Source organism: Gorilla gorilla, chromosome 10 (genome assembly GCF_029281585.2).
Source record: "Gorilla gorilla gorilla isolate KB3781 chromosome 10, NHGRI_mGorGor1-v2.1_pri, whole genome shotgun sequence".
Lineage (NCBI taxonomy): Eukaryota > Metazoa > Chordata > Mammalia > Primates > Hominidae > Gorilla > Gorilla gorilla.
The window spans coordinates 125,531,430-125,645,284 of NC_073234.2; the positions used below are offsets into that span (position 1 = coordinate 125,531,430).

Genomic DNA, 113,855 nt, shown 5'->3' on the forward strand with positions numbered 1-113,855 from the left:
TTTTAATCCTGCCAGAGCCTCACTACAATTGTTCCTATGCATAACCTAATTTGGAGATACTTATGTCAAAAACCTAAATTTGAAGCACAGGCCAAATGCTTGCTCATCCCAATCCCCCTACCACCCAGCCCTGCCCCAAAAACAAACAAAAATCATCACCCACGTTTGGCGCATGAATGCATGCATGCATGCATGAATGAATGAATGAATGAATGAAACATCACACGCATTTAACATAGGTTAATCATGCAGACAGTATTTTGTAAACTGCGAAGTGCAGGACTTTCGGGAAGCTTATTGTAGCGCGTCTAGGTCGGAGTAACAGTCCCAAATGCCCTCGGCTGTCTGCAGTGGCTCAGCACGTGGGCCGGCTTTGCGAGAAAGCCCGGCGCCCGTCCGCCCCGCCCCGCCCCGTCCGCCCCGCCCCGCCCCGCCCCGTCCGCGCCGCCCCGCCCCGTCCGCCCCGCCCCGCCCCGCCCCGTCCGCTCCGCCCCGGCCCCGCCCCCCAGCTCGTGCACGCGCGCGCGCAGGAGAGCGGCCGCTCCCCCGGAAGTGACGTAACTCCACGACCTAGCAACCGTTGCCAAGGAGCTCGACCCTGGGAGCGGTCTAGAGCCTGGGCGCCTCCTGGGGGGGTGGGGAAACGGTTTCGTGAGGAGAATTTGAGGTAACCTCGCCAACTCGCGGTCGGAAGCTCCTCTGAACCCCAAAATAGGAGAGAGCTCCCGTCCTCTCTCGGTCCTGATGCAGCACCTCGCAAGTGGAAGGGGTCGTCGCGGTTAAGCCCCCGGATAGGGGAATCGGGCCCCCGCTGGGATTCGAGCGGATCCAGGCCGCTCCCTGGCGGGATGAACTGTCGAAGGGCCCAGGGCAGCCCCCGCTAGAGGCCCGGTCTGGTGTGGGGTCCCCTGTCCCCTGTCCCGAGCCCGGGGAGGGGGACAGTATTTCTGGTACTCCCAGGAGGCTGCGGGTCGATGCTCGTGCCAGCCTGGAACCCAGGCAGCACGGTTTCTGTCCCAAATTGTGCCAGAGAACACGCACGTCCTGGTTTTCATTGTTCCCCGCCCCCTGCGACTCGTTTGTGGGTGAGTGCTTGGGAATTAGCGCGGCTACTTCGCGCTAGAAGAGGGACAGTAATTGCTTTTGCTAATTTTAGAGCGCAGAGCCCGCTGGGCACAGACAGCCTGCCTGTTCAGTACATCTTTGTCCTTATCGAGTGACCATTTTTGCAGGCTGGTGGGCGACTTGGGGGGAACCCAACTAGTTTATTTTGCCTTCCTGGAAACGTTGTACTAGTTTATCCAGATTTTTTTTTAAGGGAAAAAAGAATAGACCTATAGATAATTTCTAAATCATTTAAAATGAAATACATATTTCTGCACGCAAAGGTTATGACGTGGACTTTTACTTAAAATACTTTAAACAATGGAAAACTTGCACTTCCAATATGGATTTAAAAAAAAAACTTACGTAAAGGTTTTCCTTTAATAGCTTAAAGGAAACCTCAGATTTATTATAAGCCATGGTGGTTATCCTTCCTATCCTCTTTTGACTTATTTCTTAGCAATAATAATTATTTGTGCATAATTTTTCATCATTGTGGAGAAATTATCTTTTTTATTTTATTTTTTCTGTTGAGACGGAGTCTCTCTCTGTCCCCCAGGCTGGAGTGCAGTGGCGCGATCTCGGCTCACTGCAACCTCCGCCTCCCGGGTTCAAGCAATTCTCCTGCCTCAGCCTCCCAAGTAGCTGGGACTACCGGCGCCCGCCACCACACCTGGCTAATTTTTGTATTTTTGGTAGAGACCGGGTTTCACCATGTTGGCCAGGCTGGCTTCGAACTCCTGACCTCAAGTGATCTGCCTGCCTCGGCCTCCCAAAGTACTGGGATTACAGGAGAGAACGACAGCTCCCGGCAGCAATTCATTGCTTAATTCATTTTTAATCCTTAAAGCATTTACCTAGGTAAAGCTGTTTCAGCAGTTCAGAAATCAGATATTCAATTTTTTAAAAAGTTATGATCTTTCTCACTGCCAGCCTGATTTCCTTTAGATTTAGGCTTATGTTGTACTTGTGCCTGTGAACAAGTTCATTCAATCTAGTGGAAGGAATCACTGTTTTAGACACAATGGATGTTCAAAAATGGAATTGGACACAGATACGGAATTTACAGTTTAGCAGGGAAGAGAAGATGCGTACCTAAAGAACTAGCACAAGATCGGCCAGGCGCGGTGGCTCACGCCTGTAATTCCAGCACTTTGGGAGGCCAAGGCGGGCGGATCACGAGGTCAGGAGATCCAGACCATCCTGGCTAACACGGTGAAACCCCGTCTCTACTAAAAATACAAAAAATTAGCCAGGCGTGCTGGCAGGCGCCTGTAGTCCCAGCTACTTGGGAGGCTGAGGGAGGAGAATGGCGTGAACCTGGGAGGCGGAGCTTGCAGTGAGCCAAGATCGCGCCACTGCACTCCAGCCTGGGCGACAGAGCCAGACTCCGTCTCAAAAAAAAAAAAAAAAAAAAAAAAAAAAAAGCACAAGATCCAAAGTAGTGCTAGGAGAGAAGCACAGATAAAGTGTGGTCAGCTATGAAGGACAGGTGTTGGCACTGCTGCAGAACCTGGAGGATAGCTTGAGAAAGGTTTCCTGGGGGAACTGGCATTTGGTGGGCATGGCTTGAAAGATGGTTGGGGGGGGGTTGTGCCTCTTGAGATGAAGGAGGGGTGCACAGTCGTTTTAGGCAGAGAAAGCAACATTAACTAAAGGCAGAGTGATAGAAAAACTAAGGAGCAGTGACTGTTTCAATAGGCTGAAGTTTGAAGGGGTAGAAAGATGACAATTTGGAAATAAAGTTGGAAAGGGATAAGTTGTGCCAGATCATAAAGAGTCTGGAAATCCAAGAAGTTTGAGCTGTATTTTGTGCGCAATAAGGAGCGTACAGATGATTTGGAATGGGGAGAGGTGGAGACCAGGGAACAGGAGGCTGTGGCCTCATTGAAGGCCGAAGGAAATGAAGGCCTGAATTACTGTAGGGCGGCAGAGTGGATGCCTACCGGCCACACCAATAACAGAAATGGAAGAAGGGTACTTGAAGTGTGCAGCCTCTACTCAGCTGCAGTTGGTTGTGGGCATGCACAAATGTGGGCCCACTGTTGCCAGATCTGATTTTCAAGAGAAACTGGAAATATAGATTTTAAAGTAAAAAATCTCTCAATGTTTTTTGGGAGATTTGGGAGAAACATCTGTTAGGCTTGCAGTCAGGCTCCTAAAATTTAGGAGCATGTTTAATTCCTGGGTAGAAATTATGCACCGGCATGGGAGAGATGTTAATGTAGGGAGGATTTATTATTCATTTGTCCACATTAACTCAGATGATTACTGTTACACCAGATGCATATACAAAGCATTTGATGTTAAAATTAACAGTATATACTGCAGTTTTCATAGTAAAGCCATTATACTTGGATTTCTTTCAACAAAATAACCCTTTTCACAGCATTTTGTATGCCATGTAAAATTATACTTTTCATGCCTACGTTGTATGAACTTAATTCTGGTTTTTACCCAGGACTTTTGTTGCCAATATTAAGGATTTTTTTTCTATTTTTACTCTTTAGTTAAAATTATAAGACCTAATTATGAGTGATCAAATTAAATTCATTATGGACAGTCTCAATAAGGAGCCCTTTAGGAAGAACTATAATTTAATCACGTTTGATTCCTTGGAGCCAATGCAACTATTACAAGTTCTCAGTGATGTTCTGGCTGAGATTGACCCAAAGGTAAGAGTTTTCTCTTTCTTTTTGATGGGTAGCAGAAAGCCAGTTTCTCCCTCTAAATAGCTGTGAGTCTTGGGCACATTATTTAACCTCTCTGAGCTTTATTTTCCATGTCTGTAAAGTAATAGTAAATAATGCATAACATTTCTCTGCTAGCTCAAAAATAAATTATCTATTGGTACCTTATTTTGAAATTATTTCTCCACTTCCAGACATAAATAGGTTTGGTTAGGGAATGAAAATTCTTTTACAAAAGGTTTTATTGTATTGCAAGTTAGTTCATGTCTCTCATACACTGGTCCATTCCACTGGATACTTTTTTTGAAGCTTAACATTCTTAATATGAATCTTGATCTGACTTGGGTGTACCCTCACTTGGAATCTGGGGGCCTCCATCCTTAATCTGTTTTATGAAGAGACCATTGTGCTGTTAAGCTCTAGCAGAACAATTTTGTCAGTGAGTTTAAATATTGTCCTTTGTTACATATACAACAATAACATGTTTTTTTCAATTTCTTTGTTAGCAACTTGTGGATATCAGAGAGGAGATGCCAGAGCAGACAGCCAAACGAATGTTGAGCCTTCTTGGTATTCTTAAGTACAAACCTTCAGGAAATGCCACAGATATGTAAGAATCTGATCACGTATTGAGTTTTTAAAATTATGCTTTAATATCCAAATCTTCATATACTGCAATCAATCTTTTTAGGTAATACCTGGTTTCCCTCATTTGATGGCCTGAGAACATCATTGAGTTTCAAAATAACCTTAAACCTTCTATAAACAAACTCAGAAGTCTTAAGAGGGTCAGTTCTTTGCCTTAATCAAACTGTCTGGTAAATCCACTATACCATTTTATCCTTTATCTGCCATCCTAGATAAAAACAGCTTAAACACAACTTCCTTGGATATGCCAATGATATATTGAGGGCCTACTTTTTCTAATTTTCTAACTAATGTACAGACTGACTTTAGAATAGCCTTGGGGCCAGGCATGGTAGCTCACACCTGTAATCCTAGCACTTTGAGATGCCAAGGTGAGAGGATCGCTTGAGCTCAGGAGTTTGAGACCAGCCAAGGCAACATGGCGAAACGCTGCCTCTACAAAAAATACAACAACAAAAAATCAGCTGGGCATGGTGGTTGGTGCCTCTAGTCCCAGCTACTTGGGAGGCTAAGGTGGGAGGTTCACCTGAGCCAGGAGGTTAAGGCTTTGGTGAGCTGCGTTGTGCTCAATCCTGGGCAATAAAGTGAGACCCTGTCTCAAAAAAAAAAAAAAAAAAAAAAAAGATTCCTTGGGTTTATCTTTTTTAAAAAGTTATAGAAAGCAATTTGGACATTGTAAATCAGATTTTGAGAAAATGCTGTCTCTCTTCAAAGTTTACCGTTAAGTGTGTGTGTGTTTGTGTATGTGTGTTTCTCTCTCAGGAGTACTTTTCGTCAGGGTTTGGTGATTGGAAGTAAACCTGTAATTTACCCAGTGCTCCACTGGCTTCTTCAGAGGACTAATGAACTGAAGAAAAGAGCATATTTAGCTCGTTTTTTAATAAAACTTGAGGTACCAAGTGAGTTTCTTCAGGATGAAACTGTGGCTGACACCAATAAACAGGTAAACAATACATAAATGGTACATTGAAACTGTAATGGATTTCAAGGTGTATATATTCAAATACATGTTACTCTTTTTTTATTTGCTGTCTTTGTAGTTCCAAGTGGCACAAGAAGATAAAACTGTATCAGCTAATGTTCAACTATGGCCACATCTCAAGATAATGGCTTTTGCACACAAATACTGTTTTAGTGATAGGAGTATGTGAATAGAAAAAAAAAAAACCTGATACTAAGATTTTAGAATAATTTATTACTTAGCAATTGTGGGTAAATAGAATCCTGGGTTAAGTCTGCACAGCACTTTGTTCATCAGTAAGGTGACTACATAGTTTTTTATCCAAATTTGAGAGAAACAGACTATCATAACATTTAAACACCAAGACAAATGGTTTAAATTGACACTATCCCAGGCAAATTGGGACATGTGAGGTCCTGGAAAGAAGCAGGCAAAGAACCTAGGCTTGCAGTCTCAAAGCACTTCCCAATCAGACAAAGGGTAGAGATAGATTCCGGAGTTTGAAATCTCAGTGCACCTTTCTTGCCAGGGTTTTGGAGTAACATTGGGCTCTGGCATAAGGTCTTAAAGCTCTTGAGTACTGAGGATTCTGGCTGGTCTGGCTTCTGATCCTGAGATCCCTAAGCACATTGCTGGTCAAAGACTGTGGAGAGAAAGAAACTAGACTCAAATTTAAAAGGACTTTGATTTTTTTTTTTTTTTTAAAGTGCTTCTGTTTAGTGTTTCACACTTTTATTCCATAGCACTTACATAGACTGATTTGTGCCAAATTGTTGTGAATAGTTTGTCAATCTGTCTTTCCCAATAGATTCTGAGGCCCATAGAGACAGGTGCCATGTCTTATCCATCTTTATTTTCTTCCAGATTTTGTATAGTCACTTCTAATGTTAGCTCAATATTTGGATTGAATCGCAATAACCAACTGAATATTTTTATTTTTATCCATATATTTTGCTATTTGGGGTAGACATGGCAGTAACTCAAAATAGAGTCAATATTGATCTCTTAAGACAGTATTTATGCAAATAATTATGTCAGATGTCACAGTAGATGCCATGGGAGAAGCACAGCAGAATGAGACCACCTGTCCTTACCTTTGAATATTTTACACAATGTGGGAAATAGAGAAGTGTAAATGTGTACTTTCTCCTTCCTAGGCTCCCACCATCAATAAATCTGATAAAAATTAATTTATCTAGAGGAAGTTGATTAAGTCTGTTTTTTTTTTTTTCCGAGGCAGAGTCTTGCTCTGTTGCCCAGGCTGGATGGAGTGCAGTGGTGCAATCTCAGCTCACTGCAACCTCTGCCTCCTGGGTTCAAGTGATTCTCCTGCCTCAGCCTCCTTAGTAGCTGGGATTACAGGTGCCCACCACCACACCCAGCTAATTTTTGTATTTTTAGCAGAGATGGGGTTTCATGATGTTGGCCAGGCTGGTCCCGAACTCCTGACCTCATGATCCACCCACCTCGGGTTCCAAAGTGCTGGGATTACAGGCGTGAGCCACGGTGCCCGACCTGATTAAGTCTTTGCTAAATATGCTCAGCTAGTTAATGAAATAATTAATGGTAATAAAGACATACTAGTTCTTGAGGCATATCTGACAGGTATCTCTCTCTCTCTATATATATGTATATACATATACATATATATATAAAATGAGAAAGAGATATACACACACACAGTGATTTACAATATATAATGATTTACACATTTAGCCAGTCATTTCAGGAATCCTAATAAAAATACATATTATCTTTTGGAATGAAGGGTCTTATAATTAATAATTTGTAGATTTAAGATATGATCAATCAAGAAAAATATTATTCTGTCATTCCCCATCAAAATAACTTTTTGGCCAGGCACAGTGTCTCATGCCTTTAATCCTAGCACTTTGGGAGGCCAAGGTGGGCAGATTGCTTGAGCTCAGGAGTTCGAGACCAGCCTGGGCAACATGGTGAAACCCATCTCTACAAAAAATAAAAAAATTAGCCCAGCATGGTGACGTAAGCTTGTAGTCCCAATTACTTGGGAAGCTGAGGTGGGAGGATCACCTAAGCCCAGGGAGGTCGAGGCTGCAATGAGCTGTGATCGCACCACTGCACTCCAGCCAGGGTGACAGAATGAAACCCTGTCTCAAAAACAACAACAAAAAACTATTGTAAAAAATTTTTAGGTAACAGGATTTTTTTCATTCATTCAATTACTTTTTTTTGTTTGAGACAGAGTCTCGCTTTGTCACCCAGGCTGGAGTGCAGTGGTGTGATCTCGGCTCACTGCAACCTCCACTTCCCAGGTTCAAGCAATTCTCCTGCCTCAAGCTCCTGAGTAGCTGGGATTACAGGTGTGCACCACTGTGCCCAGCTAATTTTTTGTATTTTTAGTAGAGACAGGGTTTCACCATGTTGGTCAGGCTGGTCTCGAACTCCTGACCTCAAGTGATCTATCTGCCTCAGCATCCCAAAGTACTAGGATTACAGGTGTGAGCCACCGCACCTGGCCCATTCAACTACTTTATGTTAAACACCTCCATGGGTTATGCACTGTGCTAGGCCCCAGGGATACAAGGGTGTACACAATGAATATGATTCTTTTCCTCTTGGCTCTCACTATATGATGGAGGGAGACAGACAGAAAATTATAATAGTCAGTTATAATTGTACATGATATCTACTCTGATAGGATAGATAAAGGGCCAGAGAAGGCTTCTCTGAGAACAGTAGAATCTATGTGAAGACTTGAAGGATGAAAAGGAGTTGCTTAAGTTGTGGGTGAGGGAGTCATAGATGTATAAGCTGGACGCGAGAGCATGGAATGTTCAGGAACTCAGACATCAACATAGCTAGAGTGTAGAGTGTGAAGCAGGAAAGTAACCAGAAATGAAGATAGAGAAGTATTTAGTGTTAAGATGGTAGAGATGTACTTTTTTTTTACCCTATATAAATGTATAAGGATGTGTTTTTGTGTTTTTAATGCTGTTCTTACAATGACTTAAGTAATCGCTGTAAGTTAATAGATAACCTAATTAAGAAAACTCTATGGCTAGGCGCGGTGGCTCACGCCTGTAATCCCAGCACTTTGGGAGGCCAAAGCAGATGGATCATGAGGTCAGGAGTTCGAGACCAGCCTGAACATGGTGAAACCCCCGTCTCTACTAAAAATACAAAAATTAGCCGGGCGTGGTGGCGTGCGCATGTAATCCCAGGTACTCAGGAGGCTGACGCAGGAGAATCGCTTGAATCTGGGAGGCGGAAGTTGTAGTGAGCCGAGATCGTGCCACTGCACTCCAGGCTGGGCGACAGAGCAAGAGTCTGTCTCAAAAAAAAAAAAAAAAAAAAGAAAGAAAACTCTACTGTATCTAGTTATTAGTTTATAATTTCTTAACTTATTCTTCTAGTATGAAGAGTTAATGGAAGCCTTTAAAACTTTGCATAAAGAATATGAGCAGCTCAAGATATCTGGATTTTCTACAGCAGAAATAAGAAAGGTAAAGGAAAGAAAACATAGTAACAATTTTTTTGGGATTTGAATAATATTGGATTTAGCATTTTATTAATTCAGTATGAGTCTTAAGACTATATGGAGACTAGTGATAGCAAATGGCACATTTTACTTTGTGGGGGGACCTTTGATAGTTCCTCACTGATGAAATTGGTGAGACTGGGGTAAATTCACAATGAGTAGTTACTTACAGTACGGAAGAAGAGTGATATTTGTCCATCTACTGTTCCTCCATTATGTCCTGTAAGTAAACCAGAATAATGACAAGAACCTAGAGTCTATATTTTAATTTCATTCATTATTACTAAAGCTTTCTCTCTCTTTTTTTTTTTTTTTTTTTTGAGACAGGGTCTCACTCTGTCATCCAGACTGGAGTACAGTGGTGTGATCACAGCTCACTACAGTCTCGACATCCCAGGTTCAAATGATCCACATGCCTGAGCCTCCTGAGTAGCTGGGACTACAGGCATGCACCACCATGCCCAGCTAATTTTTGTATTTTTTTGTAGACGGGATTTTGCCATGTTGCCCGGGTTGGTCTTGACCTCTTGGGCTCAAGCTATCCTCCCACCTTGGCCTCTCAAAGTACTGGGATTATAGGCATGAGCCACTGCTGCACCTAGCCTTTATTTCTTGTTTAATCATATTTTCTAAATTTTCTACAAAGCATATGTTCAAGAATACTTTAGTAGGCCAGGCATGGTAGCTCATGCCTGTAATCCAAACACTTTGGGTGGCCGAGGCTGGAGGATCATTTGAGCCCAAGAGTTTGAGACCAGCCTGGGCATGATGGCAAGATTCTGTCCCCAGAAAAAAAAAAAACAAATTAGCCAGGCATGGTGGTGCACGCCTGTAGTCCCAGCTACTCAGGAAGCTGAGGCAGGAGGATCACTTGAGCCTGGGAGTTCAAGGCTGCAGTGAGCTGTGATCATACCACTGCACTCTAGCTGGGTGACAGAGTGAGAACTTGTCTCAAAAAAAAAAGAAAGAAAAAATAATTCACTCATAATCTCATTCTCCAGAGACAACTATGGTTGACATTTTGATAAATATATTTAAATCTTTTTCTTGGTATTCTGTAGATAAATGTTGTAATCCGCCTCTTTCAATTAATGTCATATCATGACTTTTTCTCATGTCATTAAACATTCTTCTGCATGATTTTTAATGACTTTCATTGTATTATGTGGTGATTTATTTAACAATCCTCATACGTTTTGGTCATTTCCAAATTGTAGATGTAACTTGCATTAATGAGAATCTTTACAGAGGATGTCTTTTCATGAATGTTCTATTTGGACAAATCATCAGATATAAAATTACTGGGCTAGAAGGGATGAACATTTATTTTAAGATTTTTTTTTTGAGACGGAGTCTCACTCTGTCGCCCAGGGTGGAGTGCAATGGTGCAATCTTGGCTCACTGCAACCTCCACCTCCTGGGTTCAAGCGATTCTCCTGCCTCAGCCTCCCAAGTAGCTGGGATTACAGGCACTTGCCACCACGCCTGGCTAGTTTTATATTTTTAGTAGAGACAAAATTTCAACATGTTGGCCAGGCTATATTTTAAGACTTTTGATATTGTTCTTCAGTACAGTGCTATCGGTAATGAGTAAGAGTGCCCATTTTTCCAAATTCTATCAATACTGACTACCATGTATATTTTACCTTTACTATTACTGTGATAGTTAAGCTATTAGTTTTTTAGATTTAGGAAGGAGTTTTTTTATTTGTTTGTTTTTATAACAAAATACTATGAAGCTGGTTAACAGGAAGGAAGTTTATTTTTGAAGTCTATTTTCAGAGACGGAATTGGTTCATTGGAAAAACCAGGCACAAACTTATGTCATGAAAATACCATAGCCTTAAAAATAATTTTGATGGAAAATTGGCAAAATATATGGCTTGGTATTTAACAGAACAGATGGGATGTCAGCAGCTGTTGTTCATGTATTTAGACCTGCACACTTTCCATTATAGAAAATTTTTCAAAAATCATGTGCCCATATTTGGAATCAGAACACAAATGTGCTGGTTGGCAGCTTTACCTTGCTGCATTATAACCGGTTTTTGTTGCATTTCTGGATGAACACCAAGCTGCCAAAAAAATTACCCTGCATAAGAAGCCCTGGGGGAAAAATAGAAATGACCTTCATCCAAAAGAGGATCTTGGTTGTTAATGCTGTGGTTATAAATGATGAAAATGTTAGATGCATAATCAAAATAAAACCTTATCTGTTTCCTACAGACTGAGAATACTTTTTCTTATAAGGTCTTCTTTGCCACTTTTTAGGATATCAGTGCAATGGAAGAAGAAAAGGATCAGCTCATTAAGAGAGTTGAACATTTGAAGAAAAGGGTAAGGCAGAATTAGTACTGTAAGACTTTGGCCCCAAGTCCCAAGGACTTGCAAAGATTTAGGAATGCAAATAAAGATTCAGCCAAGCATGAGTGTACATCTGAGGATGGACTCAAATAACATTGACGAAAAGGGAATCTCTCTAGGCAGTAGCCCAGCACTTTCAAGGACCTGGAGCCTAGAGCTTTACTGTCATCTCTAGGGAGTACTGTTTACCAAAAGGAAATGATAAGTGGATGTCTGAGTCACATGACATTTAATTTTTTTCTTCAAACCTGACAGTAACATGTACTACTTATTCCCTTACTGTAGGTTGAGACAGCTCAGAATCATCAATGGATGCTTAAAATAGCAAGGCAACTTCGAGTTGAAAAAGAGAGAGAAGAATATCTTGCACAACAGAAACAGGAACAAAAGAATCAGGTATCCACATAAAAGTTTATATTCTCAGTATGAAGGAAATAGTTCCTTCTCATAATCCAAATGTAAAGAAAAGAGTTTTAAAATTGTAGATGTTCACGTTCCTTTTGCTAACATAATGGAATACTCTTTTAATTAAGATAAATATTTCAGGCCGGGTGCAATGGCTAACACCTGTAATCCCCGCACTTTGGGAGGCTGAGGCGGGCAAATCAGGAGGTCAAGAGTTCAAGACCAGCCTGGCCAGCACAGTGAAACCCTGTCTGTACTAAAAATATAAAAATTAGCTGGGCATGGTGGCACATGCCTGTAGTCCCAGCTACTCCAGAGGCTGAGGCAGGAGAATCCCTTGAACCCAGGAAGTGGAGGTTGAGGTGAGCTGAGATCACGCCACCACACTCCAGCTTAGGCAACAGAGTGAGACTTTGTCTGAAAAAAAAAAAAAAAAAAGATAAATATTTTGTGGCAACAACAATACCACTTTTTGGGTTTTATACTCTGAATTGTATCTATACACTGTCTTTTGGCCTATGCTTACCTCGCGTTGTTCCAAAATTACAGAAGAGTCATTGTAATGTTAACAGTAAGATTAACTGCTAATAAAACTTCTAGAATCTCTACAAGATGCCTTTAGATTCCAGGGCTATGAGACCATTCTTTTTATTCCAGTGATCACAGTACCCTCTGCAGTTTACTACAATGGCAAATAAGTCATGAAAAGGCTCAAAATCACCTACACTCCATGTTTTTAAACTTTGCCTTAAAGAAAAATAATTTGCTCAGAAATTATTACTTTTACTTATTAAAAATCTATTTTAAAATCTGAGTAGACTTATACATTAAAATATATTTCACATAAGCTTCATTTACTACTAAATCAGCAGTTTAAATGTTTGATTCTGCTGGCATTTGACTTGGCATCGAAGTAGTTTCACTGCAGCAGTAAGCTGCATCGCCTAAGCCCTGAATGGTTACTTGGCGTTGGTTTGTGATTCTGAAACATCACTATATCAATGTTAACATTACTTGGCCTTAAGAAAACCATGTATAACAAGAAAAATCTGGTGTGTGTGTTTCTTTGATAAGTATTTTTCCTTAAACCGCAAATTCAGTAAATAACTAAAGAAAAATTTCTGAAAACTTCCTTAAAAAATGTATGTGAAAAGGTATTGAGAGAACCAGTTACATTTTGGGTTTAATATGGGAATTTTCCGAGTTCTTATTATTTGTTCCTTTTATATCATAAGAATTATATGGAACTTGTATTTTTCATTGCTTGCCTAAGTGAGAGGTAAGCTTCAGTAGACTAAGCAAGTAATCTATTTAATTGTATTTTAAAGCTATTTCATGCAGTGCAAAGATTGCAAAGAGTACAAAACCAGCTGAAAAGCATGCGCCAAGCTGCAGCAGATGCAAAGCCTGAAAGTAAGTGGAAATTATTATATGGTATAGGTGATTAGAAAATATTAATTTAAATCAAGATCTTCCTAAAAAATCAATTTGTGAGAATTAGTTATCATCAAGTGATGTCTCAGCATTTTGGAACATCATTTCCTAGCTGGAGAAGGAGAGCCCTGATAAAGACATCCCTGGGTTTTCACCAGATGTTTTTAAAAATTCCTAACCAGATGGCCGGGTGCAGTGGCTCATGCCTATAATCCCAGCACTTTGGGAGCCCGAGGTGGTGAGAGGTCAGGAGTTCGAGACCAGCCTAGCCAACATGGCGAAACCCCATCTCTACTAAACATACAAAAATTAGCAGAGCGTGGTGGTGGGCGCCTGTAATCCCAGCTACTCAGGGGGCTGAGGCAGGAGAATCGCTTGAATCTGGGAGGTGGAGGTTGCAGTGAGCCGAGACCGCGCCACTGCAGCCCAGCCTGGGCGACAGAGTGAGACTCCATCTTAACAGCAACAACAAACGATTCCTAACCAGTTTTTCGCGTCAGAGAGTGAAGATAATGAAAACAATTGTGGAGGGAGGCTGTCTGGTTTGTGCTTGTATAAAGGACTTAGCATGGCTGGGCGTGGTAGCTCACACTTATAATCCCAGCACTTTAGGAGGCTGAGGTGGGTGGATCACTTGAGGTCAGGAGTTCGAGACCAACCTGGCCAACATGGTGAAACCCTGTTTCTACTAAAAGTACAAAAAAATTAGCTGGGCATGATGGCATGTGCCTATAATCTCAGCTACTCAGGATGCTGTGGCAGGAGAATTGCTTGAACCTAGAAGGCAGAGGTTGCAGTGAGCCGAGATCGCGCCATTGTACTGCAGCCTGGGCGACAGACTGAGACTCTGTCTCAAGAAAAATAAATAAATAAATAAATAAATAAAGGACTTAGCATGGACGTTGTGAAAATGATGGTTGGAAAAATTATGAATCATTGTTTTAAAGCCAGGGCTATAAAGAAAAAGAATAGAATGCTGGATCCTTAAAACCGAGTGTTTTTCATATTTTGGTTTGTAGAATAACAGTGCTAATGACGTAGGTATCTCTGGCTCTGTTCTTACATTAGCTTAACACAGAGGATAAACTGTCCTAACAGCCCAGATTACACCACCAGATCCATCCTAGGCATTTTACAAAGCATTTTTGCTTGTCAGAAGAAAGACCACGCAAACTGAAAGAGCAGCGGAAAGCTCTCATTTGTACTGGAGAACTATCCCAATGTAAATAGCTGATAGAGGGTTAATTCATCTTTCTGTAGTAATCTATGAAATTCTACAAGAGCAGGGAGCAGGAGGTTAAGGAGTTCCTACTTCGTTGACATCTTTCTGGGAAGTGGAAAGTGATCTGTTCACAGCCTAGGAAAAGGGTAGATTAAACATATTTAATTGATCCAGGTATTTAGTTTAATAAGCTCTAACTTTTCAGTAACAAAAAAGGCTTACAAAAGCTAATGCTTACTTAAATAACAAAAAGTACTTTTAGTATGACAGTGTAATTTGTCTTTTTGCAGAGTAACAGCTATATTATAAAACATTCACTGAGGTTAATCGTTTTTTTTTTTTTTTTTAGATGGAGTTCCACTCTTGTTGCCCAGGCTGGAGTGCAGTGGTGCAATCTTAGCTCACCGCAGCCTCCGCCTCCCGGGTTCAAGCGATTCTCCTGCCTCAGCCTCTGGAGTAGCTGGGATTACAGGTGTGTGCCACCACGCCCAGCTAATTTTTGTGTTTTTAGTAGAGACGGGGTTTCTCCATGTTGGTCAGGCTGGTCTTGAACTCCCGACCTCAGGTGATCCGCCCGCCTCAGCCTCCCAAAGTGTTAGGATTATAGGCGTAAGCCACTGGGCCCGGCTGAGGCTAATCATTGTTATACTCCACACATTTGTGAGATTTATTACATAAAAGAAGACACTCATTTGATTATAGTAGGATCAGTGAGATGTTTTCAAAGGGTTTTTAATATAAAAGTTTGCTGACATCTTAGTGACCTTGTATTTAATTTACCCAGGATTTTGAAAGATAATGCTTTTAAAACTTTTCATAGAAACATATGACTATTTTTCAAGGTCTAAGTTAAATTTTTTAAGAGAGTAATTTAAAATTTGATGGAAACTTGGTTTTTATGTTTTAAACAGCTTTATTGAGGTAAAATCGACATATAATAAACCACACAAACCCTGGTGCAGTGGTTCACACTTGTAATCCCAACATTTTAGGAGGCAAAGGCGAGCAGATCACTTGATCCCAGGAGTTCAAGACCAGCCTGGACAACATGGCAAAACCCTGTCTCTACAAAAAAATACAAAAATTAGCCAGGTGTGGTGGTGCACGCTTGTAGTCCAGCTACTTTGGGAGGCTGAGGTGGGAGGATCACTTGAGCTCAGGAGGTGGAAGTTGCAGTGAACTGAGATTGTGCCACTGCACTCCAGCCTGGGCAACAGAGGGAGACTCTGTCTCAAAAAAAAAAAAAAAAAAAGAAAAAGAAAAAAGAAAAGAAAAAGCTGCATGTATTTGGTGTGGTTCAGCGACTCACACCTATAATCATACTCCTTTGGGAGGCCAAGGTGAGAGGATCACTTGAGCCCAGGAGTTTGAGACTAGCCTGGGCAACATAGCAATAACCTATCTCTACAAAAAATAAAAAATTATTTGGGAGGCCAAGGCGGGTGGATCACAAGGTCAGGAGAGCGAGACCATCCTGGCTAACATGGTGAAACCCTGGCTCTACTAAAAAAATATAAAAAATTAGCCAGGCATGGTGGCGGGTGCCTGTAGTCCCAGCTACTCGGGAGGCTGAGGCAGGAGAATGGCGTGAACCCGGGAGGCAGAGCTTGCAGTGAGCTGAGATTGCGCCACTGCACTCCAGCCTGGGCGACAGAGTGAGACTCCATCTCAAAATAAACACATACATACATACATACATACATACATACAATAAAATAAAATAAAAAATAAAAAATTAGCTGGGCATGGTGGTACATGCTGATAGTCCTAGCTATCCAGGAGCCTGAGGCAGGAAGATCACTTGAGCCCAAGAGTTTGAGGTTAAAGTGAGCTATGATTGTGCCACTGCACTCCAGCCTAGGTGACAGAGTAAGACTTTGTCTCAATAAATAAATAAATAGCACATATTTAAAATGTATTAAAAAATTTTTTTTTTAATTTTACTTTAAGTTTTGGGTTACATGTGCTGAATATGCAGGTTTGCTACATAAGTATACATGTGCCATGGTGGTTTGCTGCACCTATCAACCTGTCATCTAGGTTTTAAGCTCCGCACGCGTTAAGTATTTGTCTGAATGCTCTTCCCCTTTCCTCCCATGCCCTAAAGTGTATCCTTGATTACTTTTGACATACACATACACTGGTGAAACCATCAGCTTTTAATCAAGATCACAAACCTATCCATCACCCCAAACATTTCCATTGACTCTTTTTAATGTCTCACTCTTGCCCACTTCTGCCTTTCTGTCCCTCCCCAGGCAACCATGGATTTGCTTTCTGTCACTATAAATCAGTTTATATTTGCTAGAATTAGAAACTTTTTTTAAATAGAGAAAATATTATTTGAGAATTTTAAATCTTTAAAAACATTTTAGTCTTTGATTCCATGCATCTCTAATTACATGGGGTACACTTAAGAACCTGAGGATGGAAAAGCTGGTCATCTAACAGACAAAAGAAGTCAGGATGTAGATTTAATCGAAAACCACATAGGAATGACTGACTAATTACAGTGTGATTTATTTATTTTTATTATTTATTTACTTATTTATTTATTTTTTTGAGATGGAGTTTCACTCCTGTTGCCCAGGCTGGAGTGCGATGGCGTGATCTTGGCTCACTGCAACCTCCTCCTCCCAGGTTCAAGCCATTCTCCTGCCTCAGCCTCCCAAGTAGCTGGGATTACAGGCATATGCCACCACGCCCGGCTAATTTTATATATTTTTTTAGTAGAGACGGGGTTTCTCCATGTTGGTCAAGCTGGTCTCAAACTCCTGACCTCAGGTGATCCGCCCGCCTCAGCCTCCCAAAGTGCTGGGATTACAGGCGTGAGCCACCACGCCTGGCCTATTTTTTATTTTCTGAGACGGAGTTTTGCTCTTGTTGCCCAGGCTAGAGTGCAATGGCATGATCTTGGCTCACCACAACCTCTGCCTCCCGGGTTCAAGCGATTCTCCTGCCTCAAGCATCTCTACAGCCTCCGGAGTAGCTGGGATTACAGGCATGAGTCACCATGCCCGGCTAATTTTTTGTGTATTTAGTAGAGATGGGGTTTCTCCATGTTGGTCAGGCTGGTCTCAAACTCCCAACCTCAGGTGATTCGCCTGCCTTGGCCTCTCAAAGTGCTGGGATTACAGGTGTGAGGCACCACGCCCAGCCTACAGTGTGATTTATTAAACACTTTCTCTTCTCTTCCTTTCTCTAATCCTGAAAAAAGAAGGAATAGTGAAGTAGTGAATGGAAAACTTAGAATTTGCAGTTAATAAAATTTTACATGTTAATATATGGTTAGCACAATGGAACTAAAAATAGTTTTAAGGCTTTGGGCCAGATGTATTATGCAATCTATTACACAGATTACTTAAACCAGAAACCCCATGTGTTAAAAATTCGAGCCAGGCCAGACGCAGTGGCTCACGCATGTAATCCCAGCACTTTGGGAGGCCCAGGCAGGCGGATCACTTGAGGTCAGGAGTTGCAGACCAGCCTGGCCTTAACATGATGAAACCCTGTCTCTACTAAAAATACAAAAAATTAGCCGAGCTGGTAGTGTGCGACTAATTCCAGCTACTCAGGAGGCTGAGGCAGGAGAATCGCTTGAACCCAGGAGGCAGACAGAGGATGCAGTGAACCCAGAATGCACCACTGCACTCCAGTCTGAGTGACAGAGCAAGATTTCATCTAAAACAAAAAACAAAAAACATTCAAGTCAGAATTTGTAAATGTGTAAATGGAAAGATCTGAAATAAACTTTGTAAATCTCTCTAGGCTGGGAATTTAAAACAAGATGGTTATTCACTGAAAATCTGTGTGTATAGTTGTCCATCTGCAAAAATAAGAAAACTAAAATCTTAAAAATATAAATTGCCACTTAACTGTAAACTAATAATACTTTACAAAATAAAAAATACCAAAACATGGAAAACTTAAAACATTTATGTGTAGGTAGATACTTTGTTTCTTTTTTCTTTTGTTTTTTTGAGACAGAGTCTCCCTCTGTCCCCCAGGCTGGAGTGCAGTGATGGTGACACGATCTTGGCTCAGTGCATCCTTTTCCTCCCAGGTTCAAGCGATCCTTGTTCCTCAGCCTCCCAAGTAGCTGGGACTACAGGCATGTGCCACCATGCCCGGCTAATTTTTGTATTGTTAGTAGAGACAGGGTTTTGCCATGTTGCCCAGGCTGCTCTTGAACTCTAGACCTAGGTGATCCACCCACCTCGGCCTCCCAAAGTGCTGGAATTACAGGCGTGAGCCACTGCACCTGGCCTGTTACTCTTTTTTAGATTTTAACTTGTGGTGCTTTTAGTAATGTCTTCATTGGCTTGAAGCTGACAAATGATAATGAATTATCATTTATGAACTGTTACAATAGAAATATAAATTGTTCTGGGTACAGTGTAATCCCAGAACTTTGAGAGGCTGGGATCACACCTGTAATCCCAGCACTTTGAGAGGCTGAGGCGGGTGACTGCTCAAGCCCAGGAGTTAGAGACCAGCCTGGGCAACATGGCAAAACCTCGTCTCTACAAAAAAAAATACAAAAATTACCTAGGCGTGGTGACATATACCTGTGATGCCAGCTACTTCCAGCTACTCAGGAGGCTAAGGTGGGAGGATCACTTGAGCTGTGAAGGTTTAGGTTGCAGTGAGCTGAGATAGTGCCACTGCACTCTAGCCTGGGTGACAGAGCAAGACCCTATCTCAAAAAAATTAAAAATACATATATATATATAGCATTAAAAGTATTCCAAAAGAAAAAAAATACATGACCATCTGTGTAAAAGAGCACCTGGGTTAGATTTTATTTGTGTTATCATTTGGTTCATGGGTCTCTTAAATGCTTAGAAGGTAAAATATGACCCAACAATGTATCTGGCTCAGCACATGTTATTTTTGCGTATTGTGGGATATAAAAGAATTAGGTTATAATTTGAAAGGGTCATAATAGCACTTTTTCTATAATTATTTAAATATTCTTCCATGTAAATTATGTTTCTTCATTTTCATTGTAATTAACAATAAAATATTTCAATGGCCAATCTTTTATTGTACTATGCTATATATTATACAGATTGTTTTCAACAAATATGCCCTATCCAGGTCTTATATTTAAAATAGTATACAGAATATCACTGTACCTACTCTTTTGGGCTGAATATTTATTTATTTTATTTTTAAAGGTTTAATGAAGAGGCTAGAGGAGGAGATAAAATTTACTTTATATATGGTAACTGAAAAATTTCCTAAAGAATTAGAAAATAAGAAAAAGGAATTACATTTTTTACAAAAAGTAGTTTCAGAGCCAGCTATGGGCCATTCTGATCTTCTTGAACTTGAATCTAAAGTAAGTGAGAATCATCTTTTTATAGCTCTCAATTTTATCTGATCCCCAGTCCTATAAAATTATGTGAACTGCTTTCTGTAGTATCCCACTATTGACTCTTAAATTAACCTGTGCTAAGAGTTGACAACTCTTATGAGGAATTGTCCTTTATGAGGAATTATAGAATGTTATGCTATTACTTAATCCACATGATGTTATGAAAACATAATCAATTGATTAGCAAATTAAGTAACTTAAATATGTAAATTAATGCATATGAATTGACCAGTGGGTTTATGTCTTCATAATGTAAGCATTTAGGTGGGAAATTTGGAAATATTTTAATTGTCATTAATTTTTATTTCCAAGCAAAATATTATAGCAATTTTATATTTAAAGCTAATATTTTTATTAACCTTGTATACCTGCCTTGGAATTACTAAATGTTGTAATGCTTATTGAAAGCTGGTATCAGGTTATACCTTTTTTTTTTTTTTGAGACAGTACTTGCTCTGTTGCCCAGGCTAGAGTACAGTGGCACAATCTTCTCAGCTCACTGCAACCTCTGCCTCCTGGGTTCAAGTGATTATCCAGCCTCAGCCTCCCAACTAGCTGGGATTACAGGCACGAACCACCATGCCCGGCTAATTTTTTGTTTTTTTGTTTTTTGGTTTTTTTTGAGACAGAGTCTCGTTCTGTTGCCCAGGCTGGAGTGCAGTGGCGTGATCTCGGCTCACTGCAACCTCCGCTTCCCGAGTTCAAGCGATTCTCCTGCCTCAGCCTCCTGAGTAGCTGGGATTACAGGCACGCACCACCACGCCTGGCTAATTTTTGTATTTGTAGTAGAGACAGGGTTTCGCCATGTTGGTCATGCTGGTCTCAAACTCCTGACCTTGTGATCCACCCATCTCAGCCTCCCAAAGTGCTGGGATTACAGGCGTGAGCCACCGCACCAGGACTTGTTTTGTTTTTTGAGACGGAGTCTTGCTCTGTTGCCTAGTCTGGAGTGCAGTGGTGAGATCTCAGCTCCCTGCAACCTCTGCCTCCCGGGTTCAAGCCATTCTCCTGCCTCAGCCTCCCAAGTAGCTGGGACTACAGATATGTGCCACCATGCCTGGCCAATTTTTTTATTTTTAGTAGAGACGGGGGTTTTGCCATTTGTCCAGGCTGGTCTTGAACTCCTGACCTCAGGTGATCTGCCTGCCTCAGCCTCCCAAAGTGCTGGGATTACAGGTGTGAGCCACTGTGCTTGGCCTGATTATACCATTTTTGTTTCCTAGAATTAAAATGCTAGGTCAGGTGCAGTGCCTTTTTTTTTTTTTTTTTTTTTGACGGAACCTTCTCTGTTGCCTAGGCTGGAGTGCAGTGGCACAATCTCAGCTCACTGCAACCTCCACCTTCTGGGTTCAAGCTATTCTTCTACCTCAGCCTCTCGACTAGCTGGGATTACAGGCGCACGCCACTATGCCTAATTTTTTTTTTTTTTTTTTTTTTTTTACACGGAGTCTCACACTGTCACCTAGGCTGGAGTTCAGTGACATGATCACAGCTCACTGCAGCCTCCATCTCCCAGGCTCAAGTGATCCTCCCACCTGAGCTTCCCAAGTAGCTGGGACTACAAGGTGCATGCCACCAGTTCTGGCCAATTTTTGAATTTTTTGTACAGACAGGGTCTGGCCATGTTGCCCAGCATGGTCTTGACCTCCCAGATTCAAGAGATCTGCCTGCCTCCGTCCACCTCAGTCTCCCAAAGTGCAGGGATTACAGGTGTGAACCATTGCACTCAGCCTAATTGAAATGTTTTGACTTGCTAATTCTTTAGTGTGCTTACTATGTGGTTAATAGCCACTACAATTAAATACATAATTCTGACTTTTTTTTTTTTTTTTTTTTGAGATGGAGTGTAGCTCTGTTGCCCAGGCTGGAGTACAGTGGTGCGATCCCGGCTCATTGCAACCTCTGCCTCCTGGATTCAAGTGAATTCTGCCTCAGCCTCCCCAGTAGCTGGAATTACAGGCACCTGCCACCATGCCCAGCTAATTTTTGTATTTTTAGTAGAGATGGGGTTTCACTGTGTTGGCCAGGCTAGTCTCTAACTCCTGACCTTGTGATCCACCCACCTCAGCCTCCCAAAGTGCTGGGATTACAGGTGTGAGCCACCGTGCCCAGGCCTGACTGTTTTATTCTTTTAATTTACTTAGAAAAATTAAATGTCCAAGTCAGATCTGGCTAAAATTTTGTTTTGTTTTGTTTTGTTTTTGAGATGGAGTCTCACTCTGTCACCCAGGCTGGAGTCCAGTGGTGCGATCTCGGCTCACTGCAACCTCCACCTCCTGGGTTCAAGTGATTCTCCTGTCTCAGCCCCTGGAGTAGCCAGGACTACAGGTGCATGCCACCAAGCCCAGCTAATTTTTTGTATTTTTCGTAGAGACGGGGTTTCACTATGTTGGCCAGGCTGGTCTCGACCTCCTGACCTCAGATGATGCACCCGCCTCAGCCTCCCAAAGTGCCTCAATTACAGGTGTGAGCCACCGTGCCCGGCCTAATCTGGCTAAAATTTAATGTCACAGAATTAGGGTTAGGGTTAGAGAGAACTCTAATCTTTCAAAGGATGGATGCACTGAAAACCATGGTTTTTGTTTTGATATGTTGAGGAACTATATGCTTCTGTCAGATTTATTCAGTTTTATTACATTTTGGAAAGATTTAGATTAATGATTAAGATAAATGATAGCTATCGAAGAATCACAGATTATTAGCACAGGAAGGGTGTTATCCCTGTCAACTGTCAGCTGGGTTCATGAATCGTTGTAATAAATCCCTGGTGCATATTTGTTCACATTTGCTTTATCACTTTCAGTGACTTGAAGTCACAACGTAGGTGAGGGGATAACTTCAGATTTTTAGAAAGCATCTTTGTGGTAATGTATAAATATTTCATGTAAAATACTTTAGGATAATTTAGACATAGATGATTAAATCTATATAAGTAATCAAACTGTGTAATTATATGTCATGAAATGTAAATTGTTTCTAAAGGTAATCATAACAAGCTCCCCATAACATTAATGGAACTGTTTTGCCCATCAGAGACTTAATGTTAAGAACTGTAAATTCCGGATGGGTGCCATGGCTCACGTCTGTAATCCCAGCACTTCGGGAGGCCAAGGTGGGAGGATCACTTGAGCCCAGGAATTCAAAATCAGTCTGGGCAATATAGCAAGACCCCATCTCTTAAAAAAAAATTAGTCTAGGTGAAACTGAGACCTTGTCTCTAAAAAAAAAGAACCATAAATTCAAAGCTGGTTTGGCCAGACGTCACTTAGTTTGTGTACTTATAGGGAAAGTTTTAACTTTTTTTTTTTTGCTTTCATGCTATTTTAGATAAATGAAATAAACACAGAAATTAACCAGTTGATTGAAAAGAAAATGATGAGAAATGAGCCCATTGAAGGCAAACTCTCACTGTATAGGCAACAGGTAAGAACATTCTTTTGGCTCACATATTTAGATCCGTAAGCATATTCATGAACCACTGGCTGTGTTATCTATAGTCTTAAAGTGAGAAGGAAGTAGAGAATAAATGTTGTTCTGTCACTGCTAATCTCCATAGTATATCAAAGAATTAGTGGAAAAGCCACAAAAGATGCTTATTCAAGTTTGAAATTACGATACCCCTAATAATGCTTAGTTTCCTTAGCATGTACAAACTGGTAATAGAGCTATTTGTGTTTGTATCTGTGATTGTGGAATTTATTTTTAAAATGAAAACTTACCTTAGGTGGTATAAATAAAAATATTTATAATTTTTAATGAGTTAATAACAGTATGCTTTTTCAAGTTTAAAGTTAGTTTGCAAGTGTAGAATAAATTAAATTTTAGTGCTAAAGCATTTATTATTTTATCCACAACTAAATTGTCACTTAGTTTTTGAGGGTACTTATCTTGTTTTATATTTCTATAAAAGATTCAAATGAAGGCCATGGCTTATCTGAAAAGAACCAAGGCAGGAGGATTTTAGTGTGAAGAGCATTCTACAACCTGAGAAAATACTAAGCTACATAACAAAGCATTATTTAAGGACATTAGAATTTTTTAAAACCTTTATAACAGAAAATTTCAATCAATTACAAAGATAGAGGCAAATTGTTCAATAAACCCTCATGTGTCCCTGAGCTACAGGGCTCATGGCCATTCTTGTTTCCTCTATACTGCCAACCCCAACTATATTATTTTGAAGCATATCTTAGACTTCATCATAACATTTCATCTATAAATGTTTCAGAATATATATCTAAAAGATAAAGGCTTTTTAACTTAACCACAACATACCACATCTGAAAATTTTAATAATTCCTTAATATCAGAAAATATTCAGTCAGCCAGGAAATCAATGACATTTCCTTGTCTCTCTTTTTTTCAATTAAGATCCATATAGGATTCATATATTGCATTTGGCTGATAAGTTATTTATTTATTTATTTATTTTTTGCTGTCACCTATCTGTCCCAGAAAGTTTGTCTCTTTTAATCCATATGTTCTCTTCTCATCGATTTATCTATTTAGTGCTTTTTGGCAATATATGTGTTGACAAAACTGGTTCATTTTTCCCATGATATTTCCAACAGTTTGTATTTTACTGATTGCAACCCTATGGTGTTGTTTTACCATGTTCATTTGTTTCCTGTATTTCCTATAAATTAGAACTAGGAGCTTGAACAGATTCTGGTTTGATTTTTTTTTGGCAAGAAAACTTTCTAGGTGGTATTACTTTTATTTGGAAGTGATAATGCTTGGTTGTCTCTTATTGTGACATGAGCAGCCACTTACTATTATTGCTCATTGCTTATCCATTAATTTTATTATAAATTATAAAATATTCATATTTTGATTTCTTCTTCATTTATTAGCTGGACTACTTTTTTGTTTTTTTCTTTTGAGATGGAGTCTCACTGTCACCCAGGCTAGAGTGCAGTGGTGCGATCTCAGCTCACTGCAACCTCCGCCTCCCAGGTTCAAGCAATTCCCTGCCTCATCCTCCTGAGCAGCTGGGATTACAGGTGCCCACCACCGTGCCTGGCTAATTTTTGTATATTTAGTAGAGACAGGGTTTCACCATCTTGGCCAGGCTGGTCTTGAACTCCTGACCTCATGATCCACCCGCCTTGGCCTCCAAAAGTGCTGGGATTACAGGTGTGAGCCACTGTGCCTGGCCCTGGACTACTTTTATAAAGAGAAAACCTCTCATCAACTATTTGGTTATCCTGAGTTATAGGTCATATAGGATAGGCAGGGTACATGCTTGGTTTTTATCATTATTTACCAGTTTTCATAATGAATTTGTTTCCTCTAACTCATTTGCATCCTCCAACAGTGAAGTGATCAATTAGGGCTGTTTTTTGTTGTTTTTTGTTTATTTAATCTCATTATGAATCCTAGACATTATCATATAAGTTTTAAACAGTATCCTTAATGATGCTCAGATTGTTCCAGTTTTGGCTAATGGGAGGCTTTTCAAGTTAACTTTCGACTTCTTTTCAGATTCTAGTGGTCTTCGATAATTTCCTTGCTTTCTGCATTATTTAAGTCATTTCTAGGCTCATCGTTTACATTTCCTACTCTAGACCTGGAATTAGGCTTTCTTCTATGAACCTGATTTGTTTTAGCAGGAAATGGTATTTAGAAACTGAAACAGGGAAAGTTCCCTTGTCCCCATCGCAGGGCGTGCGACAGGGGGAGTGGCTCGCTTCTTCAGTGCCCCACTGCTCAAACCTCTAGAGGAGCGTATAGACAGGCAGGTTGTGGGGCTCTGTCCCCACAGCAGTGTCTAAGGGTGACTGTTTACAGCGGAAGCCCCAGTGGGCATGTGTTACAGTGTGCTCTTTTAGTTTAGTCATCCATAGGCGGCTTGTGTTAGTCAGCTCAATTAGACCCCTACCTTATCACAAGGACAGAGGGCTTTCTGTATCCTGGGGTTCTTGTCTTGGTGTACCGGAAGAACGGATCACATGTGCTCTTGGAGAATGGGTGTAAGGTTTTATGGAAGTAGCTTTCAGCAGATAGGGGAGCCCGAAGGGAGATGGTTTTCCCTTGGAGTCAGGCCGCCGAGTGGCCTGACTCTTCTTTGACCACCCTGACTCTTCTCCCACTGCCCCATCCTAACTCTGCGTCGTTCTGCCAGTCAATGGCCTAGGTCAGTCAGTGGCCTGCCAGTGCCTGTCGGTGTCTCTAGGTGTCAAGCCACTTGTGTCTTCTTCAGCCGATCTGCTCCTCTTGATGTCCAGCCACTTGTGTGTCTGCCTGCTAGGGTCCCGGGGGTTTTTATAGGCACAGGATGGGGACATGGCAGACCAGGGTGGTCTCGGGAAATGCAACATTTGGGCATGAAGGCAGGAGTGCCTGTCCTCACCTAGGTCCATGGGGACAGACCTGGGGGTGGAGCCCTCACCAGGGACCATGCCCTCCTCTACCCAGCACTTCCCTGCCCCACTTCTGTATCAAAACCACAGTCTGGGTGTTAGGAGTTCGCGTTGATTTTTTGTTTGTTTGTTTTCTTTTCTTTTCTTTTCTTTTTTGAGACAGAGTCTCGCTTTGCCACCCAGCCGGGAGTGCAATGGCATGATCTTGGCTCACTACAACCTCCGCCTCCTGGGTTCAAGCGATTCTCCTGCCTCAGCTTCCCAAGTAGCTGGGATTACAGGCCCATTCCACCACGTCTGGCTCATTTTGTATTTTTAGTAGAGACAGGGTTTCACCATGTTGGTCAGGCTGGTCTTGAACTCCTGACCTCAAGTGATACACCTGCCTCAGCCTCCCAAAGTGCTGGAATTACAGGTGTGAGCCACTGCACCCGGCCATGTTTTTAGGTAGCCATTGTTTTTAGGTCTTTTCAGTGGACCAGGCTAGGAGGTATTTCTTTCTCTTTCTTTTTCATAAAGTACACCATCAGTGCATACTAATCCTTCCAGTTCAGATTCAGGACTACTTGGTTTTACTTAATCTCGTCAATCTCACATCTTTTTCCTTATCCCACGTTGAAAATCTTGGTTCTTAGTAACATCAACATAATTTAATTCATAATTTGCTTTTGTCCAGTGGAACCAACATAAATTTATCATTTGTATAATATTAATCCACATTTTACACAGAACAGTCTCAGAATAAAAGTACCAGTAATACCATCAGGAATATGATTACTACTGAAAATTGGTTTTTAGTTCATTTTGTTTTTGGGGTATATATTCAAATAAGTTTCCAGCATCTATCCCTGTGCTTCCACCCTATTCTTTCCTTCCCACATAGGTATTTTTTAAATTTCACACTTTATTATTCCATTAGAAATATTATATAGACGTATATACTCATATCTCACTTCTTAGGGAAAGAAGAACATATTAAACACACTCTTCTTCTCCTTGCATTTTTTCTTCTTAACAATATATGCTGGTGATCATTCCATGGTAGAAAAAATTTTGTTCCTTTTTAAAAATACCTTGATTGAGATATAATTCACATACCACATAATTCACCCATTTAAAGTGTACACTTCAGTGGTATTTTAGTGTATTTATAGTTTGTGCAACCATCACCACAATCAATTTTAGAACAATTTTATCACCCCTAAAAGAAACCCCAAACCCATTAGCACCCACTTTCCATTTCTCCCCTAAACCCCCAATTTCAACTGATTTGAGACAAAATCAGTCTCTATAGATTTGCCTGTCATGCACATTTCATATAAATGGAATATTTTAATATGTTATTCCTTGTCATTGGCTTCTTTCACTTAGCATAACATTTTTAAAGTCCATCCATGTTGTAGTATATGTATCAGTACATCATTCCTTTTTAATTGCTGACTAATACTCCATTGTATAGCTACATCATGTTTTGTTTATCCATTCATTGGTTGATGGACATTTAGGTTGTTTTCACTTTTTGGCTATTATGAGTAATGCTACTATGAACATTCTTATACTAGTTTTTGTGTGGATATATGGGATTTTAAAATTATTTTCTACATTGACAAATACAAATTGTTTATATTTATGGTATACAACATGATGTTTTGAAATATGTATACATCATGGAACGGCTAAATCAAACTAATAAACATATGCATTACCTCACATACTTATTGTTTTGTGGTGAGAACACTTAACATCTATCCTCTTAACAATTTTCAAGTGTTAAGATACATTAACTATAATTATGATATTATGCAAAGATCTCTTGAATTTATTCCCCCAACTGAAATTTTATATCCTTTGACCAGTATCTTTCCAATCTGTATACCTCCCTAATCCCCTGATAACCACCATTCTACTCTTCTACTTCCATGAGTTCAGCTTTTTAAGATTCCACATGTGAGTGAGATCATGCACTATTTGTCTTTCTGTGCCTGGCTTATTTCATTTAACATAGTGTCCTTCAGGCTCATCCATGTTGTTGTAAATGACAGGATTTCCTTCTTTTTTAAGGCTGAATAGTATTCCATTATGCATATACCACATTTTCTTTACCTATTCATTCACTGATGGATACATGGGTTGATTCCATATGTTGACCATTGAAATTAATGCTGCAATGACCATGTAAATGCAGATATCTCTTCAATGTACTGATTTTTATTTCCCTTGGATATATACACACTAGTGGGATTGCTGGATTATATGCCAGCTCTATTTTTAATTTTTGAGGACCCTCCATACTGTTTTCTATAATGGCTATACTAATTTACATTCCCATCCACAGTGTACCAGAGTTCCCTTTTCTTCACATTGTCACCACCACTTGTTATCTTGTGTCATTTTGATAGTAGCCATTCTAACAGTTGTGAGGTGATAGCTCATTTTTAAATTTACATTTCCTTGATGATTAGGGATGCTGAGCATTTTTTCACATACCCATTGGCCATTTGTATGTCTTTAATAAATGTCTCTTTAGGTTCTTTGCCCATTGTTTAATCAGGTTATCTGTTTTTTTGATATTGAGTTGAGTTCCTTATATATTTTGGATGTTAACCCCATTTTTGAATTGGGTTGTTTGGTTTTTTGTTGTTGGGTTTTAGGAGTTCTCTGTATATTCTGGATTTTTTTTTTCTTAGAGATAGGGTCTCACTTTATTGCCCAGGCTGGAGTGTGTCATCATAGCTCACTGCAGCCTTGAACTCCTGGGCCCAAGTGATTCTCCCTCCTCAGCCTCCTAAGTAGCTGAGACTACAGGTACCTGCCACTGCACCTGGCTAATTTTTTGTAGAGATGGGATCTTCCTACAGTGCCCAGTCTGGTCTGCAATCCCTTCAAGAGATCCTCCCGCCTGGACTTCCCAAAGTACTGGGATTACAAGCATCAGCCACCATGCCTGGCTTATTCGGGATGTTAATCCCTCATCAGATATATGATTTGCAAATATTTTCTCCCATTCTGTGTGTTGCCTTTTTACTCTGTTGACAGTGTCTTTTGATGTACAAAAGTTTTAAATTCTCATGAAGTCCAATTTGTCTAATTTTTTCTTTTGTTGCCTGTGCTTTTGGTGTCATATCCAATAAATCATCGCTAAATCCAGTGTTGTGAAACATTTGCCCTATGTTTCCTTCTAACAGTCTTATGCTGTTCCCTAACAGTAATACTGGCCTCAGAAAATGAGTTAGGAAGTTATGCTACTCTTCAACTTATTGTAAAAGTTTGAGAAGGATTTGGTGTTTGTTATTTTTTACTGTTTTATTTTTGAGACGAAGTTTCACTCTTGTTGCCCAGGCTGGAGTGCAATGGCGTGATCTCGGCTCACCGCAACCTCTGCCTCCCAGGTTTAAGTGATTCTCCTGCCTCAGCCTCCCGAGTAGCTGGGATTACAGGCATGCACCACCATGCCAGCTAATTTTTTATTTTTGGTAGACACAGGGTTTCTCCATGTCTCTACTAAAGGTCAGGGTGGTCTTGAACTCCTGACCTCAGCCGATCCACCTGCCTCAGCTGCCAAAGTGCTGGGATTACAGGCATGAGCCACCGCGCCCAGGCTGGTATTCGTTAATTTAAGTGTTGGGTGGAATTCACCAGTGTGGCCATCAGGACCAGGGCTTTTCTTTGTTGGGATATTTTCTTTTTTTTTAGACAAAGTCTCGCTCTGTCTCCTCGACTGGAGTGCAGTGGCATGATCTCAGCTCACGGCAACCTCCGCCTCCTGGGATCAAGCAATTCTCTGCCTCAGCCTTCCAAGTAGCTGAGATTACAGGTGCCTGCCACCACCCTTAGCTAATTTTTCTGTATTTTTAGTAGAGACGGGGTTTCACCATCTTGGCCAGTCTGGTCTTGAACTCCTGACCTCATGATACACCTGCCTTGGCCTCCCAAAGTGCTAGGATTACAGAGCTTGCAATGAGCCGAGATCACGCCATTGCACTCCAGCCCAGGCAACAGTCTGAGACACTATCTCAAAAAAAAAAAAAGTATTTTTGGCCGGGTGCGGTGACTCACGCCTGTAGTCCCAGCACTTTGGGAGGCTGAGGCAGGCAGATCACATGAGGCTAGGAGTTCAAGACCAGCCTGGCCAACATGGTGAAACCCTGTCTCTGTTAAAAACACAAAAATTAGCCGGGCATGATGGTGCATGTCTGTAATCCCAGCTACTCGGGAGGCTGAGATGGAAAAATTGAACCCGGGAGGTAGAGGTTGCAGTGAGTCAAGATCATGCCTCTGCATTACAGCCTGGGTGACAGAGCAAGACTCTGTCTCACAAAAAAAAAAAAGAAAAGAAAAAGAAAGAAAGAAAAAAATGTATTTTTAATTTCCACAAATTTGTGAATTTATCAGTTTCATTTCTGTTGATGATTTCTGACTTCATCCTGTTGTAGTCAAATAAGATACTCTGTATGATATCTATTTTTAAAATCTATTGAAACTTTTTTTTGGCCACAGTCTCACTCTGTCACCCAGGCTGGAGTGCAGTGGTGAGATCTCAGCCTCTATATGTCTCAGTTTTCTATATGTCTGCTAAATCTAGTTGATTTATTTTGTTGTTTAAGTCCTGTATTTTCTAACTTATATTCTGTTTGTTCTATCTATTATTGAGACTGAATGTTGAAGTCTCAAGCTATTATTATACAATTGTCTTTTTCTGTGTTCAATTCTGTCAGTTTTCACTTCATATATTTTGATGGTCTGTCATTAGGTGTGAAAATGTTTATAATTGCTTATAATCTTGCTGTATTGAACCTTTTATTAATAATGTCCTTCTTTGTCTCTTGTACTCTTTGAAAATTTAAAGTTATTTCGTCTGTTATTAATATAGTCACCCTGTTGTCTTTTGTTTACTATTTGAATGGAATATCTTTTTCTATCCTTTCACTTTCAGTTTAGTTATGTCTTTGGATCTAAAATGAGTCTCCTGTAGACAGCATTACTTGGATCATGTGGTTTCTTGGGGGGTTTTTTTTGAGACGGAGTTTCACTCCTGTTGCCCAGGCTGGAGTACAATGGCGCCGATCTCAGCTCACTGCAACCTCCACTTCCCTAGTTCAAGCGATTCTCCTGCCTCAGCCTCCCGAGTAGCTGGGATTACAGGTACTTGCCACCATGCCCAGCTAATTTTTTGTATTTTCAGTAGAGATGGGGTTTCACCATGTTGACCAGGCTGGTCTTGAACTCCTGACCTCAGGTGATCTGCCCACTTCGGCCTCCCAAAGTTCTGGTTGTGATTACAGGTGTGATTACAGGTGTGAGCCACCGCGCCCGGCCTGGATCACATGTTTTTTGTCCATTCTGCCAATCACTGTCTTTTAATTAGATAATCAATCTATTTATATTTAATTACTGATAAACAGCAACTTCTGTCATTTTGCTATTTGCTTTCTATATGCATTATAGCTTTTTTGTTCCTCATTTCCTGCTTTACTGTCTTTTGTGTTTAGTTGATTTTTTTATGTGAAATGTTTAAATTCCTTTCTCATTTCCGTTGTGTATATTCTGTAGCTATTTTCTTTGTGGTTACCATGGGGATTACATCCTAAAGTTATATCACTGTAATTTGAATTTATACAAGTTTAACTCCAATAACATATAAAAACTCTGCTCCATTACAGCTCCATCCCCACCCCTTTCAGTTGTTCATGTCACAAAATGACATCTTTACACATTGTGTGCCCCAAAACATAAACTAACAATCCTTTTAAATGCATTAATCTCTTAAATTATATCTTTTACACATTGTATGCCCAAAACATAAACTAATAATTATTTTAAATGTGTTAATCTCTTAAATTATATACAAAACAAAATGTGGAGATATAAACCAAAATTACAGTAATACTAGCCATTCAGCTATTAATAATAATTGTGTTGTTTTAAATGTATAGTCTCTTAAATTATGTAGAGAACAAAAAGTGGATTTACAGACCGTTGTTACACTAATACTATCTTTCATAATTGCTCATGTATTTGCCTTTATTGGGATCTTTCTTTCTTATACAGCTTTGAGTTACTTCCTAGTATCTTTTCATTTCACCTTTCAGGACTTATTTGAGCATTTCTTCCAAGGCAAGTCTAGTTGTAACAAACTCCCTTAGCTTTTGCTTATCTGGGAATGTAGCTTTTGTTTATCTGGGAATGTCTTAATTTATTCCTTACTTTTTTTTTTTTTTTGGAGATGGAGTCTCACTTCATTGCCCAGGATGGAATGCAGTGGTATGATCTCCACTCACTGCAGTCTCCACCTCCTGGGTTCAAGCAGTTCTCCTGCCTCAGCCTCCCGAGTAGCTGGGACTACAGGTGTGCACCACCACGCCCAGCTAATTTTTGTATTTTTAGTAGAGATGGGGTTTTGCCCCTGGGTTGGCCAGGCTGGTCTAGAACTCCTGACTTCAAGTGATCTGCCTGCCCCAGCCTCCCAAAGTACCGAGATTATAGGTGTGAGCCACCACACCCAGCCTCTCCCTTACTTTTGAAGGACAGTTTTGCCAGATATATGATTCTTGGTTGACAGTTCTTTCTCTTAGCATCTTGATATATTATCCCACTGCTTTCTGGCCTCCAAAGTTTCTGATTAGAAATTTGCTGATGATCTTATTGAGGATCTCTTGTATGTGACTAGTCAGTCTCTCGATGCCTTCAGAATGTTCTCTTTGCCTTTGGCTTTTGACAGTTTGATTTTTTTTCTTTTTTCAGAGCAGGAGTAGAAGTTTATTTTAAAAGGCCTTAGAGGCCAGACACGGTGGCTCATGCCTGTAATCCCAACACTTTGGGAGGCCGAGGCAGGCAGATCATGTGGTCAGGAGTTTGAGACCAGCCTGGCCAATATGGTGAAACCCCGTCTCTACCAAAAAATACAAAAATTAGCTGGGGGTGGTGGCGTGTGCCTGTAGTTCCAGCTACTTGGGAGGCTGAGGCAGGAGAATTGCTTGAACCTGGGAGGCGGAGGTTGCCGTGAGCCAAGATCATGCCATTGCACTTCAGCCTGGGCAACAGAATGAGACCCTGTCTCAAAAAAATAAATAACTAAATAAATAATAATCATAATAATAAAAGGCCTTAGAAAAGAAAGGAAGTGCACTTGGAAGAAACCCAAGCAGGCACGTGAAGTTTAAAGAGAGAAGATCAAGTGCCAACAGTTTGATTTTAATGTGTCTCAGTGTATGTCTCTTTCAGTTCATCTTTCTTGGAGTTTCTTCTTCTTCTTAGATGTTTATATTTGTATTTAATCAAATTGATGAAGTTTTCATACATTATTTCTTCATATATTCTATCTGTCCCTTTCTCTTTGTCTTTTCCTTCTGGGACTCCCACAGTGCATATACTGGCCTACTTAATGGTATCCCACATGTCCCTTAGGCTGTGTTCACTTTTCTTCAATATTTTTCTCTTTCTATTTCTCAGACTTGATAATTTCTATTGTCCTGTCTTCAAGTTCATGGATTCTTTTGTCTGCCTTCCCAAATCTGCCTTTGAATCCCTCTAGTGAATTTTTAATTTCAATATTGCACTTTTTAGCTCCAGGATTTCTTTTTGCTTTCTTTTTAGGTTTTCCCTGTATTGGCATTTCCATTTTGTTAATACACTGTTTTCTTGATGTTCTCCACATCTTCGTGAGTTCTTTGAGCATCTTTAAGACAGTAGTTTTAAAGTCTTTATCTAGTTGATCTGCCATCAGGTCTCTTTCAGAGAATTTCTATTCATTCATTTTATTCTTTTGTTTTTATTTTTATTTTTATTTTTATTTTATTTTATTTTTGAGACAGAATATCACTCCATTGTCCAGGTGGAGTGCAGTGGCATGATCTCAACTCACTGCAACCTCCACCTCCTGGGTTCATGCAATTCTCCTGCCTCAGCCTCCTGAGTAGCTGGGATTACAGGCTAATACAAAAATTAGCCATCACACCTGGCTAATTTTTGTATTTTTAGTAGAGACAGGTTTCACCATGTTGGCCAGACTGGTCTTGGAACTCCTGACCTCAAGTGATCCACCTGCTTTGGCCTCCCAAAGTGGTAGGATTACAGGCATGAGCCACCATGCCTGGCCTGTTTTCAAATTTTTTTTAACAATTTTATTCTAAGAAATAGAAACAGGGTCTCATTATGCTGCTCAAACTGGTTTCAAACTCCTGGCCTTAAGGGATCCTTCTGCCTTAGCTTCCCAAAGTGTTGGGATTATAGGTGTGAGCCACTGTGCCTGGCCTCATATTTTTCCTTTAGATGTGTCATATTTTATTGTTTCTTTGTATGCTTTGTGATTTTTTTTTTCTTTTTGAGATGGAGTCTCGCTCTTTCGCCCAGGCCGAACTGCAGTGGCACTATCTCGGCTCACTGCAAGCTCCCCCTCCCAGGTTCACACCATTCTCCTGCCTCAGCCTCCCGAGCATCTGGGACTCAGGCGCCCGCCACCACACCCGGCTAATTTTTTGTATTTTAATTAGAGACAGGGTCTCACCTGTTAGCCAGGATGGTCTCGATCTCCTGACCTCGTGATCCACCCGCCTCGGCCTCCCAAAGTGCTGGGATTACAGGCGTGAGCCACTGCGCCCGGCCAATTTTTTGTATTTTTAGTAGAGATGGGGTTTCACCATGTTAGCCAGGATGATCTCGATCTCCTGACCTCGTGATCCGCCCGCCTCAGCCTCCCAAAGTGCTGGGATTACAGATGTGAGCCACTGCACCTGGCTGTGATTTTTTTGATTGAAAAGTGGACATTGGAATCTCATAATGTAGTAACTCTGGAAATTAGGTTCTTTCTTTTCCCAGGGGTTTACTGTTTTTTGTTACTGTTTTTGTTTTTTTGATTGGTGTAGACTGCGCCAAAGAATAGGCTAAAGTGTAAAGTTAAGATAGGCTGGGCACAGTGGCTTATGCCTATAATCTCAGCACTTTGGGAGACCAAGATGTGTGGTTGAGCTCAGGAGTTTGAGACTAACCTGGGCAACATGGCAAGGTCTCTACTAAAAATACAGAAATATAGCTGGGCGTGGTGGTGTGTACCTGTGGTCTCAGCTACTTAGGAGGCTGAGGTGGGCAGATTGCTTGAGCCTGGTAGGTGGAGGTTGCAGTGAGCCAAGATTGGGCCACTGCACTCCAGCCTGAGTGACAGAGCCAGATCCTGTCTCAAAAAAATCTCAGGTCTTTTCTGAGCCAGTGCATTTCCCTGGACATGTGTCATCACTTTCTAAATTTTCCCATATATGCAGTTGCTTTTTAATGTCTTAGTCTTAAATGTCTGGCTTCCAAAAGGGGAGAATGAGAAAAACTAAAGGGACAGAAGAAAGGATCCAGACCTATAATTCCTCTAGAAGTCACTTCAGTAAGAGGGGGAGGGACTTGCAATAATGGTGGAAGATGCAACAATGGCCTCCCTCTCTTTGTCTGCACCTCTGTGATCAGAAGCAGCACTCAGGGCATAGATCCCCAGTATTGGAGGACTAGGTCTTTTCTGTTCACACTTGCTCCAGCAAGCTGTGTGCATGCTGCACCAGGAACATGTGTTTGGGGCTGGAGGTGGGGGATGGGACCTGCTATTGTGCTAAGGGCTGAAATTGATTGAAATTAGCCTCACTTTACTGTCCAAGCTTTCCACTGGATGTTGCAAGCACTCAGTATTCCAACAATTACACTGGTAGAATCTGTGTGATGTAATTATTTTGGAACAGCAGAGAAACTGTTCACTAGGTGAGGAGACAGATTTTGGGTGCTTCCTACTCCACCACCTTCTCAGAATCTCGCCTCCTCAAACGGTTTCGAAACTTTTTTTTGTAAAATTTATGCCTACCTATTGTATTAGTCAGGGTTATCCTAATCAACCATATATCCTATTGGTTAGTCAGAACTAATAGGATATAGGTATATATAAAAGGGAATTTATTACGGAGAATTGGCTCACACAATTACAAGGCAAAATCTCATGATAGACCATCTGCAAGCTGGAGAAAGAGAAAATCCAGTAGCGGCTCAGTCCAAGGCCAAAAGCCTCAAAACCAGGGAAGACGACAGTGCAGCCTTCAGCCTGCAGCCGAAAGGCCTAGAGCCCCAGGAAGCTGTTGGTGTAAGTCCCAAAAGCTGAAAAACCTGGAGTCTGATGTCCAAGGACAGGAGGAGAGGAAGCATCCAACATGGGAGGAAGAAAGAGAGCCAGTAGACTCAGCGAGCAAAGCTATCCCACCTTCCTCCCCCTGCCTTGTTCTAGCAGCACTGGAAGCTGATTGGATGGTACCCACCACATTGAGAGTGGGTCTTTGTCTTCCAGTCCACTGACTCAAATGTCAGTCTCCTCTGGCAATACCCTCACAGACACACCCAGAAAAAATGCTTTACCAGCCACCTAGGCATCCCTCAATCCAGTCAAGTTGACACCTAATAGTAACCATCACACATATTTACTTTCATTTTTGCTTTTATAAATGAGGGCTTTTCTTTCCTTATGTCTTCCGACTGATTTTGTCTATGAAAACTATTGATTTGGTTTCTGTAGTTTTTCTATTCTTTTGATCTTTTGGAAGCATAATTATATAAACATGCAAATTCCAATTTTTCCTTTCAAATTTTTATGCTTCTAATTGCTTTCTCATGTCTATTAGCTAATACTTTCAATACAGTAATTAAACTATAGTAAAGGTAGTGGGCATTTTTTTCTTGTTCCTGAGTTTAGTGGGAAATACCCTCATATTTCTCTATTAAATAAGATCCTGGTTTGGGGATGAAGTTTATATTTATTTTATCATGTTATTTATTTTATTATTGAAGTATACTATCAATTCTTATAGAGTTTGGTGTTCTATCATTCCTTCTTCACCACTTTTTTTTTTTTTTGAGATGGAGTCTCACTCTGTCACCCAGGCTGGAGGGCAGTGGTACAATCTCGGCTCACTGCAGCCTCTGCCTCCCAGGTTCAAGGAATTCTCCTGCCTCAGCCTCTCGAGTATCTGGGACCACAGGTACACGCCACCATGCCTGGCTTGGTGTATTTTTTTGTATTTTTAGTAGAAACAGGGTTTTACCATGTTGACCAGGCTGCTCTTGAACTCCTGACCTCAGGTAATCCACCCACCTTGGCCTCCCAAAGTGCTGGTATTACAGGTGTGAGCCACCACGCCTGACCCACTTTTTTTTTTTCTTTGAGACAGGGTCTCTGTCACCCAGGCTGGAGTGTAGTGGCATGATCATAGCTCACTGCAGCCTCAACCTCTTAAGCTGAAGTGAGCCTCCTATCTCAGCCTGCCAAGTAGCTGGGACCACAGGTGTGCATCACAACACTCAGCTATTTTTTTTTTTATTATTTATTTTTTTGTAGAGTCAGGATCTCACTGTGTTGCCTAGGCTAGTCTTGAACTCCTGGGCTCAAGTGATCCTCCCACCTTGGCCTCCCAAAGTGCTGGGATTACAGACGTGAGCCACTGCACCCAGCCTCCTTCATTTTTTAAGCTAGAATAGTTCTATGGAGTAAAAACATTGCTTCATGATCACCTGTCTTTTCATTTTCTTAAAAAAAGGACAATAGAATTTTTTTAAGGATTTGTGCTAGAGATTTCGCTCTCCTGTCAAATTTGCTTGAAAAATTATTTGTATCATTACTCTTAAGACAGTTTGGCTAATGTTTTTCTTAAACTAGTACAGCTATGGTTCATTTAAGGAAATCTCCCAAGAGTTACTAGCTAATATAAAATGCTGCTAAGAGTAGCCATTTGCATTTTGTAAACATTTGCCTAATTCTGGTGAGTCAGATGTTTGATTTTGAACCTGCATTTTATTTATTAGAATGGCCCAAATATGATAGATGTTTTAACATTTCATTTTAAAAGTATGGATATTGAATTTAGTAAGATGACCTGTGTTGTAGTTTTGAGAAAAAAGCATTTTTTTCTTCCAATAAAGGGAAACCCACCATGTAAAAATACGGTAGACTTGGTGTTACCTTCTATTGACTTGAACTAGGATGTATTTTCATTAGCATTTGAGTGTTATTTGAGAAGACTTTAATATTTTTCTTTTTTTTTTTTTTTTTTTCCGAGACAGAGTCTTTCTCTGTCACCCAGGCTGGAGCGCAGTGGCGTGATCTTGGCTCACTGCAACCTCCACCTCCTGGGTTCAAGCGATTCTCCTGCCTTAGCCTCCTGAGTAGCTGGGATTACAGGCACACACCACCACACCCAGCTAATTTTTGTATTTCTAGTAGAGATGGGTTTTCACCATGTTGGTCAGGCTCTTCTCGAACTCCTGACCTCATGATCTTCCTGCCTCGGCCTCCCAAAGTACTGAGATTACAGGTTTGAGCCACCATGCCTGGCCTAATATTTTTCTTATTAGCACGTTTTTGTTTCTCTGCTGATATGTCTTACATTTTCAGAGCTTTGTCTTCCAAAGTGTTTGTAGGTTGGTATTTAATATACATTGTATGTTCATATTCAATATAATTGGTGATGATGAGTAGTAGGGCAAGGAGTATTGGTTAAGAGAGGCCAAGCTGATATTGAAAATATAACTTGGTAAAATCTAAAAAATAGATAATTTCACAAGATAATAGAAAGTTGATTGTATATCTTATTATACCTTCATATTTAATGCTCAATCAGGCATCTATCATTTCCCGTAAAAAAGAAGCCAAAGCTGAGGAACTTCAGGAGGCCAAGGAGAAGTTAGCCAGCCTAGAGAGAGAAGCATCAGTAAAGAGAAATCAGACCTGTGAATTTGATGGTACTGAAGTTTTAAAGGGAGATGAGGTAAGCTGAGCCATCTCATGGGACAAGGGTATGAGTATTGTTTTTATGTGAAACTATTAGTGTGTTTGACTTTCTTAGTGTGAATGTTAATATTGGGATGTTAATCTTATTTTATAAAACATATTTAAAACTGAATAGTCTTTTTGCAATAATACTGAGATTATTTTTTTCTTTTTCTTTTTTTTCTTTTTGAGATGGAGTTTCACTCTTGTCACCTAGGCTGGGGTGCAATGGCGGGATCTCTGCTCACTGCAACCTCCGCCTACCAGGTTCAAGTGATTCTTCTGTCTCAGCCTCCCACATAGCTGGGATTACAGGTGCCTGCCACCATGCCCAGCTAATTTTTGTATTTTTAGTAGAGACAGAGTTTTACCATGTTGGCCAGGCTGCTCTTGAACTCCCGACCTTGGGTGATCTGCCTGCCTTGGCCTCCCAAAGTGCTGGGATTACAGGCGTGAGCTACCACGCCCGGCCATACTGAGAATTTCTTGATGTAAAATGGCAGATATGTTAATGATTTTACGAGATATTATGTTCCAAATTTTCTTTTTTTTTTCTTTTTTTTTTTTTTTTTTGAGACGGAGTCTTGCTCCATCACCCAGGCAGAGTGCAGTGGCGCGATCTTGGCTCCCTGCAAGCTCCGCCTTCTGGGTTCAAGTGATTCTTCTACCTCAACCTCCTGAGTAGCTGGGATTACAGGTGGACGTCACCAGGCCTGGCTAATTTTTGTATTTTTAGTAGAGATGGGGTTTCACCAGGTTGGTCAGGCTGGTCTCAAACTCCTCACCTCATGATCTGCCCGCCTCGGCCTCCCAGAGTGCTGGGATTACAGGTGTGAGCCACTGCACCCGGCCCCAAATTTTCACTTCTTAATTAAGTGAATTTATATTGGATTTAATTATTTATAAATATTAAATTATAAAAGTGAAAAACGTTAGTAGCAAACAGATAATACAAAAATCTATATTTGTTGGTAAATGCATTTCCATAAAGGGCTAAGAAAATATCATTAAGTTATTTTGTCAGTAATGTATACTTGTCTGGTGGGACTGACATGATTAAAATGACCTCATCATAGAAGCTTACAACTTTAAAAAAAATAATTGTGTCTCACATTGCTATATACTTTAAATTTTGAACAATGCTTTAACAGCTTTTGTTTCATTTATCCTTCTGTCAGACTCATAAGATTAGTGGGACAAATAATATTTTTTATAGATGGCTAAACTCAAGCACCAAAAATATAATTTTCCATCCTCTTTTCATAAAATTAGCCCAGGAATGAATGAATAAATGAAGTCAGATATCTTAGTTTAGTGCTTTTTTAGCAAAATAAAGCAATAGGTCATATTTTAATTCGTAAACATTGCTTGGACTTTACCAATTTTTACAGGCTTTTAAATTTTGTATTAGCTACTAGATCTCAGCAAAAGCTATCGTGGAAAGCTACTCTTGTCCAAACCTCATTTTTGGCTTTGAAAAGTTATTGAATCCATACTGTTACAAATTGGCAGTGAACCTTCACTGTGCCAAACAAATGAATTGCTCCCATAGTACCACTTTTCTCTGTGGTACTTCAGGTTGTACCCTCCCAATGTGCCTTTTAGCTTGCTGGGGAAGTAGTAGATTCAGGAAGTCAACATGTGATTGAAAAATTCCCTTGGCTTTTAACATCCACTTCCAAATTGGTTTAAGACATGGGAGTGTTTTAAATGATATCTGGAAGTCAACAGTGTATGCTTCATGACATCTTTGCTGTCTGGAGAAAAAAATAAAAGATCAATTATGCAGCAGTTTCGCTTTACAAGAGACTATGCCACCTCCTAGCATTTTTATCTTTTCTTAAGAAAATGCTGCCTAATCACAGGAAATACTAATTGTTATGGCCGTATTTGGCATAAATAGTACTTACAATTCAGTGTTAGATGTTCCCTCTATGCAAATGTGAGGGAAAAAACCTAGTGCCAGGTTATTAGCCTTTATTTTTGAGAAATCATGGTGAATAGGAGACGGATCCAATGACAGGGAAAAAAAAAAGCAGTCTTTTTTTTTAAGGGGAAAAAGATGTCATCATTTGGAAATGATAACTTAATTTTTGAACAATGTCTGGTCGGAAAAGAACAAATCAAGTAAGGTATTTGGCAGTTACCTAAAAGAACAGAAGGTATCGGGAAACATTAAGCATAATTTTATAAAGAACAAATCTTGGTATACCAATTTTATTTTCTACTATGATAAAGTGATAGGCCATATGGACAAAAGAGAAGAAGTTTCTTATATTTAAAATTATATAATACAGCTGGAGGTATAATTCACTGAGGTGCCTGATTTAGTATCACATGGTTCACTGAGGTTTCTGGTTTGATATCACATAGTAATCTCCAAAAAATCATGTCCTTTGCCACCCATCTGTTAAACAGTTGGTGAGAAGGTATTGATAATTACTGGCATGGTGTTGGGAAAGAACACTATGCCAGGAATCACATGCAAAATGAGGAAAGGGGGACTAACATTTATTGAGCACTTTTTATACAAAGCTCTGTTCCAGGTACTTTGCAAACAGATGCTTTTTTACTTCTTGTAAAAGGTGTTGTTACCAGTTCCCTTTCACAGTTGAGTGATGCTCGAGGAGATTGCAGTTTCACACAGCTAGTAAGTGGCCAAGCTAAGATCCAGGACCTCTCTAAGATCTGTTGACCTTGAAGAAATTACTTGACCTCCCTGAGGCTTCTCTGTCTGTAAAATGGGGCTGATTGCTCTTTATTATCTCTAGGAAAGGCACATGAAATAATAGGTGCTAAAGCTCCTGAGAAACTCAAAGGCTCAGTCAACATATAACACCTGGCATCTGAAAGTAATCATTTGCATGGGTGGTATGTTAACTATGTGTGTCAGAGGCAGCATGGTGGAGTGGTTAAGAGTGGCTCTAGAACTTGGTTGTTTGAGTGCAAATCCTGGTTTTGCCGTTTACCAGCTGGATGACCTTGGACGAGTTCCTTACCCTCTTTATACTCAGCTGTAAAATGTGAATGTTTGTAGTACGTAACTCCTAGAATTATTTTGAGGATTAATTGAACATGCTTAGAACAGCACTAGGCACATAGTAAATGCTGTGTGTTAGTTCTTAGTATTTGTATATTTTTGTCAATCACTTGGATGAAGAATTTGAAAGCTAGAAATATAGTTTACAGCTTAAAAGTTGAAACTAGTATTTCCCAGACTGGGAGCAATTTAGTGGAAATAAATATGAAATAGTTTCTGTTTAGGAATAAATAATTTACACAAATTTAAAATGGAATAAGAGCATTAATGAGAATAATTTTAGCTGCCATTCTCCGAGCAGTTACTGCATGCTCAGTCTTGAGCACTAAAAAATATAGCTTTAGTAATGGTTATACAACAGCAACGTGAATGTACTTAAAGCCACAGAACTGTATACTTAAAAATGGTTAAAGTGGTAAATTTTATGTTATCTCACAATATACCCTAATTCATCCTCTCAGAAAGCCTCTGAAGTAAATATTACCTCCATTTTGTAACTTAAGAAACAGAGAAATTGAAATAATTTGCCCAAAGTTACACAGTTAGCATGTAAGAGACTATTGCCATCCTAATGGCAATATTTTATTGCCATCAAATATGATTCCTAAAATTTACCCATTCCTATAGTGCCTTGGAGATGGCACTATTAGAATGGGTAAATTTTAGGAATCATATTTGACTCTAAAGAGGACTACACTGTGAACAATCATTAATTGGAAGTGTATATTTGCCAGAAATTATATGACAGCCATTTGTTTGGATGTAAAACTTTATTCCTTGATTGTCAATATGTAGTTATTTGATTGATCTTATCTTGGAAAAATTTAGGAACATAATGTTAATATGCATAAATGTAACAAGTTCTAGACATATACAGTGATTTATATTCTTTAGTCATTTTCTTTTTAGAGGTCCATTAGCAGTTTTTAGTTTGGTGGTGAAGTATACATTTTGATGCTTCCTACTGCCATTAAAGTTAATATTCCAGATGTTACATACTGTCTAAGAGTTTTAGCTCTTCTGATTGCAGATGCTACAGACATTTTTTCTTTACTAGGCCTTTGTATTGGTATTTCATTGGTTTTCCTTATTAGTAAAAGATGAAGTTTCTGGAAGTACTTCCCCCCCATTGTACTTTATCATTTTAACATTTTATTTTCATAAAGTAAGGCAGTACACAGGAATAAGCACAGGCATGTATTTTTCTCTTATTCTGCCAGAGTTCTGACATAAGTAGGAATTGCTTGAACAGTTGAAATGATCTTCTCAGTGATAAAAGATACATTTTCCTACCCATCCAGTCAATCTTGATTTCTTTCCCTTCATACCAGTATTTGAAAGATGATAGAAACTACACTCTATTAAATGACTACATTTAGTTTAGAGATTACACCCTGCTAACATAACTGAAAATAAATAGTAATGAATATTTTACTGTTTTTATATCTCAAAGGTTTTTATATTGAATTTTAAGTATATCTTAATATAAATCTGGTTGAATTGATAGTCTCAAAATATTTTGATTGCTGTCATCTCTGAGGAAATGTACACACAAAAAATGCCATGGAGATTTGCCCTTTATCCTGATTTGTTTATTATTATCAATACTTTAGATAAATAATAATTTTTTTAGTTAGGCAATTACAATGTGCCATATATCATACTAGGCTTCTTATATACATTATTCTCATTTTTGTCATTGTACAACTCTGTAAGTACAATTTTTTTTCATTTAGGTTTCTTTTTTTTTTTTTCCAGAGACAGGATCTCACTCTGTCACCCAGGCTGGAGTGCAGTGGTGTGATCATGGCTCACTGCAGCCTGAAACTCCTAGGCTCAAGTCATCCTCCTACCTCAGCCTCCTGAGAAGCTCGGACTACAGGCACGAGCCACCATGCCCAGCTAATTTTCTTTTTTTGTTTTGTTTTGTAGAGATGTGGTCTCACTATGTTTCCCAGGCTGGTCTTAAACTCCTGGCCTCAAGCAGTCCTCCCACTTCGGCCTCCTGAAGTGTTAGGATTACAGGCGTGAGCCTGCGCCTGGCTGTAATTACTATTCCCAGTTTTTACAGATAAAGGATCTGAGACATGCAGAGGGTTTAAGCTGACTTGCCTGACACCCCATTGCTAGTAAGTAGTAGAACCAGGAGTTGGATTTAGCAGTCTGGCTGTAGAGTCATCAATAGTTTGCACATGACAGAAAGCTGGAAGAAATAGTCAACCTGAAACACATGATGGAATTATAATTCAGAATCATCTTGGTAGATAGGGGCACTGTGCTTAAACAAAATGCCATTAATGGGATTATAATAAATATAATGTGGTAGAATTCAAGTTTTGTTTGCCAATTCAACACATCATCTGTTACTAACGCAGCTTTAAAAAAATGCATAAACGATTATACTACATTAATTTTTTTAAAAAGTATCCTGTTTATGGTCTGATTATGCCTGGAGTATTATTTTATATTTTTGACTTCATGTTTTAAGAGACAATCATGCCAGAGTCCCACATGAGGGTGACTAAAATGGACAAAAAGTCTGGAAACTTTCATATCAATAATTGATTATGTATTAACTGAAACAAAAGACTAGAGAAAGACACAGTGGGAATTGATTATGTATTAACTGAGGAATAAAAGACTGAAGAAAGACATAATAAATAGTTAAAGGATTATGGAAAAGATGGTGTTCAGAAAAAAATTAACATGCAGGCCTGAGACTGCTGTCCCTAGAAAGGTCTGCTTGCAAAGTTGGCCCTTGGCTGGCATCTGGGGGAACTTGGTTCTTGGATGGATTCCTGCCATTCACTGATAAGAATGGCTCACCTTGCGTAAAGTATATGAAGAGTGTGCTTTATGTCGAGCTCCTGCTTGCTTGCCTCTTTCTTTCTCTTTCTTTCTTTTCCTTCCTTCCTTCCTTCCTCTCTCTCTCTCTTTCTTTCTTCTTTCTGGAATTTTGGTACAGGCTAGGCAGAATGTGCCTAGATGATCAGCTCCTAGTAAAAACCTTGAGAACTAAGTCTCTAATGAGCCTCCCTGATCATTTCATGCATGTTGTTATAACTCATCACTGGAGGAATTAATTATGCCCTCTGTGACTGCAGTGGGAGACAACTTTTAGAAGTTTGCACCTGGTTTCCTCCAAATTTCACCCCATGTGCCTTTTCCCTCTGCGATTTTGCTTGGTATTCAGTGTAATAAATCATAGCTAAGAGTATGACTGTATACTTTGAGTTCTCCCAGTGAATCACTGAATCTAGAGATGGTCTTGGGGACCCCTGACACAGATGGATTAGTGTTATTTTTTTGTTTATGAGAAAGCCAAATTAGGACCAATGAATGGTGATTAGAATGAAATATTTGATTGACTTCAGAGAAAAATGTCTACCACTTGAGCTTTCTTCAGTAATGGAGCAGCCTGACAGTCTCACTCTGTCACTCAGGCTGGAGTGCACTGACATGATCTCAGCCCACTGCAACCTCCGCCTCCCGGGTTCAAGCGATTCTCATGCCTCAGCCTCCCAAGTGGCTGGGATTGCAGGTACCCACCACCATGCCCAACTAATTTTTGTATTTTTAGTACAGACGGAGTTTCACCATGTTAGCCAGGCTGGGCTTGAATTCCTGACCTCAAGTGATCCGCCCGCCTCGGCTTCCCAAAGTGCTGGGATCACAGGCTTGAGCCACCTCACCCAGCCCAGATAAGGGACATTTTTGAAGTAATGTGTGCACTAAGTAGAAGAACATTGGATCTGTATTTTGGGTTGGGTTTTTTAATCTTTATTTATTTTATTTATTTATTTTTTGAGATGTAGTCTTGCTCTGTTGCCCAGGCTGGAGTGCAGTGGTGCGATCTTGGCTCACTGCAAGCTCTGCCTCCCGGGTTCACGCCATTCTCCCGCCTCAGCCTCCCGAGTAGCTGGGACTACAGGTGCCCGCCACCATGCCCGGCTAATTTTTTTGTATTTTTAGTAGAGACGGGGTTTCACCATGTTAGCCAGGATGGTCTCAATCTCCTGACCTCATGATCCGCCCGCCTCAGCCTCCCAAAGTGCTGGGATTACAGGCGTGAGCCACCGTGCCTGGCCAGGTTTTTTAATCTTAAAAAATCTGATTATGCCAGGCATTGTGGTTCGTGCTTGTATTATTTTTTAAATACCTGGTGAGAAACTTAAATTTGCCATTTAATCTGGTAGCCTTCAGCTACCTCTTTTGGCATGATTTTTGCTGTTTCATAGGCAGCAATCTCAGCTTGAAGACTTTCTCTCATTTACTGGAAGGACGAAGAATAGAACATGTGCCTCTTGTAAGTAGTGCCAGTAGATAGTGATTTTACCATCTTAGTCACCTTGATCTCTCTGATTCTCTGCTTTCAAAATTTGAAAGCGCAAACAAAAAATCAGTCCCATTGATATGCAGTACTAGTACCCTTCCCAGAGTGGTCATTCAGATGAATGCATGCCTTTGGGATCTGAATTTTTTTTATAGCAATAAATGAACCTCCAGTTAAGGTTCCACTGGAACTCATGCAATGAAAGGTCATCCTTGGTTTATGGTGTATGGGTGTATTATAGTCCATTGTGTTTTCTCCCCTGACCATCACAAGAAGCTCAGCTGTTTTGTAGTTATAGCTACTTTTAAAATATGCTTGGTCAAATAATATTTATAAGCAGCTTTAGAAAGGGCCAGCCAATTCATTCTACAGCTACTGACAAATCTTAGAGCTAAATTGGAAAGATTATGAAATCTTCTTTAAATACTTCAAAGAGAAGTACAATGAAGATAAGGGAATCCTGGCAAGATGTGCTGCAGCTGTCAGGTCCTGAAAAATTAGGAATCAAATTTTGACACTTGTAATTGAATCATCCACCCTTCTAAGTGAGCCCAGGCAAACCTGTGATATTTTTAGAACCTTTCAAATCACATTGTACTCTTTAGAGTTCATAGCAGGACCTGAGGCCCCTAAAATTTCCCGAGAGAAAGAACAAAACAGAATCAAATAAATTTGGCTCAGTTCACTGTAATAGAAGTGTAGTGTATTATGCATACAGTCTAGGTAATGCCACAATTTTAACCCCAAATTTTAAAAGTTTTCATGGATTTTTTTTTTTTTTCTGGAGAATTAACTGCTTGGACAGCAGTGGAAGCACCCGTTAGAGATAGTAACAGCTGTGTGGTGGTGATTTGATTTATAATAGAAGCACAGAGACCTTGGATGGTGTGATTAACTGTGTTCCACAGATGGATGTTCCTGTGTCACAAATTTCATTTAATACAGATTTCTACCCGCATATATCATATTGATTATTACAGACTCTCTTAAAAGACTGAGCAGTTAACTAGCCACTACCATATGTAGATAATTACATTGCTTATGCTTGACTTGGTGAGATTTTCTAATTTACAGTTGAAAATGTGCCACTAACAGGTTAGAAAAGGTTAGAATAGTATTTGTATGTGTATTTATGTGGGACTAGTTATGATGCGTGATTTTAAAAGACTGTCATTTTAGCAAATAACAAAGGCTGCTTTGAACATTTTCTCTTGCCTTAAAACAAAGAGCAACTCTGAGACCAGACTTCAGGGAATCCAAATAATTTATTGGAGCGTGACATGATGGCCTTTTCAGGTTTTCTTCAAGTCTGAAGTTCTGTCTAGAGCACAAGACACTGACAAATGAGCAGAAAGACTGTGGGCTTTGTGTATATTCATGCCACTCCTAAAGAGTTGGTTCTATCTCATCTCATGCCTAACTCCCTTGGGCCAGTTCCTGTAGTTGTCTATGCTTATACATCGTTTGATGAAATAACTGACAAAGATGTGATTTAATTAAGAAATGGAAAATAGCATGGATGTTGGACTAGCAGGATTTGAAGACAAAAGTGTTCATTCTAGTTATTTTTTCTAACTTACTGAACTTTGGTAAGTAGTATTAATTTCTCTGTAGGTTTCCTAGTGCTTTTTTATTTTAAAAAATGGTTCTGCCCAGACGCGGTGGCTCACGCCTGTAATCCCAGCACTTTGGGAGGCCGAGGCAGGAGGATCACCTGAGGTCAGGCGTTCTAGACCAGCCTGGCCAACGTGATGAAACCCTGTCTCCACTAAAAATAGAAAAATTAGGCCGGGCACGGTGGCTCACGCCTGTAATCCCAGCACTTTGGGAGGCTGAGGCGGGTAGATCATGAGGTCAGGAGATCGAGACCATCCTGGCTAACACAGTGAAACCCCCTCTCTACTAAAAATACAAAAAAATTAGCCAGGCATGGTGGCGGATGCCTATAGTCCCAGCTACTCAGGAGGCTGAGGCAGGAGAATGGCGTGAACCCGGGAGGCGGGGCTTGCAGTGAGCCAAGATCACACCACTGCACTCCAGCCTGGGCAACAGAGCAAGACACCGTCTCAAAAAAAAAAAAAAAAAAAAATTAGCCGGGTGTGGTGGTGTGCCTGTAATCCCAGCTACTTAGGAGGCTGAGGCCAGAGAATTGCTTGAACCTGGGAGGCGGAGGTTGCAGTGACCCGAGATTGCACCATTGCATTCCAGCCTGGGAGACAAGAGCAAGACTCCGTCTCAGAAAAAAAAAAAAAAAAAAAAAAATGGCTTTGTGTTTCTTAAACAATGTAAAGTGCTTATTATATGATAGTCTTGTCAAGTCTTCACAGCTAATTACTTTGAAAATCATTTTCATGCCAGATATTGAGGGAGAAAATTTGCAGCAGGAGCAGTAATTCTTGTTTCACATAAATATCTAGAATGATGCCTGGAATCCAATAATTCTTTTGAGTTCCTGATAAGCGAAAAGCATTTATAAATGGTTACATTCTTAGAGAAATAAACTGCCTATCCATTACAAAAGCTAGCCCAGATTCTGATCATTACTCTTAAAGGTTGTAAAACATACTAAATACACAAAAGGAAAAAGAACATCTGTCAATTTCCATTTTGATCACAAGGGAGCCGAGTCTTTAAAATTTGTCCTGAAGCCAGAAGCTAGCACTATAAAGCATTAGTCCATTACAAATTACAAAACCCAAATGCACGCAGAGATAAAGATTAGAGTTTCACACAACTGAGTACTCTCTCAGCACCTGCTAGCATAAACCGTAAAGTATTAATCTTATTTGATCTCAGCATCTAAAATGATAGCTGCTCTTTCATAGAAGACTAATTTAGATTACAAATGTATATGGGTACAAACGATTAGTAATAGCTGCTATAATGGGCTTTCCTGCCCAGTAGCAAGCTTTGTAGTTCACTTTACTGACAAATTCATTTGGTTTACCTGTTATGATACACTATGGGAAGCTTTTTCCTTAATGTTCTACGGATTTGTTGCTTACCTCCTATGCCTTTAAAAATTATTTTTTTCCTTTATAGCTAAAGGTGACTGGCTGAGAGTTCTTTATAATATCTTGCCCAGCTACTGCAAAGGCTGAGTGGATTAATATTTTGGCACACTCACAATATTTGTGGCACGTGCATGTACCAGAGCATACCCCATTTAGGAAGGTCTGCTCTGGAGCAGTGCTACTCAAAGTGTGGTCTGAAGACTAGTTTCAGTCCAGAGACTGTTAGTTTCTTCTAATCTGCAGCCATATAAATTGAGAGGAAACATTTAGAAACCCTTATAGTCATTTGATCTCGGTATTTTCGTTATTTTACAAAAGTATCTGATGCACATATGTTTAGAAATTTTTTAAAAAACTCGTCCTTTAACAGATAGTTTGAAAAGTCCTGCTACTTGTAAAAGTGGAGTTGGTGAGCCATAGAATATGTACAGTGTCTGCTTCAGTAGACAAGCCAAGTTGTTTTCCAGACCATTGCTCTAAATTATATCTCTCCCTCTCTACTTCCTCCACATCATCACCAACACTTGGTATTGAAAGATTTTTTATTTTTGCCAATTGGGTAGGTGTGAAAATGGTATCTCATTGTTTTATTTATTTATTTATTTATTTTTAGATAGAGTCTGTCTCTGTTGCCCAGTATCTTCTCCAGCATTGAGAAATTTGGCTCCCTTTTTCTATATTGCATTTATTTATTTGCTCAATCAATAAACTTGCTTGTTTGCTCAATTTAAATAATCTGTCAACTACTCCAGCCTCCTTCTTTACACACCAATCCTGTGTCCCCATCCCACCAACCACATTTTCACCCTCTGTGTCTATGTTTCCACAACTCCTCACTCACCCCTCTGTGTCCTCAGCTGCCAGGCCTGCTAGCCTATGTCTCTGTGTGTTTCCTCAGCCCCTAATCCCATCATTGCATATCCTTGGCCATTCAGCCTGTTGACCTGTACCTCCATTAACTCCCCCTACTACCCTGTGTCCCCAGTCACCAGCCTCCTGGTCCACACTTCTGATACAACTTCCCAAGCCCCCTCATTTCCCAGTATCCTCGACCTCCGGACCCTGTACCGCGCCATGCCTCTATGCAACCTTACTGGCACCTCCATGCAGCTCTCTATTTACTGCCTACCTCTCCAGCTACCATTTTGACCCCTGTAAACCAGGAATGGAAGGGAAAAGGAGGGCAATTTTTACTCTTATTCTCATCTGAGTGTACAGCAGAGTTTACCAGAGGCTTCACAAATGATCAGGCCATTGCTCTGGCAGCTAATGGAATGAGTACTTGTGTTTTATAAGTCTGAAGATTTAGCTTCAATGTGTTCATCAGTTTTGTTTTTTGTATGACATTGAAGATCCAAAAATAACCTAAAATCCAAATGATAATTAAAAGAAACCACCAATGGAAGAAAAAACATTGATAATGTGTTTTCTTTTTTCTAATTAATTCTGGAATAGTAGAGCCCTTAGAATGCTTTGATGGCCACCTATTGCTTAATCGTATGTAACTGTGATTGATCTGAGCCAGACTACTCTTCCATTAGGTATTATATATAATGAATATCAAATAATAACCAATCAGCATATAACACACTCAGTAATTTGTAGGTTTGTTCTTTCATCAAAAACATTTATAGCTTTCAGCTTTTAAAAATAGTTCTGGAGTACAGCAAGATAGAGAAGGGGAAAATTGGCTTCTATATTACAGAGGATAGCAGATGAACAGGGTTGATTTCATTTTGGGCACTTTGCCCAGGACACTTTTAATAGCATGTATAGTTACTCTAGGGATTCTGAATCTGTGGTTATGTCAGGCTTACACATTTATTCTTTAAAAGGAAAATTTGCAAGTTATTAGACTTCAGGTACATTAGTATGACTTAAATTTTTAATTTTTAAAGAAGTTTCTGTAACGCAGTCATTGAAAATTTGTGGTGTGAGGGCTGGATTCCTTAATATTAAAACTAATCTAATCATGGATAGAAAAATATTTTAAACTTTCTTCTTCTAAAACACAGTGTGTTCCTCAGTTCTTTCAAAGTTTGTTTTTTTGTTTCGTTTTCTTTTGTTTGAGACAGAATCTCGCTCTGTCGCTCAGGCTGGAGTGCAGTGGCACAATCTCGGCTCACTGCAACCTCTGCTTCCCAGGTTCAAGCGATTCTCATGCCTCAGCCTCCCTAGTAGCTGGGATTACAGGCACACACCACCAGGCCCGGCTAATTTTTTGTATTTTTAGTAGGGATGGAGTTTGACCATACTGGCCAGGCTGGTCTCAAACTCCTGAGCTCACGCAGTCCCCCCACCTCAGCCTCCCAAAGTGCTAGGATTACAGGTATGAGCCACCGCACCTGACCAGCTCTTTCAAAGTTTAAGTCAAATTTTAAAAGATGTCTAAACTAGGAATTGGAAGTTTATTTTAACATGAAGAATTTTTAATCTTAGTATTTTAAAGGAATTTTTGTATACTCAGGAATCAAGTATTTTAGAAAAAAATTAAATTTTAGAGATGGTGTACTTTCTATTTCACTACTTTATAATTTAGAATTATTAACCTTAGAATTTGCTTTCAAAATTGGAAGGAAAAGCCGGGTGCAGTGGCTCATGCCTGTAATCCTAGCACTTTGGGAGGCCAAGGTGGGCGGATCACCTGAGGTCAGGAGTTCAAGACCAGCCTAGCCAACATGGTGAAACCCCATCTCTACTAAAAATACAAAAATTAGCCAGGCATGGTGGCGTGTGCCTGTAATCCCAGCTACCCGGTAGGCCGAGGCAGGAAAATTGCTAGAACCGTGGAGGCAGAGGCTGCAGTGAGCCAAGATCGCGCCACTGTACTCCAGCCTAGGTGACAGAGCGAGACTCTGTCTCAAAGAAAAAAAGAATTGGAAAGAAAAATATCAATGTGGGCTGGGCACAGTTGCTCATGCCTGTAATTCCAGCACTTTGGGAGGCCAAGGTGGGCAGATCACCTGACGTCAGGAGTTCAAGACCAGCCTGGCCAACATGGTGAAACCCTGTCTCTACTAAAAATACAAAAATTAGCCTGGCATGGTAGCAGGCACCTGTAATCCCAGCTACTTGGGAGGCTGAGGCAGGAGATTCGCTTGAACCTGTGAGGTGGAGGTTGCAGTGAGGGGAGATTGTGCGGCTGCACTCCAGCCTTAGAGACAAGAGCAAGACTCCATCTCAAAAAAAAAAAAAAAAAAAAAGAAAGAAAGAAAAATACCAATATGGTAATAGAGCTTGTGTTGAGATAGTGGCTTTGAGTGAACTTTTCCTTTTTTCTGTTTTCCAAAATTTCAACAATATGTTCATTACTTTTATTATTTATAAAATTATTTATTAACTATCCCCCAAAATTAGTTTTAAGAAGCACTGGACATTAAAAAGGCTAAGATTCTTTTTTTTTTTTGAGACGGAGTCTCACTCTGTCGCCCAGGATGGAGTGCAGTGGCGCAATCTCGGCTCACTGCAACCTCCGCCTCCCGGGTTCAAGCAATTCTCCTGCCTCAGCCTCCTGAGTAGCTGGGACTACAGGCACATGCCACTACGCCCGGCTAATTTTTTGTATTTTTAGTAGAGATGGGGTTTCACCATGTTAGCCAGGATGGTCTCAATCTCCTGACCTTGTGATCTGCCTGCCTGGGCCTCCCAAAGTGCTGGGATTACAGGTGTGAGCCACTGTGCTCGGGCTAAAAAGGCTGAGATTCTTAAAGAATTATCTCACATTAGGTAATATGGAAGCTTCCCTTTGTTTTGGAGTGATATGTTTAAATATGGTAGGCCAAGTTCTTACTATAGACATTTTCTTTATAATGTATTTAATAAAAAGATTATTAAAGCAGAGAAAATAATTTTATTTTTTGAGACAAGGTCTTGCTTTGTCACCCAGGCTGGAGTACAGTGGCATGATCATAGCTTACTGCAGCCTTGACCGCCTGTGTTTGAGCGCTCCTCCCACCTCAGCCTCTCAAGTAGCTGGGACCACAGGCACGTGCCACCACACCCTACTAATTTTTTAATTTTTTTTGTAGAGATGGAGTCTCGCCATGTTGCCCCGGCTGGTCTTGAATTCCTGGACTCAAGCAATCCCCTGCCTCGGCCTCCCAAAGTGCTGGGATTATAGGCATGAGCCAACTTGCCCAGCCAAAATTATTTTATATAGTAGAAAAATCTGGAAATTATTAGTACTCTTAATACATAAGAGGAAGTGATTTTTTAAGTATTATGTTCTGTTTCAGAAATATCAGACATTTCTGGCATTTTCTTCTGGCATTTGCTTCTTACATTGAGCAATACTGTACAGTCATACATTGCTTAATGACAAGGATACATTTTGAGAAATGCACTTTTTTAGGCAGTTTTGTTGTTGTGTGAACATCATAGACCTTACACAAACCTTGATGATATAGCCTACTACACAACTAGGCTGTATGCCATAGCCTATTGCTCCTAGGCTACAAACTTGTACAGCATGTTACTATACTAAATACTGTAGGCAACTGTAACAGAGTGGTAGGTATTTGTGTATCTAAACATATCTAAACTTAGAAAAGGTACAGTAAAAGTATGGTATTGTAGGCCAGGTACGGTGGGTGGCTCACGCCTGTAATCCCAGCACTTTGGGAGGCCGAGGTGGGTGGATCACTTGAGGCCAGGAGTTCAAGACCAGCCTGGCCAACATAGTGAAACCCCATCTCTACTAAAAATACAAAAATTAGCCAGGCATGGTGGCAGGTGCCCGTAATCCCAGCTACTCAGGAAGCTGAGGCAGGAGAATCGCTTGAACCTGGGAGGCGGAGGTTGCAGTGAGCCAAGATGATGTCATTGCACTCCAGCCTGGGCAACAGAGTGAGACTCCATCTCAAAAAAAAATATATGATATTGTAATCTTATGAGACTGCCATCCTATATGCAGTCCATCATTGACTGAAGTGTTGTTATACAGCACATGACTATACTTTCATCGAGTCAGTGCTTCAGGACCTTTACACATGCTGTTCTCTCCTCCTAGGATGTTGCTCCTTGCCTCTTCTTCCTTCTTCTAACACATTCCTACTTCTTCAGTCTTGGCTTAAATATACCTTCTTCCAAGAAGCTTGCCATATCCCACCTCCCCTACTTCCCAACCCTTGCCTTCCTATCTTCATCCCTACCCAGGTTAAACTGTTACTTATTTGCAGGGTCTATTCAGTTCTGTGTAATGTTTGCCATCATCTTAAACTTCAGTTCAATATTTGTTTTCCCCACTGTTCCTTAAGCTTGATGAGGGCAGGACCTGCAAGTATCTTGCTCTAAGCAACTCTACGTTGTATCCTGGCCAACATGGTGAAACCCCATCTCTACTAAAAATACAAAAATCAGCCTGGCATGGTCACGCTCACCTGTAATCCCAGCTACTCAGGAGGATGAGGCAGGAGAACCACGCCTGGCTAATTTTTGTATTTTTAGTAGAGATGGGGTTTCACCATGTTGGCCAGGCTGGTTTGGAACTCCTAACCTCAAGTGATCCAACTGTCTTGGCTTCCCAAAGTGTTAGGATTACAGGCGTGAGCCACCACATCCAGCCTTGAATTCCTTTAAATATTATGCTACTTTGTTTGCTCTTCCAAACTCTAGTTGGTATTACTTAATAATGGGGTCTTTCCATTAGAGTTGTAACTTTTTTCCATTATTAGTTATAACTTTGATATGATGGGTAGGTAAATAGATAAATTAGATAGCTATGAGTCTTCACTAACTTGCGATATTCTTAGCTTTTTAACATTTGGGATGGGTACCATCCCAGTGTCTCAGATGCTTGATAGCAATATATAGTCACAGTACATTTCTTAAGTGATAAATAGTAGCTACAAGTGTTGATGGTTCCGGTTGGCTATATTAGTCCCAGTAGTCCAATGGACTGCTACCAAAATAGTACAGTACATGAGATATACCATGGTAAAACCACAACCAGAATTGTGGTCATTAATCTCCTACTTTTTCTTCTTTTCTAGACCTTTTTATTTTTATAAGGTTGTCTTTCTGTTTTCCTAATCCTTATTTGTAAAGTCTAAAATGAATAGCTTTTATATAAGGATTTAGAATATTTAAGGCCAGGCACGGTGACTCATGCCTGTAATCCCAGCACTTTGGGAGGCCAAGGCGGGTGAATCACTTGAGCTGAGGAGTTCAAAACCAGCCTGGGCAACATAGGGAAACCCCATCTTTACAAAAAATGCAAAAATTAGCCAGGCATGGTGCTCTGCACCTGTGGTCCTCCTACTCTGGAGGCTGAGGCAGGAGAATTGCTTGATCCCAGGAGGTTAAGGCTGCAATGAACTGTTATCACACCACTGCACTCCAGCCTGGGCAACAGAGCAAACCCTATCTCGAAATTTTATATATATATATATATATATATATATATATATATATATATATATATATACACACACACACATACACACACACACATATTTTATATGTATACATATATTAAACATATACACACAATATATACATATATAATATTTGTACATATAATGGGTCAAAAAATTAAAAACACAAAATATTTAAACATTCTGGGTGACAGAGTGAGATTTGGTCTCAACCTAATAAATAAATAAAGGAATTCATTTGGTAAGTACTATTTATTATCTGTTATGTATTAGGCACTGTGCCAGACACAGAGGATACAACGTAGAGTTGCTTAGAGCAAGATACTTGCAGGTCCTGCCCTCATCAAGCTTAAGGAATAGTGGGGAAAACAAATACTGAACTGAAGTTTAAAATGATGGCAAACATTACACATAACTGAATAGGCCCTGCAAATAAGTAACAGGAGTTTAACCTGGTTAGGGATGAAGACAGGAAGATGGGGGTTGGGAAGTTTTCTAATAAAACTAAATTATTAAGTTGTTATATAATATATAATTATTATATAAAGTTTTCTAATAAAACGAAATTATTATATACGTGTGACATGTTGGGAAGTAGAGAAGAAAAAATGTAAATATATTGAGTTTATACAGATGTATGATATTTAGCTACTACTTTTCTACTCATTAGATTACATATTGTGTTTTTTTTTACAGTTCAAACGATATGTCAATAAACTTCGAAGCAAGAGTACAGTTTTCAAAAAGAAGCATCAGATAATAGCTGAACTTAAAGCTGAATTTGGTCTTTTGCAGAGGACTGAAGAACTTCTTAAGCAACGTCATGAAAATATTCAACAACAACTGGTAATACAGTATTATCTTGGGCTACTATAAATACAAATGCCAGGAGGTTTATGGGTTACAGCTTTATACTGAAGTCATTGTTTTTACTGGAAAAATCATAAAAGTATTACTTTTCTCTGATTAATTACAGACATGTCATATAAGATGATTCATTTATTTTTAATGTAGCAGTAAGCACTGGCTTTTGTGTGTGTGCTGACTTCGGGGTTATTAATAGAAAAACTTGAATTCCAAGTAGGTTTTTTCTTTTGGTTAGTTAGTTAATATGAGTAAAATTATCATACCAAGAGAGTGACTGTAAAATATTTTTTTATCATGGCCTGCTGGGCAGAAAATTCTAAGCAGCCACTTCCAAGAAGCTTTGGAAAGAAATATCCAGGGAAGTGCTGTGTGGAAGTCTGCCTCCAGGCTTATTCCTTATGTGTTTGTGCCTTGGTTGTCTGAAAAAAGTTAAACCCAAAGTAGTCCCACAGCAAAGTTGTTCTCATTGTGGATGCCAGTTCCTCAGGGTTTTCTTCATTTGGCTTTTTTTTTTCTTTCACAAATGAGGAAACTTTCATCTGGGTGCTGGTTTACCAGCTAGCAATAATCTGGTAGAAGTAAGTGGAATTTCAACCAGTTGTGTTTCCTTTTAACTGGCAATATGAACTGTCTCATGCTGATGAATATTATTTGCTTTTAGGGAACTTAAGACTGAAAATTTACTGTGAATCAACATGGATTCTAACAGCACTACCTTTAAAACTGATAGTAGTAACTGCATTATTGTTTACTTCAAAATATCTTTTAATTTCTATTGTGATTTCTTTGACCTTTTGGTCATGGCTTAAAATCAAATATTTGGGGGATTTTTCTAGTTACCTTTCTATTATGAATTTCCAGGTTATTTCCATTGTGACCAGAGAGCACACTCTGATTTCAGTCCTGTGAAATTTGTAGTCTTGCATTATGGCCCAGCGTATGGTCTGTTTTGGTAATTGTTTCATGTGCAGTGAAGAGAATGTATATTCTGCAGTTGTTGGGAATAGTATTCTAAGTATGTCAATTCAGTCAGTATGTTAGCCATGATATTCACATCTTCCATATCCCTGTTCATTTTTTGTCTGCCTGTTCCATCAGTTACTGAGAGAAGTGTGTTAAAAATCTCTAACTATAATTATTGCTTTGTTGCTTTTTTTAGTTCCATCAGTTTTTGCTTCATATTTTTTTCTTAAGTTGGGTCCCTAGAAGCAGAGCTCGAGAAGGGAATTCTTTGTGCTAGTGATTTATTGAGGGAGTACCTTCAGAAGGAGGGGAGTGAGGGAAACAGATGAGGCAGCAGAAAAAAGCCAAGCAAGAAAAGGACATGGTCTCAACTGGAGTTGGCTTCATTCTGATCCCATGATCAACTTTGGAACAAATTGCACTGGAGTTGATTCCACCTTGATGCAAGGGGGCTGGCCTTTCATACCCCATGGCAGTCAGTCATTTGGCTGTGGTCAAGTGTAACCTCTTAGGTGAGACACCTCCCATTTTGCTGAGGGCACTCTCTGGAGAAAGGGGTAACTATGAGCTATTTAGCAGTCAATATTCATAACAGTTTGCAAATGAGGTCTGAGTGGGGCACCAGCAACATCTACTACAGTTCACCCCTTGCACTAGTAGGATCTACTTGTTTGTCACATTAAATTTACTCCACCCAGCTGTAGCTTCTATAGGATTCTAGTTGGTCGCAATTTCTAGGAAAACTTATAGGAGAAAGATTAGTGGGACAAATGGAAACTCTCATTGCTACATTTGGTTCCAAGGACATAACTGATATTCAACATCTCCTTCCTTTACTATCCATTCTAGAGTTCCCTCACCTCAGCTAGCACCTCCTCTGGTTTAGATGACTTACTTGGTGGGATGACCCAGTTCCTCATCCTTGAGAAGTGTGAGACTCTAGTAATCATGCCCTTACCAGGCCATGGCTGCTATGCTTCCCCATTTACAGTTAAAACTGGGCATGGGAGTACCAAGATATGCCCTGATGGATCATCTGAGTCCTAAATATATTTCTTTCTGTCCCTGTTATATAGCAGCATCTATATAGCCTTATGATACCCTGCTTTCTTTGCCTGCTGATCTGTTGACATGAGAAGCTCAAGTGACCAGATGGTAGTCAGAACATTAAGTGTCAAGGGCCTCTTAATGTGCCTTCTGATGGAAGCATGCCATCAGAATATCTCTGGCAACCAGAATATCTATACCCACAGAGCCTACAGTTGTCTGGAAGGGAAGCATAATTCCCTAAAGTGGATCATTGGGGATCATGGTTCGTGGTGACACCTATACTTTCATCTCATGGTTCTGAGACCTATGCTTTCTATTGGGAACATAGCACCATATCATGGGCATCAGTTTAAGGTGTATACCCCATCCTAAAGGTAGAACTCATTTTCATAGGCCATCCAGTTCCAACTGGGGCCTTACGTTTAAGACACTGTTCCACTATTCTGTCAGGCCATCAGCTTTCCAGATAGTGTAGTATGTGGTAAAATTACTGAATTATATGGTCATACGAATGCTATCATACTTCCTTTGCTGTAAAGTGTGTCCCTTGGTTTGAGGTGATATTATGTGAGATTCCACATCAGTAGACTGAATGCTCCTAGCCCTTGGATAGTAGTGCTGGCTGAAGTACAATGGGCAAGAAAGGCAAACCTATACCCAGAATATGGATCAGTCCCATTAAGGATGAAATGTCACCTTTTTCAGGGCAGAAAGGGTCCGATGTTATTAAATTGCCACAAAATAGGGGGTTGGTTTCCTCAAGGGATGATTCCTTACCCAGAGCTCAGGAATGGTCTCTGTTGCTGGCAGGTCAGACGTTTGATATTGGCAGTAGCTAGATGAGCATTGATGAGAGACAGCCCATGCTATTTGGCTCATACATAACTTCCATCTCTACCAACAAAGCCGTTGTGTTTGTGAGTCCATTGTTTAAGCACTGTGTGGGCCAATGTCAGAGGCTGGCTGACATCTGCTGGCCGAATCATCCTTTCCACTTGGTTGTTCAGTGCGTCTTCTGCAGTGGACATTTTCCGGTTTCCATGTAATGAAAAGATCATTATACTTAGTGTCTATTCCCATAGGTTCAAATACATGCCTCTTTCCTAGACCTCCTTGTCCTTGCTGTCTTGCATCTTCCAGGGCCTTGACCAACAAGCTGAGCCATTTGCCACTGCCCAGAGGATACAGGATAATCTGGGGATTCAAGGTTCTCAAGTGGGTCTATCCAGATACCCCCATCCCAGACTCAGCACCCTTTTTCTTCTCTGTCAGGGCCCTGACTTTGGCATAGAATATTTGCCTAGACTAAGAATTCAACTTTCTCTGGAGTTTTGCCAGTCTTAAAATTAAGTCCTGTGCCTGGTTTTCAGCTCCCTCTGCACTTTAGCCAGGGGAAATGAGAGTTTCTTTAAAGCCCTTAAGGAGGTTCTCTAACTTGATCACTTTGCTTTAAATTACAAATTAGGCCAGGCATGGTGGCTCACGCCTGTAATCCCAGCACTTTGGGAGGCCGAGGCGGGTGGATCACGAGGTCAGGAGATCGAGACCATCTTGGCTAACACGGTGAAACCCTGTCTTTACTAAAAATGCAAAAAATTAGCCGGGCGTGGTGGCAGGCACCTGTAGTCCCAGCCACTCGGGAGGCTGAGGCAGGAGAATGGTGTGAACCCCGGAGGCAGAGCTTGCAGTGAGCCGAGATCATGCCACTGGACTCCAGCCTGGGTGACAGAGCGAGACTCCATCTCAAAAAAATAAATAAATAAATTACAAATTAATGGATTTGAGCCTGTTATTTTATCTCTTCAACCATCAGTGGAGTTTAGTGATAGCCACCCCAGTTCCATAGTCCTTATAGTTACTATTTCTCCTCAAATGCCAGAAACATTACACCGTCTAGTGCATCTTTGTATCAGTTCAGATCCTCCAAGAAGCAGACACTGAGATGGGATTACATGTACAAGAGATTTATTGAAGGACATACTTATGAAGGATAAAGGGAAGGGAGCAGGAGGAGGCAGGGAAAGCCTTCAGTCTCTGATACAGGTCTGACACCTGTGAAAGGAAAGGGCAAAGGAAGATTGGGTAGAAATAGCCTCAAACTTCAACACAACTCTGAGAAAGTTTTGGTCAGGTTGATGGAGAGTTCCTGAGCCAGTCACCTATTAGAGGAGTCCCTTGTCAGGCAGGGATGGGCCAACACTAGTACTACTGCCGTACTCAGTCATTGGCTAAGAGCAGCTCCAGGGAAGCATAGCGTTGGTGCAAACATGATGATGGACCCAGAGGGGCAGCAGCTATGGATGTCAGTCAGCTCTGTTCCTCTCAGCCAACTCTCTTGAAAGCAATCTGAGCCATAAATTTTGTTGGCCACCACAATCCCCATCCACCTGTATTCTTCCCCAATTCACCACAAGTGAAAGTCTTATTTATTGCACTGCTGCAACATGCCTGGGACTGTCAGTACTCTACCTGCCACAGTAAGAGTCCTTAGTTCCATTTAGCCAGTGAGTGATTGCACTCTAGTGCTTATGCCAGAGATTATGATATACACCCTTGACTGATTACAGTCTTCACTAAATTTTTTTTTCTTTTTTTTGAGACAGAGTCTCTCTCTGTTGCCCAAGCTGGAGTGCAGTGGCACGATCTCAGCTCACAGCAACCTCTGCCACCCCAGGTTCAAGTGATTCTCCCGCCTCAGCCTCCCAAGTAGCTGGGACTACAGGAGTGCGCCACTATGCCCAACTATTTTTTCATATTTTTTTTTAGTAGAGACGGGTTTTCACCGTGTTAGCCAGGATGGTCTCAATCTCCCGACCTCGTGATCTGCCCACCTCGGCCTCCCAAAGTGCTGGGATTACAGGTGTGAGCCACTGCACCCAGCCAGTCTTCACTAAATTTTTACTATTGCCATGTCCTGGGCAATGCAAGAACCTAAAACACTTTAACTTTGTTTACCTCCTTCCCATATTTAGTGCTATTGTTGATAATATTTTTTTAATTCTAAATATAATTTTCTTGAGAAGGGGTCTTGTTCTGTTGCCCAGGCTGGAATGTAATGGTACAGTCAGAGCTCACTGCAGCCTCAACCTCCTGGGCTCAAGTGATTCTCCCAAGTACCTGGGCCTACAGGCGTGCACTACCACACCCAGCTAATTTTTATGTGTATTTTTTTTTCAGACATGGGGTCTCACTATGTTGTCCAGACTGGCCTCAAACTCAGGGGCTCAGGCAATCCTCCTACCTCAGCCTCCCAAAATGCTAGGATTACAGGTGTGAGCCACTGTGCCAGGGCCTAGATAGAATTTAAATCGTACATGATATTATGTTCAATATTATTCTAGATTATCTACCTGTTTACTCTTTTCATGGTTCTTCTTTTCTTCCTTCATCATTATTCTTCTATTGGTATCTGTCTAATGAGCTCACCTTAAGTATTTTATTTAGTTCAGGTCTGCTGAAATCTTCTCAGTTTTTGTTTTTCTTAAGACACCTGTATTTTACCTTCATTTTGAAGCACATTTTTACTGAATGTAGAATTTTTGGTTGGCAGCTATTTTCTTTCGGCACTTTAAAGATTTAATTCCATTGTCTTCTGACTTCCATTATTTATTTCATAACATCAACTGTACATCTTGTTTGTTTGTTTGTTTGTTTGTTTTAAGGTAGACTGTTATTCTCTGGTTTTTAAGATCTGTCTGTGTTTGGTTGTTCAGTGGTTTTACTATGACTTTTCTAGGTGTGATTTTCTTTTTTATTCACCTGGCTTAAGGTCTGTAAAGCTTCTTGAATATGTGGCTTGATGTCTTTGTTCATTTTTGAAAAGTTCTCAGCCAATGTTTATTTATTTATTTATTTATGTCTTTCTTTCCTTTCTTTCTTTCTTTTTTTATTTGTTTGTTTTTGTTTTGTTTTTTTGAGACAGGGTCTCACTCTGTTGCCCAGGCTGGAGTGCAGTGGTGTGATCTCGGCTCATTGCAGCCTCTACTTCCTGGGCTCAGGCGATTCTCCCACCTCAGCCTCCTAAGCAGCTGGGACCACAGGCCCGAGCCACCATGCTCAGCCATTTTGTGTGTGTGTGTATTTTTGGTAGTTTTTTTAGAGACAGGGTTTTGCCATGATGCCCAGGCTGGTCTTGAACTCCTGGGTCCAAACGATCCACCTGCCTCGCCTCCCAAGGCTGGGCTTACAGGCATGAGCCACCATGCCCAGCCCAGTATTTCTTCAATTATTACTACAATCTCATTCTGTCCTCTTTTACTTTAACTCCAACTACATGCATGTTGGACATTTTCATCATTTTCCATGTATTTCTTATGGGCTTTGTGTTTTTATTTTTCTTTTTTTCATTTTCTATTATTTTTTTCCTCTCTGTGATTCAATCTGTATTTTTTTCTACTGTGCTATTTTTCCAGTTGATTAATCTTCTTCTTTTTTGTGTGTCTAGTCTATTATTTAATTCATTTGTTGAATTCTTAATATCAGTTATTGTATTTCTCAGTTTTAGAATTTCATATGATTCAATTTTATAGATTGCAGTTATTTGTAACATTCTTCAACTTTTTGTTTATTTTCTTGAATATATTAATCTCAGCTATTTTAAAGTTCATGTCTGAAATTTATTTGAGCACCTATTCCTGTTGTTTGTTTTTGTTTTTGTTTTTGTTTTTTGAGACAGAGTCTCACTCTGTCACCCAGGCTAGAGTGCAGTGGTGTGATCTTGGCTCACTGCAACCTCCACCTCCTGGGTTCAAGTGATTCTCCCACCTCAGCCTCCTGAGTAGCTGGGACTACAGGCACCCACCACCACACCCGTCTAATTTTTTGTATTTTTAGTAAAGACAGAATTTCACCATGTTGGCCAGGCTGGTCTTGAACTCCTGACTTCAAGTGATCCCAAAGTGATGGGATTACATGCATAAGCCACTGTTCCTGGCCATGTATTTTTTTCTCTTGATTTTCATTCATTTGGGCCTATTACTTTGCTTACTTGGTAATTTTTTATTGAATGTTGGGTGTAAAGTGTCATTAAATTTTAGAAGCTCTGACTATATTTGTTTTTCTATAAGGAGGATTTAATTTTTTTGTAGAAAGTTACCTTGATCAAGTTGAGGGTAGCTTTTTTGTTTTGTTTTGTTTTTTGTTTTTCTTAAGCTGGTATTTCTCCAGTTTTCTCTTAATCCAAAGATATAGTTCTTGTACCTGTGGTAGAGACTTTAGGAAGTGGTCCTTACTCCAAGGATGTAGGTCTTACTGCTAGGTTATAGACCTTCTAAGGAGTAGACCTTCTAGGTTTTCAGCTGATAATGTTAGGCATTTACCAAAGCCTGTGCACCCTGGAAAGTCCTGAATTCCTACCTTTATCTCCGTAGTACTGTGAGACTGCTACAATCTTTGCTCAGCTCTTTAATAACCCATCTGCTCGGCCGGGTGCGGTGGCTCACGCCTGTAATCCCAACACTTTGGGAGGCCGAGGCGGGTGGATCACGAGGTCAGGAGATCAAGACCATCCTGGCTAACACGGTGAAACCCCGTCTCTACTAAAAATACAAAAAAGTCTCTGGGCATGGTGGTGGGTGCCAGGAATCCCAGCTGCTCGGGAGGCTGAGGCAGGAGAATGGCATGAACCTGGGAGGCGGAGGTTGCAGTGAGCCGAGATCGCGCCACTGCACTCCAGCCTGGGCGACAGAGCAAGACTCTGTCTCAAAAAAAAAAAATTAAAAAAAAATAACCCATCTGCTGATTTCCACTTGGTGTTTTTTTTTTTTTCAAATAACGAACATTTATTTCTTGCAGTTTCAGAGGCTAGGAAGTCCCAGATCCAGATGCTGGAGTGATCTGGTTCCTGGATGGACCAACTTCCAGGTTTACAGATGGCCACCTTCTTGCTGTGTCTTTTCATGGTAGTGAGAAAGTGTGCATCTTTCTTGTGTTTCTTCTAATAAGGACACTAATCCTATCATGAGGGCTCCAGCCTCATGACCTAATTAGCTCCAAGAAGCCACATTAGGGATTTAGAGTTTCAACATAGGAGTTTTGGCAGGTGATTAAAACATTCAGTCCACAGCAATGTGACAAAAGTTGTTTCAAGCCAACAGTACCAAGTTTAAATCCAAATTCAGGAGTCAGTTCAGCTGAAATCTTCCTCAGCTGTCAGCAACACTAATAAAAAGGGGAGGAGAGGCCGGGCGTGGTGGCTCACTGCCTGTAATCCCAGCACTTTGGGAGGCCAAGGTGGGCGGATCACGAGGTCAGGAGATCGAGATCATCCTGGCTAACACAGTGAAACCCTGTTTCTACTAAAAAATACAAAAAAAAATTAGCCGGGCATGGTGGCAGGTGCCTGTAGTCCCAGCTACTCCAGAGGCTGAGGCAGGAGAATGGCGTGAACCTGGGAGGCAGAGCTTGCAGTGAGCCGAGATCACGCCACTGCACTCCAGCCTGGGCAACAGAGCAAGATTCCGTGTCAGGGAGAAAAAAATTTAAAAAGAGAGGGAGGAGAGGAGACAGTTTAAATCACTTTTCTTTCCCTGGAATCTGTCTTGGAGTCTGGAGTATTGGACCTTTCACTGAAGCATATGACTAAAGCAGGTTTACAGACAAGTTTTAGGGGATTTATAAACTCCCTGAAATTTACCCAACAGTTGTATCTATATATTTGTATTTTTTCTTTTTTCTTTTTTTTTTTTTTATTGATCATTCTTGGGTGTTTCTCACAGAGGGGGATTTGGCAGGGTCATAGGACAATAGTGGAGGGAAGGTCAGCAGATAAACAAGTGAACAAAGGTCTCTGGTTTTCCTAGGCAGAGGACCCTGCGGCCTTCCGCAGTGTTTGTGTCCCTGGGTACTTGAGATTAGGGAGTGGTGATGACTTTTAACGAGCATGCTGCCTTCAAGCATCTGTTTAACAAAGCACATCTTGCACCGCCCTTAATCCATTCAACCCTGAGTGGACACAGCACATGTTTCAGAGAGCACAGGGTTGGGGGTAAGGTCACAGATCAACAGGATCCCAAGGCGGAAGAATTTTTCTTAGTACAGCACAAAATGAAAAGTTTCCCATGTCTACTTCTTTCTACACAGACACGGCAACCATCCGATTTCTCAATCTTTTCCCCACCTTTCCCCCCTTTCTATTCCACAAAACCGCCATTGTCATCATGGCCCGTTCTCAATGAGCTGCTGGGTACACCTCCCAGATGGGGTGGCGGCCGGGCAGAGGGGCTCCTCACTTCCCAGTAGGGGCGGCCGGGCAGAGGCGCCCCTCACCTCCCGGACGGGGCGGCTGGCCGGGCGGGGGGCTGACCCCCCTACCTCCCTCCCGGACGGGGCGGCTGGCCGGACAGAGGGGCTCCTCACTTCCCAGTAGGGGCGGCCGGGCAGAGGCGCCCCTCACCTCCCGGACGGGGTGGCTAGCCGGGCGGGGGGCTGACCCCCCCCCACCTCCCTCCCGGACGGGGTGGCTGGCCGGGCAGGGGGCTGACCCCCCCACCTCCCTCCCGGACGGGGCGGCTGGCCGGGCAGAGGGGCTCCTCACTTCCCAGTAGGGGCGGCCGGGCAGAGGCGCCCCTCACCTCTCGGACGAGGCGGCTGGCCGGGTGGGGGGCTGACCCCCCCACCTCCCTCCCAGACAGGGCGGCTGGCCGGGCAGCGGGGCTCCTCACTTCCCAGTAGGGGCGGCTGGGCAGAGGCGCCTCTCACCTCCCGGACGGGGGGCTGGCCGGGTGGGGGGCTGACCCCCCGACCTCCCTCCCGGATGGGGCGGCTGGCCGGGCAGGGGGCTGACCCCCCCACCTCCCTCCTGGACAGGGCGGCTGGCCTGGCGGGGGCTGACCCCCACCTCCCTCCCTGACAGGGTGGCTGCCGGGTGGAGACGCTCCTCACTTCCCAGACGGGGTGGTTGCCGGGTGAAGGGGCTCCTCACTTCTCAGATGGGGCGGTTGCCAGGCGGAGGGTCTCCTCACTTCTCAGACGGGGAGGCCGGGCAGAGACGCTCCTCACCTCCCAGATGGGGTCGCGGCCGGGCAGAGGTGCTCCTCACATCCCAGACGGGGCGGCGGGGCAGAGGCGCTCCCCACATCTCAGACGATGGGCGGCCGGGCAGAGACGTTCCTCACTTCCTAGATGGGATGGCGGCCAGGAAGAGGTGCTCCTCACTTCCTAGATGGGATGGCGGCCGGGCAGAGACGCTCCTCACTTTCCAGACTGGGCAGCCAGGCAGAGGGGCTCCTCACGTCCCAGACGATAGGCGGCCAGGCAGAGACGCTCCTCACTTCCCTGACGGGGTGGCGGCTGGGCAGAGGCTGCAATCTCGGCTCTTTGGGAGGCCAAGGCAGGCAGCTGGGAGGTGGAGGTTGTAGCGAGCGGAGATCACGCCACTGCACTCCAGCCTGGGTACCATTGAGCACTGAGTGAACCAGACTCCGTCTGCAATCCCGGCACCTCGGGAGGCCGAGGCTGGCGGATCACTTGCGGTCAGGAGCTGGAGACCAGCCCGGCCAACACAGCAAAACCCCGTCTCCACCAAAAAAACACGAAAACCAGTCAGGCGTGGCGGCGCGCGCCTGCAATGGCAGGCACTCAGCAGGCTGAGGCAGGAGAATCAGGCAGGGAGATTGCAGTGAGCCGAGATGGCAGCAGTACAGTCCGGCTTTGGCTCGGCATCAGAGGGAGACCGTGTAAAGAGGGGAGAGGGGAGAGGGGAGAGGGGAGAGGGGAGAGGGAGCTCCACTTGGTTTTTGAGAGCCTTACTCTGCTTGTGCATATCCTAAGATTTGGTAATGCCTGAAGAGGACACTGCATACAGAATTTGGGGCTAATTCTCTGTAGTTCCCTCTACCCCATTAGGTCCCAGTCCCATTGACAGGCCAGAATCTTAACTCCTCTTCCATTCTGTCTTTCCTTGTCTTTCTTTCCTTTTGGTTCTTTCATTCTTTTTTGAACTCTCTTCAATACAGTTTTCACGCTTACCATTCCACTAAAATGTCTTTTGTCAGGCTGGGCACAGTGGCTCACGCCTGTAATCCCAGCACTTTGAGAAGCCAAGGTTGGTGGATCATGAGGTCAGGAGATCAAGACCATCCTGGCTAACATAGTGAAACCCTGTCTCTACTAAAAATACAAAAAAAAAAAAAAAAAAAAATAGGCATAGTGGCACGCGCCTGTAATCCCAGCTACTTGGGAGGCTGAGGCAGGAGAATCGCTTGAACCCGGGAGTCGGAGGTTGCAGTGAGCCAAGATCACACCACTGCACTCCACCCTGGGTGACAGAGCGAGACTCCGTCTCAAAAAAAAAAAAAAAAGTCTTTCGTCAGGTCACCAGTACCTTCACATTGCCAAATCCAATGATTAATTATTAGTCCTTTTCTTACTTGACCTAGTAGCAGCATTTAGCATAGTTGATCATTCCATCTTCCTGTAAAACTTCTTCTGTCTTCTAAGACACTACACTTTCCTGGTTTTTCTTCCTAACTAACACTCCTATTCCTATTCTATTGCTGATTTCTTATCATTTCTTTAAATGTTGGGGTTCCCTAGGCTTAGCCCTTGGATCTGCTTTCTATCTTCACTTCCTTGGTGATCTTATCCTGTCTCATGGTTGTAAAGGCCCCCTCTTATATTGTGACAACTCACCAATTTATATCTCCAGCCTAGATTTCTCCTCTAATTCTAGTCCTTTTTAAAATTTTATTTATTTATTTATTTATTTTTTGAGACAGAGTCTCACTCTGTTGCCCAGACTGGAGTGCAGTGGTGCAGTCTCAGCTCACTGCAACCTCCACCTCCCGGGTTCAAGTGATTCTCCTGCCTCAGCCTCCCAAGTAGCTGGGATTACAGGTGCCCACCAACACATCTGGCTAATTTTTGTATTTTTAGTAGAGACAAGGTTTTGCCATGTTGGCCAGTCTGGTCTCAAACTCCTGACCTTAGGGGATCCACCTGCCTCAGCCTCCCGAAGTAGTGGGATTACAGGCGCGAGCCACCACACCTGGCCTAATTCCAGTCTTACACATATAACATCTTGACCTCTCCATTTGGATATCTAATATATATTTCAAATTTTTAACATGTCCAAAAATAAACTTCTGATCTGCACCACCTCCTTAAACTAGTCTTCCCCATTCTTCTTCCTCTCAGCAAATGGAAACTTCATCCTGTTAGTCTCTCAAGTCAGAAACCTTGAACTCATTCTTTATCCTTTACTTGCGTTCACATCCCTACATCTAATTTGTCACATTATCTTGTTTGATCTGCCTTCAAAATATACACAGAACCATTTCTCATTATTTCTGTCACCACCACCCTGATTCATGCTACCATTTTCTTTAACTTGAACTATTGAGACGGTCTTCTAATTGGCCTCCCTGCTCCTACCTAGCCTGATCTCAGCACAGGTGTTAAAGTGATCATTTTAAAATTGCCCTAACTCTGAACCTTTCAACAGCTGCCTATCTCATTTTAAAGAAAACAAAGCTCTTTCATCAGCTTAAAAATAAGATAACAATACGACTTATTATCTAAAGTAGGATACTTTTTGAGAGTGCAAGGGACAATAGATGTACACTGAGACCTAGCAAACCAGCTGAGCCCCATGTAACCCCTCCTTCACCCCCACCTTATTCTCACTGCACCTCCTTACTGTTTCTTGAACTGGTCAAGTTTGCTCCCAGCTTTTGCACTTGCTGATTCCCTCACTTCCTATGGGGCTTTGCTCAGATGTCATCTTCTCAGGATCATCTTCTCTGGATCATCTTCTCTAACCACCTTCTGGTTATACTATATTTATTTATTTACTTATTTACATATTGCTTATTTATTCCCACTAGTAGTAAGCTCTGTGAGGGAAGGGATTTTTTTTTTCCTGTTCTATTCACTGCCGTATACCTGGTGCCTAGAACTGTGATTGGCACATTTACATATATAATAAATATTGGATAAGTGAACATATCATTTGAGAATTCATTCTTTCATCAAATGTTTATTGAATGTACCCTATGTTTTAGGTTCTGTGCTGAGTACATAACATTATTATAAAGTCTACGATTAGAAATACTTCCTATGTACCTGAAGATACCATAGGTTTATAATATACAAAGGCATGTAATTGAATGAAATAATAATTGAAGTCAATGAAGATTGTCCTTTAGGATTCTAAACTAATTAATTCTATTTACAATTTTTTGTTATGTATGAAATTTATACATTTCTTATGGGAGCCAGCAAGATTTTGACATGTTTTGTGGCCTTTTTATTTTTTACTTATAGCAAACTATGGAGGAGAAAAAGGGTATATCTGGTTATAGTTACACCCAAGAAGAGCTAGAAAGAGTATCTGCACTGAAGAGTGAAGTTGATGAAATGAAAGGACGAACATTGGATAATATGTCTGAAATGGTGATGATACTTTTATTTAAATTTTCTTTTATTGTTTAGCTAGAAGGCTGGTGTTTTGTGTTAGTTTTATTTTCAGTGAAACATTCACCTGTTAATTTCTGCACATTACATTCTTTCATCTTTTTTTTTTTTTTTTTTTTTGAGGCAGAGTCTCACTCTAGAGTGCTAGTCTCACGCTAGAGTGCAGTGGCATGAATTTGGCTCACTGTAACATCCACCTCTGGGGTTCAAGTGATTCTCATGCCTCAGCCTCCCAAGTAGCTGAGACTACAGGTGTGTGCCACCATGCCCGGCTAATTTTTGTATTTTTAGTAGAGACAGGGTTTCACCATGTTGGGCAGGCTGGTCTCTACCTCCCGACCTCAAGTGATCCACCTGCCTCAGCCTCCCAAAGTGCTGGGATTACAGGCGTGAGCCACTGCACCCGGTCTCATCTGTCTTTATCAATCTCTTTTGAATTTTTTTCATTCTAGTAAGGTTGTTCAAATTCTAATAGTTTATGCATTTTCTGTTTTTTTAATGTGCAAAAGTTATATAACATTAAAGAAATATTTAAGAAGAAAAATAAATTTTCCCAGATCATACCACCCTAATAGAATTATTTCATTGTTGTGTATGTTCTTAGAATCTTTCCATTTTCAGGACTCGTATTCAATCAGATTGCACTAGTACACTTTCACCAGGCATTAAAATGTTGATATCTTATATTACTTGTTGGTAAATAGCTGCCCCAAACCCTCAGAGTACCCCCCTCCAGTTGTCTTGTCCACATTGGCCATTCCCCCAGAACCCTCTGGATCTCATCACAATCTAACTCCTAAAAAGGTTAGCATGTAAGACCCTGTTCAGGCCAGACACGGTGGCTCACACCTGTAATCCCAGCACCTTGGGAGGCCGAGGCGGGCGGATCACGTGAGGTCAGGAGTTCGAGACCAGCCTGGCCAACGTGGTGAAATCCCGTCTCTACTAAAAATACAAAAATCAGCCGGGCGTGGTGTCGCACGCCTGTAGTTCCAGCTTCTCAGGAGGCTGAGGCATGAGAATCACTTTAACCTGGGAAGCAGAGGTTGCAGTGAGCTGAGATCACACCATTGCACTTCAGCCTGGGCAACCAAGCAAGACTCTGTCTCAAAAAAAAAAAAAAGACCCCATTCATCTCTCTGATTGGTGTCCATTCTGATGGATCATTACTTATGCTATTTGGACTATACTGTAGTATTTTGAATATCACTCCATCTATATTTATGTATATTTTATATGCCTACATAAATAATACATCATGATTATAGTTGTATAGGGCAATTTTTAAAATATATTTATTCAATGTTAAATTATAAAGATTTTCCCGTAATGGTTTACAGTCTTGAGAACTGACATTTTGAATGATTAAATAGTATAGTATTCCATCTTGCTGAGGAATCAGGATTTTCTAAAGCACTTCTCTGTTGTTTGGGACTGAAGTAATTTGCAGTTTTTTGCTCTTACATTTAACACTGAAATTAATATCTTTATGCATGTAGTATTTTTCTTTTTTGAATTCTTTTTTAGGTGTTATACTTTTTGTTCAAATAACAGGTGAAAAAACTGTATTCGTTGGTATCTGAAAAGAAGTCAGCTCTTGCCTCAGTTATAAAAGAGCTACGACAGTTGCGTCAAAAATATCAAGTAAGTTTTTGATTTTATCAAGTAATTTGATTTTATGATACTTTTAGTATTCTATCTTATTCACATGTGCTAGTTAGAACCCTGAATATTTTACTTGGGTAATATAGAAAACAAATTATCATTATTACGTTATTGATACAATTCTTCAAAAGAGAATTAAAACATGACATACAGGCCAGGTGTGGTGGCTTATGCCTGTAATCCCAGCACTTTGGGAGGTTGAGACAGGAGGATGATCACTTGAGCCAGGATCGAGACCAGCCTGGCTAACAACAAGACCTTGTCTCTACAAAAAATAAAAAAATCAGCTGAGCTTGGTGGCATGCACCTGTAGCCCCAGATTCTCGGGATGCTGAGGTGGGAGGATTGCTTGAACCCAGAAGGTCAGGATTGCAGTGAGCCATGATCATGCCACTGTACTCCAGCTTGGGTGACAGAGTGAGACCCTGTCTCCCATCCCTCCCCCCAAAAATGACCTGCAAGGGTTTTTGTTTAATTTATGCTGCTTATTTAGCCATAAATTATTGGAGGCAGAGGAGATGGAGAAAAAGCAGTTTAAGCTGAAATGCACAAATTCAGCCAAAGGAGATTTTTTTCTTTAAATCATATGGACCTTAAAGCTATAAATATGAAGTCACATTCTTCTGTGTCCAGGTAAAAAAGCTCAGAGTCTGCCCACAAGTGGTGACAAGTTAACTTTAGATTAATGAACTTGCACTGCTAGGAGGCACGGTGCACAGCAAACTATGATAGATTATGAGAAGTGATGAAATACCATTACTTGGAAACTAGTTCTAACCACTGCTTTAAAGATAAATTGTCAGAAGGTAAATGCCCTCTACAAATCCAGATCAGGCAGCCTCCACCATTTGACATTCACTGTTCTCTATTTTTAATACTATATTTTTAACTCGTTTAACTATATTTAATACTTGAAACTACAAAAATACATTATGACACTTTCAAAGAGCAGGAATACTTAAAAATACGTAACTTACTTTAATGGACAACCCTGAACTATTAGGAAATTTTACAGGGAAGTGTTAATATATTTCCTTTGTGTGATACTTGCATTTTTTTCTATATTTGAATATTAACAGCTGTTTGAATATTAGAGCATCACAACTGGATTAGTCTTTTCTCTCATTGCTGTAAATAAATACCTGAGACTAAGTAATTTCTAAAGAAAAAAGGCTTAATTGGCTCATGGTTCTGCAGGCTATACAGGAAGCATGATGCAGGCATCTACTCACCTTCTAGGGAGGCCTCAGGAAGCTTACAATCATGGCAGAAGGCAAAGAGAGAGCAGGCATATCACATGGCTAGAGCAGCAAGGGGGTGGGAGGAGAGTCCTCACACTTTTAAACAACGAGATCTTATGAGAACTCACTCACTATCATGAAAACAGCACCAAGAGAATGGTGCTAAACTGTTCATGAGAATTTCACCCCCACGATCCAATCACCTCCCACCAGGCCCCACCTCCAACATTGGAGGTAACAGTTTGACGTGAGATTTGGGCAGGGACAGAGATCCAAACCATATCAACAATGAAAGATGTCTAACTTATATTTATCTAGATCTATTATAGTCATCTAGAATTAGAATAGCATTTTGAAAAGTTTTATGTTTATTTTCTTAGGAGCAGTTCTATAAATTATATGTAATTAAATGGAATAATTATATATAATTGCTAATATATAGGAAAAAACTGAAATATTCATTTTTTTTTATTCATTTAATTTTTTTAAGTAGAGATGGGGTCTGCTGTTGCCAGGCTAGTCTCAGACTCCTGGGCTCAAGCAGTCCTCCCACCTCAGACTTCCAAAATGCTGGGATTATAGGCGTGAGCCACCACACCCACCCTGTTTATATTTTAGAGTATGCAATCTGATAATTTTTATTTTCAATGAAATATCTATTATTTATTGATTACTTTTTCATATAAAAGTAAAATCATGTTCTTAGCAATAATTAAAGCTATACAGAGTTATTTAAGGAAAAGAATAAAAATTATTTCTTTCAGCATCCCCAGCACATGACTTAACAGCTCCATATGTATTTTCCAGAAATTTTCTGATAATTAATGAACAGATAATTATTTAATAACTACCTTAAATTTGTTCTCCACACTTCTGTTCTACTTTCTAAAAACAAAAGCTTTTTTCAGGAGGTGGGGGGACTGAAATCAACCATGACTGATACCAAGATCAAATTATCTGCTTTCTTTTCTTTTAACATTTGGTTGCTGTACTTTTTTTGCCCACCTTATACTTTCCACTTTTAAAAAAAGTATTTTGTTTCTGATGTGTCTCTTGAATAGATCTTGAATTAGGTTTTGCTGTGTCATATCATCTGAAAGGTTTATTTTAATAGGTAAATTTATATATTTATTAATATGCAGATACATTTGGTTTGGGTGGTATTACTTTATGTTTGGCTTTCAATTTTAAAGCCTATAAAAAATCTCCTTCTCCTCCTTTTTCCCTTCCTCACTCATCCCCTGACTTCTCTCCCTCATGTGTGTGTGTTCTGGCTTATGGTTTAGTTTTAGCCTTTTAACTCTACTATTCATTATTTATTTCTTTAGATGGCATCTATTAATCCCCACTGTGAGAAGTCATGAAATTGATATATTTCTTGTTCCTCCTCCCTTCCTTCCCTCTCCTCTAGCACCTGATTTTAGTAGATTGTATTGTCTTAGTGTTTGCCGTTATACCTTGAATACACTTATAGTATGACTTGTTAGCTTTAAATGATATTCTTTGACATTCCCCCACCCACCTCTAGCAATTAAAAAAATGAGGAAACCAGCTTACTTACTCTGCCTTCCACCTTCTTTTCCCTTTCTTCTTCCTGAAGGCTTTGTTGTATCATTTCTATCTTGTCACTGCATATAACATTTACATTCTCCTCTGTTACCCTACTTCTCACTTTGGTTTTCAGCTCTAGACCTGTAATTATTAGATCCAGCGCTCATTACCAATTCACTGACTGCCCTTTGTCTCACTTCTCTTTTGATTGCCTGGAACTTGTCCTCTAGTTGAGTCCTCCAAAAAGACTCATAAGAACAATATTCCCTGATGAGTTCTTGCATGTTCTAGTTTATTGCCTAAACATTTCAACAGCCGTTTGACTATTAGATCATGCTTTCCTTCCTTGACGATTTTTTTTTAAGTGTAGCTCAACAATCTTCTAGGGTTAAATGTAGCTATGGAGAGATCTGAGGCCAACTTAATTTTTTTGGTAACTCGATCTTGAAAAGAATGTCTATTTTCCAGTTGTTGAGTACAGGGTTCTCCCTGTGTTCATCAGATCAGGCTTATAAAAGCGGTGTTCTAAACTTCCTAGTGAATGGGTAAAATGTTTCACGGAAACTTTGTCAGATGAAAAGAGTTATGTAGATGGATGGTGGTAATGATTGCCCAACATTATGAATGTGCTTAATGCCAACTGAATTGCACACTTAAAAAATGGTTAAAATGAGGCCGGGCGCGGTGGCTCACGCCTGTAATCCCAGCACTTTGGGAGGCTGAGGCGGGCGGATCACGAGGTCAGGAGATCGAGACCATCCTGGCTAACATGGTGAAACCCCGTCTCTACTAAAAATACAAAAAATTAACCGGGCGTAGTGGCGGGCGCCTGTAGTCCCAGCTACTCGGGAGGCTGAGGCAGGAGAATGGTGTGAACCCGGGAGGCTGAGCTTGCAGTGAGCTGAGATTGCGCCACTGCACTCCAGCCTGGGCGACAGAGCCAGACTCCGTCTCAAAAAAAAAAAAAAAAATGGTTAAAATGGCAAATTTTGTTATGTGTATTTTATTACACCAAAAAACCAAGACAGACCAGGTGTGGTGGTTCATGCCTGTAATCCTAGCACTTTGGGAGGTGAAGGCGAGTGGATCACTTGAGGTCAGGAGTTCGAGACTAGCCTGGCCAACATGGCGAAACTCTGTCTCTACCAAAAAATACAAAAATTAGCCAGCTATGGTGGCACACACCTGTAGTCCCAGCTACTCGGGAGGCTGAGGTGGCAGAATCGCTTGAACCTGGGAGGCGCAGGTTGCAGTGAGCTGAGATTATGCCACTGTGCTCCATCCTGGGTGACAGAGCGAGACTCCGTCTCAAAAGAAGAGAAAACAAACAGAATCTTCCTGGTTAAAAAACAAAAACCAGCCCAGGGTAATAGCACATGCTTATAGTCCTAGCTACTCAGGGGGCCAAGGCAAGAGGATGACTTGAGCCTAGGAGTTCGAGACCAGCCTGCACAACACAGTGAAACCTTGTCTTTAAAAAAAGAAAGAAGGAAAAAAACTTCCTGTTGAATTTTATGTTCTGTCTTTATTTTTAAACTTTATTCCTTATTATGGTACATAATGGTTTTTGCCTTAGAGTATTATTTTGTCTACTATTAAAGCGTATATGCCAGCTTTCTTATGATTAGTATTGCTTCTTATTTCTGTTTGCTTTAAGCTTCCTATGTCCTTATTTTTGTCTTATGTATGTCTCATAAATAGCATGTAGGGCCAGGAAGCAGTTGCTCATGACTGTAATCCTAGAACTTTGGGAGGCTGAGTTAGGAGACTCTTGAGCCCAGGATTTCAATACCAGCCTCGGCAACATAGCAAGACTCCATCTCTACAAAAAGTAAAAAAATTAGCTGAGCATGGGAGCACACACCTATAGTCTTAGCTATTGGGAGGCTGAGGCAGAAGGATAGCTGGAGCCCAGGAGTTCGAGGTTGCAGTGAGACGTGATAGCACCACTGCATCCAGCCTGGGTGAAAGAGTAAGACCTGCACTCTAGGTAGATAGATAGATAGGTGAGTGGGTAGATAAGTAGATAGGTAGGTAGGTAGATAGATAGATAGATAGATAGATAGGTAGGTAGATAGATAGATAGATAGATAGATAGATAGATAGATAGATAGATAGATAGGTAGATAGATAGATAGATAGATGTATTTTGTGTGGGTGTAGTTTCTTACATCCAGTTTGAGAATCTGTCTTTTAAGTGGTAAGTTTAATCTCATTTATGTTTACTCTAATTTTTGAAGCATTTGAATTTTTTTCTATTTTGTACATCCTATTATTTACTGTGTTTTCTCTTTGCTTTTTTTTTTTTAACCATCCATTGTACCAATCCTGTTTTCTTTTCTCTTTTTTCCCTTTTTTCTGTTTTTTTATCTTCTATTCTGATATTATTTACTCTTAGGTTTTTATCATATATATATATATATATATATTCCTCACTTAACAAAGTCTAAAGTTGTTAACATCTCCACAATACAGGAACTTTAGAATAATTTGACACCCTCTTCTACCTTACATGTGCGTTGTTATCCTCCGGCATTTTTTTTATTTATTTGTTTGTTTTGTTTATTTATTTATTGAGATGGAGTTTCGCTCTTGTTGCCCAGGCTGGAGTGCAATGGCGCAACCTTGACTCACCGCAACTTCCGCCTCCTGGGTTCAAGCAATTCTCCTGCCTCAGCCTCCCGAGTACCTGAGATTACAGGCATGCACCACCACACCCGGCTAATTTTGTATTTTTAGTAGAGATGGGGTTTCTCCATGTTGGTCAGGCTGGTCTCGAACTCCTGATCTCAGGTGATCCGCCCGCCTCAGCCTCCCAAAGTACTGGGATTACAGGCATGAGCCAGCGTGCCCAGACCTTATTTCTTTATTTGTACATCTCTAAAAGTAGTTGTTATAGTGGTTGTTAGCATTATAATTACAACTTTATATAATCATTCCCTGTTTAGATTTACCTATATATTTAGCAGTTTTCACCATCACTGCTTGTATTTTACTCCTTATTTCTGGATTCAGTTTTCTTTTTCCTGAAATACAATTTCCTTGTTTTGTGAGTGTGCGCGTATGTGTGTGTTTAGTGTTTGCAGTAAAGAATCATTACAATAAGTAAGCCATCTTTTTTTTTCTTCTTTTAAATAATGGCTTGGTCAGAAAAAAAAAATTTCATGCTTTCTTTTATTTTGTTGAAGGGTCGGCTATCTGTTTATCATTTATTTTTAGGTAATATCTTCCCTATAACTGGTTTTCATATTTTTATCTTTTTCTTTGGTGTTGTCCGGATTTCAGTACCATGTTTTGAGTGTATATTTAGTTTTATTTACTTTTCTGAATTTGTGTTTTGTGTCTTCCATGAATTCTGGAAAAACTCTACATAATACTTTCAGATATTTTCTCTCCCATTTTTTGCGGTCTGTTTTCCAGCTACTCATACTAGAGATATGTTAGAGATATTTATTCTGTTCCCTGTTACTTAATCTCACTTTCATATTTTTGTCTCTCTGTGTTGAATTCTAGATAATTTCTTCAGCTCTGTGTTTTAGTTCATCCTTTTATTTCCTCAGAGGTGTCTAATATTGTTTATTTCATCCACTTAATTTTTAATTTCAATGACTGTCTTTTTCATTTTTATTTTTTCTCACTTTTTCTTTCTTTCTTTCTTTCTTTTTTTTCTTGAGACAGAGTCTTGCTCTTCGCCCAGGCTGGAGTGCAGTGTTGCAGTCTCAGCTCACTGCAACCTCCGTGTCCCAGGTTCAAGCCATTCTTCTGCCTCAGCTTCTTGAGTAGCTGGGACTACAGGCATGCGCACCACGCCTGGCTAATTTTTGTATTTTTTGTAGGGACAGGTTTTCACCACGTTGGCCAGGATGGTCTCAAACTCCTGACCTCAAGTGATCCGGCCACCTCTGCCTCCCGAAGTGCTGGGATTATAGGCATGAGCCACCACACCTGGCCTCACTTTTTGTAATCTTTTGTTTTCAGTTCCTCCTTTATAGTTTTTATTATTTTAAATGTACTTATTTAGTTGGCTTATTTCTAGTATCCAAAGTTCCTTTAGGTATGGTCCTGTTATTTATATCTTCTGATTCTCACTCCTAATGAATTGATTTTTCCCTTACATGTTTTATACTTTGGGACTGTGAGCTTTCATTAACAGAGCTTTGTCTCTTGAATCCTGGCAGCCAGGATGGAGGGTGTACACCTCTACAGTGGTTTTTCAGTTTTTCTGTTTTAGAAATATCACAAACTTGGAGCTAATATTGAGTTAATTTCTCAGCTTGGAAGTTCCTAGACCATGTAGATAGGGTAAATTCAAACTCCAAAGCTGCCCGAGGACAGCTATGATCACTGTCACAGCCGCATAGTGATCCATTTGACCATAAGACTTGCAACCAAAAAAAGGATTTTATCAACTATAGCACCTTCATCTCGAGAGACCAGCAGCTACCTAAGTACGTAGGTTCTGCAGCCCCTTTTCCCACTTTGGATGTGACTTTCACCTTTGAGAGCCTTGGGTGTCTGTAAGGTCACTTTGATACATAGAAGCTACATCCCCTTTCTTCCAGCAATCTTTTATTCTGTACTAGTGACCCCAGCCCAGATGCAGTCCCACACAACAAAGGCAGCATACACATTACTCATCTGTGCTAACTATCCTGTTTCTAAGGAAACCGTGCAGCAGGAAACCACAGTCATGAAACCAAGGTCATTCTCGGGATGGTGTTAACCCTTTACTCACAGGTTCACAAGTTGAAAACAACTTAAGATTTACTATGGGTCCTCAGTTCTAACTTCCCACTCTGCATAGACCCAAGGCTTTGCATCTGCTCTGCCTGAACATTAAAATCACTGTGTTACCAAGACTGGCCATTCCCAATTCCTTTCACCAAGGGTAGCCATAATGTTACCCTTTCTTTTTGGTCCTGTTAATTTCTTTTATTTCTTTGAGAGTTCAGTTCAGCTTGGGATCTGAAAGGATGTTGCTCTATCTTACCAAGCATTTGTAGATGCAGGCATGCATCACTTAATTATGAGGATACGTTCTAAGAAATGCATAATTGAGTGATTTCATCATTGTGCAAACACCATAGAGTGTACTTACACAAACCTAGATGGTATAGCCTATTCATATCTAGGCTATATGGTAGATATATTGCTCCTAGGCTACAAACCTGTACAGCATGTGACTATACTGAATACTGTAGGCAGTTGTTACACAATGGTAAGTATTTGTGTATCTACACCCATCTAAACATAGAAAAGGTACAGTAAAATTATGGTATAAAAGATTTAAAATGGTATGCCTTTATAGGGAACTTACCATGAATGGAGCTTGCAGGACTGGAAGTTTCTCTGGTTGAGTCAATGAGTGAGTGGTAAGTGAATGTGAAGGTCTAGGACATTACTGTACACTATGATAGACTTTGGAAACAGTGTACACTTAGGCTACTCTAAATTTATGTAAAATATTTTTTTAAAAAAATGAAGTAACCTTAGCTTACCGTAGCTTTCTTGGCCGGGCACGGTGGCTCACACTTGTAATCCCAACACTTTGGGAGGCTGAGGCAGGCGGATGACGAGGTCAGGAGTTCCAGACCAGCCTGGACAACATAGTGAAACCCCATCTCTACTAAAAACACAAAAAAATTAGCTGGGTGTGGTGGCACATGCCTGTAATCCCAGCTACTCGGGAGATTGAGGCAGGAGAATTGCTTGAACCTGGGAGGCGGAGGTTGCGGTGAGCCGAGATCCCGCCACTGCACTCCAGCCTGGGCGACAGAGCAAGACTCTGTCTTGAAAAAAATTTAAAAAAACTTTTCTTACTTTATAAACTTCTAATTTAAAAAAAAAATTGACTTTTTTGTAATAACAGCTTAAAACACAAGCACATTGTATAGTGGTATGAAAATATTTTATTTCTTTATATCCTTCTTTTATATGCTTTTTTCTATTGAAAAAAATTTTTTGGCCAGGTGCAGTGGCTCATGCCTGTAATCCCAGCACTTTGGGAGGCCAAGGCGAGCAGATCACCTGAAGTCAGGAGTTCAAGACCATCCTGGCCAACATGGTGAAACCTTGTCTCTACTAAAAATACGAAATTATCTGGGCGTGGTGGCACATGTCTGTAGTCCCAGCTACTTGGGAAGCTGAGGCAGGAGAATCGCTTGAACCCGGGAGGCAGAGGTTGCAGTGAGCCAAGATCATACCATTGCATTTCAGCCTGGGCGACAAGAGAAAGCTCTGTCTCCAAAAAAAAAAAAAGGTGAAAAATTTTTGTTTTTTGTTTTTTTTTGAGACAGGGTCTTGCTCTTGTCGCCCAGGCTGAGTGCAGTGGCACCATCATGGCTCACTGCAGCCTCAACCTCCTGGCCTCAAGCAGCTCTCTCACTTCAGCCTAAGGAGTAGCTGGGACCACAGGCACATACCACCAAGTCTGGCTAATTTTTATTTATTTATTTATTTATTTATTTATTTATTTATTTTGTAGAGGTGGGGTCTTGTTATGTTGCCTGTGCTTGTCTCAAACTCCTGGGCTCAAGTGATCCACCCGCCTTGGCCTCCCACAGTGCTGGAATTACAAGATTGTGCCACCACACCCAGGCTTTTTTCACTTTTTAAACTTTTTTGTTAAAAACTAAGACACACACCTAGGCCTACACAGCGTCACGGTAATCAATATCACTGTCTTCCACCTTGAAACATCTTGTCCCACTGAAAGGTCTTCAAGAGCAATAACACACATGAAGATGTCATCTCCTATAACAATGCCTTCTTCTGGATGCCTCCTGAAGGACTTGCCTGAGGCTGTTTCACAGTTTACTTTTTACAAGTAAAAGCAGTACACTCTAAAATAATAATAAAAAATATAGCATAGTAAATACATAAACCAGTAACATAGTGGTTTACTATCATCAAGTATTATATACAGTACATAATTGTATTGCTATACTTCTATACAACTGACAGTAGATTGGTTTACACCAGCATCACCACAAACACATGAGTAATTTGTTGCACTATGGCATTATGATGCCTATGATATCACTAAGGTGAAAGGATTTTTTCAGCTCCATTATAATCATATGGGACTGCCATCATATATGTGGTCCATTGTGACTGAAACATCATCCCATGCATGACTGTACTTTTAGCATTTCTAGGTGTTTGTAGCAGGAGATTTTCAAATTATCCCATTCAAAATACTACATTAGAAGAAACTTTGAAACAACTTAAAGAAAACAAAATTTAAATTTCCTCCCTGCCCCCTTGCAATAAAGAAACTGCTTAACCTGAATTCAAATTGTGATTCCACCTTTTTTTTTTTTTTTTTGAGATGGAGTCTCACTCTTTCGCCAGGCTGGAGTGCAGTGGTGTGATCTCGGCTCACTGCAACCTCCACCTCCCAGGTTCAAGTGATTCTCCTGCCTCAGCCTCCTGAGTAGCTGGAACTACAGGCATGTGCCACCATGCCCAGCTAATTTTTTTGTATTTTTAGTAGAGATGGGGTTTTACCATGTTGGCCAGGATGGTCTCAATCTCTTCACCTCATGATCCGCCCACCTGTGCCTCCCAAAGTGCTTCAATTACAGGCGTGAGCCACCATGCCCAGCAGACTCCACCTTTTCTTAGCAGTATAATCTTTGGCAAGGTACTTGGTCTCCCTGAACTTTCTCCAAGCATTATATGGTGGTATTAATATCTCTTTTGAGGTGCCGTTTTGAGGTTTAGTTATTGTCAGTGGTACATTTCAAACACCCTAGAATGTTTTACGAAGTTCTTCTAATTAAGCTCCTGCCTAGGTCTTCAGCCTCCCCTCACCATTTCCCAGAAATAAACCAGCATAGGCTGGGTGCGGTGGCTCACGCTTGTAATCCCAGCACTTTGGGAGGCCGAGGTAGGTGGATCACCTGAGATCAGGAGTTCAAGACCAGCCTGACCAACATAGTGAAACCCCATCTCTACTAAAAATATAAAAATTAGCCAGGCATGGTGGCACATGCCTGTAATCCCAGCTACTTTGGAGTCTGAGGCAGGAGAATCGCTTGAACCCAGGAGGCGGAGGTTGTAGTGAGCCAAGATCGCACCATTGCACTCCAGCCTAGGCAGTAGAGTGAGACTCCGTCTCAAACAAACAAACAAACAAACAAAAAGAAATAAATAAACCAGCATAGTAAACTACTTATAAGTTTCTTAATTGTTCTTGTTCTCTGTAGCTTTCAATCCTTTATACATGGTGTTCCTTTTTTTTAAATACTGTCTTCCCCTTGTTCATCTTCCACCTAACTGTTCTTACTAATCCTTCGTGATTACCTTAGATATCAATTTCTCCAGGAAGTTGTCCCCACTGATCCCCAAGCCTGGGTTAGGTTCCCGGAAGTCCTGTGTGCCTTCTGTAACACCTTGTGTTTTCCTATCATAGCTCTCAGCAGCCTGTTTACTTGTGTCAACGTTACTTGAGAGGAAGAATTTTTGGCTGTTTTATTCACTATTGTCTCCCCAGCTCCTAACAAAGAACCTGGCACACAGCTCAATACATGGTAGCTATTATTATTATCAGCACCTTCATCTATCATAATTCTCAAATGTCTGGTTGTTGCATAAATAACTCTTAAGTATGCCAAGAAGCTTAGAGTTAAGTTACAAGACTGACAAGGGCATGCATTGTTTCAGAGCCATGTTTGGGACCTTTGTTTTTCACTTATTCAATCATTTTCCCTTTTTATACTAGGAACTGACCCAGGAGTGTGATGAAAAGAAATCCCAGTATGATAGCTGTGCAGCAGGCCTCGAAAGCAATCGGTCCAAATTAGAACAGGTAAGAAGAGAGTTTTTATTTTAACAATTTAGCAAAAACTACCTGTGTGTACACCTGTAGTCCCAGCTACTCTGGAGGCTGAAGCAGGAGGATTGCTTGAGCCTAGGAGTTTGAGGCTACAGTGAGCTATGATCACACCACTGCATTCTAGCCTGGGCCACAGAGCAAGACTCTCTCTAAAAAAAATGTTTTAAATACTGCCCGTGTACACACATTTTCACTACATCAATGTCAAAAGATTCCCAAATCTTTATCATCATCTCTTAAGCTCCAGAGATCTTTATTTCTTTAATTTGTACACACTTAATTTCCCATCTGTACCACTCCCAGCAAAGTACAAGGCTCATTATCTGCTGCCTGGCCTCCCACAGTAAACTCTTACCTATTCTCTTGCTTCTACTCTTGCTCTCCTAAGGTTTATTCTTCATAGGGCAGCCTAAGAAACCTGTTTAAAATTTTTGCCACCCTTCATTGGCTTCCTGTTGCACTTAAAATAAAATCTAACCACCAAACTATGGTCTACAAGGCCCCACCTGCCTTATGAACTTCATGTCCATATGCTCTACTCCTCATCCATGGAGCTTCAGCCACTCTGACCTTCTTCCTGAGCTTTAAACAAGCCAAGCTTGTTTTCACTTTGGGATTTTGCATGTACTCTTCCCTTCTGCGTGATATACTCTGCTCCTAACTCTTCGCCCTCCCTTCTCCTTTTCATCACTAGGTCTCAGCCTTAGTGTCACTGCCTTTCAGAGATCTCTGATAACCTGATGTTACCCACTCTTCTTCCCAACCTGGCCCACCCAGTCCCTCTATCACATTCTACTGATGGATTTCCTTCATAGCGCTTATCCCCATCTCAAATATCCTTCATTATGTTTCCTTGTTTATGTTGGTTTCTTCTACTTCAGTGAAAGCAGGGAACCTGCCTGTTCACTTCTGTGTCCTCAGCACTTAGAACAGTGCTGGACACACAGTAGGTACTTAATAAATGTATGATTGGGCCAGGTGCAGTCGCTCATGCCTGTAATCCCAGCACTTTGGGAGTCCAGGGCGGGAGGATCACTTGAGGCCAGGAGTTCGAGATCAGCCTGGCCAACACGGTGAAACCCTGTCTCTACTAAAAATACAAAAATTAGCCAGGCATGGTGGCACGTGCCTGTAGTCTCAGCTCCTCAGGAGGCTGAGGCACGAGAATCTCTTGAACCTGCGAGGAGGAGGTTGCAGTGAGCCAAGACTGCACCACTGCACTCCATCCTGAGTGACAGAGTGAGACTCTGTCTCAAAAAATACAATTGAACTTGCAGGTTATAGAGTGATATGAGTATTCTCTAGAAAAAGATTATCTCTTATTGTGCTAGAATAAACAAAGTTAAAATTGCAGAAGAGGAAATGACTCTGATGGTAGTCCTTTGTTGTACATCTAAAGTCATTGTCGCCATATCTGTCTCATTCTTTCGATAATGTCACCTATCTAAAATTATATATTATAGGAAGTTAGAAGACTCCGTGAAGAATGTCTTCAAGAAGAAAGTAGATACCATTATACAAATTGTATGATTAAGGTAAGACAAAGTAGATCAAAAACATTTCTGAGCTTTTTCTATATCAAAGTCTTCCCTAAAACTTAAGTCTTTCTATTTAGAACCTAGAAGTTCAACTTCATCGTGCTACTGATGAGATGAAGGCATATATCTCTTCTGATCAACAAGAAAAAAGAAAGGCAATTAGGCAAGTAATTTTGTTGTTTTATATTGAGATACTTAATATTTTCACCAATAAAAGTTTTATAAATAAGATAGAATTATACAAATTTAGCATATTTAAGTAAGTAGACACTAAGATATTATTTAATACTAAATCTTACTAAACATCTAGATATTTTAGCCCTGCTAAGTAGGAATGCGTATGATTTTATTTCTTGCTTGCTTACTTTTTGATTGTGATAAAATATATAAAATTTGCCACTTTACCCATTTTTAAGTGTACAGTTCATTGGCATTGATTACATTCACAATATTGTACAGCCATCACCACTGTATATTTACAAAATTTTTTCATTATCCCAAACAAAAACTCTTGTAACCATTAAGCAATAACTCTTCATTCCCCGCCACCCAGGAATATATATAATTTCATAATTGCTTTGTCATAAGCAGTAAAGTTGGTCTCTTTTTAAAGTCCCACATGGCCTAGACTAGTCATCTGCCTGCTAATTGTGCAGTGTGATGACTGCATTTTAGCTGGAAATTGTGTGATTGCAGTGTACCAGTCTTCAAGAAGGATATATAAATACTGCTTAGTCCTTATATGCTGCTTTTTTTGCAATCCCAGCTTGTGGCGTACTGTAATAAATCAAATCCTGCCTAAAAAAAAATACATTTATGGTTGAATTGCTAGGTGTGATAAAATGCAGTCATTGAACAACATAAGCCTTCTTTGCTCCTCATAACAATTCAAATATTAAATGTTTTGCTATTACTATTCAGTAAAAATTCAGATAAAATGTAGGGCTCACGTTTATTCTAGATTGCATTGAGTTTTGAGTGGCATGTACATTAATGTTATAAAAAGAGGCCGGGCATGGTGGTGGGCGCCCGTAGTCCCAGCTACTTAGGAGGCTGAGGCATGGGAATCGCTTGAACCCGGGGAGTAGGGGCTGCAGTAAGCCGAAATCATGCCACTGCGTTCCAGCCTGAGCGACAGAGGGAGACTCTGTCTTTAAAAAAAAAAAAAAAAAAAAAAAATCTAAGAAATAGAGTGTCTTGCAGAATCTGAATTTTTTTTCAATGTAATGCACTAGAATGCAAGCCAGACTGAAAATACTGTATAGAGCAGTGTTTTTTCTAATACTCTAACATATTAAACTAAAAATGTACTTATTCATATTCTTTCATTGTATGTAAACTTTGTTCATATAAATCTATATGGCCAATGATAAGAAATGAGAAAAGTTAAATTTGTTCTTAAAAAATAAAAATTTTTATAAATTAAGTTCTATTTCTTCCAAAGTTATCGATATAAATAGCAAAGAAGGAAATAATTGCTCTTGAACTATTCATTTTCTGATCTGTCTTCTAGCTAGATTTTTTTTTTTTTTTGAGTCTTGCTCTGTCACCCAGGCTGGAGTGCAGTGGCACGATCTCGGCTCACTGCAACCTCCGCCTCCCAGGTTCAAGCATATTCTCCTGCCTCAGCCTCCCAAGTAGCTGGGATTACAGGCACACACCACTGCGTTTGGCTAATTTTTGTTATTTGTATTTTTGTAGTTTATATTTTTGTATTTTTGTAGAAATGGGGTTTCACCATGTTAGCCAGGTTGGTCTCAAACTCCTGACCTCAAGTGAACCGCCCTCCTCAGCCTCCCAGAGTGCTGGGATTACAGGCATGAGCCACTACGCCCTACTGAAAATGAGGATTCATCAGGACTAATTGCAAAATTTTCCTTTACTTAGACTGCTGTATTTTCTCTTTTTATGGCTTAGGATTTCTTGGAGTCCCAATTTTATATTGTTTAATTTTTTCTTAAATACTGCAGTGTAGCTTCACACACAAAAACAGTCTCTTCTTTGTTGTGTGTTCCTTTACCCCTCATCCTTCAGTCTTTTTTTTTTTTTTTTTTTTTTGAGACGGAGTCTCACTCTGTTGCCCAGGCTGGAGTGCAGTGGCGCGATCTCGGCTCGCTGCAACCTCCGCCTCCTGGGTTCACGCCATTCTCCTGCCTCAGCCTCCTGAGTAGCTGGGACTACAGGTGCCCGCCACCATGCCTGGCTAATTTTTTTGTATTTTTAGTAGAGACAGGGTTTCACCGTGTTAGCCAGGATGGTCTCGATCTCCTGACCTCGTGAGCCACCGCGCCCAGCCCCAGCCTTCAGTCTTTATCCTTAACATGTCACCTGCTTTAAATCTCACATTTTGTCTTAAATAGTATTGAAATATAATTTTGTTTACAAATAAAATACAATGTTATTATGTTTTTAATTTTTACATTAAAATTATTTTTTTAGCTTACAAAAGAAATACTTGTAAAAACAACAGTAACCATTATGAAGTAGTGTGCACAGAAGTTGAATGCTGTCCATATTGCCATGTCTCAGAAATGTCTACTGTTAATACTTTGGTGCTGTCCATATTGCCATGTCTCAGAAATGTCTACTGTTAATACTTTGGTGTACATTAAGCCATATTCTTTTCCCATGCGTTTGCTGATACATCTGTATATATGTGTGTTAGTTAATGCATGGGAAATGTTATATGTATGTGTGTATACACACACGTATACATACATATGTATATAAAAATAAGATTAAACTGCACCTGGGTGTGGTGGCTTACACCTGTAATCCTAGCATTTGGGAGGCTGAGATGAGCCAATTGCTTGAGCCCCAGAGTTCAAGACCAGCCTGGGCAACATGGCAAAACCCTGTGTCTACCAAAAAAATACAAAAAAAATAGCCCAATATGGCGACACATGTCTGTAATCCCAGTACCTGGGAGGCTAAAGTGGGAGATTCACTTGGGCCAGGGAGGTGGAGGCTAGCTACAGTGAGGTGTGATCATGCCACTGCACTCCAACCTGGGCAACAGAGTGAGACCTTGTCTCAAAGGAAAAAAAAAAGATTAAACTACATATGCTGTTTTTCTCTTGATCTAGAATATTTTCCACTTCAGTATTTATAGATTTACCTCGTTCTTTTGTATAACTCCTTATTATTTGTTTCAATAGATATGCCATAATTTGCTTAAACATTTTCCCATCTATAGACATTTAGTTTGTTTGCATATTTTCACTATTATAAGCATTGATGAAATAAATAGTCTGCTTTTATGTTTATTTAAGTTATGGGATATTTTTGTAGGATGACTTCCTAGAAGTAGAATTGCAAGATTACGTGCTACTTAATGTTTATTTAAAATGTATATCCTTTCTCCTTTCTACAAACCTCTTCAAAAACAATGTGTAATTTAAGCAAATGGGTTGCCATTGTTTTGAGGGTAGATTAACCAGAAATAATATTTAACATTTTAATTATCTTAATTTCCTATGAAATGTTTTGCTTTCTTTTTTTTCCTTAAATTACTATTTACTTGAAGAACTAACTAAAGATGGGGAAAGACAAAGAATTTGATAATGGGTTTCATTCTGACTCCAGTACCCTAAACTATATTGCCTAGTGTATTTTAGATAGATATATTAATTTATAATTCACTTGTATGATCAAATCATTTGAAGTAAATTGAAAGTAAATCATTATGTTGACTCCCTAGGGAACAGTATACCAAAAATACTGCTGAACAAGAAAACCTTGGAAAGGTAAGAATTATTATTTATTTTTTTAAATGTGTCTAACTGATTCAGTCTTTCAGTACTGTACATGGTTTATGACTGTCATTGTTTTCAAAAGGTCATAGTACAGTTTTTGAGGGGAAATTATTCATTCATTTTAAAGATGGAAGACTTCCTTAAGAATTTAGTTTTACAGAAATAAAGGCACGATGGATTTTTGAAAGAAAAAATTATCTATTTTTAAATCACAGAGAGTTCATGATAATGTTCTGCGTTACAGTTTTCAGATTATCCTCAGGCTGGGCGCGGTGGCTCACGCCTGTAATCCCAGCACTTTGGAAGGCCAAGGCCAGTGGATCAGTTGAGGTCAGGAACTCAAGACCAGCCTGGCCAACATGGTGAAACCCCGTCTCTATGAAAAATACAAAAATTAGCCAGGCGTGGTGGCAGGCGCCTGTAATCCCAGCTACTCTGGAGCCTGAGGCAGGAGAATCGCTTGAACCAGGGAGGCAAAGGTTGCAGTGAGCCGAGATTGCGCCATTGCACTCTAGCCTGGGTGACAGAGCGATACTCCATCTCAAAAAAAAAAAAAAAAAAATTATTCTCAGATATCTCTTTATGAGATAGATGGAAATTTATTCATTTACTTTATTTAATAAACACAAAGTTCTAGGCCCTAGTCTAAGCGCTTTACAAACATTGATTTATTTAATACAAACAACTGAAAAACCTTGCTTGAGATGCTCAGCTCCCTCCTGCCAGAGTTATCTGATGGCAACTGAAATAGGACTGTATAATTATTTTTCTTAGTTCTCTGAGCCACTCCTAGAAGTGGTAGAGAGTAAGTTATAGCCTTGACCATCAGGACTTAAATGACCAACTGATTAGTTAGTCTAGCTGACTTCATAAAGCAACCAGTTTAACAAAGACACCAGCTTTGCATTCTTAGGAGAAAAAAAGAAAAAACGTATACTTACTAATAATTCAGAGGAAAGATGACCAGTCATCAAGTGACTTGGCTTCACTCTTAGGCTTGTGATTCTAAACAAGCCCTCTAATCACTTTAGGGTTCATTTCCTCATATTTAAACTGAAATACGTAGGTGAGAAATTTAAAAATTAAATTACCTAGATTGATTTAGATGAGTTATAAGATCATCTTCATTGATTTTAAGTCTATATTGCATAATGAAGACTAACTGTGTTCCACTATACAACATTTTTTCTGTTTCTTTAGTTTCACTATTGAAAATAATGTTTTCTGGCCAGGCAAAGTGACCCATACCTATTTGTAATCCCAGCATTTTGGGAGGCTGAGGTGGGAGGATTGTTTGAACCCAGGAGTTTGAGATCAGCCTGAGCAACATGGCAAGACCCCATCTCTACAAAAAATACAAAAATTAGCCAGGCAAGGTGGCATGCACCTGTAGTTGCAGCTACTTGGGAGGCTAAGGTGGGAGGATTGCTTCAGCCTGGGGAGGCAATCCTGCAGTGAGCCGAGATCATGCCACTGCACTCCAGCCAGCCTGGGTGACAGAGTGAAAAAAAAAGTTTCCTACCACTATCATACCAAAATATCATGCCAAAAATAATTTAACAATAATTATGTTGTTAAACAATAACAATTGGATGTTAACATCTGATACCTAGTGTTCAAAATCTTTTTCCTTTTTTTTCGAGACAGAGTCTCACTCTGTCACCTAGGCTGGCTGGAGTGCAGTGGCACGATCTCAGCTCACCGCAGCCTTGGCCTCCCCACGCTCAGGCGATCCTCCCACCTCAGCCTCCTGAATAGCTGGGACTACAGGAGCATGCCACCATGCCCAGCTAATTTTTGTATTTTTTTTTTTTTGTAGAGACGGGGTTTCGCCATATTGCCCAGGCTCTTAATCTCCTGGGCTCAAGCGATCCTCCCACCTTGGCCTCCCAAAGTGCTGGGATTACAGGCACGAGCCACGACACCTGGACTTCGTATTAGGTTTTCTTTTTTTTTTTTTTTTTTGGCAATATATTAGGGAAGGGTCTCACTCTGTTACCCAGGCTGGAGTGCAGTGGTGCGATCTCAGCTCACTGCATCCTCTGCCTCCCAGGCTCAAGCGATCCTCCCGCCTCAGCGGACTACAGGAGTGCACTACCACACCTGGCTAATTTTTTTGTATTTTTTGTAGAGATGGGGTTTCGCCATGTTGCCCAGGCTGGTCTCAAACTCCTGAGCCCAAGCAATCCATCCACCTTGGCCTCCCAAAGTGCTGGGATTACAGGCACAAGCCACTGCGCCCAGCCTTCTTACTAGGTTTTCTAAGTTTGTAGCATCATAGGTAGAGATTGTTTAGCTGCAAGTTTTCTTTTAAAATACTGACTATATATGGATGTCTAATTTCATTGTTCAAATATTCTGAAACCTGTAAATGATTATATATTTATTGAAGCTTGTCCATTCTTAAAATACAAATGAAAAAATATGGCTTCATTTCCGTCTTAATATGTATTTGTACAGTTTAGCTACTGGTGTGACTCAATACATTGGTGATGGCAAAGTTATTCACTCTTATTTACATTTTCCTGGTTTGAATCATTATTAAAAACATATGTGTGTCTATCTATGCTTGTACTTGAAAGATGAATTAGCTCCTAGAAACCTATAAGTAAACTTAAGAAAACAAATGGTATAGAAAACAATGGAGTAATTGGTAAATAAAGGTGATATGTTCCTTACTTTAAAAAAAAAAAAAAAAAAAACTTGGCTGGGCACAGTGGCTCACGACTATAACCCAGTACTTTGGGAGGCCAAGGCAGGCAGATCACTTGAGGTCAGGAGTTTGAGACCAGTCTGGCCAACATGGTGAAACTTCATCTCTACTAATAATACAAAAATTAGCCAGGCGTGGTGGCATGTGCCTGTGATCCTAGCTACTCGGGAGGCTGAGGCATGAGAATCACTTGAACCCAGAGGTTGCAGTGAGCCAAGATCACGCCACTGCACTCCAGCCTGTGTGACACAGTGAAACTGTGTCTTAAAAAAAAAAAAAAAGCATCCCAGGTGCAGTGGCTCATGCCTGTAATCCCAGCACTTTGGGAGGCCAAGGTGGGTGGGTCACCTGAGGTCAGGAGTTCAAGACCAGCCTGGCCAACATAGTGAAACCCCTTCTCTACTAAAAATACAAAAAACTAGCTGGCATGGTGGCAGGCACCTGTAATCCCAGCTACTCAGGAGGCTGAGGCAGGAGAATTGCTTGAACCCAGGAGGTGGAGGTTGCAGTGAGCAGAGATCACACCATTGCACTCCAGCCTGGAAAACAAGAGCAAAACTCCATCTCAAAGAAAAAATAAAAAATGATAGCCTTTATTATGGAAATTTTCAAAACTATATTTTAATCAATCCATATATATCCATCATCCAACTCTAATCATTAAATTCATGGCCAGCCTTGTTTTGTCTATAATCTCATCCAGTACCTGCCCCAAATTTTTTTTCTAAATTATTTTTAAGCACATCGCAGACTTATTATTTTATCTCGTCACATTTCAGTATGTACCATAAACACTCTTTTTGAACATAACCACAATACCATTATCCTACCGAAAAGAATTTAAAATAATTACGTAACATCCAATACCCAATGTTCAAACTTCACCATGATTTATTTGTTTGAATCAGGATCCTAATAAGAGTCCATACATTGTTATTAGCTTATATATCTCTTAAGTCTCTCTTTCTCCAGGTTACTCCCCCATTACATCATTTTTTCCTTACAATTTATTTGTTGAAAAGAAAAAAAAAAAAAACGGTAATTTGTCCTAGCGGGTTTTCAACATTTTGAACTTTGCTGTTGGTAACCCTTTGGTGTCAATTAGCATGTTCTTCTGTTCCCAGTATATCTTGTGAATTGGTAGTTAGATCTAGAAGCTTGATTAAATATGTTTTGATATTTGGCAAGAATACTTCATAGATGGTGGTATGTGCTTCTATCAGGAAGCTTTCTTCTTATGATGTAGACAGCCATTGGTAATCATTTCCTAGATCCTTAATTCATTAGAAGTTGCACAGTGGTAACATTCTGATTATGTCATTCGTTCTTCATTTATTGACTGGAATAATTCTGTAAAGAGCAACTTCTCCTTATCTTCTGTTTACTTACCCTGAGTTACATTCATACAAGAAAGGTAGAATAACTGCTTGATTCACTATTTACTGGTTTTCAAAATGATGAGTTGGTTCTTTATCATCCTTCAAAAGTAATCTTATGACTTTTAAATTGAACATATTTGATATGTTTCAATCTATTGTGATTATTAGTCCCATTCGTACTCAAATTTGGCCAGTGGAAGCCTCTTGAAGTCAGCTTTTGAATCCTTTTGAAAAAATCCTAGTAGACTTTGATGGCTTCTTTGTTTTCTGGTGTGACAAAATGTTCTAATTTCATACTGTACATTTTCTGTCTCAAACCTGAAATTAGCCATTTCGCTAAAGTGTTCACCTGTGATTTGTGAATAAATGACCATTATATCAAAGAAAATAAATAAAAAATAAAAGGAAGCCTTCTTGAAGCTGATTCCTCTATTTACTGGGAGAATAGTGAATTCTGTGTACCTTATTTCACTTATGGGATGACACACCATACTTAAAAGGAAAAAAAGAAATAATTTTCATATTTGAAAGCACATATTTGAATCAAATTATAAACATTCATTTGTATAATATTTTAACTAGAGATTTTTGGATTTGTAGGATTTTATATGATTGTCAAAATTGACTTTTTTTTTTTTTGAGATAGAGTCTCAAAATATATCAAGTATATTTAAGCAAGTGAACCAATGACTAGCTCATTCCCCAAATGTCAGACTGTATCATTTAAGAAGCAAAGCTTCTTAATCCTCAAACTTATAGAGTAGATCTAAATTTTCAAGGCAAACAGAACAAACCCAGCCTTTCAAAGTGATGATAGTCTAAGCCCTCTAAGCCAATATAAACTGGACATCCATAGACCTCCTCAGGCCAACTGAGTTTACCCCCTTCTATACCACCATCTCCTCCTTTAAAGAACAATGAAATCAGTGATTAGTAATTTTTGTACATTGCAACTGTAAACAAATGTAAGTGATAATAAGATTTAAAATATATACATACTAACATCAGTTGTATTCATAAAGTTAAAGGTTTCAAACACACACAGTTATGAAGCAAATTAAATTTAATATTTCTGACACAGACAGTGCCCACATCCTGTCTTTGGTTCTTTAAATAACTTTTATAGGTTGTTAGGATTTTTTGACAAGGAAATTATTCCAATGATATAAGAAAAGTTACAGGTTAAGTAGTGCCTTAATTTAAAATCATGTGCAGAAGTCTTAAAATTCTTGGTCTGCCTTAATGGCCTTTCTAAATACTTTATAGTTTATAAGGATAAAATATTTGTTGTAAGATACATTATTTGTAACATAAACTTAAATAGATGTATTAATATGCCAGGTATTGCATCAAAAAATTTACTGGTTATATTTATATTTTTTAAAATTCTGTGTTGTTTTCTATTCCTGTTTGCTGTTAACTTTGCTTTCATTATGCATAGCTGGGTGGGCAGTATTTAATGGGTGGTTTGAATCTGGTCCTCAGCTTAGTTAATCCTCTTATTTGGGCAAGTACCAACTACCAGCATTCTCATTTGTGTCTCAGATCAACTAGTATATTGACCGTATGTTAAAAGAGGAAAGGATGAGGTTGTTCCTTTGCACTCTGCTTCTGTGTCTCTGCTTGCTTTTCTGTCCCTCTTGGTGATTTTCTCACACTCGGTGTCAGTACAGGTATTTCTGACACACTGCATTTCCTTCTATGTGCACTTTCACCTTCTCTACCAAAATGTCAACTGTAGTTATCTCTAGCGCATGGGATTATGAATGAATTCCTTTCTTTTCTTTTTCTTCTCTTCTTCTTCTTTTTTTTTTTTTTTTTTGAGCAGTCTCACTCTGTCACCTGGGCTGGAGTGTAATGGCATGGTCACAGCTCACTGCAGCCTTGAGTTCCCAGGCTCAAGTGATCTTCTTGCCTCGGCCTCCTGAGTAGCTGGGACCACAGGCACGTGCCACCATACACAACTAATTAAAAAAAAATTTTTTTTTTGTAGAGACAGGGGCGTCTCACTTTGTTGCCCAGGCTGGATTCTCTCTCTCTTTTTTCCTACAGTGTCACTTATTGTCTCTGACTTTGTGTCTACTCTTGCTTTCAGTCACCCTTCCTCAATTTGCCATAATATAGAACCAAAGTATATTTTTGTAATTTATTGAAGATTCTTTTATTCCTGTTTAAAATTTTAGAGTCAATGAGTAAAACAGTTTTGGCAGGTGGACCATCTAAGATGTTAGTAACAAAAATCAATTCTGAGAAGGATTTTGGCTTATTTAATAGTGTACTATTTTTGTAATCACTGGGCCTGCTCCCTGAAGTATATGTGCATACAACTTGATTTATTTGGACATAAATAGAGTATGCACTGTTTCAGGATAAGATAGAATATAACATTTAATAACAAGAATATATATAATACATGATAATTTATCAAGTATTTCAATATCTATTATGTCACTTGAAAACATAATCTTACCAAGTAAATACTTTTATTTTCCCCTATTATTAGCCTTGGTTTGGTTTTTTTGTTTTGTTTTGTTTTGTTTTTAAGGGACAGGATCTCGCTCTGTTGCCCAGGCTGCAGTGCAGTGGTGAGAGCATAGCTCACTGCAGCCTCAAATTCCTGGCTCAAGTGACCCTTCCACCTCAGCCTCCCAACTAGCTAGGACTACAGGCATGTGCCACCACCATGCCCAGATAATTTTTGAATTTTTATTTTTGTAGAGACAGAGTATCATGTTACCCAGGCAGGCCTTGAACTCCCCAGCTCAAGCAATCCTCCTGCTTTGGCCTCCCAAAGTGCTGGAATTACAGGTGTGAGCCACCGCGCCCAGCCCCCAGCCTCCTATTATTCACCTTAATTTTTTTTTTTTTTTCCAGAGACGGAATCTCACTCTGTTGCCCAGGCTGGAGTGCAGTGGCACGATCTTGGCTCACTCCGCCTTCCAGGTTCAAGCAATTCTCCTGCCTCAGCCTTCTGAGTAGCTGGAATTACAGGCACATGCCACCATGTCTGGCTAATTTTTGTATTTCGTATTTTTGTATTTTTAGTACAGATGGGATTTCACCATGTTGGCCAGGCTGGTCTCGAACTCCTGACTTCAGGTGATCTGCCCACCTATATAGCATGAGTCCTGTTTTCCACTTGAAACTCCAAGCATACCTGACATATAACAGGTGCTTCATAATTATATCTTGAATAAATAAGTATTAGGTTTTAGTATATAGAATATACTGATCCTGTTGGTTTCTTGAGAAATTTTTATGTAAATTGAAATTCTAAAACAAAATGTGGACATTTCTCAGGCTTAGGCTAATAAATGAATTATTTTAAAGCTATATGAGCTATAACTGTACATTCTTGAGTAATATGTCATGTATATCCTCCTAGCTGGTTTTCGTTGGAGAACTAGAAAGGCAAGCAGTTTGACTTAGAGTCTCATAGTGGCGCGACTGCAGCTCACTGCAACCTCCACCTCCCAGATTCAAGCCATTCTCCTGTCTCAGCCTCCTGAGTAGCAGGGACTACAGGCACACGCCACCATGCCCTGCTAATTTTTGTATTTTTAGTAGAGATAGGGTTTCACCTTGTTGATCCGTCTGGTCTCGAACTCCTAACCTCAAGTGATCTATCCGCCTCAGCCTCCCAAAGTGCTGGGATTACAGTCGTGAGCCACCACGCCTGGTCTATTAACCTTAATTGATAACTGAGAAATCTGAAGTCCCAAGAAATTAAGTGCCTTGCTTACCACTAGAGGAGACAAAACCAGATTAAAACCGAAGTCTTCTGACTTCCAAACTCTACATTCTTCTTTTCACACCATGATACTGTTCCACTTTCCTAACTATCTTTTTCTCTCACTTCCTTTTATAGTTTTGTGTGGTTTTTTTTGTTTGTTTGTTTTTGTTTTTTGTATTTTCTTTGAGAAAGAGTCTTGCTCTGTTGCCAAGCTGGAGTGTAGTGGCGTGATCTCGGCTCACTGCAAACTCCGCCTCCCAGGTTCAAGCGATTCTCCTGCCTCAGCCTCCCGAGTAGCTGGGACTACAGGCGCGCGCCCCCATGCCTGGCTAATTTTTTTTTGTATTTTTGTGGAGAACTAGAAAGGCAAACAGTTTGACTTAGTGTTGGGTTTAGTAGAGATCTTGATCTCCTGACCTCATGATCTGCCCGCCTCAGCCTCCCAAAGTGCTAGGATTACAGACATGAGCCACCGCGTCTGGCCTTAGTTAACTTTTATAATCTTAGTTTTGGTACATTATAGAGTATGTGGTTTAGCTAACTATTATTTATCTACTGTAGAAAACATACCATATTCCTCTGACTATAGCAATAGAAATAAACCCCTGTAACTGAGATTTAATTATTCTTTTTTTTTTTTAATGATAGAAACTTCGGGAAAAACAAAAAGTTATACGAGAAAGTCATGGTCCAAATATGAAACAAGCAAAAATGTGGCGTGATTTGGAACAATTAATGGAATGTAAGAAACAGTGCTTTCTGAAACAACAAAGCCAAACTTCCATTGGTCAGGTAATTCGGGAGGGTGGGGAGGACCGGCTAATACTGTGAATTCTTGTGTCATCGTTTGGGGTTTTACTTGATACCACTAGCTATGAGCCTAATCTCATAATGTATTTCTTTTTTGAAACTGATTTGTATAGCATTTTGTTTTCAGAAGAGCCATTCTTTATTAAGTTTTCATAGAAAATAATGTTAAGGTAGATTTAGTTTGAATGTTTTTTCATATGAAAAAGAGGCTTTTATTCTTTTCCATAGTTTAGACATCACTGGCGTCTTCTGAGTTTTATGAGACAGGAAACTAAGTTTACTATCTGTAAATGTAAACATATGTCCATTAAGAAACATGTAGTTTTTTTTTAGAATGTAATAACCCAATGGCTTACTGTTTTTGTTAATCTCTTTTAAAAAAACTTTAGAAGAATCTTTTAGGAACTAATATCTCTTGTTCTGAAGAAACATTTATGTGACGTTCAGCAGTTCCTACAGTTTTACTTCAGTTTATTTTTCTTCTGTAAAATGCAAGAAAATTTAATATTTTGACTAACATGTCTTTTCTGTTTGTATAATTTAAAGGCAAATAAACTTGGTACGTATTTCATGTCTATTTAAAAAATGTATAGTTGTCTTGTGTCAAAATTTATTCTTTTTAAAGTATTAACATCTAATATTAAATTGAAGGATTATTACTTCTTTTCTTTTCTTTTTTTTTTCTTTTTTCTTTTTTGAGACGGTGTCTCGCTCTTTTGCCCAGGCTGGAGTGCAGTGTCATGATCTCGGCTCACTACAAGCTCCACCTCCCAGGTTCATGCCGTACTCCTGCCTCAGCTTCCTGAGTAGCTGGGACTACAGGCACCTGCCACCATGCCCGGCTAACTTTTTGTATTTTTAGTAGAGACAGGGTTTCACCATTTTAGCCAGGATGGTCTTGATCTCCTGACCTCATGATCTGCCCGCCTCGGCCTCCCAAAGTGCTGGGATTACAGGCATGAGCCTCCACGCCTGGCCACATTATTACTTATTTTCACCAAAAATCTATTACAGATTTTTTTTTCTTTTTTTTGAGGTGGAGTCTCACTCTGTTGCCCAGGCTGGAGTGCAGTGGTGTGATCTCAGCTCACTGCAACCTCTGCTTCTGGGATTCAAGCAATCCTCCTGCCTCCACCTCCCAAGTAGCTGAGATTACAGGCGCCCGCCATCACACCTGGCCAATTTTTGTATTTTTAGTAGCAACAGGGTTTCACCATGTTGACCAGGCTGGTCTTGAACTCCCAACCAACATCAGGTGATCTGCCCGCCTCAGCCTCCCAAAGTGTTGGGATTACAAGCATGAGCCACTCATGCCTGGCCTATTACAGATTTAATAATATAATAACCAATCTGGGCACAGTGGCTCATGCCTGTAATTCCACTACTTTGGGAGGCTGAGGCAAGCAGATCATTTGAGGTCAGGGGTTCGAGACCAGCCTGGGCAACATGACAAAACCCTGTCTCTACAAAAAATACAAAAATTAGCTGGGTGTGGTGGCACATCTGTGGTCCCAGCTACTTGGAAGGCTGAGGCTAGAGAATCACTTGAACCTGGGATGTGGAGTTTGCAGTGAGCGAAGATCACGCCACTGCAGCCTGGGCAATAGAGCAAGACTCTGTCTCAAAAAATAATAATAATAATATAACAATAATCTGATAGTTGTGGGAACCGTTATTTTATTTTATTTTATTTTTTCTTTGAGACAGTCTCTTGCTCTGTTGCCCAGGCTGGAGTATAGTAGTGCAATCTCAGCTCACTGCAACCTCTGCCTCCCAGATTCAAGCAATTCTCCTGCCTCAGCTTTGCGAATAGCTGGAATTACAGGCATGCACCACCACACCTGGCTAGTTTTTATATTTTTAGTAGAGATGGGGTTTCATCATGTTGGCCAGGCTGGTCTTGAACTTCTAAGCTCAAGTGATCCACCCACCTCAGCCTCCTAAAGTGCTGGGATTACAGTTACAGGCATGAGCCACCACGCCCAGCCTGATATTTTAAATATAAAAAAAATTTCATAGAATGTAGATATCACATATTAAATGTAGCACAAGACTCAAAGTGAAATTCAAGAGTTCAAAGTGCTTCCAATCTGTGCTTCATTTGGACAAGGTACTTGAAGATTTCTTTGGTTTCCCTTAGAAAGATACCAAATTCATGTGCCATGCTTTACTTCATTTCAATTTCAGTACTTTTTCAAAATATCTTGCCTTTAGATTTGAAAACTCAAATTTTGAATTATTAGCATGTCCATCTTAGGCTAGTTCTTTTCAGCTGTCTTTAAAAAAATTTTTTGTTTTTTTTTTTTTAGAGATGGGATCTTTGTTGCCCAGGCTGGGAGGCAGTGGTATAATCATAGCTCAATGCAGCCTCCAACTTCTGGGGTCAAGTGATCTTCCTGCTTCAGCCTCCTGAGTAGCTGGGACTATAGGCACATGCCACCATGCCTGGCTAATTTTTTTTTTTTTTTTTTTTTGGTAGAGATGCCATGTAAGCTGTTTTTGTGTCAGTATAAACAAATACCTGAGGCTGGCTAATTTATAAAGAAAAGAGGTTTAATTGGCTCATGGTTATGCAGGCTGTACAGGAAGCATGGTGATGGCATCTCCTCTTGGCCAGGGCCTCAGGTGAAAGCTTCATGGTGAAAGCTTCATGGTGAAAGGGGAACCAGCACATCATATGGAAAGAGCAGGAGCGAGAGGTCAGGAGCAGGTGTCACTCACTGTTGAAGAACCAGATCTTGTGTGAACTCAGAGCTAGAAATCACTAATCACTGCGGGGATGACACTAAGTTATTCACGAGGATCCACCTCCATGATCTAGACACCTCCCACCAGGCCTCACTTCCAACACTGGAGATTACATTTCAACATGAGATTTGGAGGGAACAAACATCCAAACCATATTAGTTGGGGTCTCCTTTTGTTGCCCAGGCTAGTCTTGAACTTGTGGCTTCAAGTGATCCTCCCACCTTGGCCTCCCAAAGTGCTAGGATTAGGCATAAGCTTACCATACTTGGCCCAAAACTTTTTTTTTTTTTTTTTGAGATGGAGTTTCGCTCTTGTTGCCCAAGCTGGAGTGCAATGGCGCAATCTCAGCTCACTGCAACCTCCATCTCCCAGGTTCAAGCCATTCTCCTGCCTCAGCCTCCCAAGTAGCTGGGATTACAGGCATGTACCACCACCAAAAATATTTTTTAAAGAAGAAAATTGTTTCTACCCTGTAAAAAATATGGATCTCTTTGTTCCCCTGTGTGTCCTACTCTTAATTTTTGTTTGAAAGGTTTTTTATTGGTAATCAAAGAGCCTCACTAGCTAGAGATAATTGGTAATTCTAGGAGCTGTAGCAAGAAGAGATGGGGTCCATCAGAATAAGGAAGAACTGGACTTACCGGGAAAGTATGGAGAGAAATATCTTTTAAATTTTTATAAGGAAAACAGAAGCATTTCAGTGTTCATAAGTGATTTGAATTGGTCCTCTGCTTGTTTTATCCTCTTATTTGGGCAAGTATCAGCTGCCAGCATTGTCATTTGTGCCTTTAGATCAACTAGCAGATCAGCAATCCCCCAAAAGAGGAAAAGCTGTGTCTTAGTGTGTAGAAACAAATCCTTAATTCAATCATCATTTTTTGGATAGTGACATAGATATATTTGTGTGGTGTTGGCTACTGGCATGTTGTTTTTAAGCCAATAGTTAAGTGATGCTCCTTTAAACAGAATATGAATTCCTTTGCAAGTATTTGAAAAAGACTAGATGCCCTTTATAGAAACAGCATTTTATTCCTCCAGAGGAAAGTCAGTTCACAAAATTATTAAGCCTAGTGATTAATTATTTTTTAGCCCTTCACTGTCTTTGGTACTCCTCTTGATTTTTAAAATGGTTGATGACAGATACTCCACAGAATCCTTCGAATTCTACTGATTTGATTATTACTTGCCATCTTTACTCCATACAGAAGGAATATGTGGATTAAACACAAAGGCAGCTCCAGAATTACTTTATTCACTGAAGCAGAACATCATTATTACTTCAAGAAAAGCAAACTGAAAAAATAAAACTTTAAAAGTACAAAGTTATTTATAGATTGTGTGTAACATTGGACATTTAGTAATGCAGCTTAATGGGTTTAGTGCAGTGACTTTCCACTCATTTCATGATTTGATTGGAACATTAAAAAACTTTAACTAACCTTGACAGTCTTTGACAGCTGGCACTTACTAAAGAGCTTATTACATTTTTCCTTCAGGATTGATACTCTGGCTAGCTAATTGATCAGCGTACTTAATCATTTCGGAAACTAATTTGCTAATTTGTCTTCCATGTGATGGCCCAAATAAAGGAGAAGAATGCAGCCTGTGAAATCTGCCTCTGTGTTCACAGATTTCCTTCTTCTAGTTGCCAACCGTTGCATGGGACTGACTGTATGATTGTAAATTTCAAAAGGCCACTGCTTATCTTGCTTTCTGTATTAATTCAGGAAACAATCCAAATTTAAATGGTGCCCTTTAAGAAGAATCTTATAATAGGATAATGTGCTTTCTGTTATAAATCTATTAACAACTGAATTCCAAAGCCATGTATTTTCTAGGTCTGGAGAATGTACCAGAAGGGTCTTAGAATACTGTTCAAATCATATGGAAATAAAACCAGAAATTGCAGAACACCTACCTTTTTCTTTAGATCAATACTTGCCCTTATTTTGCTCTAATTCAGGAGACGATAATAAAGGAAGGAATTTCATTTAAACTATCAAATAAACGTAAATGTGTTATTCTGCCTAATTAACATTTATAAATTTGTAAGATCTATGCACTTTCCAAGTCCATTTCTTTTTTTTTTTGAGACAGAGTTTTGCTCTTTTTGCCCAGGCTGGAGTGCAATGGCAGGATCTTGGCTCCCTGCAACCTCCGCCTCCCGCGTTCAAGCAATTCTCCTACCTCAGCCTCCCAAGTAGCTGGGATTACTGGCATGTGCTACCACGGCCAGCTAACTTTTTGTATTTTTAGTAGAGATGGGGTTTCACCATATTGGTCAGCTGGTCTTGAACTCCAGACCTCAGGTGATTCACCCGCCTCGGCCTCCCAAAGTGCTGAGATTACAGGCATAAGCCACCGCGCCCGGCCCCAAGTATGTTTCTTAACTTTTTAAGGTAACACAATACAGAGCACTTTTTATAATTTGAGTAAAATAAAAGACTAAATATATTGCTGAAACTAAAAATATACAAATTTGCAGAATTCGTCTGAGTTGAATATGAAAAATGGCAAACTGATGACTTGTCAAAGCTGTCTCTACAAAGGCAAAGTCAAAGTTTGCATTGAAAAATGACTTTGTAGCTGGGCACAGTGGCTCACGCTTGTAATCCCAGCACTTTGGGAGGCCAAGGCAGGCAGATCGCCTGAGGTCAAGAGTTCGTGACCAGCCTGACCAACAAGGAGAAATCCCATCTCTGCTAAAAATACAAAATTAGCCAGGCGTGGTGGTGTATGCCTGTAATCCCAGCTACTCGGGAGCCTGAGGCAGGAGAATCACTTGAACCTGGGAGGTGGAGGTTGCAGTGAGCCGGATTGCTCCATTGCACTCCAGCCTGGGAAACAAGAGCGAAACTCCATCTCAAAAAAAAAAAAAGAAAGAAAGAAAAAGAAAAATGACTTTGTATGCAGGTGTGTGTCTTATAGAAGCCTTGTCTTACGCAGGCATTCTACCCTATATTAGTGACTAATGAGTGTGAGTAAATGGCTTGTTTCTACAAAGGATTCTAGGTGCTTACATCATTCATCTTGTCTGGCATGAAGGAGTCTTTAGCCCCAGGGAACGGGTAAGATAGCATCCTGATGATTAACTTTCTTTAAACTTGGTTTTATCAGTAACGTCATTGTTACTGACGTTACTCACCTACAGGTGAGGAGTAGATTACATATGCAACAGATCTTTCTTTTTTAGACAATTCATGGCAGCCAGGAGAGAAATAAAACTGTATCTTTATTAAATATGTAAATTATTCCTCCACTCATACTGGCTTAGCTCCTCTTCCTCTTCCTTTTAATGAGAGCAGTTTAAATTAGAGCTGCTTGGCGTATGGCAGCCAGGCCTGGGATGAGTGTTTTGTCTCGGGGGATGGAGAGGGATCATTAAAAGTTATCTATGTATTTTTTATCTTTGACCCTACTGTCTTAAGATAATCTTAAAAAGAGAGAGTTGACTGTAAATATTGTTTAGCCCCACCCCATCCTTGCAAAAGAAATCAAAAAATAAAACACAGATCCCAAATAAGTATTTTTAAGAGACTTGGACAAACATATGCTTTCTGCTCCTATGCTCCCTCTTTTGGCAAACTGGAAGTACTTTCTTGGCAAACATCGATATTTTCACAATTTCCTTTCTAGAATTGCTGAGAGGCTTGAGTCACCAAACTTGGTTTACTGCTATGGAAATTCACTATTCCGAGCACAGGAAGAAATTAAAGATTTTTGTTTTTCGGTGAAAGTATGTGTTTCCACCTCAGTTCAGAGTGTAACAGCAGGTTCCTGGCTTGGCTGCTTAATGCTGCATGCGATATCCTGGTAAACAGTCATAGAATTTTGGAGCTTGAAAGGAACCTCAGAATGATTCATATAATCATTTATTAGATCAGGAGCTTTGAGGGATCTCTTCCAACCTCTCTCCAGTGTGGAAATCAGTTCTGTAGCGCATGTAGCAAATCACTTTCCAGCCATAGTAGTGTACCCGCAATGCGGCTCACTCCTCATGAGGGAGGCTGTTTCATTGTTAGAGCACAACCTAATTAAGTTATTGGTTCTGAAACTGAAGCAGACTTACAAAGGACTTTTTATGAACATCAGTTATGCAAAGCAAGATTTAACAAATTTTATTCCCTGAAGCTCTAATCACCACCATGATCATGAGTGATTCAAGCAAATAACCTGGTACTGAGCACTCCATTTTGTACCAGGCACTGTCCTAAATGCTTTATATGTGTAGAACTAACATAACTCTCACAATAACCTTATGAGGCAGCTGCAATTATCCCCATTTTATAGATAAGGGAACTGAAGCACAGAGAGACTTTCACAATATTATACAACTAATGATTGTGGCAGAGCCAGGATCCAAAACCTGTGCTCTTAAGTAGTTATATTGCAGTGTGACCCATGTATATACCTATTGTATATAAGCAAACAGATTGATGTCTGTTTATGAGTTATGGTATGAAATAATTTTTAGTGCTTATTATAAAATTATAGTACCTTTTTTAAAAAAATGTGTTTGCTTACTATACCTAAAGAATAAACTTTACTAAATGGTTAAAAGTAACCTCAACCAACCAGATGAGGGAATTATACTGAAAATAAATGTTCAGTAAATGAATGAAAGAAATGAGTAGTAGTTTTAAATACAGAGCAAACTGAAACTTTATAGGGTTATCATTTAAATCTATCTGTGTGTTAAAATCATGCATGTCTCCAATTGCTGGACATTTAGATCAACTCCAGTTTTTCACTTTATGAACAATGCTGGAATGAAACTTAAAGATTGAAATACAGCTGGGTGGCCAGGCACGGTGGCTCACGCTTGTAATCTCAGCACTTTGGGAGGCTGAGGTGGGCGGATCATGAGGTCAGAAGTTCCAGACCAGCCTGGCCAACCCAGTGAAACCCCATCTCTACCAAAAACACAAAAATTAGCTGGGCGTGGTGGCAGGTGCCTATAATCCCAGCTACTTGGGAGGCTAAGGCAGGAGAATCTTGAACCCAGGAGGCCTCCGCCTGGGTTGCAGTAAGTCGAGGTCGCACCACTGCACTCCAGCCTGGGCGACAGAGCTAGACTCTGTCTGGAGAAAAAAAAAGAAAGAAAGAAAGAAAGAAATACAGCTGGGTGTGGTGCTCATGCCTTATCCTAGCACTTCGGGAGGCTACGGCAAGAGGATCGCTTGAGCCCAGGAATTTGAGGCCAGCCTGGCCAACATGGTGAAACCCTGTCTCTACTAAAAATACAAAAAATTAGCCAAGTGTGGTGGTGCATGCCTGTAGTCCCAGCTACTTGGGAGGCTGAGGCAGGAGAACCTCTTGAACCCTGGAGGCAGAAGTTGCAGTGAACCAAGATTGTGCCACTGCACTCCAGTCTGGGTGGGCGACACAGCGAGATTCTGTCTCAAAAAATAAAAATTAAAAAAATTAAAAAAGATTAAAATACAATAAGGTAATTAAGCAAAACTACAAAATTTATCAAATTTGGTTAAATCCAGAATCTGTTGAACAGTTTTATAGATATTTCTTGTCTTTTTCTGTGAAAATACCAACAGGCAATTTCCTTCTTAACCAAAGAAATTAACAAGATAATACTTGATTAATAGGAGAATGAAATTAAAAGTCCACTCATTTATTTTGATGCAAATATTTGTTATCTTGTGTGCCTGACACTATGCTAAGTGCTAAAATAGAAATTGAACGTGACCTAGTTTTTGCTCTCAAAGACCTCACAGTTTAGAAGACTCAAATATTATGCAGCAAAATAAGTGCTGTGTGTACAAAGAACAGGGAGCTCAGAGGAAGCAGCAATTAGTACTGATGGGGGATTGTGGAAAGAGTAACAGAGGAGATGGAACTTGAGCTGATTTGTAAGGATGAGTTAAGATGTTGATAGGCATGGGAAAAGTGAAGACATAAAGGCATTTAAGGATACAGCATGTGAAGGAAAGGACAAGAAGTCTAGTATGGCTCGGTAAGTTACACAGGTGCATGGGGGATGGGGAAAGAATTCATATTATGTATCAAGCTCTTGAGTTCTGTAATGTGCTGGACACTCAGCTAGACTGAATGAAAAGGTGCAGTAAAAATATAAGTGTGGCCCCTGTTGTTAACACGACTATATATTAAACAACAGTAAACACATCAAGAAGTAATAACCAAGTACTAAATTTTGTAGAGCAATAGAAATTCAATCAAATTGGAGCTATAGGGAAGACCAGAAGGTCAAAGAAGAGTAGAGTCAAGGAGGCTTTATCAAAGAGGTAGGAACTGATCTGGGCCTGGAAGGATGGGTAAGATGTGGACAGATGAATGGGAGAACATGGCAGAACAGCAGGAGTGAAACCAGCAAGTATTCATCACCCACCACTCCCTTATCCAGCTCTATAGCAAGTATATTGAGCAAGAAAAGCATGGCTGTCACTTTTAAGCAGCTTAAAGTCCAGTTATCAAGATAAGCGATGTAACCAACAAATCAGTGCTGGATTAGCCAGTAGGCAAACATGCACTACAGATTTTCTGAAAGTATATGATATTTCAAAAATCAAAGAACTTTCCATTAGAAAAAGCTGGGCACGGTGGCTCACACCTGCAATCTCAGCACTTTGGGAGGCCAAGGCCGGGCAGATCACTTGAGGTCAGGGCTTTGAGACCAAACTGGCCAACATGGCAAAACCCCTGTCTCTACTAAAAATACAAAAATTACCCAGAGTAGTGACGCGCGCCTGTAATTCTAGCTACTCGGGAGGCTGAGACACGAGAATCGCTTGAACCCAGAAGGCGGAGGTTGCAGTGAGCCGAGATCGCACCACTACACTTCAGCTTGGGTGATGGAGTGAGACTCTGTCTCAAAAAAAAAAAAAAAAGGAAAAGAGAAAGAGAGAGAGAAAAAAAGGAAGGAGGGAAGGAAGGAAGGAAGAGGGAAAGAAAGAAAGAGAGAAAGAGCAGAACTCTGTTAGACTTCCTTATATTCGTATTATGGTTTAGTCTTTGTTTCTTCTCATTGCATATAGTGGGGAGGGGAACTATAATTTTTTGGAAGTTAGAGTCTCTAAAAATTTTAGTTCAGCTTCCTGGAATGGGATAAAAACCACATAGATAGTAGAGTTAATAATCCCCACAGAACTCAAAGTGGGAGAAAATACAGGCTGGAGCAATCTGGTCAGCCTAGAGGAGAAAACATTCAAGTTAAACCTCTTACGGAAGCTTGAGTAGAAATTGGCTCCAAGAGGGAGCAAGAGCTCCGTGGAGAAAAGGAAGCCCCAAAGGGAATGCCCTGAGGTATGAGCTAGACCCGGCCAGAGGGAACAGAGAAGATGAAGCTGGAAAGGGAGTGAGAGATTGAAGCTGAAGGTTTCTAGTTGGTGGGATTATCAGCCATGGTCTGTTGGTAATAACAACAGGAGTTCTTCTTAATATCCTTTTGGACTGTTGATGAAATGAGATTCACTGCATTGTAGGGAATGACAAATTATCATCTTCCACGGAAGACTGCCATCATGGACTAAGTTTGGTTTATTTTTTGTGACAGAGAAGAGCAATACAGGTGGTAAGCCAGTTAATTTGTTTCATTGTGTTTTGGGGGTTATTTTTTACACTAATTGAAAGATTCGGCATTTTATTTTATTTTATTTTATTTTATTTATTTATTTATTTTTTAGAGAGAGATGGGGTCTCACTATGTTGGCCAGGTTGGTCTTGAACTCCTGGCCTCAACTGATCCTTCCACCTCAGCCTCCCAAAGTGCTGGGATTATAGGCATGAGCCACCACACCCAGCCTCATTTTATTATTTGATTCAGTTTACAACTCTATATCATCTATGCCATCACTTCTTTGTTACATTTAACATTTTCAGATTTGTGAAAAAGATTTGATAATTCCAAGGAATTAAGCTGAGAAACAGAATATTTAGAAGTTATATTTTTATTGGGAGACACTTTTATAAGTTTATGTGATTTCCCATATTTTAAAAAATGTGAGAAAAAGTCAAAGCTGGTTTTTCACTGTGCTTGATTTTTTTTTTTTCTGAAGAGGAAAAAGAACTTTTTACAGAATAATTGCCAAGTCGGCAAGGAGAGCCTCAGCCCTTGAAGAGACCCACTTGCTAGTGACTTGGCAGTGTCAAACAAATGTTCAACTTTTATTCTGACACTTCTTGAAGAATTTGATTGAAACTATATATGTCCAGATAACACTCAGCAAAGTGCCCTTCTTGCATTTGTTTCAAGATATATTTGGAAACAAAGAGATGACCTTGGAATCAGCTGCTTTTCCAATTTAGGACTTCTCTCTAGGTCTACTGAATAATAATATTCCCCGACATTGAAAATTCAACAAATGGAAAAACATTTTAGTTACTATATGCCATAAGTCCTATGATAGAGGACTTTTTCTCCCAGCAATATGTTCTGCTTCTAAAAGAAATGATATATTTAGCCCACAAACTCTATATTAGCTTTCTAACCATCTACTTCGACATACATTTAGGAACACATTTGCTTTTCATCAGAGTGCCTTTTTGTAATCTAAATTGAGCTATCCTTGCTTCTTAAAATATTTTAGCATCTAAGAAATAAAAAAACAACCCGCAGTTAACTCTTCACCTTTGCTTTCTGGCATTCATATTTTCATTTGAAGCCGGGGTTCATTGCAGCTTGATGTAAGATCTAAAAGAAGACTTTGGAGGCCCTGACATCCCCTTCTAAGGCTATTGCCACCTGTCCAGATGACAATAGAAGTCCTGCTGGTCCAACCTCAAGCCTGAATGCCAAGGTTAGCTTCCAATTGTGTCTACATTTAGCCCATGGAGATGGATGTTTTAACTATCATTAAAGTGACATCCTTTCAGTTACCATTTTGCATATTTTGGAGGTTTCAGCAGTTCCATTTTTAATTTGTTGTCATGGTCACAGGATAAGACGTAGGTAACCTTCCTGATAAGGTGGTTTTACTTTTAAGCAATTAAATAAGAATTTTAGTCTGATCATTGTCCTACATGGCATATTACCAGGGATAGCCACATTTTCTATTTTCATATGGTTTCCTAATATGTTATAAGCAATTAGAGCATTTATAGAGATTAATATGTTGTTAGCTGTAGTCTCCAGCATGTGCAATACATTAATTCCCAATAAAATGCTGCATTACAGGCCGGGCGCGGTGGCTCACGCCTATAATCCCAGCAATTTGGGAGGCCAAGGCGGGCGGATCACGAGGTCAGGAGATCGAGACCATCCTGGCTAACACGGTGAAACCCCGTCTCTACTAAAAATACAAAAAAAAAAAAAAATTAGCCAGGCGTGGTGGCAGGCACCTGTAGTCCCAGCTACTTGGGAGGCTGAGGCAGGAGAATGGTGTGAACCTGGGAGGTGGAGCTTGCAGTAAGACGAGATCGCACCACTGCATTCCAGCCTGGGCTACAGAGCGAGACTCTGTCTCAAAAAAAAAAAAAAAAAAAAATCCTGCATTACACATAGGCACATGCAAACACACACGTGGAAATAGATACACCATATTATAACACTTTATTAAAGGATAGCTTGTTCTCAAGGATTCCTTCTTGCTTGATTTGGAATCAAGTATTAATCATGTGTTAGCCACAAGGTGAGTGATTTTGAAAAGATAGTCGAGAGATTTTTAAACTATTTCCACAAAGTAAATAAAAAATAAAAAATAAACTATTACCACTTAAGATACTATTAAAGACGACCCATCTCATAAGATGACAGACTGATCTTAAATTTTGGTTATACATTATTGCACCAGCATTACTTTGCAGTCTCCTAACTCAAAAACTAGTGACTTTTAGTTTTAATCTAACATTTACTCCTTTATAAAAACAGATTTTGCATGGGAGTGGCTATCCTGTGTACATTTCCATCATTGTAGTGAAGTTGAACTAGAGCAACTGCTAAAGTCACCACACTGCCCTAATTAAGTAAATAAGATCATGTACTACTCAAGCTAATTGATTTTACGGAATACACAGGAAAAGTAAAGTTTGCTTTTCCTGGTGTCAGAGATGCCTCCAGCTACACAACTTTTGAACTGTGCTTTTTAAAGGCTTGAAAAAACAAAATAAGATGATCTACAGAATGTTCCTAAGATCTGTAGTGCTCAAGGACAATTTTAATGAGGAAAATGTCTCAGAGAAAAGGTAATTTTATTTCAAGTAATAGATTAAATCTGAGTTTTGCTGAATGTTTTCATAGAACACTGTGTGTTTTCAAGAGTAAGTTTCCTCATCCTTCTTCTAAAAACATAGACAAAAGTTTGAGCCAAAAGGTCAGAATATTCCTGCATGGTTTGTGGTTATTAAGTTTGTCAGTATGTTTCAGGAGTCTTTTTCTCTCTATCCATCTCTCCTTATATTTTCAGATACACTTAACCAAATCAGCATTATTGATGTTCAGTGAGTATTCATTGCTTGAGAGTAAGAACCCCTCTGTCAGCCTTCCTAAGACAGGAGAGGTTTCTGGAAATTACAGAATAACGTGGTTCTTTAAACTCTTTTTATGTGCCTTCCATAGATGGAATTCATATCCAGCTGTCTGCACACTTATATGGAATCTGATTTATCCAAATACTGTATTTGCAGTCCCATCAAATCAAAGGTTTCTTTTTCTTATTGTGCCCAAATATCTACCTTGATATTTTAGTTACAAAATCCAGATGTGTTTATTTAAGGATGCAGATCTAATATGCTTTTAGTTAAAACTCATTTAAAAATCTTTCTTTAGCCAGGCATGGTGGCGTCATGCCTGTAGTCCCAGCTACCCAGGAGGGTGAAGCAGGAGGATCTCTTGAGCCGGGGAGTTGTTCAAGGCTGCAGTGAGCTATGATTGCACCACTGCCCTCCAGCCTGGGCAACAGAGCGAGACCCTGACTCTAAAAAAAGAAAAAAAATCTTTCTTTGTTTTCTGTCTCTGACCTTCTCCATCTTTTTTTGTTCGTATATATTTTTCCTCCCTGTTTATGAGTGTTATACTGTTCAAATGTTTTCTGATTCTCTCTCACACAAATTTTCTTGTCAGTGGTAGGTTCACTTTTGAAGCATCTTTCAAAATTATATTTTCATTTTAAAAAATATATGCCGTAGGTATGATTGCGTAACTCTGAAGATACCAAAAACCACTGAATGTGTAAATACACAAAAGTCTTCTTTAAATTGGTGAATTGTATGATGTATGAATTATGTCCCAATAAAACTGTTAAAAATTAAAATGCATGCTCAATGTAACAAAATTCAAATAATAGCAAAGAATATTAGATTAAAAAATAAAAAGCCCTCACCTGCCCCAGTCTTCTCACTCCTCAGAGGTATTTCCACAATTCGGTTTTTAAATACTCTTCCAGATGCTGTAATTATATGCACAAGCACATAAATGCATTTACATCCTTTTAAAATTTTATAACAGGGCCGGGGCATGGTGGCTCATGCCTGTAATCCCAGCACTTTGGGAGGCCGAGGCAGGCAGATCACTTGAGGTCAAGAGTTCAAGACCAGCCTGGCCAACATGATGAAACCCCATCTCTACTAAAAATACAAAAATTACCTAGGTGTGGTGGTGTGTGCCTGTAATCCCAGCTGTTTTACTCGGGAGGCTGAGGCAGGAGAATCTCTTGCACCCAGGAGGCAGAGGTTGCAGTGAGCCGAGATTGCGCCACTGCACTCCAGTCTGGGCAACAGAGCGAGACTGTGTCTCAAAAAAAAAAAAAAGTTATATTCACTGTTCTACAAATGGATTTTTGAATTAAACCATAAATTCTAATCATAGGTATAGAGTTGTCTTAATAGTTGCAAATATTCTCCTATATGGATATAGCACAATTAATAATTTCCTTATTGAATGTCCTTCTACATATATCTTTGCACCCTTATACAAATATATCTCTAAGAAAAATATTAGAATTGTTGGGTTCAGAAGTATGTGCATTTAAAATTTTAATAGATACTGCCAAATTGCCCTCCAAAAATCTGGTGCCAATTTGTACACCCATCAGCTGGATATGAGCATGCCTAATTTGCTGTCCCCTTGCCTATACTAGGTATACTAGCTTTATAATAGTCTTGCCAATATGATAGATACAAAGAATCATTTTGATTTGTATTTTAAAAATTATGAGTGTGGTTGAGTTTTTTATGGCCCAGTTTTAATTTCTTATGTAACATTTTTCTGTAATTGAAAAAGAAATCCGTATAATTATTGTAGAAATTTTGAATGATACAGGAGATAATTGAGATCACCCAGAGATTATTACCATTTACAATTTTCCTTTAGGCTTCTTTCTATGAAATTCATCTTGTGGTTATTTTTAACAAAAAATGAAGGTTGGTAAAGGAGCTTTTTAAAAAATATGGAATTTATCAAATGAAGTTATAATTTAGCTACTTGGAGTACTACTTTGAGCTCTTTTAATCAAGGTGCTATATAAATATTCAGTGGACTGAGCTCCCCTCTGCCAGGCTTTTGGGATCAGCTAGTGGAAAAATCATTAACATTCTTTCCTTGACACTGTCCTGTCACTACCAAGTCTCCAACTGAATGAGATTTCCTCGGAGCCAATAGGTCTGTTAGTGGCGGAGATGCAGCTCTATGATCCCTTAATGGCAGGGAAGATAGAGGAATCTTTACCTTTAAAATCTACACCTTTAAAAAGGAGCGTACACATTTCCTTAAATATATGTGTGTGTGTTTACATACACATATATGTTTATGGTTGTGTGTATATAATAATTACACATACATAATATGTAAACAGGAGATGAGGTCAGTGAGCCAGGACAAGAACATAAAGAAGGTATGGTGAACCCTGGGGGACAGTAAATGATTAGCATGTAGGGTCAGCGATTCAAAGACACATGCCCTGGATGCTTCCGTGTCTGTTTCTCCTTTTGGACTGTAAGAGCATGGAATGCAGGATTGGTTTCTGTTGACAGTTGTATTCCCTGCGCCTCCTTAGGCAGATAGGCAGGATTGATGAATAAATATTAGTTAAATGAAGAATGAATGAAAGGGAAAGAGTATGTCTGGAGCAAATCACTTAATTGCTCTGAACCTCGATTTCTTTCCCTACAACTTCCAAGAATTATTGAGAGGATCAAATCAGGTAAGGTATGAAAATGGTAGATGGGACTGGGAACCCTCTCCAAGGAGATTGTCTCCTCATTCTTTTCACAGAGCTCAATATGGTTCCCATTCAGGCCCCAGTCAAGCAGGTCCTAGTATATAGCAACTGCCCAAGCATTCAATTTTTTTGACTAAACAGAGAATAAAGTAAATGTAATATCACTTTATAATTACAAATAACCATCCCCAGCGTCTCCAGTATACCCTACATGGAAACACACTTGTGTCCTCTTATACAGAAAGAAGCAGCCAGTGATATTGTCACAAAATTTACTAGAGAACAATTTAAGGGATCCTGATTATAGTGAGAAAACTTGATATAGTATGTCCTGGGGACTTTGACATCTTAGTCATGGCTGCTTTCTCAGTAGTTCTAAGTACATAAATTTAATAATAGAGCACCCACAAGGCTTAGGATAAAGTTCATAGCAAATGGATGCTATTGTGACTTTAAGACACTTAGAAATGCATCTGTGTGATTATTGTTTAAAGGCGGAGATGCTAACTTGGGAAATCACATGATGCACGTATGGAATAGTAGCTATTCTGGGAGCTGGCCTTTTGCATGTGATTGTAATGAACATCTGTCCTTTTTAGCATATCTTCTATCAAATTGTCAAAGACAAGCAGTAAGTTACATTTTGAAGTTGTGATGAAATTTTCAAAAGCTATGCAACATTTTCTGTATTACTCAAGATAGATTCTATAACCTTTTTAAGTTTGTTGAAAGAGGAAGCAAGTGTATTATAAAATCAGTTAAAATAAGAATGAATTTAGAATATAAAATAGCTTTGGCTCATAGACCTTAGAGAAGATTTAAGTTTTTATTAAAA

The 113,855-nt window shown here is 40.1% G+C and overlaps 1 protein-coding gene across 4 annotated transcripts; it reads left to right on the plus strand.

Annotated features, from left to right (window-relative positions):
- The first annotated feature begins 475 nt into the window (after positions 1-475).
- On the plus strand, positions 476-97,733 carry IFT81 (intraflagellar transport 81). Of its 4 annotated transcripts, none has more exons than XM_004053880.3 (19): positions 476-667; positions 3,615-3,779; positions 4,301-4,404; positions 5,205-5,385; positions 8,799-8,888; positions 11,195-11,260; positions 11,573-11,683; positions 13,021-13,105; positions 19,529-19,692; positions 23,056-23,151; positions 38,720-38,866; positions 56,326-56,475; positions 69,772-69,900; positions 71,476-71,565; positions 83,104-83,190; positions 84,681-84,752; positions 84,833-84,918; positions 88,456-88,501; positions 96,984-97,733. In XM_004053880.3, the coding sequence occupies exons 2-19, from the start codon at positions 3,636-3,638 to the stop codon at positions 97,164-97,166; spliced, it is 2,031 nt and encodes a 676-aa protein (XP_004053928.2). In that variant the 5' UTR covers positions 476-667; positions 3,615-3,635; the 3' UTR covers positions 97,167-97,733. The 4 variants fall into 4 exon arrangements, with proteins under 4 accessions (XP_004053928.2, XP_004053929.2, XP_055214996.1 ...); XM_004053881.5 differs by having other exon boundaries at positions 495-1,085; XM_055359021.2 differs by lacking the exons at positions 56,326-56,475; positions 69,772-69,900; positions 71,476-71,565; ... (3 more) ...; positions 88,456-88,501; positions 96,984-97,733 and adding an exon at positions 43,667-45,123 and having other exon boundaries at positions 549-667.
- Positions 97,734-113,855: the final 16,122 nt, after the last annotated feature.

Coding starts and splice junctions, on each gene's coding strand:
- IFT81 (XM_004053880.3), top strand. CDS start 3,636: ATGAGTGATCAAATTAAATTCATTATGGACAGTCTCAATAAGGAGCCC. Junction 11,261..11,572: donor TTGAACATTTGAAGAAAAGG/GTAAGGCAGAAT, acceptor CCCTTACTGTAG/GTTGAGACAGCTCAGAATCA. Junction 71,566..83,103: donor AGTTGCGTCAAAAATATCAA/GTAAGTTTTTGA, acceptor TTTTTATACTAG/GAACTGACCCAGGAGTGTGA.